General features: G+C 37.2%; 1 protein-coding gene across 1 annotated transcript; it reads right to left on the bottom strand.

Moving 5' to 3' along the window:
* Positions 1 to 16,950: 16,950 nt before the first annotated feature.
* On the bottom strand, positions 16,951 to 105,055 carry LOC129238287 (uncharacterized). The gene is made up of 13 exons (XM_054873325.1): positions 104,920 to 105,055; positions 66,903 to 67,036; positions 62,698 to 63,282; positions 62,418 to 62,490; positions 52,422 to 53,401; positions 49,835 to 50,025; positions 37,645 to 38,215; positions 31,988 to 32,109; positions 28,476 to 28,547; positions 28,134 to 28,312; positions 21,679 to 21,770; positions 19,840 to 20,032; positions 16,951 to 18,014 (listed from the first exon to the last, which is right to left on the bottom strand). Exons 2-13 carry the CDS (start codon positions 67,032 to 67,034, stop codon positions 17,122 to 17,124), a joined length of 4,083 nt encoding a protein of 1,360 aa, XP_054729300.1. The 5' UTR covers positions 67,035 to 67,036; positions 104,920 to 105,055; the 3' UTR covers positions 16,951 to 17,121.
* Positions 105,056 to 109,893: the final 4,838 nt, after the last annotated feature.

Raw genomic sequence — 109,893 nt, 5'->3', positions numbered from 1 at the left:
AAAAATTATATTTCAAATTATTTCTGGAATATTAAAAAGAAAATTTGATTGAAAATTTGTGCACTGCCTTCTGTGTTTTGACTAGGAATTCAGGAACTAGACTGAATAAATATGTTATTTTTTACTAATATATCCAAATTTTGTTCTTTGGTATAAATCGTGCTAAGTATCAGGTGTATCTGTTTATAAACTGTGAGTCTACGAATAAATTGTGTGACCACTGAATATCTTAATTGCTTTCACAGTGTGTTGAATGGTACCAACGAAATTATAGAAATAGTTCGGCCGACGAGTCAATTTCAGCGAGTTCAGCTGAAGATTCCGGTAGAGTGAACGGTAAGCATCCGCAATTCGCAAACTTTGTTGGAAGTATTGATTTAATGAACGACTAAGTTTTTAAATCCCATGAGGACAAATCGTAGCACTGTGTAAGTTTTAAAAGTACATATAGTATGTACATCTGCATTCGAAAAAGTGAATAAATTACTTTTAAATTATAGCGAGGCTCTCTCAAAGCATTTCGGGATTGAGCTGTTCAAAATGTTGTATATATTAATATATATATTTACGTATGGTACATCATCAATACCGTAACCTATCGTCAGATCGGAAATTCATTTTGGCGTAGCAAAGTTATCGGCATGGCAAATATTTCGACGTGTTAGTGCTTGGCTTATAACCGTAAGCCATAAATACATTCAATGGCCATGGGACCAAGGTGAAACTCTCGCAAATTTTACGGAAAATGACAAATTCCGAACTTTACTAAAGCAATACCTACATCGCACACATATAGTCGTCAAACCCCCAGCTTTTGGAAAATAACGTTTTTTTTTATTTATTATTATTAACTATAAAATAAAGGGTTTTTCAATCGGCGCGGGTCGATTTTGGCACCCTGTGGCAGCCATTTTGTTTTGGTGACATCTGTCAGATCTTTTGTTTATTATTCAGTTGTTTATGCCAAATCATCATGGTAAGTTACATGATTGAACAGCACGTTCAAATGATAAGACTTTATTATCAAAATGAGTGTTCATCAACACAAACGTTGCGCGCATTGCGCCCATTTTTCGGTAGACGTGGTGGTCCTTCAAAGTCGACTCTTCAACGGTTGGTGGCCAAATTTGAGACGACCGGGTCAGTAAACCTTGGGTGATTTTTTAAGAGCTATAGGAAAGTTTTTCAAAAAAACACACGTCAAATTCAGAAAAATTCATGAAATTTTTATTATATATCGATAGTAGAGTCCGCATAATTTAATGTTTGAAGATTATTTCATGCAAATGTTGACCGCGACTGCGCCTCAAATAGTCCATCCGCTTAGTCCAATTTTCGCATACTGTTTCCAATTTTTCGGCCGGTATCTCACATATAAATGCTCTAATGTTGTCTTCCAATGTGTTAATTGAAGCAGGCTTGTCTGAATAGTCATGAGCTTTTACATAGCCCCACAAAAAATAATCTAAAGGCGTTATATCGCACGATCTGGGTGGTCAATTGACAGGACCCGAACGTGAAATAAAATGTTCACCGAAATCGCCTCTCAACAAGTCCATTGTTACGCGTGCTGTGCGAATGTGGCACCGTCTTGCTGAAACCACATGTGATGGAAGTCAAGCTCTTGCATTTTGGGCAAAAAAAGTTGGATGCCATTTCACGGTAGCATTTTTGAAGAAGTACGGTCGAATGATACCTCCAGCCCATAAACCGCACCAAACTGTGACCTTTTCTGGATACATTGGTTGCTCCTGCAATTCTTCTGGCTGATCTTTACTCCAAAATCGACAATTCCATTGATCCAAAAATGAGCTTCGACGCTGAACACAATTTTTCGGCTTTAAACTTTCTTAACAGAATATGCATTTTTATAATAAAATTCAATGATTTGCCAGCGTTGTTCGTTTGTTAGACGACTCGTGTTTAAATTATAGACCAAACTGAAGATGTTTGACAGTGAAACAAAACACGAAACGTGCATTAGCTGTTTAAACCAACTGTTTAAAAAGATAATAGCTAAAAAATCACCCTTTATATATAACTACATATGAACAGCTGATTCTCCGACCTATTTTCTTTTTTGGTTTTGCTATGCAACTTTGTCAGGTTAAGGCCGAGGTGGAGAGGTGAATTTGAAGAAATTCTTAATGCAAAGTTAACTGCAAAAGATGTTAAAAATATGTGTTATATTTTCAACAATTTGGCATATTACAAAAATAAAATTTGCAATAAATTTATAAAAAGTTTTAATGTCAATATTATTTGTATGTATTTACGTTTTAGGTGTGATTTATCTGTACATTTTGAGTTATTTTTGTTGAACATTTTTTGAATACCTTTTACAACTTAATGTTTATTAGAATTTGAGTAAAAAACTTGAAGCCTACCATGTAGGGATTTCACATAATTAATTTATTTACAGTTTTTGCAGTATGAGTTAAAATTAAAAATTATTTTATCGCTACACATATTTATCTACAAAATTTAAAGATTTTTATTTATTCTTATTATCTTTCTTTTGTAATACAATTATTTACGAATCCTTATAGCTATTAAAATAAATATTATATTTTTAAATGACAATAATCATACTAAATATGTATTTCAAAAGAATAACATTTATAACATCGATAACACTATTTCCGACTCTTATCACATTTAAAATTTAATAAGTTCAAATTTAGTTCTTTTAAGCACCTGTAATCTGAGTTTATAGTTAAAATAATTCGAAAATAGTTTTACCCTACATTTTACTTCTTTCAATATGTGTACATATACATATGTATCTGTAATTATTTATTAAGTTGAATATGGTTATTAATTTTGATTGCATTTATCGGACTATATATCTAATATTATTGTAATCTACCGAAGCTATAGGAAATTTTTTCTTATATTTCCTGTCGATATTTTTATCGGTAATGTTTTTGCAACAATTATGCTCATTATTTGCTTAACATAAATTATTTAAATGTTGACTAAATTATACGCACATAGGAAATCTTAGCAAGGGGAACTTCATCTAAATCGTTTTAAATTTAAAAACTCTTCATACCATCATATCGTAAAGAAATTCAGAAATTGTAATTCACATGAGTACATGTCCGAATGTGCATGTATGTGTACATATAAGTATATTGTATAGATATGTACAATACGCAAACTTTGATTTTCTTTTTCAATTTTAATTTGCTATTGATTATAGCTGCTTATGGCATATCTAATGAATACGTTGTTGCAAAGCTGCAGGATGTGTGACGCCAAACTACATGGACACATTTTTAATGCCCGCAAACACACACATACGTGATCGTTTCCTAAAATCAGTGGTAGGTAGTGATATGCACGCGCTAAATGTCCAGCCCCTCAGCCAAGTTCAGTCCAGCCCCCAAGTTACCTAGCAAGTTACATGGAGTCAGAGAAATATTTTTGTGGAGAGTTCTATAAAGTTGCGGAAGAGTGTGAGAGATTGCAGTACGAATACGGATATATTATATTATTCTTATCACACTCAGGTGTAATAAATAAGATGAAATTTCTTAAATAAAGGTTGATTTCTAAAGCTAAGCAATATTGTTATTTTAAATTAAATTAATAAATTTAAATTTAATGTACGACAATTTGGGGAACAAGAGTTTCAGTTAATTCGTCATTTGCCCAAATATGACGAGATTCGATAATTTACCTTATGCACGCAACCAACCCGAAATGTTGATACCAATAGATCTTTGATCAAAAATTACTCGACAAGAAAAAAATCATTGGTCAAAATCTATATTTTAAAAAATACATATAGTATGTAATAGTCCCGGTCAAAACTTGAAACATGTACAGTTTATTAAAAAAAATTCAGGCATGTACCATTCTTAGACTCGTTTGATGGCAATTTAAAAGATAGACTTTTAAAACATACAGTAGAAGCCCGATAAGTACAATTGGAAAATTTCAGCAATGATTGCACTTAGCGTAAAACTGCACTTTTGCGAATTTCTCCTGTGGATCGAGGAATACCTAGGGAAAAATATTTTAACTCCATTCAATGCAATTAATGAGCTCAAAAGGTCGATATTCAAGAAAAATGAACACATATTTATTGAAATTAATACAAAGAGATCAATGCGGAAGGACATATGAGTGTGTGCTCCAAAATTCAATTATTTTTTTTTTGGAAAAACTTTGTTATTTTCGATTGCGTTTTCTCGTAACACTTTTCAAGTGCTTTTGATCGGATATCATGCAAACAAGCGATCTGATTGAATGGCAGTACATCGTTCTGTTCACCCCATTTCAAAATTGTATTGACACAGCCAAAAATCGATTCATGTTGGACTTTTTCGGTTGTTTCTTCTTGAGTAGTATCTCCGAGTTTATTGGCTTCACTATCACCTTCATCTATTCCTAATTCCAAAACCCAATTGCGGATTTCATCTGTGTCTGCTTCACCCACATAGTTTTCGACCATCTCATTTAACCGTTGTAATCCTCCAACAAAATGGGGGACGTCAATTTCGATATCCAATGGCATATCGTCTGCATTAGATTCAATAATCGCGTCAACTGTTGGGCTTGTACCCAATACGCTTTTCCAGCATTTAGCGATCGTTTCAGGGAGCAATTTCCCCCATGCTTGGCTCAACATGATCACGGCGGTTTTCAAAGCAATTTTCTCCAATAGTTCATGTAATGAAGAATCTTTTTCACTAATTATGGTTTCCATTAGCAATGTTTTGTATTGAATTTTTGTCAAGTTAATAACACCTTGATCCATTGGCTTTAAATCGCTGTGCAATTGGCCGGACAATACATCACTTCGATCTCACCACAAACTAATTCTTCTTCGGGCGGATGAGATGGGGCTTGATCCAGCAAGAGTAATGCTTTGGGTGGAACATCATTTTCTTTGGCGAATTTTTTCCCTTCTTCGACAAAATTATCAAAGAACCACTTTTTGAAAATATCCCGCGTCATCCAAGCAGTCTTGTTGCTAGCATAATTCACCGGTAGACGAAAATTTTTAAAACAACGCGGATTCATAGATTTGCCGATCGTTAATGGTTTTATTTTGTGGCTGCCATCACCATTTTCACACAAAAGAACACTGATTCGATCTTTTGAAACTTTGTTGCCTGGAGCACTCTTTTCATCTTTCGAAACGTAGGTTTTATTTGGCAAAAGTTTCCAAAAGAGCCCCGTTTCATCAGCATTATATATTTGTGATGTTACATTTCCTTTTTCAGCGATTTTCGCCGTCAATTTTTCCTTAAATGGCTCAATGGCTTCTGGATCACAAGATAATGATGCACCAGTCACAGTCAAATAGCGAAGTCCGAAGCGTTTCTTGAATCGCGAAAACCATCCATCACTTGCATTGAATTGTTCTCCATCCTTTTTTATTTCATCAAATATTTTTAATGCTTTGCTTTTCAATATCAAGCTAGAAACAGGAGCATTTCGTCGCCGCTGATTCATGAAAAACTGGTACAAACGCTTCTCGAGCTCTGGATGATTGCCAAACCGCAAAGTTTTCCGTTTATTTCCAAGTGAAAATGAATTGTATGCATTTTCTTTTAATGAATGGGATTGTTTTTTTATTCGGCAAATCGTTGCGCAATCAACTTTGTATTCGAATGCAAGATCTCGTTGTTTAACGCCTTTTTCAATTTTTTGGAGAATCTCATCTCTTTCTTTCAATGTAAGAAAATGTAGATTCTTTTTCACTTTTCCCATGATTTTATTTGATGAAAGCAAAAAAAATAATTCAAACTCCGAACGATTGTTTTACTCTCAAGAACCAGCTTGAAACTAACGCGTGTTGAATGTCACAAACGATTCGATGCCAAATTTTATGATATCAGCGCTACAATTTTACAGTTATTTGTAAAAATCAAAAATCACAAAGCGTTAGAACAGTGTTTTTGGTCGCAATAATTCCGAGAACCATAACTGTGCATAGCTATAAAGCTGTGTATTCGCGCGTGATGAACGCAAATACATTGCCGTATTAAGTAAAAAATTTCTTCGAACAAGAATTCTTTTGCGCCCGAAAATTGCAATTTTTTATTGCTCTTTTCGAGTTTTCTATGGACGAATTGTACTTTCCCCGAAATTGCAGTTATCGGTATTGCACTTATCGGGCTTCTACTGTAATGATATACTTTTTGGTTTTCAAACACTTTTTCTCGATAATTTTGAGGAAGTCCAGATAAATTAGATGTTTGGAAAGAATAATATTAATAGAATAATTTGCAATATGAAGTCTGAGGAAAAGCCAAACGTATCTCTGTAATTCCTCCGAGTTCGATCACTCGATTGTTGAGATTCTTTGACAAATAGCATTGTTAACTCTAATCACATGTCGATAGTCGTTCGTGTCCGGCCCGTTTATTATGAAACTACTGCACGGTACACGTTTCATACCATTTGTTTATGATAAAATATTATTAAAATAAAAAATTTTGAAAAAATCTGTTTGCATATGTTTAGTTAAAGCTTAGAAGATATCTTATGCATTCTTTCTAATGGTAATATGTACAATTTCTGGCATCATAACGTAACTAGCGCAAGTTATGGATTTGGAGTGATGATTATAAGAGCGATGAAGTTCCGATACTCGAAGAGTATTTTCGCGTGACTGTAAGATAATATAATATCAAGGGGACCAACGTTTTCGGCAACTAAATGAACGCCTACCTCCTTGGTGGTCGGGGTTATATAGTGGCCAAAATGCTCATTGGCAGGATGCTTTTCTGTATGAATTGCTACAACCCTATAATTGTTATTATTAGAAGGTATACGCTTTATATATGTATTCAAGCTTCGAACGTTAATAAAGTGGTATTTTCCTAAATTTTGTTTTAAATTAAGAAACGCTTTGATTGTTTGCGAAAGTTCACCAATAATCCTTAGATTATGGTTGGACATGACTATTGAACGCAAATTCTATTCATCGGATCAATGAAACGAAGACAGTGAGTGCTCCATATATAAGTAATTAAAAACCATCTGTACAGGGTTTGATTGAAAAGTAATAAGCCTTATTTTTTAAGCAGTTTTATTAAACCTTTTGGCTTATACAACTAATATTCTTCAAAATAGGACCCTTGAGAATCAATACACCGCTGGTAGCGGTCCTTCCACTGCAGGAAACATTTTTCAAACTCATCCCCCGGAATCGCGTTCAATTCGGCTATCACAGTTTTTTGGATCGCCTCGATGGAGTCGGAATGCCTCCGCTTCAGCTTTCTTTTCAGGCGCGGGAACAGGAAGAAGTCCGAAGGGGACAGGTCTGGGCTGTAGGGAGGATGGGAAAGCACCGTAACCCCCATCTTGGCCAATGCAGAGATGCAGAGGAAGGCGGTGTGCGCCGGTGCATTGTTGTGATGAAGGGCCGAACCCGGGCGACGCGGTTTTTCCGCCAAGGGAGCACTTCTTTCTAAAATGCCGCGCTTACAGTGCTTCCTGAAGGTACAAACTCCTTGTGGAAGATGAGTTGAAAAAGATTATCAGCATAGTTTTTACCTTGGATTTCGACAAGCCCCTCCCGGCCTTCTTGAAACGACTTGTGCCACCGTTTTACTTGGGCTCTGGACAGATATTGGTCCCCGTAAGCCTCCTTGAGTAGCCCAATAGTTTCGGTACTCGTTTTGTTTAGCTTTACGCAAAATTTGATCGAGTACGTTGCTGCAACGATCGCTGCATTTTCGCCACCGCAAAGTCCTAGCACACTTTTAAAACAGCTTTCACGCGCGGATCGATGTTGACTGCACCGCTGTTGCCAGCGAACTGGGACCGGTTTCTAGTGGAAGGGGAAGGTCCAACGAGGTCCACCAGCCGATTCGGTTGATCGCTTTTCAATCAAACCCTGTACATCCAACTATTTTTTATATGGAATTTTCGTTCTGGTACGAGTCCCAATAAAAAAAATGTTATGCTAAACAAAACATAATTAATAAAGGAATGCTTATGAAGTAAATATTTTTATTATAATTGTATATTATACAAGTATATTCCTTGAGATCATGTGATAAGTACAGTTTAGTTCAGAGTGGAACAAATTTGATTATTCATAGTCTTGACATGAGTCTGGGTTAAAATTTCAGCATAACATAAGGTCTTGTATAGCTGGATGTCAAGAAATTTGTAAGCAACTTGAGAAGCTAGAAACAGTCGCTAATAACAAACTTTATTAATGAAAACCAACAGAACTCGTTAATAAGGAACGAAACTACTTATTAGAATTAAACCCGACAGAAAGGCGGGACCCATGTATGTGATATTGCATCTGATGCATCTACTGATCATTTTTAATCCAGTATGCGTGCACGCTTGCCATGAAGTAGCGACGAATAGTTGCACAACTTATTCCTTTTATTCTTAATTTCAATTTAAACTGTAAAGTTAACACAAATAATTTTTTTAAATAAAAAGTAATTGATTTAATTTTATAAATTAGTAACATGAATGGGGTTATTACTTTTGCGCGAGTTATTGAGAAAATATTTCACTAGATGAAATGACATTACACGATTTTTAAAAGTTGCGTAACATATCTGTTAATTTACCATGCGTCGCATCTGTGTTTTCTTGGTTTTCCACCAAGGAAAAATCGTATGGAAAAGGGATTGGGTGTAGTTAAATGTTGATTTGAGTCCGATTCAGTCTCGACTGAATATTTTGCAACCTTACATTTTCCACGTAGTTTGCACTCTAATCAACTGTTTCATTTTCTTTTCGCCTGATTTGTGGCCTATTAGAAGAAGATCTAATAAATAGTGATTTTGCTTTCGGCTATTAGCACTTTTGGTTCACATAAATTACCGGTAATAAATGGTATTTATCCGGCAGAGTTACAAAAACCACGGGTTGTAATCTCTCCGTTCATTAATGTCATTGTTAGAAGCTGCTTGAATAGGGCTACATTTCGCTAAATTGGAGGGAGATGAAGGTCTCCTTCATACCTAAGGATTTTGGCAGGGAACTCTTTGTTACTGACTCTAAGGGAAAGGGGTTGCCACGTCACAGCTTACACTGACGATTTGGCAATCACGGTTACAGGCAAGCATCCGAACACGCTCATGGATATTCTGCGCTCTAGTATGGGCACGCTTAGTAACTGGACCGTGAGTAGGAAACTCGGAATACCCCGATAAAACTGAACTAATTCTGTTTACAAGGAAACATAGACTGCTCACAGTCTTCCCGCTAATTTTCAAGTGTGGAGACTCCTTTGAAATAGAATGTTAAATACTAAGGACTCATATTAGACGGGAAAATTACGTAGAAATCTAATATTGAGAACAGAGTTCAAAAGGCCAAGAAAGGCATTGCACACATGCAAACAAGCGCTAGTTCGGCCTATTTTACTATATGGAATATTGAGGTGTTAGTCAACTCGCCTACTCTAAATCTGGTAAGAAAACACGTGGTCACCATTTTCCTTAATCGAATGGAAGACCCGGCGGTTCGGCCACGCTTTTATACCACATACTATTAGTAGTTATAATGAAGAAATCGCCTACTCTTTCCCCAAGCCCACCTTTGACAGGCTTTTCAAGACTAACATACCATCAAAAAGAAAGTGGCAAACTCAAAGACCATGGACAAGAGGGGAAATACATTTTTACATGGATGGATCAAAGCTAGAAAATAAAGTAAGCTATGGAATTTTGTCAAAAGAATTAGAATTAGAATTAAATGTCCGACTTCAAGCCTACTGTAGCGTCTACCAGGCAGAAGTCTTAGTCATAAGGGAGGTAACTGAGAATTTGTTAATTTATTTTAGACTAGATTTATTATTTGGATTTATTTAGATGGACAAAAAATTAAATGAAAGATGAAGGGTTATTTTGATTATGTTATCATCGGGACAAAATACTGATGCAATCAAACTTCACACATTTTCAGTAGAGTCCACTAGACATCTTGCATATAAAAACAACAAAGATGCATAAAGATTAAAATCTCTTTTAAATTTACAGAACCTGCCTGGTTGATCATTCTGTGCGAATGTCAAGGAAATTAGTAATTGATGTTTGTGTATTTTCATTTTATGTTTCATTTTCATATCTTACATAAGTGTTATATAGTATGTACTAGTATTTAGTATTGATTTTATATTTATATTTGCGTATTTTCTTTTCATTATTTATTCTTGTTTCTAGTTTTAAATTTTAGCTTGATGAATTCCATAATCGCACCTTATTGTTTAAATTTTTGATAAAATTTCAGTCAGTGTTTTTAAATTGTTATGATAATTTATAATTCTCTTGTATAGTATTAAATTTTTTATCAAAGTTTTAGTTAAGATCGAAATGTACAAATTCTTTATACAAATAGTATTATATACATGTGTATGTGCTTATGGGTCGCTAAATGTACTGTATATGTATAAATGCATATTAAGTATTTGTTTGTATACGTTTAATTCGATTGTATGTCAATTTAGTATATTATTTTCAAATTCCTTCTGTTTATTTCTTCTCATCATTTCATTTCATATATGTACATCAAATATTTTGACAAAACTTTATTTATTCATACATATGTATTGATTAGGAGTTAAAATTTTCATTCATAAGTAATGTTAGTTTCATGTTTTTTTTTTTTGTTTCAAAACTCAATTCTATTGTGACTAGGTACCGTAAGTAAATACATTCCTGTATTTGTATTTGTATGAATAATTTTTTTTATATGTATGCTACGGTTCGTTAAAATAGTGGTATAACAGTAAAACCTGCCTAAGTTGGACACCTGCGATGTAGCATTTTCCATACTTTATTCATTTTATTTTAAAAAACTAACTAAAAAAATGTATACTGAATTTCATAGTTAAAAAAAAAAACATAAAAATTAACATCTCTAATTATGTTTTATTAAAGTAGTGTCTAGTTCAGTTTGTTTTAATTTGAATATGGTTATTTTTTGCTATAATTTTGTTTTAGCCTTAAAATTTCCAATAATAAAGTTGATTGATGTGCTGATATATAAACAATGACTTCATTGAAGCTTAACAAAGCTTCTCTTGCATTAGGAAGATTATAGTTTGCCTAGGTGGGCACACTGCATTATAAACTTACTGCATTACAAATAGCAGTAATCAGTAAAATTTTACTGATAATGAAGTTTAATTTGCATTACCAGTAAACTTTTACTGATTACTGAAAAAAATTGCAGTAAAAATATTTTTTTACTGATTACTGAAAAAAATTTGCAGTAAAAATATTTTTTTACTGATTACTGAAAAAAATTGCAGTAAAAATATTTTTTTACTGATTACTGAAGAAAAAGCAGTAAAAATATGTTTTTACTGATTACTGAAAAAAATTGCAGTAAAATTACTGATAATATAATTTGATTTGCATTATCAGTATAATATTTACTGTTTATGGGAAGTCAAAATGTAATACACTCTCATCACGAAATGCAATCATTTATGTACTCAATAATTCTTTCTTTTTTTTGGTTTCTCTTATTTTCTTTCTTTCCAAAGGTAAAAAATCCTTCAATTTAATTGAAATTTTATATATTTACATATTTTCTTACTGCACAGATGCACACAACTTTGGAATAAATGCAATAGACCGAAATCTGCAGAAGTAGTTAATGGAGTAATAAATGCGAGTTTAATAACTCCATGCATAACAAGGTGGAACTTGCTTTATGATTCCGTAAATAAGTTACTGGAGCACAAAACCAATTTAGCGGAATTGTGTTTCCGTTTAAAAATTCATACCATTCTCAGTGGTGAGCTTGAGTACTTAGAGGAATACGTAAAGCTTATGAGACCTATTGCAGAAGCAATCGACTTCCTTCAGGGTGAAAAGATGTATTTTGGTTATTTCATACCCACTATAGTGTCCTTAAGAATAAAAATGCGTCGTTTGGAGCCTAAAAGTTTTAAGTATTTAACCGAAAGTAGCAAAAAAATGCATGAAGCTTTGCTTAAAAGATTTGAAAAGTACTTCCTGATTCAGCCTGACGCTTGGCATGCTGTTATTGCCGCTATTTCTGTCCCTGATATTAAGTTGCGATTTGTGAAAACTCTTTTAGAAACAGCTAAAACGCAAACAGGAAGTTAAAAAAATGTTGAACACTTATGTGGTCAAGTATGGAAAAGTAGCCTGTGCCAAAACTCGTATTCTACCTCAACCCCCTCAAAAAATATTGTTTGACTTCGGGGATGAAGTAATGGTAAACTTTTTACACTTGGTTTTCAATTAAATATTTGTTTTACGCATATATTTACTTAAATAGATATTAGAATACAATGTGGTTCCACTGACTCGGAAAATTATCTTCAAGAAACGCTCTTATACCTGGCCGAACGAGAAGAAACAACAAGTTGCCTAAATAAATATCAGGCTATTAAAAACGTATTTTTAAAATATAATACCCCATTACCGTCATCTGCACCTGTAGAACGGTTGTTTTCATTCGCTGGAATTGTAAATCGGTCCAGAAGGCAAAAACTCAGCGATGCAAATTTTGAAATGCTTGTGTTAAGAAAGGCTAATAGCTAATAGCAAATCAAATTATATTAACAGTATTTTTACTGCAATTTTTTTCAGTAATCAGTAAAAAAATATTTTTACTGAAATTTTTTTTCAGTAATCAGTAAAAAAATATTTTTACTGCAATTTTTTTCAGTAATCAGTAAAAAAATATTTTTACTGCAAATTTTTTCAGTAATCATTAAAAAATATTTTTACTGAAATTTTTTTCAGTAATCAGTAAAAGTTTACTGGTAATGAAAATTAAATTGCAATATCAGTAAAATATTATATTTACTGCATTTTTACTGTTACTGCAAAGTGCCCACCTATGATAGTTTGCACATATTAGTTTTGATTCCTCTACCACGTTTTCAAATAAAGTTTCTTGATAGTGGGTAATTATTCTCACGCATATCTATCGCCTTTTCCATATTTTTCACATCTACATATGTTAATTTATTTCGAATTTCTTCAGATAGTTGTGATTTACCAAACTTTCATAATTCAAATCTTCTTGCGATTGAACTTCCGGTAAACTATAATCAGCATGCCGAAAGCAAATTCTTAACACAATTGGGTCTAGTTCAGAAGGACACCACCCATCGAAAAGCATCCAGAATACCATTTTTTCGATAATTCACTCGCTGTATAGCATTCATCGAGGTGTACTATCAGAGATTTTTTATCTACATTTTGTTCTACATTCTGAATAACTCCATGGTCGAGCAGTTACATTTCTGTAGTAAGGTTTGGCGGCAGGAATTTTACAAACACGTTTGAATATTCATTAATTAAATGGAGCTGAGCCACTTACGAAAAATAATACTCGTGTCGTGTTTACGATTTTATTTTCGCGAAATCCCCGTGGCTTCGCTGCTTCACCTATGACTTTAGCATTAACTTTTCTCAGTCTTTCTTTTGTCAGTTTACCTCCGTTAGAAGCTGCCAGTTTCGTAACGAGACTTCGATTTGGCAATTGAAAATAAATATTCCACTGATCCTGAAAGTGTTTGCATGATTTCTTTATAACATGAAACAGTTTCAGATCTACATTAGCTCCTTCACTACTCAAGGCCTCTAACCACCAATTGCTTGCTTTACAGAGTTCCACTTGTTACTCAGAAGCAAACAACTTAGCCTTTTCTTGAATTATTGGGCCAGTGGCAGGAGTATTCTTAGACCTGCATTTTTTCGAAAAAAAAATATTTTCACGATTTCATTTGTTCAAAATCAGTTTATTATTTTGAGTTCCACATCGGGATTGTTTTCCAATGCTTTACAAACATGTTCCTTTTTATTCTTAATATTTGCGATTGTTGATTTGGAAACTTCATCGTTGTTTTTCTGTCAATTTTGTATAGACAGGCTTTTATTAGATGGCTTGCAAATCCATGAAATTCAACGCATGCATATGTATGTACTATGTGTATGATACATTTGTGGTGTGCGCCTTGATGTTTTTCCACAAATGGAGGGATCTACTGCGCTATTAGAAAAAAAACTTTTTTCTATCATTTGATGTTTCGTGCACGGAAATTGTAACTTTAGTGCATCAACCCATTCGGTTACGACGGCCGCAATTTTTTTAATATTCATGTATTGTCCAACACAAAAAGGGATTTTAAATCTACTGTTGTATGATACAAACTAAGAAGAATCTCGTGGTAAATATATAGTGTACAAATTAAACGAGGTACATTATAATGGTATCCAACTTTATAGGTTTTACTGTATACAGTAGTTTTATTAATATTCGTTCGCAGTTTTGGAGTTTCTATTAATACAATTTTTTTGTTAGTATTATTAGATGATTTAAATTCGTGTCATTACAGTAAAATTTCTTTAAGTCGGCGTAATATTACCAAAACAGGTAAAATATATTAGTTACGTTTTGATTATTACTGGTATTGATATTAACTAAGATGATCCAACAATAAAGTTTGGAGAACAAAAACATCTGTAACTCTCTGTTTATTCTGCGGCAGGAGCGGATACAGTAATTTGAGAATTTTCATTTATTCTGTCAACCATAATATTTGATTGATTCGTGCAAGCAAAGTAAAACGTATACATCGAGTTTTATGGATCACATTGTTTTAGTTTGGCCTTCAAGCCACCTCGCCCAGAACTCGTTAGAAACTATCAAGATATTACAAAATGTTTCTAATTATTCTCAGATGCAAAGTATTCTGAAGGAAAAATTTTCAAAAATGATAACGTGAGTAAAAGTCTGTATGTGTTATAACATAAGCTCAGTGTCATTTCATATTGCATGTTTCGAACTTCAATTTGCTGTCGTTGAAAAGGAAAGTAATACTTCACAAATGGTTTCTCACCTTTGGACGTCGATTTCAAATAAGTAGTTTTAAATCTCCTGCCTTTAATGTACTCCGTTGATTCCATAGTTTTGAAGTTTATATTTCAACATACATACCTACCTATACGAAAGCCAAGGAATTATCTGATTATGCTTTAATCAATCTAGAATCAAATTTTATATGACGAGTTCTAATGATATAAGCGAGTTAAGTAGATAGTAGCACAGAATTATTAAGTACTAAAATCTTAAGAACTCTTTTAAATTGAACAAAGAGAAGCCTTCAATGACTTAGATGGGCATACTGTGGTGGGTTTGGCTTTAACCGGTGCAATTAAAAAAAGGGTCTTTCAAAAGTAACGCGTAGGTGTTAGCAGTGAATAATTCCTAGACGGTAGCTTTATTTATGCCAGTTTTAACACTTATGAAGTAGACTGATGCTTAATTTTAACTTGAATACTTACACTGGACGTTCTGTTGAGAATATTGCGCAAAGTGTTGCTGAACAACCTCCAACATCGATACCTCGACGTTCTCAACAATTATGTATTCTTTTTTGCATCCTTCCAAAGTTCAATTAACATATTTGTGGGGTTTTTTGAAAACTAAAGTCGTGAATAAGCCAACAACGAGCCAGAGCTGAAACACACCTTTCGGATTCAGATTGCTGAACTCAAAGCGATAATGTGTGAGCGAGTCCTTGAAAATTCTAATTATCGTGTGACAGCTTGTAGACGTCCCCATGGTGGATATTTAAACGATGTTATTTTTCACATATAGTTGTAAAAAACCGTATTTTGAATAAAAATAGTGAAAGAATTCGAATTTTTACATGTTTTATCTTAAAATAAAACCTACTTGCGTCTTTTAAAAAACTCTTTATATAAAATTATATTATGCATGAGTGCCTCTTAAGACGGCAGACAAGCTATGGGTTATGTGAACGTTGTACATAGAAACTTCTCTTTCTCAACTTTAGTCCATCTATTATATTAGCTTCGGATAGCATTTTCGCCTTTATGAAAAAAAAGTGATGTAAAGTTTTAAATGTAAAAGAGAATACAAAAAATAAAAAGAAATCTTGGGAAATAATTGGCTTATTTCCTTTCTTGAGAGAACTGATCTAAGAAAGTTAGTTACGAGCTAACTAGTATTGAAAACACGCTTAAGAAGTAGTTGAATTTGTTATTGCTTTCTCATCAGCGAATCGGAAGCAGCTTATAACTTCTACTCAAATATGAACGAGACGTTATCAATAAAACGGTCCGCGGATGACATATGGCAAAAATAAATTTTTTGTTTTTTGGTAGGACTGTTATAAGCTTACATGGCAAATTTCAGCGTGATATGTCACATAGTTTGTTTTCTGTGTTACTGTAAACAAGTCAAGCTCGAGTGTGTTCTTCGAATTCTCTTTTATGATTTCAATTGTCTCAAAATGTTTTCCACGGAGCGGCAACTTGAGCTTGGGAAACAGGAAAAAGTCACATGGAGCCATATCAGGCGAATACGGTGCTTGCGGAACGATATTAACATTATTTTTGTTCAAATAATCGCGAACAAGACGTGATGTGTGAGCTGGTGCATTATCGTGATGCAAGAACCATGACTTGTTGTCCCACAATTCCTTCCTTTTAAGACGAATGTTCTCGCGCAAACGCTTTAAAATGTCTAAATAATATTCAGCGTTAACCGATCGACCTTGCGGAAGGAACTCCGAGTGCACCACACCTTCGTAATCGAAAAAAACAGTCAGCATAACCTTAATTTTTGAGCGACTTTGGCGTGGTTTTTTGGGTTGATGTACGGCCCTCTTTGAACAACATTTTTAAGGCGTCTGAAGCCGCAATTTTGTTGGAATAACAAAATTTCAAACAAATTCTTTGTTCAACTTGAATTTCCATCGTTAAATTCGAAGAACACACTCGAGCTTGATTTGTTTACAGTAGCACAGAAAACAAACTATGTGACATATCACGCTGAAATTTGTATTATAACAGTCCTACTAAAAAACAAAAAAATTATTTTTGCCATATGTCATCCACGGACCGTTTTATTGATAACGGCTCGTTCATATTTGAGTAGAAGGTATTCGTCTAGTACAGTTTTAGGTGTAAAAATGTGGTGGAAAATCTCGGTGTAGTACAGATTCCAGAACTCCAGTGAGAGTTCTATCACTCAAGGACGAAACTCCGGAGTTGGTTTTTAGCTTAGAGATTCTACATGTCACTATTCTGACTTATACTCGTATTACAATTCAATTCAAATTAATTTCTCTACTATCTTTTCATTGATTGCTTCTTTCCTTTACTTTTATATAACAAAAAGGTCACTACAACTTGAGGAGTTCCGACGTCGCATATTTACCGCCTTTTTGAACTTCAACACCGATGACAGGAAAACTTTTGTTCGATTCGTTAATTTGGATACAGTTTTGCGATTTCCTTCATCTAGCAAGTGATCATTACTTTCCGCATAATTTGCATGGCTTGCATCATCGCTAACATAACGCCTTCCCCTCGTTAAAGCACTGATAGCACCACTTACAGCGCCACCACCATAAAAGCGGCGACTCTTCGGCGATGAATTTAAACTATTTTTGCCGCCCGATATAAGTAAATCAAATTTACTTAAAGGGTGTGCTTGCTGCTGTTGCTTGAATAATGTTGGATGCCGCTGTGACTCTTCTTCATCTTCTAACTCACTCTCACCCATCTTGAGAATACTTTCCAGATTGAGAGCACGTTTATTGGAGCGTTGATGTATATAATTTGTCGTGGAAGTTGGCTTTGTTACTATCCCTATTGAACAGACACTTTTGCTGACGGTATGCTCACTACTTGGGCCCTTACTCTCAGTGGTAGTTGGTTGATGATTTTCATTGATGATGTCGCCGCTTTTGCAATCATTCCCCGCCTTAATTTCACTGAAGCCTTTGTTTACATTCTCTGTTGCATCATCGTCAGGGTGATACATAGACACTTGACGCACCATGCGACGTGGTGCAATATGCATTTGTCGATGTTTTTGTATTGCGCTTTGTAGACTGAGACGTTGACGATCACGTTCGCTGAGGTTGCGTATGCGCTGTGGATTTAGTTTCGCCTGTGCAACAATTCCGACAAGTAGTTCGTTGACGTTGTGATCTAGGCCGGAAGAGGTTTCAATGAACTTGCAGCATATTTCTTTGGCCAGTTTCCGACCAACTAGAAATAAGAGAAATATGAAGAAGTAATATTAAAATAGATACATTTCTATATCCATCTAAGGACAGGTTACAGGACAAACGGATAGACCGATTCTCATGAAATTCTCGGCATAAATATTAGGTGCACAATTAAGTTTCCGCTGTTTGTTAATAGCTGCCGCCAGCAGTGTGTACTAGTCGATTACTAACATAACCTAAACGACATAAACCAAGCTTAGACACATGGTAAACAAACTGCTTCGACACATTTTGTTTTTTTTTGTGTCATATACTTTTGGTTTTGTGAAAATGTCTGATTTTGTGCCGAATAATCGTCCGTGGCCGAATGGGTTGGTGCGTGACTACCATTCGGAATTGAGAGAGAGAACGTCGGTTCGAATCTCGGTGAAAGATAAAAAAATTAAGAAAAAAGTTTTTTCTAATAGCGGTCGCCCCTCGGCAGGCAATGGTAAACCTCCGAGTGTATTTCTGCCATGAAAAAACTCCTCATAAAAAATATCTGCCGTTCGGAGTCGGCTTGAAACTGTAGGTCCCTCCATTTTGTGGAATAACATCAAGACGCACACGACAAATAGGAGGAGGAGCTCGGCCAAACACCCAAAAAGGGTATAAGCGTCAATTATATATATATATACATATATATATATAAATCAGTTAAGTGTACGGAGTCTCATCCCAAGTATTTTTCGCTTTAAAAATATATGCGATCGCCACGTGAGATGCCTGTATAGCAGAATACCTAAATATTTGGTATTCTTTAGAGATTCGGCAGGGCATGAACAATAGTGAAGCGTGAAAGTAATCTGCATAGATTTGGTTTCGCTAGCTTTTATACGCCAGGTTTACAACCAGGAACTAATATTACTGAGGTTTTCTTGTAACATAAGTCGTAAGAAGCATATGAGTCAAAGTCAACTAGGGAAGGGGAAAACTAGTCTTGAAAAAAGACTGCATTAAATCTGAAGAGTTTAGTATCAACTGTCAAGAATGGTTGCGGCAACTGGAGTTGGAAGAATAACATTTATTGAAGGTAGCATGAATCGTATACAAATCTTTACTGTAACATACAATAATTTGAAACTGTCGGTGCATAGTTTGGAGCTTGATGTAGGGCGGACCTTTCAGCAAGATAACATTCGAAAACACACATTACCATTATTATTATTACATTAATTAGTTGCAGGCTAAAAGTGGACCAACTAAACATGAAAAAGCAACAATATCTGGGATTCATTAAAGTTTTCACAATAAAGTAAGTTATAATTGTACTGTATGTAGACTATTGTCAACGTAGTTTTTGCGTTTTCCTCCCATAACTTTGTTATTTTGTGCTAAGTAATGGGTTTGTTAATAATGGACTGTAATTAGAAAAAGGTTTAAAATAAAACACATTTTTCAATAAACTCTTTGGACTTTGAAATAAATTGTAATAGAGGGTGTATGCAGACTTTGGTTCATCGCTGTATGTGTTATCCCCTCCAAAGTTTAGCGAAAGACAGTTAGGTGGTTCACAAGGTGTTGTAACTGTCCTATTGTCATTGTATGTAGTAAAATTTTCGCCGGTTATACGCAACATTGCGAATCCCCTTACTAGCATTGACTGTACTGCTGATTTGTGGCAATGCTGAGCGTGTTGCCACTTTTTATATATGTATTTGTTACATTTACTTAGAATGATAAATCGCACATTTAGCAACGCTTTAGCTTTAGGTAAGAACCCTTCACTATCAAACTGTTTTAGCTGTTGATTTCAAATACCCTTTTCCAAGTCTACACCGATTACAAAATCATTAAATTATTCTCCCCTTCTACTCAGTACTTACTTTGCCGATTCACTTCCCGATGTCGCTCCAGATCTGTTTTGTTTCCCACCAAAATAGCGCCACGTGTCAGCAACATTTCATGTTCTTTCAAATACTGTAAAACCTTCTCTGCCGCCTTGAAGGAATTTCGATCCACCACTGAATATACAACGACAAATAAGTCAATGTTGTAAGTCGAACAAAAGGCTTCCGTCTGCACAATATAAAAATCAAGTCGAAAGAGAAAATCGAATTTGATAACAAGAATGATCCGAAGGAAAAGGCAATGGTTAGTTGAAAAATCATATTGTTATTAAGTAATGCCAGAAAAATTGTACACCTTCTGCAACAACCACAAAATTCACCAATGTGCTAATGGCAGTTTATTTTAACTAGCTGAGAGCAGTAGCATATGCTCATGTCATGCGCTGTATGAGAAGGTACTAGTGCTTTCAGTATATGAATGTAATGTGCAGAGAACGTACATATGTATAAGTATACGAGGTGTGTTCAAAAAATAAGGCTGCTTAAAAGGGCCATATCTGGTGACGAATCATGAGTATTTGGTTATGACATCGAAACCAAATCCCAATCGTTTTAATGGCAGAGTCCAGGAGAGCCAACAATCGATAGCAGAAAATCGCCGAACTCCCTTAACACTTATCTTATTTATGGCTTTCACAAACAAACTAAATATGCTATGTTGCTAAAACCGTGAACATATCTTCGAGACGAGTGTACCAACATAAAAAAGAATAGAAATTTCTATAATCGAATAATAATCGAAAGTTGCATATACGTAGCCCGCGCAATTTTTAAATTCACCTTATTTTTTTAACACACCTCGTATTGTATAGTGAAAGTTCTCTGCATATGCCTGTACCTATGGCACAGAGCGGTAACTCGACAATGCGATGCTGACATTGAGGTAATAGTCTGGTCAAATACTCCTTTTTTATAGATATTTTGTGGGAATTTTTTTTTTAAGAAAATAAAGTACGATCGTTTTAATTTTATAGTATGTTTTTATTGATATCAAATAGTATACAAAACAATTTTTGTTTTTTACATATTTTTCTGTAGTAGTGTGGCACCAAAGTAAGCGTCTTAAAAAATAAGAGGTTGTCTGTAAAGTCGGTTTACTGACGATAGTTTAACGTGACAACGTCATAAGAAAATACTGATGTAATGGTTACAATTTTCAAAACAACATTTTAATTTTATTTGTTTAGATAATATATATAGAAAAGGAGGTAAATGGAATCGCAATGGAATTGATCAAGTTACATCTACACAAACGTGAAAAATTACGAAACATTTATCGAATTCATGAAAGATATGTTGAATTTCGATTGTGCATCAGACGTTAATAAGTCAACAACACTAAGAAGTACCATCATCGATTTGACTTTTTCAAGACACATTACACTCGAAACACTCCCTTTCATTTCCTACTTTTCCTATCATCCACACTACAGTCTGATTTCCACCCGAATAAACATACCTTTTTTTCCAAAAACTCTGCCATTTTATTATTTTTCAAAAATATTTTCCCATTGTAGCATTTGCCAGAGTGACAAGCCTACAGAATAATAATCAGCTTAACTTTTTCGTTTCAGATGTCCTGAAGAGCCAAAATCCTGTTGACAAGCAACCTATTTTTTTTAAGACGCTTACTTTGGTGCCACACTACTACAAAAAAATAAATAAAAACAAATTGTTTTTGTATACTATTTGATGTCAATAATAACATACTATAAAAAAAATTCCTAAGAAATATCTATAAAAAATGAGTATTTGACCAGACTACTACCTTAAATAACAGTAGACGGCAAACGGTTTGTTTGTTGAGTTACTTACCGACATTTCACATGCAGGATGATCGATGATTTCCAAGTCCGTCTCGATTCCGTCAACAAGTACTGATACCGTTTTTTGGCCGTAATCGTCGTCTGTAAGGAGGGAGACCGATATGAAAAAATAAGTAAAAGTGAGTTACAAAGTGAATAATCTTAGATGTCTAAAGTTTGGAAGTTGAAAAATGGTAAAAATTGAAAGGTGATGCACAAAGCCTAGTCGCAATATTTTTAGATAAAAATATATAGATCATTTCGTTTTTAGGTATTCCTAAAAAATTACAGCTGTATGGATATCAACAAACAGGCATCTTCGGAGAGAGTTTGCATGTTTGGAGTCTTTGCTTGCAATGGTTTCATTTTAAAAATATACATTCACAATTTAATTACTGTAATCGTATGAATGTTTCTGCAATGAGCTTAATACCGATAAATTTGTTTTTAACAATTACTAACATTTGTCGTTAAATTATCGATTACCTTAATTGGCCCACTCCTGCTTTGGTACCTGCTACGGCAGGCACATTGACTCGGTGCAGGAATTTACTCGGATCTTAAGACGGATCCAAACATCAGGAGGAATTGTCGTGCAAACGGTAACTCAACCTGATGTCTGGTACCGCTTGAAAACGATGACCAAGAGCGGCCACCTCCTAATCCAGGGTGATATATGTCACCTTGCCCATTGGATGAGTTGTTGGGCAGCCAGGAGGTAAATTCGGCTGTATTTTAACCGCGCTTCCTCAACACCGGGGCGAATTGAGGAGTAATTGTGGCCTTACCGCGGTAAGTGGTGCTGGCGCGGTGGACCTTTGAGGTCCCCAAAAAATTTGAAGACTGCCGAGCTTGCCTTGTCAAACAGGCGGTTGTACGAACAAAATTTACAAAACTGAAAAACCAAATATAAAAAACAGACAAAAACAATACGAACAACTATAACAAAAAGGGCAGGAAGAAGCTGGGCAAACATCTTCTCGCGGGGCTTTCAGAGGCGGAAGTGTCGCTTTTCAAACACGCCCGTGAGGATGATGAACTATCCACCAGCCGTGGGTTATACAGTCCTAGATGCTGAGATAGCGAGTAGGCCAGTCACCACAGACTTAGCATCTGAAACAGTAAAGCTGGGAGACTCTCGAAGAGAAGCATTAACCAACATCGTTGTCGTTGCTACCTAGCACAAGGCTGGACACTGGTCGAGTTAGTAATCAACCGGAGTTGTCCCAGCAGCGAGATGGGCAGACATCTCCAGCAAGCAGGAGCCACAAACCTCTTTGGCACTCAGAGTCCGGGTAGGGTTACCGTACACTTTTCCCAATCCATTTTTCCCAAAAGTCATTTTTCCCAAAACTTTTGTTCCCAATAAAATAACTCCCAAACCAATTTTCCCAAAACCATTTTTCCCAATTCAATTAAAATCCTATTTTTCCCAAACTTGTTTTTTTTTTGCGCAGAACTTCTTTTCGCGTGGGCGGCCTTCGGCCGCGCTTCAAAAAAATAACCCTCATCAGTCCGACTCCGGCTACGCAATCCACCGTATTTTTGCGTAGAACTCCTTTTCGCGTGGGCGGCCTTTGGCCGCGCTTCAAAAAAATAACCCTCATCAGTCCAACTCCGGCTACGCAATCCACCGTATTTTTGCGTAGAACTCCTTTTCGCGTGGGCGGCCTTCGGCCGCGCTTCAAAAAAATAACCCTCATCAATCCGACTCCGGCTACGCAATCCACCGTATTTTTGCGTAGAACTCCTCTAAAGAATTTATTTTATTGGGAACAAAAGTTTTGGGAAAAATGACTTTTGGGAAAAAAGTCTTGGGAAAAACAGTTTGGATGAAAAAATTTGGGAACATTTGCCTTTGGGAAAAGTAAGCATTGGGAAAAAAGTTTTGGGAAAAACGGATTGGGAAAACTGGTCGGCAACGTCCGGGTAGTCGTCTGACTCAAGTAGGGGAAAGGGAAGGAGCATACGCTTGACTCTTCCCCATCTGGACAGCCCGGCGCGTTGGATGACCCCTATAGGACAGGGTTGAGTGGCGCGGGGGCTAAGAGGCTAAGGGGCAGCGAGCACATGCACTGCCTCCTTCAGTACGGCCCAGGAAGCGGCAGGGTATTCCTCCCCCGGCAGCTCCGCTGGATAATATGGACAGCGAACTAGCTATTGGGCTGCTTTCAAATGCATTCGCTTGGCAGGGCAGGAATAATTAATTGTGCTTCAGGAGGCTATAATGGATGAGGACTCACCCGCTGGCCGTTTGTGGGGTTTACTTCAGGCCGGGTTTACTACTTGTGGACTGCTAGGAGGAGAAGACCACGGAGTGGTTTGCTCGCGGCAGGGAGAGGTCCGTAGCTTGACACGAAAAGGGAGGGCGATATATCCCCTATGCACAATATTAAAAGTCTGCGGAATATGCAGTAGGGCTTCTGAAAGCTCAAAACGGCGGCTTGAAAACCGAAGCGTGGCGCATTTTGAGCATTGAGGAGGACTCGCACGTAACCGTAAAAAGAATGGGCTACCGACTGAATTACCGGTTCAGCTCTGTTACCATGAAACCATGGAGGCAGAAGGCTGCCGGAAATAAGGAAGCCCAGCCGAAACAAATGGTTACAGAAGAGGGTAGCGATCCGTCAGCCAAAACGGTTCCTGCATCTATCATACCAGTTATGATAGAAGCTCCTCCTGATGGGGAACCCAGGCAAGTAACTGGGCAGACATAGTACAGGCAAGTTACTGGACGGCCTATATCCCCACCCAAAAAAGTATTTCTAATATAATTGAAAATATATTGAAAACTTTTAATTTTAATGAAAAATTAGGCCGGAACGAAAAATAACAAATTTAGTTATCTTAAATTATCTTAAAATGCCACTTGTTTTCATCGGTCACGGGATACTAGAATTTTTTTTGACCACCTTTTTTCTTTAACCCTAAGCGATCGATTTTATATAGGAACTAGAAGGCGTTGTTCTTCAGTAAAGAAATCGTTTAGTATTTGAAAAAAAACAATTGTTTTTAATTACATCACGCTACGTTCTATAAATTAGAACTCGAGAGTTTTTGAGGTTGATGATTAAAATTTTGATGACAGTTTTTAAAATCCAAAACTTTAAATTTAATTTACTAGCTATTTATTTTTAATTTCTGTTATAATATATAAGTGTATGTAGGTGCACCTTTAATTTACTTTTCCCCAAGCGCGTTTAGTGTAGTTGAACTGAAGTTAAACAAATAAATAAAAGCAATAATTCAATTTACTGCTTTATTTTTAATCCGACCTTTCGTGTTTTTTTTTTCTCAGAATATTCAAAGGATCACTTGGTCTGTTCTCAAAATGTTGCATACAAATGAGTGGCATTTTAATTTTTAATTTAGCTATGTACACAAGTTCGTCAAAACAAGCTAAGCTTAACCTTCAATTTTACTAAGTTCAATATATAAGTACATATATGTATGTATGTACGTGTTATACAATAAATAGGTATATTTTTTATTGAATTCATGTTGTTGTTCTTTTCTCACATGAAATATGCAGTCTTTTCGCAGGGCGTATTATGTTTTCATATACTGGTGCATTGAAGCAAGAGGTGCCTGCATCAAGATTGCTATCACGATACAGAGAATACATATTCGTATTCGTAAGAGTATTTTATCATTCCTGTCATTGATCGATTGTTCTCTATAATTGGCGCTTCCACCCTTTTTGAGTGTTTGGCCGTGCTCCTCTTCCTATTTGTGGCGTGCTATTAGAAAAAACTTTTTCTTCATTTTGGTGTTTCACGGAGATTCGAACCAACGTACTCCGAATTCCGAATAGTAGTCACGCAAAAACCCATTCGGATACGGCAGCCGCCTGCTCCCATTAATTGCTTCCCATTTGGCGTCATCTTGGGATAAACTCTGTTACGCATGCTTTGTCCAGCAAGATTTAGCACTGTAGATATTCGTATTCACTTACAAGCACCGTTTTTTCTTGTCACATTTGGTTTTAATTGTTATTTTTTTGAAGTGAAAACTTCTTTAGAATCGTTGGGAGTGATTTGAGAAAAAGTGAAACGAAAAAAGCGACACTCTTGGCTACGAATATTACATATAAACGTAGCGACGAACTAAATAACTTTTAGGCCAGCGCCGACAGCATGGCGCGATAGCCGAGCGGCTAGCAATGTGAGCTTCCGATCCAAAATTCTTGGTTCGAATCACAAGAAAAAAAATTTTTTTATACAGTTATTTTATTTTATTTTATGATATGTTTATGAGGAGCTTTTTTTCATGGCAGAAATACACTCGGTGTTTTGCCATTGCCTGCTGAGGGGTGAGCGCTATTAGAAAAATAGTTTTCCTTAATTTTGGTGTTTTCACCGAGATTCGAACTGACGTTCTCTCTGTGAATTCTGAATAGTAGTCACGCACCAACCCATTCGGCTACGGCGTTTGTTTAATTTTACTGATGCAAAAATGAGGAAAAGTATATGAATAAAGTTTGCTTACTGTTTACACATTTTCCAAAGGTGACGGAGAACCAAAAAAAAAGTCGATTTTCAAACAAATACGAGTGCATATGTGTAATTGTGTTAGAGTTTCGGTCACGCCCCAGCAAAACCTGCGTGCATATGTGTTTGTAACATTCAAAAAAATGTAATTGTGTTAGAGTTTCGGTCACGCAGGTTTTGCTGGGGACGCTCATAATAGCAACCGCGTGTGTATTTTTATATTCGTAAATATTTTCATTTTTAAATATTTACCGCAATTATGCCGAAAAATAATACAGAAAAGTGTCGTGAATATCGACAGAAAAAAAAATCAATAAATAGCATCACGGAATTCATTCACGAAAATTTAATAAAGTATACACCAGAAGTATCGCGGATACTTAGAAAAGATTACAATAAAGTTCCAATGATTTTAAGTGGCGATTTTAACGTAAATTTTGCATTGGACACAGCGGTTCCTTTAATTGACGTTCTCAATACAACATTCAATTTAAAAATGTGTAACAATCGCACTGAATCGACAACACGATCAAAAACAACCATTGACGCGGTATTTCAAAGATATGTTGACAACATCGAAACCAAAGCATTTGTATCATATTTTATCTATCATAAGCCACTCGTATCATTTGTTGAAATTGAAAACATTGAGGATGAATAATAATAAAATGAAGAAAATAAAATATGAACTTTATAGCAATATTATAATGAACCTATAATTATCCCGCTCCTAATGCTGCTTTCGTCTTATTCTCTCTCAGTTTGTTTTACGGAAGGTTTCACTTCTATCGCGTCTAACCGTTAGACCGGTATTTTTTTTTTTTGTTATTTACTATTTTTAACTCATACATACACATTTTTAGTTATACGTACTTGCGTATGCACATTGTTTTTTCTCTCTAATGCTCGTAATGAGCGATAGAAGTGACAATGTGAACTCGGAAAAATTTTTCTTCGAGCCTGACATTTTAAAGTCGAAAACGCACCATTATATGCGTATGCATATACACTTTCTTATAAATCCATTATCAATAAATTTTCTGCATTCACACTCACGCATATGCGCACACTCATCTAGACTTAATATCTTAACCCAGCCATTTTACATGTGATCTAAATCAACTACGAGTAGTTTGACCTTTTCTTTAAAAACCATTTTTTCGGCAAATTATTCAGGGTCCGCCATATAACTTTACGGAATTAAAAATGATATAAAAAAGAAACTACTCAATATTTTTCCAAACTGTTTTTTTTATTTTGAAGTACAATCCTTCCGGTTAATGATGGAACACAACTTCATTCATATGGACTTTGTACGGCGTCATACCAAGGTCTTTACGCAAAATTCGTCTCAATGATGTCTCCGAAATGTCCAATTGTTGAGAACGACGGTGAACGGATGTTCCTGGTGATTCACGAACACTCTCGGCCACAGCAGCAATATTTTCGGGTGTACGCACGGTTTTTGGTCGGTCACGCGTTGGTTTGTCAATAAGCAACCCAGTTTCTCTTACTTTTTTCGCAAAGTAACGCACATACGCTTCATTCGGTGCTTTTCTTCTTCTTAATGTCGCAATATTTCCCAGCGTTCTTAGAGCGTATACACAACCATTTTCGTTCAGCCGAAGAATAAAACTAATTTTCTGTCAAATCAGATGACAGCTAAGTGTTACCATTCTTCAAATAATACCTAGTTCAAATCCGTAACGATAGATGGCGGGCCCTATATTATGCGCTTGTGGTGCAGTTAAATAATTTTAATAATTTTTTTAACCTTATTTTATTTAGTGTGCACACAGTGAATTTATCATTTCGCACTCCATTTTACCGAAGCAAAGATTTGCTAGCCGATTGAAGTCATAAACAAAAAGCAAAACTTCGAGCATACTTACAGGTGAAAAAAATATAAGGGCAGCTCAGTTAAAACGTGATGTTTATAATGGGTGTAACTCGCTTTCTCAAACGCTTCACTTACCCAGACTCAAGTCGTAGGCGCAAATATAATCGGATGTTGTGAATTGATAGGTTAATGTTGTTTTACCAACACCAGAAGTTCCGAGCATAGCAATTTTATAGGCGGGTATCGGCACTTTATTTACATCCTGTTTCTCTGTTGACTCTAAAATGTTGTCACCGGATGTATGCGATGCATTGCTATGCAAAAGAAACCAGTGTGGTAAAATATTTAGATAAAATTGAATTTGCACACTTCACCATTAAATAAATAAATACATTGTAGGATATATAATATTCTGTACTACACGCTTTGGTATAAAACCTTATTGAGTTAACAGCAATATTACAGCGGTAAACGCACCTGTTGTTTCGGTCCTTGCCGCTATTTGAAGTGCCCGTCGATGTGACCGAGTTTATTGAACGTGATCGCCGGCTTTTGAGCGAATAGCAGGTGTAAGCAGATGAGGATGACAGCAGCAAGTGACGGTGATGGATGGACGGGGAAAATAAAAAGATAAATGAAAAGCAAGTCAACTTTAAACAAGATTGGATGAAAAAGTGAACATAATTTTGACATATACTTGTATACCTACAGCTGTGTTCAAAATAATAGGATTGCGACAAATTACCAAGTTATAGTTATGTTTTTTTTTGTATTTAACATTTTTAAATGTTTTCATAAATGTATACTTCATTCTCAAACGAAAACCATATAACTCCAAGCTTCAAACTTTGTACAAATTTTACAAAAAATCAATTAATTAAAAAATAATTAACCAAATTACACCATTTTTTTATTCAGAAGTGTTAAAAAAATTGTGGGTACATAGTTTTATAGCGCATTCAATATTAGCTTTTTCGCTGAGGTGTTGATAATTTCATATAAAAGGCTTTCGAATATATGCCCCATATGGAAGAAAATTTCAATATCGTTTTCGTCTCAAAACAAAACAAAACATAAATGCGATTTTGAACGACTTAAAACTTACACTATATTATACTAAAACTAAATACCTTGAAGTTTTCTAAAGATTCAGATTAAAAAGTTAAAAAATTGTGATTGTATTATATGTCTAAGATGTACACATATATTATACAGAGTGGCTGATGAAAGCCGCTACCAAAAAAAAAATTGAATAACTTTTTTTCTTTTTAAGTTATATGTTCCATTTTTGTTTTAATTTGCAGATTGATCTTTAAAATTTATTAAAATGGATAACTGGGACACGCAAACAAGAATTTGGATAGTCCGCCGCTATCACGCACTGGAGTCCGTAGTTTTGGTACAGAGAGGGTACAGGCGGATGTTTGGCGGCGATCCCCCGAGCAGATGGACCATAATGAGACTGGTGAATAATTTTGCTGAGCAAGGAACAGTCGCAAGAAGGCCTTATCATCGAAACCCACCAGTTCGGACGGAGGAAACGATCGCTGCTGTAGCTGCAGCTATACAAAGCAATCCAAGGGTTTCAACAAGAAGCTTATCTGCTCAACTTGGTGTCAGCCGACAGTCTTTGCAAACAATAAGGCACAAAGATTTAGACTTATTTCCCTACAAAATTCAAATGGTTAACAAACTGAATGCAGCAGACTTGCCGATTCGCTTGGAATTTTGCCAGAAGATCCTGCAAATGGTGGAAGAAGACCAAAACATGTTAAACTGCCTTTTCATGTCTGATGAGGCCCATTTCGATTTAAACGGCAATGTGAACAAACAAAATTGTCGAATATGGAGTACTTCTAACCCACAGATACTCCACGAGACGGAATTGCATCCTCTTCGCGTGACAGTGTGGTGTGCGGTTTCTTCACGCTGTATTGTCGGGCCTTATTTTTTTGAAGAAAATGGTCACACCGTTACGGTTACTGGAGACCGTTATTTGAAAATGCTGAAAGAATTTTTCTATCCAGAACTACGCCGAAAGAGAATTCCTTTCAACTCTGTGTGGTTTCAACAAGATGGAGCAACGTCTCACATAGCCCAGACTGTTATGACAGAGTTGCGACGAAAATTTCTCAATAAACTGATTTCAAGAAACTCCGAATTTCGTTGGCCCCCCAGGTCGCCTGACCTTACTGCACCTGACTTTTTCTTGTGGGGTTTATGTAAACAAGAAGTTTATAAAACAAAGCCAACAAATTTGGATGAACTAAAACAATCCATTCGGGCAACAATTGCGGCTATTCCTGTCGCAACTCTCAAAGCAGCAATGAACAACTTTTTACTAAGATGCCGCACTTGTGTCAACGAGCATGGGGGGCATTTAAATTCAATTATTTTTAAAACTAGTTAAGCTACATTTAATAAAATTTAATGACCTTCAACTTGAAAAAAAATAAATGAATTCCATACACTAAAAAAAAGTTATTTGAGTTTCTTAATGTAGCAAAATTAATCAGCCACCCTGTATATAGAGATGCAGTACTACTGTGGGCAAAAAGTAAGGTGAATTCGGTTGTAAAATGAAAAATCTTTATTTATTCTTGTAAATCAATTTCATCGCCTTCAAAATAATCCCCTCTCGTTGAAATACACTTATGCCAACGATTTTTCCAATATCCGAAACATGCCAAATAGTCCATTTCCGGTATAGCCATCAGCACCTTCTTCGATTCAGCTTTTATCTCCTCAATCGACTCGAAACGCGTTCCCCGGGTGGTCTCTTGAGTTTTGGGAATAGCCAGAAGTCACACGGAGCCAAATCAGGCGAATACGGTGGTTGCGGAACGATATGCGTGGAATTTTTGGCGAAATGGTCACGAAGAACGAGTGCAGTGTGTGCACGAAACGAGATTTGACTTTTCGTAGGCCCAAATGGTCTTTCAAAATGGTTTTCACAGATCCTTCTAATATTCCGATCATATCAGTAAGGTCTTTAACAGTCAACCGACGATTTTTCGGCACTAACTAATTCACTTTATTGATGTGTTGGTCATCTGTTGACGTCGATGGTCGTCCGGAGCGCTCCAAGTCATCAACACGTTCTCGACCCTCTTTGAAGTCTTTGTATCACTTATAAACATTTTTCTGTGACATGGTCGAATCACCAAATGCCTTCTGCAACATGCTATACGTTTCCGCAGTCGAAATTTCATTCCGCAAACAAAATTTGATGCCACTTCTCTGCTCAATCAAATCAGACATTGTAAAAATCGAAAAATGCACTCTTGGTCGTTTGGTAAACACAAGCGTAGATATATTACTGATAATGCCATTCACATGAAAGTTTGCCCAGATGTTATTAACAGTGCTGCCAACTCATGAAAAAAATAACTAGAGCGAAATTTTAATCCCGCGAAGTTTGACAAATAACTTCACCTTACTTCACCCACAGTATTATATCTCAAATTAGCGAATCACACTACGATTGAGCTCAAAATTTCAGAAGATTTTCTGTGAGTCAGGAGTATAATATTGCATCACTGGATAATGGGAACGTAAAATGCGTTAATATAGATTGTAATATATAATTAAATACAGACATGTATAATTAGGTATACTGTCTAATTCAACACAAAATGTTTTTTTAAACGAATATTTTTTAATTAAATTACCGGACAACTAATCCGATAATTATGAAATTCAATTTAATTTAAGATATATATTAAGCATTTATTGTTCAAATTATATAGTATATTTAATTTTAACTGGCACTTGTAGCCTAAGTGCCAACTGCATGTAGTTTAGTCTGGTCGCGTCTACTTCAAAAGCACTCGTACCATATTTTTGCTGTATGTATGAGTTTTTGTGAATTGATGTGTTGTTAAGTTGCAAGTCTCGTCTGCCTTATATTCTTCTTCCTCAGTCTCTTCACTGTCCTCATCATTTTCTACTTCTAACGTGTCTATTGATGTAGCTGATTGTTTACTTACCGCAGGGAATCACCTAAATTGCACACACCATGCGACGTGATGCTAAAACTCCGCAGGCGATAATATTCCAAATCGAGGTCGGCACAGTGTATTGCTGCACGTCGCGTGTCGGCGAGACGTGGCTACAAATAAATAAACATACATTGAAAATAAGCGCACACAATTGATAGTAATATCACAATAAGTTATGTTGCATATTTAGTTTGGACGAACAAAAATTGAGTAGGTAAAATGCATTTTTAAAACATTAACTGTTTTCGATAAAAGTTGAATTCAATTTATTAGGTAAGGTAATTATTATTATTTTTATATTAGTTAAACAATCGTATTTAGTATTAAAATATGTTAAACGAACACCGCTAGCGGTTAAAAATATTTTGGTATTTATTTATTTGCAATTTGGTATTTATTTACTTCTCCCAACGCTCCGGCCATTTTTTAACACCTCCAAAAAATAGGATTTATCGAACTCTCCAAAATAAGCCTATGTCTCGGTGATAACTTCTCCGTTTGAACTACATTTGGTTCCGCGAGCCATTTCTTCATGTTAGGGAACAAGAAAAAGTCGCAGGGAGTCAGATCGGGTGAATACGGGGATAAGGCAGCAATTTAAAACGCAATTCATGCAGTTAGGCGATGACAACTCTGGATGAATGTGCTGGCGCGTTATCGTGGTGAAACAGAGCCTTCTTTTCGCCAAATGCGGCTGTGTTAAATTTATTGAACCAATATCTAACTGTGGTCATTAGGCCGGGTCGATTTGTGGGGAACCGATCATATTCTAGGGATCAAAATAAGAAACTTTGCCGAAGGAACCATACCTCTAAAACGAATTCTGATGTCCCCCAATTTGGGTCGAACTTTTTAGATTCTTTTCTCATGTAAAGGCCAAAAATGGTGATATTTTAAAATGATTGTATGGGGAACCCCCCAGGGGAGTTCCAGGTGGTGTGCCACTGGCATGGGTTGATCGGCCGTCCAAAGTTAGTGGGGGTCGGTCATACATTTGGACTCGATTGGAGCACTCTAAGTGGATCAAAGTGGGATTTTTCGTTCGACCCACATTGGGGGACATCCGAATTCGTTTTAGAGGTATGGTTCCTTCGGCAAAGTTTCTTATTTTGATCCCTAGAATACGATTTTCACAGAGCAATGAGCGATTTTTAAATCGACCCGCCCTAGTGGTCATAGATAGCAAAGCGTCCCCAAGCGTCTAACTTTGCTTTTATCTACTCGCATTTTTTCCCATCCAAAAACAAAAGGCGAATAACCGAACGATACTGCTCTTTATCAATCTTAGCGAAAATCACGAAACACGTTTTACTCGAATAGCTGCCAATCCAAACTGACCTATCAATCAGTCTGAAATTTGTTTTGCCGTCGCTTGATAGATGGCAGCACAGGATGCTAATACGAACTTCTCTCAGGAACGCCCTCTGTCATCAAACACGGGTACTTATTGAACGACCCTCGTGAAAATAACCCTGATCGGCAAAAATGAACTTGTAATTTGCCATAGCACTTTTTCATATGCAAAAGTCTCATCACACATCCTGCAATCAGATTGAGGTGTTCGGGTAACAAGCTAGACTTCAGCTATGGACACTCCAGTATCCTTAGATACTTTGAATTCACCTCATAGTGCCTGATCGCTGAATACTCTTGCTGGGCCCGAGCGGGACTTTTTTCTTGAATATTCCCTGAAAGGAATTGTGGGCGGGATGTAGTATTTGGAGACAGTACATGCTAAACATCTTCACGGATGGCTCGAAGTTGGATGAAAAGATTGGTGGAAGAGCACTTTGGCGGGTGTCCCGCATCAAATTTAAATTCAGACTACCGTACCACTGTAGTGTCTTCCAAGTTTGATATGTTGTTATATGTGTAACTACCGTCAGGGAGTAAACATTTACTCAGACAGTCAAACGCCAGTTAGGGCCTTGGGCTCGTTTTTGGTGCACTCTAATTTAATCCGGGACCGCCTAATTTTTTTCTCGATGTTATCCGGGTGGATGAGCTAGCTAGACAGGGGACCAATGGAGTAGTTTGCCCGCGAAATGAAAGTATTGCACAATCCTCAAATATTATACCTCTCGTTTCTTTCCTACCCTGCTCTTAACGGTAAACACTTATATGGGTCTATAGGTTCTTCTTTTTCTTCCTCTTTCTTCTTAAACTTGCGAACTTGGACTAAAGTAAATATGTAAAATACTGTACTTGCTCAAAATTCATATTTTCGAAATTTTTTATCTACATATATACTCTAACCAGTGATGTGTTGAGAATATTCTTATCGGTATTATAAAACCACCTGAGAATCACTCTAGGGTATTTTTACAAAATAATTTTCGAAAATTTCTAAACTCATTCGGATGTCAAAAACTGTAAGAAGAAAATATTCCTCACTTAATTGTAAATAAAAATACTAAAATTTATAACGGGTGATCAATTAAGAGGAGTTTTTTTCATTTGCGTTTTTTTTACAGATCGCGCGCGAGTTGTGGCAAACTGTCATCGTGGATTTGTTGAACAGCGTTTGGCATTTCATCATGGAAAGACTCACACCGCAACAACGTATACAAATTGTTCAACTGTATTATGAAAATCAGCGTTCTGTGACAAATATTTTTCGTGCGCTTAGACCGCATTATGGTCAACATAATCGGCCTGCCTTAAACACTATTCGACATACCATCAACAAATTTGAATCCGAATATTCATTGGTGGATAATTCTCGACCGAATAGACCATGTCCAGCAAGAAGCATTGAGAATATAGCGGCAGTAGCAGAGAGTGTACGTGAAAACTGCGATGAATCGATTCGGCACCGTTCTCAGCAACTTGGACTGTCGTATGGAACAACTTGGTCAATTTTAAGGAAGGATCTTCATTTAAAAGCATACAAAATACAGCTCGTACAAGAACTAAAGCCAAATGACCTTCCTGCACGTCACCGTTTTGCTGATTGGGCTCTTGAAAAGATTGAAGAAGATCCGCTGTTTTCGAGCAAAATTTTGATCAGCGATGAGGCGCATTTCTGGCTCAATGGTTACGTCAATAAGCAAAATTGCCGTATTTGGGATGAAGAGCAACTAGAACAGGTTCAAGAGCTACCTTTACACCCAGAGAAAACAACGGTCTGGTGTGGTTTATGGGCTGGTGGAATCATCGGTACATATTTTTTCAAAAATGATGATGGCCGCAACGTAACTGTGAATGGTGCTCGCTACCGTACCATGATATCGGACTTTTTGCTACCTGAAATTGAATCTAATGATCTCTACGACATTTGGTTTCAACAAGACGGAGCCACTTGCCATACAGCTCGTGAAACAATGACTTTATTGAGAAGTCATTTCGGCAGCTGATTTCACGTTTAGGACCTGTGAGTTGGCCACCAAGATCTTGTGATATCACACCTTTGGACTTTTTTCTTTGGGGATTCGTGAAGTCCAAGGTCTATGCTGATAAGCCAGCTACGATTGAAGCTCTGGAAGCCAACATTACGCGTGTTATTCACGACATACCAGTCGAGTGATTGAAAATTGGACCTTCAGAATGGACCACCTTAAGCGTAGTTGCGGCCAACATTTGAATGAAGTCATATTCAAAAAGTAAATGTCAAAGAATGTGCTTTCAAATGATAAATAAAGGTTTTGAACATAATTTACATTTTTGCTTTTTTTTTAACTATTGAAAAAAGCACCTCATGATTGATCACCCTTTATATAGTTTTAGGTCTGGGTCTCTTTCAGACCGTTTTTTGGGCTTTTAAATAATCCAGCGTGATTATTTTTCTGTAGAGAAAAGGATGTTTTTTATGCAGGACTTATTTAAAAAGAAATGCTTTTGCACATCCTATATATTTGATGGGCACTCCAATAATTTCTTCGAGTATTCTTCTCCTTTCTATGAGAATTAGATCACTGTTTTTCCTTTTTAATGGAAGAACACGAACAGTTTTTCTATCACTAAATTCTTTATTTCTTTGTTCACTGTATTTTCACTTCTTTTCCTTACAGCCTTTATTTTTTTTACATAAGATTTTGTCCTTTATTATGAAGGATTATGAATGAATGAATTTTGAATGACTCGCAGAAGGACTTCGGTCGGTATCTCGTGAATAACTTTAGTAATCTTGGTTTCCAAAACCTCATTCGAAGCTGGTTTATCCACAAAGTATTTAGACTTAACATACCCCACAAATAAAAGTGAAAAAGTGTGATTTCACGCGATCTTGGTTGACCAATCCACTGATGGACGAGGGATAAATTGCTCACCGAAACGATGACGTAGTAAATCCATTGTTTCATGGACTCTATGGCAAGTAGTGATGTCTTGTTGGATCCAAATTTTGTGGAGATCACGGGCTTCAATTTTCGGCATCAAAATGTAATTTATCATGGTGGATAGCGTTCGCCATTCACTGTTACATTGGCGCCAGTCTCGTCTCTGAAGAAATATGGGCAGATGATTTCTCCTGCCCAAACGGCCGCACCAAACTCTTGTTTTCAATGGTTGTAATGGCTGTTTTTTAATGGCTTCGGGTTGCTCTTCAGGCTAAATATGGCAATTTCGCTTATTGACGTAGCCATTAAGTCAAAAATGGGCGTCATCGCTAAACTATTATAAATTCGGGCCCTGAGCGCGCGATGAACGCTTTTCACAGAGCATCGATTTTAGTAATACAATTGTACGATTTGTAAACTTTGTTTACGCGTAAGACTTTCCATGATGAAATATCAATGAATATTGAAAAAAATTATGTATTTATTTTGACAGAAGTCACGCGTGATCTGTCAAAAGTACAATCCTGTTGGAAAAAGTACCTCCAATCTAATAACCCTTTATATATATTTTTTTAATGTGGAAAAATTGTTAAAATAAATAGTGTTTTTATTTAGAAGGGAAAATCGATGTACTTCTTTTAAAATAAGTCAAACTGAAGTAACTTTGCAATTTTACGCTTTGTGGTGAGAGTTTTGAGAATAAACACCGAAAATGAAGTTCTCGTACAAACAAATAAATAAAAATTTTTTTAAAACTAATTAATAACTAAAATTAAAAATAAGGAGGCCCGAAATTCATTATAGTGCTATGCTTCCCAGGATTGTTTTGTTCAGAGTTGTCAGTAAAATACTTCAGCCTCCAAAACAGTATCGGTTATAGTTTTTAAAAGCAAATTTGTTTTCATATGCGCCCAAGCATATGCATCTTGTGCTTGTAGATAGTTTGCCCAGAGAAGTGTAAAATTTTTATTTAAAAGATACTGGAGGTTCGCTGACCCATATTCACATATGTATGTATATAACATAAAACTTAAAATCAGACAGATATACTTTTACATATGCATGTACTTATCGCTGTTGACATTCTTGCAAGTAACATAAGAGAAGTTCAAGTGGAAAGTAATTGAAAGGTAGTGCATTTAAAACGAAAGGTTAGCTGAATTCCCTATGAGGTTGCGTGTTATTCCATCTTCCTACTTAAGCATGCATACATACATATACTTACATATATACATATATATATATATATATATATATATACGCACATATAACTATATGCACTTTCATATATACATCTATATTTCTTTACGCAGTTTACTCCTTTGAGCAATACCTAAATGATCAAGTTTATTGAGAGTTTATGCTTACCTTTCTACTTTCTGCCGGCATACTGGAGGTGCGCATCCGTTGTCGGTGTCGACTGCTCTGCAAATGTGCAATGGTTGAAGAGCTGCTGTGCAATATATTGGATGTAGTAGTATGCACACATTCAGTGTCCACACTTACGCCCGCGACACCGCCCTCGCTTTGAATTATATCCAACTCATAGTGATTATCATTCAAGCCGTTATTGTCGCTGTTGTTGATAGGCGGATGGCTCATGGTGGGCGAGTCACCTGCTTGCAGTGTATCACTGACCGTTTCCTTAACACTTGTTGCTGTGTCCTCCAGTACGAAGGCGAGCCCCGACGATGAGACACCCAACAAATCTATATTTGATGCTATACTGCCACCAACACCTCCACCACCCTCACTACCAAAGAGTGGCGCTGGGATGGAGGAATACTGTGGCGAGACAGCTCCAGATATAACCTGTTGAAAAGTGAGCACACCGCCACCGCCGCTGAAACTTCCGGTATTTTCAATGACCATAGATTGCAGAGAGGGTAGACGTGACGGTTTGCCGCTCACTGGCGATTTGGCTAAAGTAATGCGGTCACTGCAAATGTACAAAATTAATTGTTGGATTGATGGTAAAAACTTTAGTTTAGGGTTGGTAAAATTCCATTAAATATCTTTATGACTATTGGCATTGGCAATATTATGTTTGTGGTTTGGTTTTTATATTTCGGAAGATTACGAAAATAGGAAATGTATGTACATACGAGTATGTGGCTGTTTAGAGACGAAATACATATATCCAAATTATAAAATTAATGAATGCTTTTAAACTACTATTTTGCTGTTCTTCTGCGGTTAGACGTGTGCCTCTTAAAATACTCCGGCGAAGGTCGGACATACATACTTGCTTTAGCCACTATTAATTCGTACCCCTACGATTTCTTTTCATATTTACCCCGGTCCAAAATCACAAACCTGGCATTAATTTTTTAGAAACATATACATAGTTCATACCACAACAAAAACCATATAACGCAAAGTTTAAAAATTTGTACACATTTTCCAAAATTTCAACAAAACTTTCAACTTGTTATTCAGAATTTTTCTGGGTATGCAGTTTTATAGTATGTTGAATTTCAGGAAACAAAGTATTACAAAGTTGATGTGTGAAAATACCGTTGATTTTTGAAATTTTTTTGACGCCGAGGTGTTATATAGGGTGGGCCATGTAAAATTTGCTTTTTGAATCGGCTATAAAAAAAACTAATCAATATTTTTTCAAACTTTTTTTTTATTTTGAAGATTGAACACTGTCATTTATGAATGAAAAATAATATCGTTCAAATGACTGTCACGACTGGCTTTACAGTAGGCCATTTGATCAACCAAATTTTTAAACACCTTTTCGATTGTTTGGGATCCAATTTCATGAATGGCAACTTCGATTTTGTGTTTTAAAGCATCAATCGTCTCTGGATGGTTCGCATAGCATTTGTCCTTAACGGCTCCCCACAAAAAATAGTCCAACGGGCTTAAATCACAGCTCCGAGGCGGCCAATTGATATCGGAATTTCGGCTGATTATTCGGTTTTCAAAAACGTTAGCCAAAAGTTCGAGTGTAACTTTGGCAGTGTGACAAGTTGCACCGTCCTGTTGAAACCAAATGTCGTCCATGTCATCCTCTTAAATTTTTGGAAACAAAAACTCGTTGAGCATGTCACGGTAACGCTCGCCATATACTCTAACCGCGGAAGAAGACTCACCATTTTGGAAATAGGTTTTCAATATTTCCCAATTTTGTTCAAGCGTATAGCGTCCCATTTCGTAAATGTCAAACCTTTAAGTAAATTATGAACACATCATTTGTGTTACCATTTTCAAAAAATAGGTGGTTCAAAATGCAAACGCTATATGGCCCACCTTGTAGCTGTATAAAATATGTGCTAGTTAAGGACTTCGTCACTATATTTTGTACAGTGGGATCATATCGTCGTTTAAAGTGCGAAGCCGCGCATGGTGGTTTCGCAAAACATCATATATGAAATTTGTGATAAAAATGAGTTTGCTTAACGGCATAAAGTCTTTTCCATTCGTTCATAACAAGTATTTGTAAAACTAGCCTGAAATGGGCGTGTTTTAGAAAGGATATAACGGTTTGAAATAAGATAGTTTTTACTCTCTAAATTTAACACATACGCGGTTTTGCGGCTTTGTACTTTAAATGGCGATATAAATTACTAGAATGTGGCCACCACAGGCTCTCATAGGTTCCCTTAGTAATAATAGGAAAATTTATTTAATCAAATATCTCGTAAGAATAGAAAAGCTGTTACAAAGCCTTTCTTAACGGCCAACACATATTAAAATATAATAAATATTTTATTTTCTAACTTTTTTTACAAATAACTGCCAAAAAATTTGATTAGCTTAGATATACCATAGTAGCTAAAAATAAAATCTCATGCAAGAATTAATTCATCGTTTCTTCCATATGTTAGATTCAAAATGAATATTATTTTAATAACATGTACAATTGTTTTTTTGTTATTCAGATTACATGCGAAGTGTGTACAAAAAATTCTCACACATACTTATGCACTCTTCCTTTATTGCATTCGAGTTATATTTCTTTTCAGAATACTACTTTTCTACACATTTCCGCCGTCTAACGTTTTCTTTATTCCTGGTGTGGTAGTTCTTTTTACTGCCCTTTCATTTTATCTCTCGCTGGCGTTCGCAGTTGGGCTCTAGATTTACTAATGTGTAGACATTCTCGTAAACGAGTATATAAGGGTACCCTGCAGGGAAAAGCCAAACTAGAATGTAAACATTCTGGTGAGCGTCTTGATGTTACTCTCGGAGGTTTGCCATTGTCTGCTGAAACAGTTTGGAAATTTTATAAAATAGTTGTTTGCTTGGACATAATAAATTTCTCGTTTAGATTTAAATTGTTTTCCTAGAGACAACAGCTGATGAGCAGTTCCAATCCGCACTGTTGTACAGATGCATGTATAAGAAGATGGAGCGGGTGTTCTTACATCGTATTTTTTTTTTTTTTGGGACTTGCCTTTCGACTCACCCACTAAAAACCCCAGCTCCGTTTCCCTTCCACCGCGGGACAACCGTTAGGCATGACTTCGCGGGAGGGGGAGCGGCCTATTGCCAATTCTTTTTAATCAAAAATTTAATTATAATAAATTTAGTTTAAATAACAAAATAAAATTAAATTTATAATTAAGAATTTATTAAATAATTAAGAATTTATTAAATAAATAGATTAAACTAAAACTAAATTTAAAATTTAGAGCTTTATAGTCAATAATGACATTAGACTGCAATTCTAAAGGAGTATAAATATAGTATTACTAAGGCTTAAAAGATTTAACTTATATTTATAGCTTTGAAGGTTATTAGTTTACTTAACTTAAAGCCTTTCTTTATTTTATAATAAACTAAAATTTTTATAAAGTATTAAATTTTTGATTTAGCTTATAAGGTATAAGGATATTATAAAGTTAGGTAGATAATAGATACTAAAATTAATCTAAATGTGGAAATAAAAGATAAAATTATTATGCATTTAAATGAAATTTTGTTGACTTGTATATAATTTGTTCAATTATTTTCATTATAGTTTAATATGAAAGCAGCCAAACATAAGCGGAAATAAAAAATAATGTGATTAAAGTTATTACTGTTATAATTGTTATAAAAGTATATTGATTATTTAAAACTAATAATTGAATTCCAGGATAGCTGGTTGTGCGTTGGGTTTGGGACCCGCCACTTAAAAATCCCCCCCAATGAAAACTTTAAAAAAGCCTCGGATGAGACCTCCCTATACTGATGACGACCCCTGCAAACGAACTAAGGACTATGATTTGAGGGCATGCACCTGGAATGTCCGGTCCCTTAATGGGGAAGGTGCCTCTGCCCGGCTGGTTGATGTCCTCGTGAGAGTAAAGGCTGACATCACTGCCATCCAAGAGATGCGATGGACGGGGCAAGGAAAGAAAACCATAGGGCCTTGCGACGTCTACTACAGCTGCCATGTAAAGGAGCGCAAATTCGGTGTCGGATTTGTTGTGGGAGAGAGACTTCGTCGCCAAGTACTGTCGTTCACTCCGGTGGACGAGCGTCTCGCAACAATCCGCATCAAAGCACGTTTTTTTAACATATCGCTAATTTGCGCCCACGCCCCGACGGAAGAGAAGGACGATGCGACCAAAGATTCTTTCTACGAGCGCCTGGAACGTTCCTATGAGCGCTGCCCCCGCCACGACATAAAAATCGTGCTTGGCGACTTCAACGCCAGGGTGGGCAAGGAGGGAATTTTTGGTCCCACAGTCGGAAAATTCAGCCTGCACAACGAAACATCCGATAACGGACAGAGGCTGATCGACTTCGCCGGGGCCCGAAACATGGTAGTCTGCAGCACCAGATTCCAGCATAAGAAGATTCACCAAGCCACCTGGCTGTCTCCTGATCGAAAAACACGAAACCAGATCGATCATGTTGTGATAGATGGAAGACACGCTTCTAGTGTATTAGATGTACGTACGATCCGAGGACCCAACATTGACTCGGATCACTACCTTGTTGCAGCCAAACTGCGCACCCGCCTCTGTGCAGCAAAAAACGTACATCTACCTACGCAAAGAATGTTCGACATCGAAAAGCTGCAATCACAACAGACAGCCAGAAGATTCGCCACTCGACTCTCACTCCTGCTCTCGGAGCGCACTGCCCAACAAACCGGCATCCACGAACAATGGAGCAACATTTCTCGTTCTCTACGTACCGCCGCCGAAGAAGAAATCGGATTCCGGCGAGCCCGAAAAAACAATTGGTACGACGAGGAATGTCATGCTGCCGCAGAAAGAAAGGATGCCGCCTATAGAGCCACGCTGCGATCGGGCGCAACGCGAGCCATGTGGGATCGCTACAGAGAGCTGAAAAAGGAAGAGAGACGTATTATCCGAAAGAAGAAACGAGAGGCCGAAATACGTGAGTGCGAAGAGCTTGAGATGCTGGCCAACAGGAACAACGCCCGAAAATTCTACCAGAAAGTTCGGCGGCTTACAGAAGGTTTTAAGACCGGGGCGTTTTCCTGTAAGAACAAAGACGGCGAACTGGTGACTGACGTACAGAGCAATCTTAAATTATGGAGGGAACACTTCTCGAACCTATTGAACAGTGACAGCTGCGCATGTCACCGAGAAAGTGAAGATCCCGATACCCCAATCGTTGACGACGGAATTGTCGTTCCGCTACCCGATCATGACGAGGTGAGAATAGCGATAATGCGGCTAAAAAACAACAAAGCCGCGGGCGCCGACGGACTACCGGGTGAGCTATTCAAACATGGCGGCGAGGAGCTGGTAAGGTGCATGCATCAGCTTCTATGCAAAATATGGTCGGATGAAAGCATGCCTGCCGATTGGAATTTAAGTGTGCTCTGCCCAATCCATAAGAAGGGCGATCCTGCAATTTGTGCCAATTACCGCGGGATTAGTCTTCTAAATATCGCCTATAAGGTTCTAGCGAGCGTATTGTGTGAAAGGCTGAAGCCCCCCGTCAACCAACTGATTGGACCTTATCAGTGTGGCTTCAGACCTGGAAAGTCTACCATCGACCAAATATTCTCAATACGCCAAATCTTGGAAAAGACCCATGAAAGGAGAATCGACACACACCACCTTTTCGTCGATTTCAAAGCTGCATTCGACAGTACGGAAAGGAGTTACCTGTATGCCGCGATGTCTGAATTTGGTATCCCCGCAAAACTAATACGGCTATGTAAGATGACGTTGCTCAACACCAGTAGCGCCGTCAGAATTGGGAAGGACCTCTCCGAGCCGTTTGATACCAAACGAGGTTTCAGACAGGGTGACTCGCTGTCGTGTGACTTCTTTAACCTGATGTTGGAGAGCATCGTACGAGCCGCAGAACTTAATCGCTCAGGCACAATTTTTTATAAGAGCGTACAATTGTTGGCGTATGCCGATGATATTGACATCATCGGCCTTAACAACCGCGCTGTTAGTTCTGCCTTCTCCAAACTGGATAAAGAGGCAAAGCGAATGGGTTTGGTGGTGAACGAGGACAAAACGAAGTACCTCCTGTCTTCAAACAAACAGTCGGCGCACTCGCGTATCGGCACCCACGTCACTGTAGACAGTTATAATTTCGAGGTTGTAAAAGACTTCGTCTATTTAGGAACCAGCATTAACACCGATAACAATGTCAGCCTTGAAATCCAACGTAGAATCTCTCTTGCCAACAAGTGCTACTTTGGACTAAGTAGGCAACTGAGTAGTAAAGTCCTCTCTCGACGAACAAAACTAACACTCTACAAAACTCTCATCATGCCCGTCCTAACGTATGGCGCAGAAGCTTGGACGATGACAACATCCGATGAAGCGACGCTTGGAGTGTTCGAGAGAAAGATTCTGCGTAAGATTTTTGGACCTTTGCACGTTGGCAACGGCGAATATCGCAGACGATGGAACGATGAGCTGTATGAGCTTTACAACGACATAGACATAGCGCAGCGAATAAAGATCCAGCGGCTACGTTGGCTGGGTCATGTCGTCCGAATGGATACAAACGCTCCGGCTTTGAAAGTATTCGATGCGGTACCAGCTGGTGGTAGCAGAGGAAGAGGGCGGCCTCCACTGCGTTGGAAAGATCAGGTGGAGAAGGACTTGGCTTCACTTGGTGTGTCCAACTGGCGCCGGTTAGCACGAGAAAGAAACGACTGGCGCGCTTTGTTAAACTCGGCCAAAATCGCGTAAGCGGTTATAGCGCCAATTAAGAAGAAGAAGAAGAATAATTGAATAACTAATCATTTTGGTAGAAACCCAATAAATGGTGGAAGACCACCTAAAGATAGTAAATTTAGAAATAACATAAATTTTAAAATTTTTGAGTTAAAAAATGAATTAAATAATTGATTAATATGATATATTTTAAAATTATTGAAGATAAATGTTAAACTAAAGGATAAAAATGTATAAAAACAAAAATAAATTATTCATATTGATTCACTAATTTGTATTGCAGCTAATATTCATCCTAGATGATTAATTGATGAAAATGCTATTAATTTTCGTAAAGATGTTTGATTTAATCCTCCTATTGATCCAATAATTGTTGATAGAACAATAATTGAAAAAATAAAATTATTTTGTTGAATTGTGATATATGAAATTAATATAATTGGGGCAATTTTTTGTCATGTTATTAATACTAAAGCGTTTATTCATGATAATCCCTCTATAACGTTAGGGAATCAAAAATGGAAAGGGGCTGCCCCACTTTTTAATAAAAGAGAAGAATAGATAATTATATCATTATATATTGAATTTGAATGTAGTATAGGGAAATTATTAAGGTATATTATGATAATAGCAAATAATAAAACAGAAGATGCTATTGCTTGAGTTAAAAAATACTTAAGAGAGGCTTCTGTTGATATTAAGTTGTTATCTCTTATTAGGGGGATAAAAGATAACAAATTAATTTTTAAACCTATTCAAGCTCTTAATCAAGAATTAGATGATACTGTAATTAATGTTCCTACTATTAAAATAAAAAAAAATATGATTTTGGCAGAATTATTGAAAATTAAAAAGAAAAGGATTAAAACCTTTATAAATGGGGTATGAACCCAGTAGCTTAATTAGCTTATCTTTTTATTAAATAAATAGATTAAACTATTTGTGATTTATTTTATTATTATTTTTATTAATAATTGTTTTATATTTTGGTGTATGATGCACAAAAGTTTTTGATACTTTTAGAAATAGTTTAATTCTATTAAATATAATGAATGTAAAAGTTATTACATAATTTACCCTATCAAGGTAACCCTTTTTGTCAGGCAATTCATTAAAGGAAAATAACTTATTTGAAATGAAATAAGCTGTTTTCATTGAATTTTTTTTTTTTTTTTTTTTTAATAGTTGATTTATTAAAAACGGGATAAATTTAATTAAATTTACTTATTTTATTATAATAATTAAATATAGTAAATTAATTATTATAATATTTTATTTATCTAGATAATTAAAAATTCCAATATATTCCCACTTCCTCCCTTTCCAACACAAATCGTGGACAGATACACAAAACATGTTCTGCGTCTTCTACAGCTGGTGCAAAATGAGAGCAGTACGGGTCGTCTTCGTGCTTAAACCTATATAGATAGGATTTAAAACACCCATATCCCGTCAGTATTTGGGTCAGATAATAGTCTAACTGTCCATGTTTACGGTTAACCCATTTGGTTATTAAGGGAATCAGACGGTACGTCCAGCGTCCATTCAGGGACGAACTCCAATTTCCCTGTCATGAACGCAAGCTACGCTCTCTTGCTTCCTTGCGTATTGTATGCCGTTCTGAAGTAGCTTTGTTTTGGTAAACTTCAGCGTACTCTTTTGCCATTAAATTTATTGGGGGTAGTCCTGCAATAACCATAATGACTTCTTCGGATACCGATTGCACTCAGTCGATACACTGATTTCATACAACTCACATATGAGCTGCAATTAGTTGCTTCCGCCCATGCTGGAGCTGCATACAGCAAAATCGATGAGACCACGGTATTAAGTAGTCTCCTGCGGTTTTGCCTAGGGCCTCTAATGTTCATCATAATGCGCGTCAGTGCTGTTACTGCCTTACCCTATAATTTTTGACCCTGGGGTTAAACTGAGACGTAAGACTCCGTCATACATAATATTCCACAGCAAAGGGCCTAGGACTGAGCCTTGTGGCAGTCCACCAGTTATTTTGTATTCCCTAACACCCGCATCGGTATTACATCGAAGGGTTCAGTCAGTGAAATAACTGACGATAATCTTGAGTATATACGTTGGAACCTGGTAGCAATCAAGCGCCATCAGGATCTGGTTCCAGTTCGCGGTATTGAAGGAATTATTTACGTCTAGCGTTGCTATTAGGCAGTACTCCTTGCTACCGTATAGCCACCGAGTTCCTTCGATTGCCTTCTGCGCAATGGTTTTAACCGCAGCTACAGCATCTGTAGTTGAGCGAGCCTTGCGGAACCCGAACTGTGAGGATAATAGATGCGTCATCAATGGCAGCCTTAAGACGCGATCAACCGTTCCAGAATTTTGTCTGCGGTGTCGAGTATGTCTGAATATTACACCTGTGCATTTTATTTAATTTTTTCCAGTTCGGTAAAGACTATTTATCAAAATAAGTCTTTAATGCGGTAAAAAAAAAATCAGCTGGCAAGGAAGTTATAATTCAAAAATAAAACCCGGCTCATAACTCTTTATCTCCTCCCATCAAATTTATATTATAAAAAAATCTTAGAGCTTACTTGAACTACAACTTGAAAATACATAAAATACATATATACACATGTTTCGTAAAACTAGAAATTAGGATTTTCCGGAGTATTTTATAAGAGGCTGGCCTCTTGCAAGCGTTCAACATCAAGTTCTTATCAGGAAATCTTCTTCCATTGCATAGTTTTGGTGGGTTCGATCGAACATGTTTTTTGAAATTCGCATCAAAATGAGGCTAGTGAAAATGGCATGCCCGTTTCAGTATCACTTTCCACTATGCCTCATAATTTTTTGAAAACCACGTATGTCTATTGGTCATTTTGTAACGCGCAGAGAACGTTAATGTATAGAGAAGTCTCACGAGCTACGAATAGTGTGAATTGTCAAAAATGAAGTGAAAGCGCGAAGACTTTTTCACCTCGCTCAACTCGACAGCGGCGAACTTCTTAACAGAGCTGATTACAGTGAATTATGTACAAGTACATTGGCTCTGCTCAGTTTTTGGTTTCTGTATGAAATCAAATTGACGAATGCCGACGGCATTTTGCAAGGCATTTGCTTGTGCATTTCTATGTTCCCTTGATAAACGAAAATTTATTCAATTTATATTTTCAAACAAATACAATGCAAATAAAGTTTTAAAATCCAACATATAAAATCAAAGTAACTTTAATGTTTGTTGCTTTAATTTTAAAAGAAGAATTAAAAAAAAAATACTTTATAAAACGACCTCACATTTTGTAGTGTGCGTTTTAATAAATTTGATGAAAATTTTTACTAATTTTTCGAGTCGAAATTAATTTTAGACAAGAATTCAAAGAGCATATTGGTATATTGATGAATATATACCTATGTATATCAATACATATATTATGTTAGTTATATTTGTGCAAAAGTTCAATTGCATCTTCAATTCTTATGGTGTTACAAATGTATGTGCACACGCACTGCAGCAACAATGACCTATCTCACCACGCATTGCGTTATCATATTTATGTACCTACATTTGAATATGCATTTTTTGTTCCTTTGCCAAACGAAATTTTTTTTTAATTTACATATATTACAGGGAATAATACATATACATATGTATGCATTTTATAGATAGTATAAAACTTTGAAATTTAAAATAAATAAAAGAAAACTTCAAAGAAACGTATTTGCATACATATATGGGACAACTATATGTGCGTATGCACACTTGATGCCCTAACTTGTCGTTCAATTGCAATATGCATGTACATACAACCGCACACGCAGGGCATTCACTTTATTCCTTTAATTCCGAATGTCGTTCAAAGCTAAAATTCTAAGCCTAGCGACAACAAGAACAAAATGCATTCATAGGCGCAGGCGTAGCGGCCATCATTCTAGTTGCCATGGTGCTGAACAGCCTAAAATAGTCATGGCGGCGCTGAACAGTTTCAACAAAACATACAGTTCAACAAACAGTTTCAACAAAAACTCATCAGCGTCGCCATGACTATTTTAAGCTGTTCAGCACCATGGCAACTAGAATGATGGCCGCTACGCCTGCGCCTATGAATGCAGTTTCAACAAAAACTCATCAGCGCCGCCATGACTATTTTAGGCTGTTCAGCACCATGGCAACTAGAATGATGGTAAATGATAAATTCGAGCTTATATTTGTACGAGCAAAGTACTTTCATTCATAAAACGAGCCGCCATATGCCAATTTTCTCAACCATTCGAAAATAGTCAATATTGGAATATTTCGCGTAGAATTATTTGCCAATATTTGGTAAATCTTGAATTTTTATCAAGTCGAGTGGCCGCAGCTCTGTACATGCATATGTATGCATCAATATATGTATGTACAGGGTGGGCCATATAGCGTTTGCTTTTTGAACCACCTATTTCTTTGAGAATGGTAACACAAATGACATGTCAAATGTGTTCATAATTTACTTAAAGGTCGACATTTATGAAATGGCACGCTATACGCTTGAACAAAATTGGGAAATATTGAAAACCTATTTCCAAAATGGTGAGTCTTCTTCTTCTTTTCTGATGAAGCTCATTTTCACATCGGTGGCTACGTCAATAAGCAAAATTGTCGGATTTGGGGCTCAGAAAATCCACACGTTACGGTAGAGAAGCAAATGCATCCACAACGAGTCACTGTTTGGTGCGATATTTGGTCTGGCGGCATCATCGGGCCATTTTTTTTCGAAAATGAGCGAGGAGCCGTAGTTACAGTAAATGGCGAGCGTTACCGTGACATGCTCAACGAGTTGTTTCCAAAAATTGAAGAGGATGACATGGACGACATTTGGTTTCAACAGGACGGTGCAACTTGCCACACTGCCAAAGTTACACTCGAACTTTTGGCTACCGTTTTTGAAAACCGAATAATCAGCCGAAATTCCGATATCGATTGGCCGCCTTGGAGCTGTGATTTAAGCCCGTTGGACTATTTTTTGTGGGGAGCCGTTAAGGACAAATGCTATGCGAACCATCCAGAGACGATTGATGCTTTAAAACACGAAATCGAAGTTGCCATTCATGAAATTGGAGCCCAAACAATCGAAAATGTGCTTAAAAATTGGGTTGATCGAATGGCCTACTGTAAAGCCAGTCGTGGCAGTCATTTGAACGATATTATTTTTTATTCATAAATGACAATGTTCAATCTTCAAAATAAAAAAAGTTTGAAAAATATTGATTAGTTTTTTTTTTATAGCCAATTCAAAAAGCAAATTTTACATGGCCCACCCTGTAAATATGTCTTTCTCTGGTATGTATTTAGATGAAAATGAAATAAAGTAATAATCTTATTTGGCGGATGGTGAAAGGGGAGGAAAGGGACATTCAATGTGCCCTACACTTTTTTATTTTTGCATATATGAAAACATTTTTTTCCTTTTAATTTCGCTTACCGTGTACCACTGCGAGTTAAAGTTGTTGTATTCCCGCTTGTTGTTGTAGTATGATTATTTCGCAAATTCGTAATATCCGCTAGAGTAGTTCCCTCACCATGTTTATAACTAATATCAGAAGCCAACAAGTTCGTCACTATAGATGAAGAGCGTCGCCGAGTGAGCAATGGAGACTTTTCGACACGCTTGGTCTGAAAAAAAAAATGTAATGGGAAGTTGATTTAATCTGTAGAAATTTACGACGTAAATTGAGTTTAGGTATGTAAATATATATAGCTCCCTTTACTAAGCGTTTGTTAGAGGCTTTCCTGAAATTTGTGGTATATATCTTCATTGTTGTCCTACGAATGAGGGACCCACATTTTTCTGCCATGAATGCCACATGGTTATACCCGCAAGTTCTTGGGGTCAAGGCTTTATAAATTTGTTCACATAACGTTTGTATACAGCATAAAATAACCGAGGTAAATATTATATATAAATATACATGCATATGTATGTTGTAAAAAAACGGATTACGACGCAAGTGAAATTTTGAAAATTAGTTCGTACGTCTGATGTTGCACGCATTAAAACTTAAACCCCCGTGAAAAAAATCCGACCCTCTGGACTAGTTGGTTGGTTTAAGGGTGACCCCGCATCGGAGTACCACATAGACCGCAAGTTGGGTCCGTTGTGTTGCCCTAGAGCTCATTATTTTAAATTATTTCCCCACCTAACCGAGATTTTTATTGCAGATTTTGGTCAAAGATATTAATTCGTTTCGAAAATTTGATGAGAGATTCGATTTTCAGGTCCGAGAGTACTGAAAGATTGTCAATTGTTGGAGAGCCTAGAAGAGCGAGTCGACTTCTGGCTAGACCCGGACAACTGCACAGCAAATGTCTGCTCGATACTTCCTCATCTTCGTCCTCGCAGTATCTGCACAGGTCGTTTTGAGGAACCCCCAGCCGACGTGCGTGAGTGCCCAAAAGGCAGTGGCCGGTGATAAGAGATGTTATATGCCTTCGTGTTTCGAAAGACTTATAAGGGTTTTTGTCTGTTTCAGATTGTAGGATGGCCAGATTTGTCTGGTCGTAACGCAAGTAGTTTCCACTCGCCACCTCCGATCAGCATTTTACATGTTGAGAGCGGAATGTGGAGTGTGGGTAAGTTACTAACATATGATTGCGCAGCTCCAGCTCTTGCGAGCTCATCAGCTTTGCAGTTACCTTCGAATCCACTGTGACCCGGTATCCAGATAACTTGGACAGAATTCTGAACACTTATCTCGTTAAGAGATAAGAGACAGGATCGAACCACATCTGAGTGGGTATAAGAGGAGCTGAGTGCTCGAACGGCCGCTTGACTGTCGGTGAAAAAGCGGATATCCTCTAGTGATATTCTATTTTCTAAGAGAGTTTTCGCAGCATACCAGATAGCGCATACTTCCGCTTGGAATACGCTACAGTAGTCGGGTAATCTAAATGATAGATTGATGTGACGGGAATTGGAAAAGATTCCAAATCCCACTTTGCCGTCTTGTTTTGAACCATCTGTATATATAGTCAGAGGGCCATCGATTTCGGTAAGGTTTGTCTTCCATTCTTCCCTAGTTGGGAGTGAACAGGAGAATAGCAAGAGTGGTGATGGAAGACTTACATGATAGTCTATGCCGGAAGAGATAACAGTGTTCCTGTTCAGTATGGCCGAATGGCCGAGATACTTATTCCATTTCGATATAGCATTCATGCGTGTCGCTGCTTTCGCTGCAATCGCTTTGCCAGCCAGATCGATAGGGAACAAGTGAAGCAACGTGTTTAGAGCCTTAGTAGGTGTTGTACTTGGACTAGTACTGTACTGGACTAGTACTGTGTTATGACTAGTTAAGTTATGATGTACTGTTTGTAGACTTATAACTTTGTTATTTTATGTTAAAGAATTATTTTTTTTAGTTTTTGTGATTAGAAATGGGTTTCAAATAAAACTGTATCAACACATTTTTCAATACATTTCTTTGAAACAAACAGAAACAAGGGATGAATGCATACTGCTGTTCATCATTGTATATTTCTTTTAATTAAGTGAAATTCGAATTTGTTTTTGGACTGAATGGAATTTTTTAATTTAATAGAAGTAGTCGTTCGTTGTGTTAAATTATAAACGAGGACTTGAATATATGTTATGGACTGTCAGCACTTGTAAGAGGGATTTTCATAAAGCACTTCCCGCTTATAAGCATCGAAGCTCGTGCATTTCAGATGGTGCTTATATCTGGGATATACTGCACTATAATCTACTACAACTCGATTAGTAAAAATTTAACGCACATATGACCAAATTCATTTGTAAATAAAAAATGGATATATGTATGTATACGATAAGTACAACCAGTTCTAGGTTTATAGGTAAAATTCTTTTTAACGCTGACCTCCTTCGCTTGCAATTAATTTAAAGAAGCCATGCAAATATATTTCGATTTAAATACCCTTTTGGTTTAACTCAACGAATGAATACAAATACATTGGACATATGGTATACTCGTACATATTTATGATGCTCTAAAAATCCTATAAAATTCACAGTTAACTTGGCCTATGATACTTACGCAGGCATTACTACGACCGGTTGCGCACAATGTAATAGCAGTAGCTGCAGTGCCATTATGATTGTTATTATTAATGCTTGCGCTAATATCCGGAGCAACTGCAGAGTTGGCAAAATTCGCGCTTGCAGATTTTAATAGATCACTGAATTTATTTACTGATGCTGATGCTTTTGGCTGAGGCAGGGGCGCGGTAGGAGAATTTAAGTCTATGTACGACATGTTGTTGGTAACGTGAATAGTAGAGTTACCAGTTGTGGTTGCAGCAGCACAGCAAGCAGGAGTCACTGCAAGCGTCGTGCTCTGCTCCGGGACCATGTTCCCTGTTTCAACAATTACGGATTGTTCTGCTGTTGTTGTGGCAGTTTTTGCTGGTGCATCAAAGTTGTAATTACTACTGCTGTAGTGCAGTTCACCACTTATGTTGCCAACGGAATCACTTGCACTTCCGCCCAACATTTCAACACACGCACTAACAGCTGAGTTATTGCTAACACTCTTGGTAGCGCTTGCACATAGACCGCCTCCGATTCCGGCGAGATTTATCGCTGATCCTAACATGCTACTTAGAGTGTTTAGATTTGTGCGACTGCCAAAAGCTAGGCCACTTTGTTGTTGTACCCGCTGTAGCACCGCCTCTTTGGTGTGGTATGCCCCAAAGCCCATTCCTTTGGGAGGCTGTGGCAGAGTACGATGCAGCGCCATTTGATCCTTGCTGCATGGCACTGGTTGAGACTTAGCTGTCGTTGGTCCTGTAGATTTTAGTGTCTTCATTTGCACTTGCTGCTGATACTGTTGTTGGTGTAGTGGTAGAAGTGGTTGTTGTGTGTATTGTGGAACAGCTGCTGTTGGTTTCTTTAGAATAGGCTTCAGTACAGTAGTGGTGTTTCTTAACGGTTGCTGAGGTGGTGGCAAAGCTAATTCAGCAGGTGTTGATGTGGAGGAAGTGGAGCTTATTGTATCACTTTCCTCACAACTGGCATCTGAAAGGCGAAGAAGAAAATAATATGGATTAAACGACTAATTGAAAATGTGGCTCAAATATGCCGCATGGTATATGGTTTTATATTTTAATGTTGATTTGGTTTTACCAGAATTACTCATTTTTACAAATCATGTATAGAACTAAATAAGGGAAAATGAATTAATTTACCAATTTGAAACAAAAATGTTGTAAATACAATAACCTTTCTGTACACTTATAATCCCTCCCTTTGTCATGTCGGTCTCCTTGCCGCGGGGATAAGGCTTAAGTGGTGATTTAACTCCATGTTATGGAGATTAACTTACCACGAACTAAGAGGGCAGCTCCACATAGGAATTGGGTATCCAGCCATCCGCGGAACGCCGGAATTGGTGGCCACCCAAGTATTATGTGGAGATTGCCGTACCGATAACCTGGCAGGAGGTATAAAATGCATTTCTTTCTTGCAATGTGGAGGCTAAACAAGGATCTCTCTGCACGAGGTAACCCACTTTCGGGAAATCCTCCCGTCGAGCAGTCGACGGCTCGGGCATCGGATGTGCAGGCCCGAACCCCACACCCCCCTATGACCGGAACTGACACCCAGGGCTCAGGAGAAAGCACACTACTAGTGGTGAAACAGGGCACATTGGCTATGCCAATGGAGAGCCGAGTGAGTGTGAGCGATACACCGTCGCCGAAACGATCCGAAGCAACTGAACAAGTTGTGGAGGATGTGGAGATGGCGGACAATCTCTCAGTAGACTCAGATGGACCTCTGGTACCGAGTAAGTCTTTGACAACGGTTAAAACTGGTGCGAATCAGGTAAGTACCCGTAAAAAGACTGAAGTTATTGAAGATATGAAAGCAGGTGTTGGTCTATCCGCAAGGCAGATCAAATGAAGAAGACTGAAGGCGAAGAAAGCCGAAGCATCAGCTAAGATAAGTACTCAAGCTTCGTCAACTTCGACAAATGTAATGGAAACGGGAAAACGTGGCAGAACAGAGGATTCCTCTGTAACGTTGCACTCTTCCGGAAACGAAACGGGGTATGTGCCAACGACCGGAAACAAGAGAAAGACAAAGAAGAGGGAAGTCGAGAGACGGAAGTCGGAAATGACTGCATCCTCGACCCAATCCATGGTAGATAAACCTTTACCTGACAAGGCAAAGGCTAACGGACTTCAAATGTCGAATCACACTCTTCCGTCAAAGTCTCGCGAATCATTCGCGAGAATGACAGCAAAGACAATGACGGTGGAGATACATACCGGCAAACAAGACGGTCTACTGTCCAAAGGGCAACAAGACTCTCTAGACAGCTTTATTTGGAAAGCTATCGGTAAGTCGAAAGACGCGCCGACTTTCGAGGGTAAGAGCGTGGTGGACGGCATCGTAAAGGTGCACTGTTCCAATGCTTTTTCCCCGAGAATGGCTGGAAAAAGTGATAGGGAAAATTCCAGCCTGCGAAAACCGCAAGTTTATTCTTGTTGAGAGTAGCAAAGAAAGGCTGGTACGAGCGAGTGTCTGGATTCCGGGTCCTTCCTGTAGTTCAGCAGAACTCCTCACACGCATCCGTGCTCAGAACAAAGATCTTGGCACGACTCTCTGGAAAGTATACTTGTGCACCAGGCAGAAATCCGCTACCACTTCGGAGGCGGGCTCCCATCTGGTACTGGGTATCGATCTTGGGTCCCTCAAGGTTCTTAAGCCAAAGTACGGGTGCCGTCCTCACCTACATCTGGGGCGAATCTGGATTGCTCTGGATGTCAGTCACCAGTTCGGCGTCTTTGTTCTTACAGGAAAACGAACCGGTCTTAAAACTTTCCGTAAGCCGCCGAACTTTCTGGTAGAATTTTCGGGCGTTGATCCTGTTGGCCAGCATCTCAAGCTTCTCGCACTCACGTATTTCGACCTCTTGTTTCTTCTGTCGAATAATACGTCTCTCTTCCTTTTTTAGCTCTCGGTAGCGATCCCATATGGCTCGCGTTGCGCCCGATCGTAGCGTGGCTCTATAGGCGGCATCCTTTCTTTCTGCGGCAGCATGACATTCCTCGTCGTACAATTGTTTTTTCGGGCTCGCCGGAATCCGATTTCTTCTTCGGCGGCGGTACGTAGGGAACGAGAAATGTTGCTCCATTGCTCGCGCATGCCGGTTTGTTGGGCAGTGCTCTCTGAGAACAGGAGTGAGAGTCGAGTGGCGAATCTTCTGGCTGTCTGTTGTGATTGCAGCTTTTCGAAGTTGAACATCTTTGCGTAGGTAGATGTACGTTTTTTGCTACACAGAGGCGTGTGCGCAGTTTGGCTGCAACAAGGTAGTGATCCGAGTTCGAGTTGGGTCCTCGGATCGTACGTACATCTAATACACTAGAAGCGTGTATTCCATCTATCACATGATCGATCTGGATTCGCGTTTTTCGATCAGGAGACAGCCAGGTAGCTAGGTGGATCTTTTTATGCTGGGATCTGGTGCTGCAGACTACCATGTTTCGGGCCCCGCCGAAGTCGATCAGCCTCCGTTACTGGATGTTTCGTTGTGAAGGCTGAATTTTCCGACTGTGGGACCATAAATTCCCTCCTTGCCCACCCTGGCGTTGAAGTCGCCAAATACGACTTTTATGTCGTGGCGGGGGCAGCGCTCATAGGAACGTTCCAGGCGCTCATAGAAGGAATGTTTGGTCGCATTGCCCTTCTCTTCCGTAGGGGCGTGGGCGCAAATTAGCGAGATGTTAAAAAAAAATCAAAATTATTCAATTAATGTTAATTTTATTGTGATTTAATCTAATTTTAATCATGTTTCGAAATTAAAGCTAAATCAGATTAGGGAACCTTATATTATATAAAAACTTATGTGTAGATATATACTAGTAATATTTCCTTAAATTTGCGATAATTTCAGTGCGATTTTCAATTAAATATCATAAAAACCATTTATTGGCATTTCTAATACTTTCATCGTAAGGTTTGATGATAAAATGTACCGTAAACAACAAAGCCGATGGTTTACAAACTGTCGAGAACACCACGTGTATCAGGGCATCTTTAGCATTACTCCACACACTTTTAACGATTACTCCACATACGTTGCGATTTATTAATCGTGGTTATTGCGAATGCTGGGCGAGCCGGGAACTTGCCACGTTTAAACTGAAACCCCAAATTGGTTGGAACCATCGGTATTCTCGGAAACAACAAATACGCACTTTCTCACTTTTCGTTAGCGATATCGACTTGCCGTCGTTTTCGCTCCCTTCTAAGTTTCGGAATTTTATAATTATCCTTGATGCAAACACTTTTACTGCTTCCCATTTCTCTTTTGAGTTCAGTATTTGCGTTACAAGTTTTTCTGGTGTGGGGACGACGCTGAGGACGTTTGCGAGCCCAAAGCGCCCTTCATAAAATCTGGCACAGTGAAAAGTCACGTGTTCTGCACTCTCATCTTCGCTGTGGCACTCCGGGCAATTTAATCTGCTAGATTAAAACGGTGGAGGTACGCAAGAAAGCCACCATGTGCGCTGAGAATTTGGGTTAGATAGTAATCTGCTTCGTAGTACTTTCTGTTTATCCATTCATCTAGTTTGGGGATCTACTTAAATGTCCATGGACCTTTGGAGGTGTGATCCCATCTATTTTGCTACTTTGCTATCGTACGTTCACGCTCGGTTATCTAGTCTTCAGGTATCGGTTTGTGTCCACGTGAGTGATACTGTTCCTCAGCTCGCATATCAAAGGGAACTTTACAGTTACAGATACTGTTCTGTAAGCACATGCTACTTTGAGTGCGCTAAGTCTGTTAGCTTGCAGTACCTCTTTTGAACGTATCGTTCGTCCTTCTGACTATACTGGAACGACGTATAGGAGAATAGAGTCAATAACAGTTGAAAGAATCTTTCTTCTACCTTCTTGAAGTTCTCCAACGTTTAGTAGCATATACATTATTTATTCTCATTGCCTTATAACTGGTTATTTTTAGATTGAATGTCTCATCGGTGTGATTCCAAGATACTTTAACTATGCTTGGGATGCGATGCCATGCCTTCCAATCAAAATAGGCACGGTTTCACTCCGCCTACTTTTACTGATAAGGACCAGCTCAGTTTTTGCGCCGCCAGCTCTAGATTAGCTTTGTTTTCACAACGGCATTGTTACCGCCGAAAATTACAGTCGAACAGTAAATATCATTCAGTCTCTTATTTCTGTATGCTCCCATTATTCTCAGATTCGCATTCTTTCTCACTTCCACTTTATTTCTATTATGTTATGAGCATCTCTCATTATTTTCATATATACATATACATATATATGTATATATAATTGGCGCTTACACCATTTTTTGGTGTTTGGCCGAGCTCCTCCTACTATTTGTGGTGTGCGTCTTGATGTTGTTCCACAAATGGAGGGACCTACAGTTTCAAGCCGACTCCGAACGGCAGATATTTTTATGAAGAGCTTTTTCATGGCAGAAATACACTCGGAGGTTTGCCATTGCCTGCCGAGAGGCGCCCGCTATTAGAAAAATGTTTTTCTTAAATTTGGTGTTTCACCGAGATTCGAACCAACGTTCTCTCTGTGAATTCCGAATGGTAGTCGCGCACCAACCCATTCGGCTACGGCGGCCGCATATATACATACAGTAAGAATAATTACAGTAACATATATTCTATTGCTATTTATTATATATTTACTAAATCTAACTGTAATATCAGGCCACTCTGACTAGCTATAAATATGTGTCACTTGGTGTAAGTCGGAGTAGTCGTAAAAAATAAGAACAGAAATACAAAAAGTTTTAAAGCGGACGGACGCTGTTAGAAATTTTTCTTTTAATTTAAAATAATACGACTGCCGCGCTTGAAAAATAGGCGCAACAGTTCTTCAAAACTTTTTGGTCGTAATTCTTTAATACTTTTTGCCGCGAAATTCGTGATTTAACTTAATTTTAATATTTGCTATAATGGTCAATAACGAGAGTATGGACCAGTGTGACACCTGCGACGCCTGGTACCACTTTAACTGCGTTGGAGTACATAGCAATGTGGCTGACGAAAGCTGGAGCTGTGAAAGCAGTCAGAATCATGCATCAACCACGAACGCACATCCAACCACATCGTCATCGCCAACGACCAAGCAAGGTAACCGGCACGTGAATTTTCTCCCAACGTTTCCAACAATTGCGAAGATATCTAACCCAAGAGTCAATCCGCTTCTAAACCCTGCGACTAATATAGCAAATTCTACAGTTACTACCGTTACTCCAGTATCCACGAACTTTTCGACCTGGGTTTCTGCGAACTGGTATTTCGAGCCCAGTGCATCAGTTTAGGGATCGCAACTGCCAAATAAATCAAGTGAGTATAACCCAGGGCTACAACAACTCACAACGGGCAGCATCGCCACCTCTGCAAATGACATTCCGTACAGTCCACCAAAAGTATTCTCGTCGGTGCAGCAAGTAGGCATACGAAATGGCCAAGGTATGCAGATGCCATTCAATTCCAAAATATAGCGAAACCTTCAGCTTGAAAAGTTGGAGGAGCAGATGAAATTGCAACAACAATATTTGGACAACAACTGATGTTTGGGAATTAAATTTATTTTTGTTATAATGGGCTCTTTGCGATTAAAGAGTAGCTTGTCAAATATTTTTGATATTGTCGGCAGCAGACTTTTTGGTCGGTACGACGATGCAAACATGGCGTCTTTATTGGGCTTTGGGATCGCAATGATTTCGGCAATTTTCCATGTCTTTGGGAAGTATTTGAGTTTTATAGCAGCGTTGAAAACGTTGCTAAGATAAATTATTGCACTGTCGGGCATATGCCTTACGATTTTCCCCGTGATGAGGTCATATCCAGGGGATTTGTTGTTTTTTAAAGTCGAAATTAATTGTTTTATATCTCTTAGTGAAGTTTTTGATGATTTGCTCGTTGTATGAGTCAAATCGAAGTCGGTATTATTTTCATTTTGAAGTATATTTTTAAATGTCCATTTTTGGTTCTTATTGGTGGGAGGTGTATTATAGCTCCGACTTTGTCGCCTTCCACAATGAATAGTTTGTAGATTTTGTTGCGTCAATATTTTTAAGGTAATTGTTTAGTTTTTGTCTTTTTCATGTTTCAATAGTTCTTTAATTTCTTTAGTTAATTTGTTAAGTTGTTTTTTGTCATCCGGAAATCTTGTAGTCTGCCATTTGTTTCTTAGTTTTCTTCTGTTTTGTTTTAGTTTCTTTTTTATTGCGTCAGGAGTGTTATATTTCATAGTTTGAGGTTGAAGAGTTGGTGTGGATCGGCTTAGGGGCATAATAGTCGTGTCATTAAAAAAAGTTATTGCAGTTTCAATATCGTGGGTAGTTTTTAGTGGGATTTTCCTGTCCAAGCTTTGTTGCATTACTTCCATAAAAGCTTCCCAGTCTGTCCGATGGTTATAGGGTATCCATCTAAGTGTTAGTTGTAGGCGTTTTTGAATTGTCAGAGTTATTGGTGAATGGTCAGACGAAAGTTCAAGGCTGGATGTAATTGTCAGCATTTTTAAATTTACAGATTATGTTATGAAGAAGTCCAGCAAGTTGGGTACCTTCCTAACACAAGTTGGTGCATTAAGTGGCTTCCCCTGTGCTTATAAAGTCACAGATTAATTCTCTGATGGCGCCAAGTAGAGCTTTTCCTTTAGTATTAGTCAGTCTTGCGCCCCATGTCATGTTCTTTGCGTTGAAATCACCTCCGGCTATGAATTTGTTTCTAAGTGTCTTTAGGTAGTCAACATAATGCTTTATTTTGTTATAAAATTTTGGTGGACAGTTTGCAGCCGAAATAGTCAATAAGCCATGAGTGTCATTAAGGGGTAATATACCTTGTGAGCCCGAAAAAATGGACGATTGTCTTAATTTTTTTTAAATATGTTTTAGAACTTTTATTCAAATGAGGCCTATATCAAACTGAAGGGTAACTCTCGAAGAATACATGTTGTTGCTTTTATTTTAAAGAATGCTATTATTTATTGTTGATATCGCCCCTCCGCCGAAACGCCGTTTTTTAGAAGAGGCTTGCGGTGATCACGGTAGGGCATGAGCAGCTCAACTGAAATCAAAAAAAAAAAATAAATGATTATTGTAGAAAAATGTTTTTTAGTGAATCTGAACAGTTTGTTTACCCATGATACGATATGAAAACCGCTTTGCACCAAAAAAAAAGAATATTTTTGAGGGGTTGAAAAATTAAAAAAATAATAATTCCAGCGAACTATGCAAATATTATATTTATAAAAAGTGATCCGTTCAGATTCACGAGGCTGTAACTTCGAATAATTAAAAAGAGAGGTTGTCTGTATAGTCGGTTTACTGACGATAGTTTAACTTGACAACGTCATAAGAAAATAATGATTTAATGGTTGCAATTTTCAAAACAAAATTTTAATTTTATTTGTTTGATAGATATTTTGTAGGGATATAGAGAAGGAGGTAAATGGAATCGCAATGGAATTGATCAAGTTAACATTTACACAAACGTGAAAAATTAGGAAACATTTATTAAATTCATGAAAGATATGTTGAATTTCGATTGCGCATCAGACGTTAATAAGTCAACAACACTAAGAGGCACCATCATCGATTTGACTTTTTCAAGACACATTACACTCGAAACACTCCCTTTCATTTCCTACTTTTTCTATCATCGCCCTATTCTCAACAGAGAAATGGTTCATTACCATGCACACAGGAAGAAGGCATATGCAAATATAAATATGTGAGTTTATATCCATATGCGCATATACATACTTATATATGCTCACTCAAGTAGGAGAGAGCCAGATGTCGAACGTTGCCGAACGCGTGGGCCGTGTGCCTCTTTGTCGTACGTTCCGCGCTCTCGCTTGCAGTTCAAGCAAGGTAACGACGCATGAGCAAGATAACGACGCATTTTTTGGTGCGTGCAGCCGGCTCCATCGAATGATAAGACGTTATCACATCAAAAAAAGTTTATGCAAATCGGTCAAATAGTTTTTGATAATCGCGTCTAAAGTTTTGCGTGCACTTCATAATAAGGACATGCGCTTCCACGGTCTGTAACTTTCGTTCTAGTGCTCCGATCTTTATGATTTTTTAAATTTATATTGTTAAGAAGATGTATTTTTAGAATATGCCTTAAAAAAAATTTTCGATTTTTTAATCCATCACAAGGTATATAACCCCTTAACATTACAATATGAGGCCTATCTGGCACTCTTCGCAACTACGTGTGTGGCAACACCCAAAACCAACGACTGACTCGACGACAATCGGACAAACCATGCGTGTTCAGAAAAAATAATGTATTCACAGTTATCGCTTCTTTCCAAGGGAACATTCTTTTTTATCCTACTTTCCATTGTCTTCATTTCGTTGGTTAGGTGTTGTCAACTGGCTGATTGTTGAAAAACATAAAGAATACTTAATTAAAATACCGTTCAGCTGCATTACAATAGCAACTCCTAGTGGAAAGGTGCAACTTTTACCCCAGATACACTCATAAGGCATAACGGTTAAGGCTTAACGACATCACGGAATTATTGGGCATCTACAGGGGTGCGCAAAATTTAGGCGACACCCCATCAGAGGATTTATCACCGTCGTTATCCGAGTCTTCTACAAAGTGGATACAGATGCATGCAAGGAGCTAATATTGAAACGTCCGCTAGCGCACAGGAGACGTGCCCTCCTCAATTTTAAAAATATAAAATTCTATGGTACCATACTCGTGCTAAATACCTCTAAATACTACTTGCAGAAAAAATATTGTTTCTCCATCTGTACTCCTGAGGAAACTAATAAAAATTTACGTATACTTGAAATTTAATATCTTGCGAAATATTGAACAGTTTTCTTTTTGCTTTCATCATCATATATTTGCGTGTTCAGTACAACTGGTGTGTTTAGCAACTACAAGAATATAAATTGAAAAATAGCAAATGTGAAATTTGTTTAATAAACACAAATTTTAATTTTTTTTGTAACATTTACTTAAATTATATGAAATCAAAGTAATAAAACCCCACTCACCAAAATCGAACGCACGTTCCAATATTACCGAGTGCCTTTTTGGTAGGACTGCCGTATGTTGTTGTTGTTGTTGCTGATGGTGGGGGTGTTGCTGTTGTAGTTGTTGTCCTGAATGCAAAAACTGTTGCCGATCCTTGCTGCCATCACCGCCACTGTTGTCTTCACCGTCGGGTCCTAAGCGTATACTACCATTAATATCATTTTTGTAATCCGTTGCATGTGGTCCGCCCGTCGATTGATAGTGATGTGCATGTTGCAAGTAATGGCCCATTGCTCCTACCGCCGGCGGCACTGTTACTGAGCTCAACAATTGCATTTGAGTTGATTGTTTTGGCGAGCGGTGCTTATGAGGTGATTTCGGTTGTGTTGGCTGTTGTTGCTTTGGTTGCGATTGCTGGTGTGGTGGGGATGCTGTTTCCGGTACTGTTGGTGGATATTGTTGATGCAGACAACAATACTTGATGTGTTTGCAAAACAAATTGCCATTGCCACTACCACTGCCCCCACTTTCACTATTACTGCCATTACCAGTATGGTCTCCATTGCTATAAACTCCACTAGAACCGGCATTCTGTCCTACCCTGTTTAATGTGATAATGCTACTGCAAATGCTGTTTCCAACACTAGCTTCGCTACCGTTACTCGTAACTTTGCTACCAACACCACTTCCGTATGTGGCGGCTGGATTGCGCGGTCGGTTCACGCGAAACGAACTGGACCGACCGACAGAGAGGTTTGCTCCTTCTCCACCAACACTATTCGGGTGTGTAGGGCAACGGAGGCTACCACCATGACGGCGTTGTATAATACTGTTTGTGTTGCTTGACGTATTGTGTCCGATTGTCCGATTGTGATGCGGTATTACCTATGTGCATAGTATTGAAAAATAAAGACCAAAAGTCGCAGATAGAGAGATGGCATGCGGTGATTTTAGGATTTGATACTGACTGCTAAATGGTAAGAATATGTGTTTTTATGTGAAATAAAATATGGTAATATTAATAATAAACGCGTTTGGTTTTAAAATTCTAGCGAAATCTGCTAAATAATTTTCATTTCTTTTAATTTGAAGTGTAAATAGTTTTATTAAGCTATGTGGGTAATTTGCAAAAACAAAAAGTCGAGTTATGTCATTTTCCTTCTGTTTTGAAGAATTGAACTGAGAAACCTGAATATTAGTATACAACTTCAAAATTCAAAACACGTCGCTATCTGAAGGGAAGGCAATTGCACGATGATCGGAATGTAAGTGTTGTCTTCCCAATTAACAACAAGCACGAAACTGTAGTGAAACCATCACGTTTATGGTTAAAGTATGAAGCTGCCAGTACGTGCGGGGTATATGTATTGATGTTGGTGAAAAGTGTAGATTCTTCTAGCTTAAAAATGTTCGCCTTTGGTTGTAGATCACACTGTACTATTGAATAATCATAGGTTTCCCCTTGAGTAGTCAAAATTTCGTCATATCGGCAATAAGTTTTAGTGTTTAAGAAAACTGTTCGAATCCAAATTTTAATACCCTCTCCAAGAATTCAGTTGCCCACATTTTTTTTTATAAAATGCTTTACTAACAGATACAGTCGACTCTCGTTAATTCGAAATTCGAGGGGACTCTTAAACTATTACGAATTATTGAGTGTTTGAAATATTAAATGGTTCGAAATTTTTGAAAGAAAATAAATAAAACTTCGATTTATCAAGTGTTTTTATTTAACTCCTAATGTTTTATAGATTCATAATGTGAATTTATTAATCTTTGAAAAGAACTCATACCCGTATAAGGGTTTGATTCGAAGCACATTGCAGCTGCTCAGAGTTTTCAATAATTTTTTTAATGAGAAGAAGTGCCTGATATGCTGTTTCATCAGTTTTGTTTTGTAGATAAAAGCTTTGTAAGTCTCTTGCTACCTTAACTAACACCTCTGTCAAAGGTTTTGATGTATCGTCTTCATCTTCATCGTTGCTTTTTTCATTCGTATCTGACGCAGATAAAATTTCCCGATCGGTTAGTCCTGAGACATCTTCATCCACTTGAACATAGTCAGAAAAACTCACACCGCTGATGTCAACTACTGGTACCATTGATGGTTCTTTATCATCCATAATTATTTGCGAATTGTATGTGCTTATGTTTTATGCGTAACACGCAACCACGCACAGTAAAGGTATTTTCAGGAAAGTCCCAAATTCAAAGTTCTTACTAACACACCAAGAAACTTTGCAAATTTGAATTGTCGAGTGCTTGACCATATGACTTCGAATTATCGCGTCGTAGCAATGATTTTTTCGTTCGAATTACCGAGCGCATAAAAATGTATGGACATAATTAAAGAGATTTTGTAGGGGACTCGTGATAACTTTGAATTAACGATAGTCGACTGTACATACAATTTTGGATGTAATAAAAAACAGTTGTCATATGATTGCATGTTGAAAGTTTTCTGCGAATGAATATTCACTTAACTTGAGCTCAATGTTGTTTGAAATTATTTTCTAAATAGCAGAATATAATAACAGGAAATCATTAATAAAAGTCTGCCGTCAAGATTATCAAAAACAACGCTTTATAAGCCTATTATCATGAACCTCTCGATGACAACATTCGATGTCTCTTGTGCCTCTTGTTCGAGAAAAAAAAACTCATTGCAAAACCAATGAACTTTTTCGTGTTAATGGCGGCGAATAATACATACATACGTTGCATGAGCAGAGAATTCATGTGAATATTTATTTGCGAGTATGAGTACCCATTAGAAAGTATTCAATGTTGTATCAGCTGATGACTTCATTACATTTGTATACCTATTTCTACAAAAAATATAGGTTAAACGCACTCATCTCGCACGACCTATTGTAAAGTTTCTCGAACAACTGATTTATTTGCTTCTAATCGTTTTATTTATGTACAGTAGCGAGCCAGCCAAATTTTTGTTATCATCGGCTTTACAAAGAATACGAGGCAAAAACCACGAGCACAATGGAGTTGCCTGTGTCTTAGTTAGTAGCAGTGTTGCATTTCAAAAGTGAATGTATGTTCTCTTTGAATTGTACTGCATTTAATCCAATAACCATAAAACCACAAATGTACAAGAGCATGCCCAACAAATCTTGAATGCCTCTATTGTTGGTTTACTTTGGTTTCTTGAGCAATGGCAATATAAAATCAAACCTAAACTTTTAAATCTAGTTGCTTCTGAATAATGAAAGCCTAATAAAGTTATAACAAGAATTAAAGTCCAGATTGGTAATTTCTTTTAGCCATAGGTTTTCTTTACCACTGTAATTATAATTGTACAGGGCCGTCGAGGTAAATCCGGAAAACATTTCGAAAGCTTTGGAGCAGTAGCGTTAAGTCTAAAACCGCTGATAAAGGGACATATTTTTAGTGTATTGTTTCCTGATTGACATTGGAGTGCCGGAGTAAGTGCTAGTGAAACGATGAGTCGAGAGCAGGACAGAAGAGCTGCGATACTAGAGTCACTTCGCGCCGGAAGAAGCCCTAAAGAGATAATTGAGTGGTTTGGCTACAAAAAAACGCAACCCTGGATGGATCGTGTGGCTGCTGAAAGAGAATATGTGTTTCAGCAGGACTCCGCACCTGCTCACAAGGCAAAGAAGACTCAGGCTTGGCTCCAGAACAACCTACCCTACCACCGGTTACCAGATTTTTGGCCACCTTCAAGCCCAAACTGCAATCCTCTTGATTATTACGTGTGGGGCACAGTTGAAGCCAAAGTTAACGCGAAGCCTCATAACACTAAGGACGCTCTGAAGACAACCATCGAGGAAGTGATGACCATAATTGACAAAGAGGAGGTAGCTCGCGCATGTGGGAGCTTCAGGTCCCGGCTGGAGCAGGTAATTGCACGAGATGGAGGTTACATTGAATAATTTTCAACTACGATATGTGTACTCATATTATACAAAGTTAAGTGCAAATAAAATTATTTTTGAGTAAATATCCACTAGTTTTGTTTTTAAGTTCAACATTCCGAATTTACCTCGACAGCCCTGTATATATATATATAATATAATTGGCGTGTGCACCCTTTTTGGGTGTTTGGCCGAGCTCCTCCTCGTATTTGTGGTGTGCGTCTTGGTGTTGTTCCACAAATGGAGGGACCTACAGTTAAGCCGACTCCGAACGGCAGATATTTTTTTATGAGGAGCTTTTTCATGGCAGAAATAAACTCGGAGGTTTGCCATTGCCTGCCGAGGGGCGACCGCGATTAGAAAAATGTTTTTCTTAATTTTGGTGTTTTCACCGAGATTCGAATCGACGTTCTCTCTGTGAATTCCGAATGGTAGTCGCGCACCAACCCATTCGCCTACGGCGGCCGCCTATAATTATAATTACCCCTTCTAATAATTGCTTTAAAATGGGAAGTAAATGTGAATAACAGTTTTTATAACTAATTAAATGCGACTTGTTCAGCGTAATTATATTTTTGAAAAAATTGCCTCAAAAAATTGTTTTGAAATTACTTTATCTTCCAATAAAGTCGATAATAAATCAGGATGGTCTTCGTCTTCACTCATCATTGCAAAGAAATCCTTAAAAGTGTCCGGAAAAGAAGCTGGAAACTGTCCTTGACGTGAGTCCAATTTAGCGTCCATTGCTGAAAGAAAAGAAGGTAAATTACAATGACTAAAAAATAAATACTCGAAAAGACATTTAAAAGCCTCTTAAATATTTTGAGTGAGCGTCAAACATTGTGTATGAGTTATAATTAGCGATATAATCACTTTTCTGCTGTTAATATTCTTAAAGTTTTGCTTTATTTAGCAGTTATCCAACCGTAAAGATTTTCTCAACTGAAAACTTCGCTGTCAGTGAGGCTACGTCCGATTAACGATACGCTCACCAACGAAAGTTCATAGTAACTAGTGGCAGGGGATGAAATGCTTTGCGAAATATGAAACTTACAAAACTGTTATTTAGCTGAGTGGTGCCTTTTGGGCATTTGATGTTTAAAAAAGTGTGCTTGCCAATTGGGGGCATGTAATTTACCTTGGTAAAATGTAATTGAGCAATTAATTTTTTTATTTTATTGAGTTTTCTAGGAGAAGGGACATAAGACAAACATACATATATTATACTTACGGTAATACGAGTATAAATGTGTAAGCATATTTTAATTTTGTTGATAGACAAAATAGGGCATGAGTTTATTTATCAGAAAGTAAACCTCGTCCTCGGTGGCCGCCGTAGCCGAATGGGTTGGTGCGTGACTATCATTCGGAATTCAGAGAGAACGTAGGTTCGAATCTCGGTAAAACACCAAAATGAAGAAAAAGTTTTTACTAATAGCAGGCAATGGCAAACCTCCGTGTGTATTTCTACGATGAAAAAGCTCCTCATAAAAATATCTGCCGTTCGGAGTTGGATTGAAACTGTAGAACGCCATCCATTCCTCCATTTGTGGAACAGCATCAAGACACACACGACAAATAGGAGGAGAAGCTCGGCCAAACACCCAAAAAGGGTGTACGCGCCAATTATAAATATAGTTATATACATATATATAAACCTCGTCTATCTACAAGACTATCGGTTACTGCCGAACTGTGTTCATTAACAAGTTTGTTGTGGGAAAAAGTTGGTGCAACTGTATGTTATATGTATGAGTTTTACACATAATATTGAATTTACTTAAAGTTACAGCCTTAGATGTTTTATATGCCGGATAAAGTTCAATGGAGATATTTATTTATTTAGGTATATGAAATCTATACTATAAAGGTGAATGTCTGTACGTTGTCCGCGCATCACTACGAAGCGACAACACCAAATGAAGGTTATAGGCATGTTTTTATGATCGAACTCCTTTCCCACAGCCCCCAGGCCGCGCCACCACTTTCATTCGTTACTAAATAATCGAATATTTGCTTAAATTTAATCTAAAAAATCTTAGTTTTTCCTATTTCCCACTATTTATAGCACACTCTAGACTTCATAATCCGCATAAGCTGTTCAACTATGATCCAAATGCAAAGTTCAAACACGGTTTGAGATAGAAAATTAATAAAAATAATTTTGCTTGATATTTTTCTGATTGGTTGTTTTGATTTCATTCAACGAGGCATAGCAACGGATGCCGGGTATTGTAATATTATGATTATTAATAAAAAATTATTTTCTATGATATTTAAAGCTAGTATATTATAATTATAAATAATAGGATAGTTAAAGGCAGATAATATATTGCAAACTCAAGTGAAAATGTACGGTTCGATTCGTTTGCTGTTCATTATTTATAATCATTTTTATTAATAACGTAATACATACCTATCTCAAATAAAGTCTATTTTGGCTCACTGTAGTCCTTCCATTGTGAATATATATATATAATTGGCGCGTACACCCTTTTTGGGTGTTTGGCCGAGCTCTTCCTGCTATTTGTGGTGTGCGTCTTTATGTTGTTCCCCAAATGGAGTGAAGTACAGTTTTAAGCCGACTCCGAACGGCAAATATTTTTTATGAGGAGGTTTTTCATGGCAGAAATACACTCGGAGGTTTGCCATTGCCTGCCGAGGGGCGACTGCTATTAGAAAAAATTTTTTCTTAATTTTGGTGTTTTCATTCAGCCCAAACCCAAATTGTTCGCATGCACCCTTAGAGTAGGGGGTGTACTTATGTCTACGGGGGTAGGGAAAAAAATGAACATAGGAACTTATCTACACCCAAGATAAGATATAATGAAAAGTGCAGTGTTCCTAAGGTATTTAGTGCCGCTGATTACAAACCTGTAGTCAGATTCCCAAAATTCAAAATGGCGGACGAAAATGTTAAAAATTTATCCAATTTGCTTGAAACTTGTTACTAGGGAGTTTTTGATGCCGCCATTTTGAATTTTGGAAATCTTACTTTAGATTTGTAATCAGCGACACTAAATACCTTAGGAACACTGCACATTTCATTATATCTTATCTTGGGTGTAGATAAGTTCCTATGTTCATTTTTTCCCTACCCCCGTAGACATAAGTACACCCCCTACTCTAAGGGTGCATGCGAACAATTTGGGTTTGGGCTTACTGACGTGATGGAAAATTTTTGAATTCGGATTCGTGCTCAGCGCGAAAATTCCCTTCGGGAACACTAGGTCACATCTTATTCGCATCAGAAAAATTGAAATTTGCAGGGCAGTGTAATACAAGAAAACTTCAAGAAGCAACAGCAACAACAGCAAAGAACAACAGCATCTATGACTGGAGTACCTTTAAAGTGAGTGGTACATTAGACACCACATTCACTGCAATTGCCAATACATACATATGTACATACTCATATCATATACTTGCGTACGTGCTCATATCGCTCGTTTAATTTTCCGCACCCTGCCTTCAGTGAATGACTATTCATTTATCATGTTTGTGAAAATCCTTGTTATCCATTAAGTGAACAAGGGGTTTGGGCGTGATTACTATTCAGTTTGCCGGGGTTCGAAGCTCACAGTAGAAATTAAGCAGTAGATGAAAAAAAGTTTTTTGAAATAGCGGGCACTGTTCGGCAATGACAAACCTCCCAGTGTACTATGTGAGTGTATTTCTGCGGATGCCGAAATCTGGAGACTCAAAATGCACACAATTTGTGTGGAAATGTGAGAATGGACTTATATGCATATGCCTTAACTGATTTAATATAAGATATCAAAAAAATGACTATGAATATTTTTGCAGTCTGGAAGTTGAACTTATTTTGAGGTAAAATTATAATCTTACTAAATTTATTTTCAGCACTAATTTGGCAAAGGATGTAGTTTTCGTGTCGCAAAGTTAAAATTATAGTTTGATCTCAACCGCTAATTTTTTTATGGTTCAGCAATTTTCCATTCTTGCCCGACTCACCAATCACATCCTCAAATAGTGACAAAAAAAGGAAGGTACTAAGCGGCCGTCGTAGCCGAATGGTTGGTGCTCTTCAAATAATAGAAAACGTTTTTCGGTCGCCCCTCGGAAGGCATTGCTCCTCATGAAAAAGCTCCTCATAAAAACCCTTTTCCGTTCGGAGTTGGCTTAAAACTGTTGGTCCCTCCATTTGTGGAGCAACTTCAAAACGCACACTTAAAACAAGTGTACGCGCCAATTATTTATTTATTTTTACATGGCACAAAAAAATGCTTAGCCTACCACGTACTGTAATAGACCGCTGCGCAAGTAATGGGATTTCAGTGTTCATTCCTGTATACCCAGTGTTGTGCAGCGTTGTGGAGCTATACCCAAAAATACTTTGGATGGCATTGCCACAGCTGGTCCGATGTCATTAAGCTCTTATGGAACGGCCAACAGAGTTAGTGAAAATTGGAAAAGTACTTATACACAAAAATACCTTGGATGGCTTATAAGCTTTCTCTTTTTCTATCAACGCTTTTTAGTACCGTCTGAAAATAGCGACTTTTACATTTGTCTATATTTGTTATTAACATTTCTCTTTTAATAAATACGTTTATGTTTGGAGGTCATTTCGAACAATTTGCTTTGAACAAATTTGGTGAATTTATGAAAATTTAAAATTACTTAAAAACTATAAACGCCCGGAAAATGGAGTTTTCAGATTTAAAAAATGCAGAATCACTTCTATCCCTTCTTAGTTTTCTTTTTTCAAAGCGCAGTTCTATGATGGAAAATTGAAGGAGTGGCGAAGGAAAGTGATGTGCCAAGGAGGAAGACACAACTCTCAGTTATCTTATGAATGTGAGCTAATTTATTAGAAGTATATGGGAGCTCTTCTCATGTTTCACTTTGCATTTATCATGCAGTGACATTTTTTCCTACATATCTTGCTTTTGTTCCCACCCTCTATTCACTTTTTTCAAAAATTAAGTACGCTCAAAAAAGCTATCGTAGTTTTGTTCTATTTTAGTTGTTTGTTTGTACGCTTTTTCGCTTACATTAAAGTGAAATCTTAACTCAAATTGTCAAGCATTTTGTTTCTAGAAGAAAGTAGGGGTGTCATAGTACTTGCTCCAAATATGGAAAGAATAAAAAAAACTGTAAGAAATCTGCAAGCACATACAAAGAACGAGAAGTGACAACAATAGCAACTATAATAATAATACCAACAAGAATGAGAATTACCACCGTAACAATAGTCAGCCGAATACAGCTTACGAAGAACAAATATGAGAAGAAGTGTTAGGAAGTGAGTGCGACTAAGGAATGAAACTCGAGAAAGAAACGGAAGAAATACAGAAAACGAAAAGTAGAAGTAAAAAACTAAAGAATCTCAGTTAGTAAATGTTTTCAACTAAATTGTCGCAAAAAAGTTGACACAGGTGCTACTAACATTTCAAAGCAACCTCATTTTCTATCGTAAATATAACACAAGCCCGGCAGAGTTTGCAAATGAACTCATGAATGAGCTGACGTTGAAAAAGTAGTTCAAGTGCAGATCAAGTGGAAAATCTTAAAACATTAGCCATTTTCTTTGTAACATGTTTTTCCTTCTTATTAACGTGCGGTTGCGTGTGTTATTCAACGGCTGGCTGAAATTCAGTTCACTTTTTTGCTGTTTTCCAACCTTTTTCCATTTTATGATGAATGTTTCTAGGACGTTCGTTGGAGTAGTGGTAGCAGTAGCGTGACTCTGACATATACAAGCACATACAGGGCGCGCCATTTTTTATGCTATACTCGTACATCGAAAATAGTCGTTCTATTGTTCTAACTCAACGCGTAAAAAGTATCGCGGCAAACAGGTACCGTCTGACAATACTATTCGTCGTTTGGTGTCGAATTTTTTTGAGTACGGGACAGTAGTAGTTCGTCAACATGCCGTTCATCAACGACCAAGACGTTCCAATGAACTTGTTGAAGCAGTGAGGGAGTGCGTTGCCCAGGAGCCAACAGTGACGTATCGTCGTCGCGCTCAGCATTTTGGCGTCAGTGAAACCACAGTGCAGCGCATTTTAAGGGATGATTTAAATTTGTTTCGGTATAAAGTGCAATTGACACAAAGAATATTGCCGACAGACCATTCACGTCGCTTGGAATACGGCCCAACAGTCGCTCGAATGGTTGACACTGAACCCAATTTTGGAAATTTCAATGACTGACGAGGCACATTTTAACCTCTCTGGCAGTGTGAATAAACAAAATTGCCGTATTTCGAGAACTGAGAATCCACATGAGATCCATGAAACGCTATTGCATGACCGGAAAGTAACTGTTTGGGTCGGCATTTGCGCCAATAAACGAGAAAACGAAACGGAAGATGGAAACCGATATTGATGGATGTTGGCTCATTATGTCTGCCCGAAAATGCGTGAGAAAGGTTTAGACGGTTACTGGCTTCAACAAGTCGGTGCGCCATGCCGCACTGCGAATGCAACAATTGAATTTCTGCAACGAAAATTCCCGGGACTTCTAGTGTGAAAAAGAGGCGTCATTGACTGGCCTCCCAGATCACCTGACTTATGCCCCCGAGGTTTACGCCAACAAGCGAAAAACTATTGACCAGCTTAAGGCAAACATTCGTGCCGAAATCGACGCTATAAAACCCGAAATGCTTGACAAGGTGATGGATGACAAACGCAGAAAAAAGATCGCAGTTTGTGATTGCTAATAAGGAGGCCACTTGATTGATATTGTATTAAAAAAATAGTTTTAATAAATTGTAAATAACTAAACGAAATGAAAATATTTAACTCATACAAATGAGTTGATTTTTTTTCAAGGTAGGTAGGTAGGTAAAATGGCAAGAGTACCATACGCACACTTCAAGTAGCACTTACGTGCCGTTTTGGTACCATAATGTGGACCACTACCTGTGCAAAGAAACATTTTTGGGAGGAGAAAAGCTTCTACAGCCATCTAGTGCTGTTGATGTAGTGGAGGAGAGAAAAGGGATATAGGCCGGAGAATTTCTTCAAGTCATCCTCAAAGGGCACGCTAAGGAATCTCTAGCACCTAGCCGCCAGAGCCGTACATTTGCAGGATCCCACAGCTTCTGCAATAGGGGTTGTACGGAATTCCAAGCTTCTCCGCATGAGTACCGATCACCCAGTGACCAGTGAACACCGCAATGAGTTTGGAAATTGAATGGCGGGGTATTGCCATCGCCTTAAGCGTTCTGTTTCTATCGTATGGGGCCACAGCACACGATGAGACAGGCCTCCATCTGTCTTGCGTTTTTTTGAGAAAGAAATTGTGTAGTTTCCCTTTAACAACGGACAAAGGGACACCGATATCTGAGAGGGGCACAGCTGAAACCGGTTCTGTCGACCCCTGCCGACGAGCTTGGCAATTTCATTTCCTTCTATATTCCTGTACCCAGAAACCCAGATAAAAGAGATGTTTCCTGCGCGATCGAGCTATTTGAGTTCCTCCTTACAGGAGTTCACCAGAAGAGAGCTGAAATACGGTGACGACAGGGCCTTGATCGTAGCTTGGCTATCGGAAAAAATATTAATGTCTCCCTCCCAACAGCGATCCCGAAGCATTTTGCATCCCTGCAGGTTCGCGAAGACCTCTGCTTGAAAAACGCTGCTCGTTTCGGGCAGATTAGAGGAGACCGAGATACTGGCTGATTTAGAGGAAACCCCCGCTCCCACTCCAAATTCCATCTTGGATCCGTACCGACTCTCTCCTCCTTCCAGTCTTGCCTGCTCGGAAAGATAGCCCTAGCACAACCCTCAAATCCCAGTTTGCGGATGGAGAGATCAGTGCGAAGAACAGAGAAGGAAGGGGAGATCTGCTTCAGGATGCTACCATGTCCTACAGGAAATTGTCTCTAGGGGCCAATCTCCTTCAACCTAATAGCGCTCTAAGCAGCAATGGATTTAACTTGCAGAACCACAGAAAGTAAGTGCATAACAACGTTAAGCGCAGCAGCGGGACATGTTCTACAAGCACCAGTGATGCCCACACATGCAGTTCTTTGCACTCTCTCTAGTTTAGTGGTGTTGTAGCGCTTCTGAAGAGTTACCCACCAAACCCACTAAGTTGTACATCCAAAGTAAGACACGTGGCTTGAGACTCCATTTTTTGCCGAACATAGATTTACTGGCGTAGAAGGCTATACTGGCCTTCTTAACTCGATTTTCTAGGTACAGCTTCTAATGGAGCTTGGGGTCAAGTATTACACCAAGATATCTGACTTCCAATCCAAGTGTAAGACACTGGTCGTTTAGTTTTGGAAGCTTAAAGGGCAGAGGCTTGTATTTCCTGGTGAATAGCATCAACTCGGTTTTGTCAGAGTTGACTCTTTTTTTAAAGCTATTCAATATTTTCATACCGACATAAAAGATGGCGCACCCTGTATTTGCTGCAAGTGACATAATGGAAAAAAATGTTAGAGAAGCATGCAGAAAAGACTACAATTTTTTTTTTTAATTCTGAGCAAAAAATTCATGGCGATGTCAATTAACAGAGTATCTCATTACGTGAAAATGTTCCTTACTTTTACTAGGGAGGTATAGTAAATTGAAAACTTTGAAGCCGTTTTTCGTGACATTTTGGTATTTTGGAATAACTGACATGCGGAATTATTTGATTACGATTTTTTAATATACCTTGTACGTAAGAGACACGTTTTAATGTTGAGGAGTATAAACAGATTAAATAAATGAAAAACGATTATTGAGATATTTTTTCCGAAAAGTAATAAAACACGTTTTTAAAAAAGGCGAATACCTAATCTCCGATTTCATTTTATTCACAGCTTGTGTATGTTTGCGAGGAATATACTTGAAGTCTTTAGAAAAAAACATTTTTTTATTTAATTGCTTTAATCTAAAACATTCTATTTTGCTCTGAATCTTTTCCGTAAATCATTTTAAATACCCTACGATCAAAAAGTACCGATTTGACTGTTTTCTTCGATTGCCAAGGCGAGATTATTCATCCGTTTTGAAGCGTTTGAGAGATGCTGTACGTCGCAAACGGCCGAAAATGTGGGCAAACAATTCTTGGATTTTGCATGATGATAACGCGCCATCGCACCGAGCCCAAATTGTGCTCGATTATTTGACCCAACACCAAATAAATACCATCGTTGGCGCGAATTTAGCCGACTTAAGCGGTTTTGGCCGAGTTTAACAAAGCTTAACAAAGCGTGCCGGTCGTTTCTTTCCCATGCTAACCGGCGCCAGTTGGATACACCAAGTGAAGTCAACTCCTATTCCACCTGATCTTTCCAACCCAGAGGAGATCATCCTCTCCTTTTGCTACCACCGCATCGAATACTTTTAGAGCCGGATCGTTTGCATCCATTCGGGCGACATAAACTACATTGGATTTCCAGGCTAACATTAAGAACTGTCAACTGTTATGCCGGGGGGTGCCGATACTCGTGTGCGCCGACTGTTTGTTTCACGACAGGAAGTACTTCGTTTTGTTCTCGTTCACCACCAGGCCCATTCGCTTTGCCTCTTTATCCCGTTTGGAGAAGGCAGAACTAACAGCGTGGTTCTTAAGGCCGATGATATCAATATCATCGGCATGCGCCAACAATTGTACGCTCTTATAAAATATTGTGCCTGATCGATTAGTTCTGCGGCTTGTACGAACCTTTCCAACATTAAGTTAAAGAAGTCACGCGAAACCTTGTTTGGTATCAAACGCCACGGAGACGTCCTACCCAATTCTGATGGCGCTGCTGGTGTTGAGCAACGTCATCTTGCAAAACCGTATTAGTTTTGTGGGGATACCAAATTCAGACATCGCGGCATACAGGAAACTCCTTTTCGTGCTGCCGAATGCAACTTTGAAGTCGACGAAAAGATAGTGCATGTCGATTCTCCTTTCATCGGTCTTTTCCAAGACGTGGCGTATTGTGAATATCTTGTCGATGGTGTACTTTCCAGGTCTAAAGCCACACTGATAAGGTCCACTCAGTTGGTTGATGGTGGACTTCAGCCTTGCACACAGTACGCTCGCTAGAACCTTATAGGCGAAATTTAAAAGACTAATCCCGCGATAATTGGCAAAGATGGCAGGATCTCCCGTCGTAAGGAGAGGCATGCTGTTCATCCGGCAGGCATGCTTTCATCCGACCATATTTTGCATAGAAGCTGATGCATGCACCTTACCAGCTCCTCGCCGCCAGTCCAGCGTTATGGCTATTCTCACCTCGTCATAGTCGGGTAGCGGAACGACAATTCCGTCGTCAACGATTGGGGTATCGGGATCTTCAGCATGACATTCCCCATCGTACCAATTGTTTTTGCGGGCTCGCCGGAATCCGATTTCTTCTTCGGCGGCGGTACGTAGGGAACGAGAAATGTTGCTCCATTGTTCGTGCATGCCGGTTTGTTGGGCAGTACTCTCTGAGAACAGGAGTGAGAGTCGAGTGGCGAATCTTCTGGCTGTCTGTTGTGATTGCAGCTTTTCGATGTCGAACATTCTTTGCGTAGGTAGATGCACGTTTTTTGCTGCACAGAGGCGTGTGCGCAGTTTGGCTGCAACAAGATAGTGATGCCAGTCGATGTTGGGTCCTGGGATCGTACGTACATCTAATACACTAGAAGCGTGTCTTCCATCTATCACAACACGATCGATCTGGTTTCGCGATTTTCGATCAGGAGACAGCCAGGTAGCTTGGTGTATCTTCTTATCCTGGAATCTGGTGCTGTACACTAACATGTTTCGGGCCCCGGCGAGGTCGATCAGCCTCTGTCCCTTACCGGATGTTTCGTTGTGCAGGCTGAATTTTCCGACTGTGGGACCAAAAACAACACTCTTTGTTCACCCTGGCGTTGAAATCGCTATACACGATTTTTGTGTCGTGGCGGGGGCAGGGCTTATAGGAACGTTCTAGGCGCTCATAGAAGGAATATTTGGTCGCATCGTCCTTCTCTTCCGTCGGGGGTGGGCGTAAATGAGCGAGATGTTAAAAAAATCGGACTTTGATCCGGTTTATTGTGCGACGCTCGTCCATAGGAGTGAACCACAGTACTTGATGACGAAGTCTCTCTCCCACAACAAACCCAATACCGAATTTGCGCTCCTTTCCAGCAGTGGTAAACGTCGCAAGGTCCTAAGTTTTCCTACCTTTTCCCGTCCATATCATCTCTTGAATGGCAGTGATGTCAGTCTGTACTCTCTCGAAGACATCAACCAGTCATACAGAGGCACCTTTCCCATTAAGGGACCGGACATTCCAGGTACATGCCCTAAAATCATATTAGTTCGTTTGCAGGGGTCGTCATCAGTAAGGTAGTTTTCATCCGATGCTTTGTATATCTTACGCGCTTATTTATTGCCTTAAAAGGCGCTTATAAAGTTAGGTCAGCTTATTCTCCTTCCTGATTGGAGCGGTAACTTTTTAGGCGATTTTGGCCGAGCAATTAAAGGGGAATTTTACAGTATGTACAAACTTAGAGGTATCGGATTTTAAATTGAAATAAAACAACCAAAATTCAAATAGATTGAGCAATCTTCATTATTTTTGTGTAGAACCATTCATGATATTTATTTTTTAAAGATAATTCCATTCAAATGTTGGCCACAAATGTGCTGTATTTCGGCCATCCGTAAGCACCAATTTTGAATGACTCACATGAGAGCTTTGGTAGGTTTCTCGTGAAAACTTTAGTAATGTTGGCTTCGCATACCTCAATCGAAGCTGGTATGTCCACAAAGTATTTAGATTTTTGATATACGCATACACCCTTTTTGGGTGTTTGGCCGGGTTCCTCCTCCTATTTGTGGAGAGCGTCTGATGTTGGAGGGACGTACAGTTTTGAGGCAACTCCGAACGGCAAAGGGGGTTTTTATGAAGAACTTTCTTATGGTAGAAATACACTCGGAGGTTTATCATTACCTGCATTACACTGCTATATGAAAAATCGTTTTCTTGATTTTGGTGTTTTACGGAGATTCGAATCTCAACCCATTCGGCTATGGCGGCCGCCCCACAAATAGAACTCCAAAGGTGTGGTATCATACGATCTTGGTGGCCAATTCACTGGTCCGAGACGAGTGATAAATTTCTCACCCGAACGAAGACGCAGTAAATCCATTGTTTCACGGGCTGTATGGAAAGTATCGACGTCTTGTTGAAACCAAATTTTGTGGAGGTTACGGGCTTCAATTTAGGGTATCAAAAAGTCGTTTACCATGGCGCGATAGCGTAAGTCATTCAATGTTACTTTGGCACCAGCTCCGTCTTTGAAGAAATATGGGCATATGATTTCTCCAGCCCATAGGCCGCTTCGGGTTGCTCTTCTTATGGCCATTCAGTCGAAAATGGGCCCCATCGCTGAACATAATTCGGGTTCTGAGCACGCGATGAACACTTTGCGCAGAATGTCGATTTTCGTAATACAATTGCACGATTTTTAAACATACGGAAATGTCAATGAATACTGAAAAAAATTATGTATGTGGTTTGACAGCGTGATCTATCAAGACATATTAATAGTTCATATTTTCGAAGAAATTAAACCTTGATAGGGTGGCGAGATATTTCTACAAATCGTATTTATTGTCTGATTTTTTCATATTTGGATCGTACATTATTTTGGAAAAAATAAACATACGCTTCAAAATTGTACTCGATATATAGCGCTGGAGTTAAGATACTCTTAAGAATCGTATTTACTGCCCGATTTACTTCATTTTCGGGATATATAAGTAAATATATGTGTTGCTTAGGCAAAAAGAAATCCGATAATTCACGTTTGAAAATTGAGTCGATAAGAGGCGGCAAATCATGAGGGTTGGATATTTAAAAAAATTGACCAAGCAATTTAGTGTAATGTGTAGAAAGTATTAGAAGCTTCAGGTAAAAATATGTATATCATTATCCGTATATCACCAAAGAGTGTATGAGATGTTTTACGGCCTATTTTTTCGGGGTTATATTTACATCTAACAGAAAACAATAAAAGGTAGTATGTTGTTTTAGTTGCGTGGGGTTCTGCTATGGAAGAAGCATTTTTACAATACAATAAATAAAGGGGCTTAGAATTGATATTTTGCATAATCGGAGACCAACAAGCAATGCGTTGTATTCTTGTTTGTTCGCAAATGCAAATTGCATTTCCAATCGCAAAATCGCTGTCTCTACCATCGGTAGACCTTTGACTTTGTTGGCAGGAGATTTTCGGCAAACTTTGCCGGTAATTCCACGATCTACACCCGCAGATGAATTGCATCCATGCTGGGCGAAATTCGTTCTTATAAAGGGTGATTTTTTAAGAGCTATAGGAAAGTTTTCAAAAAAACGCACGTAAAATTCATACAATTTATATTTAAATCGATAGTACAGTCCATATAATTTAATGTTTGAAGATTATTTCATGCAAACGTTGACCGCGACTGCGCTTCAAATGGTCCATCCGCTTAGTCCAATTTTGGCATTCTCTTTCCAATGTTTCGGCCGGTATCTCACATATAAATGCTTTATTGTTGTCTTCCAATGCGTTAATTGAAGCAGGCTTGTCTGAATAGACATGAGCTTTAGCATAGCCTCACAAAAAATAATCTAAAGGCGTTATATCACACGATCTGGGTGGCCAATTGACAGGTCCCGAACGTGAAATAAAATGTTCACCGAACTCGCCTCTCAACAAGTCCATTGTTACGCGTGCTGTGTGGCATGTGACACCGTCTGGCTGAATCTACATGTCATGCAAGTCAAGCTCTTGCATTTTGGGCAAAAAAAAAGTTGGATATCATTTCACGGTAGCGCTCACCATTCACAGTTACGTTACGATTTGCAGCATCTTTGAAAAAGTACGGTCTCCAGCCCATAAACCGCACCAGACTGTGAGCTTTTCTGGATACATTGGTAGCTCTTGCAATTCTTCTGGCTGATCTTCACTATAAAATCGACTATTCTGCTTATTTACGTACACAACAATATTACGAACACAATTTTTCGATAAAAAAGTGGATCTTCGGGAAACTTTCCATGAGCCCATTCACCAGAAATTCTGCGTTGCGGTAGGTCGTTCGGCTTCAATTCTTGCACCAACTGTATTTTAAATCCTTTCGCAAAATTTTCCACGTGATTGAGTAACAGAGGCCCAATTGCTGCGAACGACGACGAATCCATAATTGATAGTCATCATTAACACGCTGAGTGCTATGTGAGTCCAGGTTGGTCTCACAGTGCGAAGGGACTTTCAGGCCTCGTGGTGACACTTGGTCTCACGGTATAATGTGTGAGATTTCGGTTTGTGCTGATGCAGCTGCTTCATAGAGGCTATAAGTATTAGTGTATTCACGCCATACTAGAGCCATTGCATTGTTTATGCTGCTTGGCCTATGGGTATGAGACCAATGTGGCATCATATGGCCTATTCAAAAATTCAAATATTCTATTGTATTATGTAAAAAAAAATCGTGGCCGGACGAACCCCATTTTTTTTGTTGTATGGTGGCACTCAACGTGTTAACACTGACCGATACAGCTGCGATATTTTCTTCAGTTCGCACTCTACGTAAGCGTGTTGGTGGTTTGATGTCCAATAATGTCAATTTGGTTCTAAATTTAGTCACAATAGCTCGAATAGCCGCTTTAGTGGGTCGATTAAACTGGCCATAAAATGGAGGAAGCGCGCGATAAACTTTCTTAACAGAACACGCTTTATTTGATCATTGCCCATTTTAAACTCTGCTTCTTTTCTTATCAAAGATGTCATCGGCCGAGCAATGACAGCATAATTATGAATAAACTTACGGAAGTAACCCGTTAACCCCAGAAATGCCTGAACACGTTTAATATTTTTTGGCAAGGGAAATTTTTTGACAGCTTTTATTTCCACTTAACTGGGCCAGACACACCCGTTTTTTACTTCAACACCCAAAAAAGTTACTCTTTCTTTTAAAAATTGACATTTTGTCCAGTTAATTTCTGAACCGAATTACTTCGCTCGTAGAAGCACGCTCAGCTTGCTATCTTCAACAACTAAAAACGTGTGAGTAGTGTCCAACACATCGATCTCTACTTGCGTTACGATCTCACCTATTGCAGCTGTAGTAACGTTACCCAAAACAGAAAGTTTCACAAGGCACCTCCGTATCGGCTGATCTTTTTCGTACGGGAACATAATAAACTATCATTGCTTTTGACGTGTCTGCTTTACAACTATATTGACATTGGACTTGGAGTTTGTGCATTGCCTGGCCATATGCCCTACTTCTTTGCATTTGAAACATTTAGTTTCTTATTTACATTCTACCCTCTTATGTTGAGTAAACCCACAATTATAGCAGTGTAATTGTTTACATTCTACTTTTGTTCCTTTTCGAGATTGTTCCCGCATGTGAATTGGGGTATTTTGCCGGCGTTTATTAGTTGAACCCTCTTTTGTCATCATTTCCACCAATTCATACCTCTTCCGCACTTCTTTAAATGTTGCTGTATTATATACTATAAATTAAATTTCAAATCATCTCGTACCTCAATGCCGTCAACTATGTATCTTATGACAGCCTCATCTTCTATTTCTGCAAGCGCAGCAATTTTCCGCATTTTCAACAAATAATCATGATCAACTTTTGCTCGAATTCTTCTCGTAATACTGCACATAACGATTCGTAGTCATAAACAGTGGTAGTGTCAAGAAATAACTTTGCTGTGCCTACCATTTTATTACGAGCATTTACGTATTTTTACTTATTGTTTAATTCATAAGCTACTGCATTCTCATCAAAATTACGTATCCCCTGCTGCACTGGTATCGAAATACCATGAAAATCTGGTATTATCAGGTCAGTCCATAAGTTCGTGCGTTTTTTAAAAGTGGTTTTAAAATTAATAAAAAATATGTTTAAAGTACTTATTAATCATTAATATATTTTCCTTCATTATTTACAATGTCTTTCCAACGTTTAGGCAAATTTTTAATTCTCTGCTCAAAAAATTGTTTGTCGTTGGAGCCAAAATACGCTTCGATGTCCCTTTTATAACATCTTTTGGGGAGTAGTTCTTTTTACTCGTATGGGATTAAAGTCCACGGAAAAGGAGATAATCACAAGGTGCAATATTCGGAGTATGGTGGATGCGGCATTAGCTCCAATCCGAGCTCGTTCAGCTTACCTAATGTTTGCCTTGCGGTATGAGGTCTTGCGTTGTCGTGGTGAAACAAAACTTTGCGTCTATTCACTAAAGACGGTCGATTTTTGTTAAGTACCTCACTCAGGTTTGATAGCTGACGTAAATAACCATCAGTAGTTATCGTCTGGTTTGGTTACAGAAGTTCATAATAAACAATACCGGCCATATCACACCAAATAGACAGGAGAATCTTATTAGGCCATCTCTAGGGGTCGGTTCTGGTGTTTCATCTTTATCTAATCATTGGGGTTTTGCAAACAGGATTATTGTAAAGGACCCATTTTTCATCACCAGTAACGATACGGTTCAAAAAGCTTTCATTTTCAAGCCGTTGCAGCAGCTGAGAACACACATTAACTCTCTGCTGAAGGTTGGCGACGGAAAGTCTATGCGGTACCCATTTTCCCAGCTTTGAAACCTTTCCCAACTGAACCAGGTGGCTGTGAACTGTGCCATGCGATGAATTAATCTCTGAGCAATCATATCGACTGTCAAATTTGGCTCAACTTCCACGAGTTCGAGAAAGGCGTCGGAGTGAAAGACTTCAGGACGACCAGCGCGAGGGACATCCTCCACGTCGCAGTTACCACTTCGGAATTTTGAAAACCACTTTTGCGCAGTCCTTACACTCACGGTATCCTCTCCGCGAACAGTGTTTATTTCTGCAGCAGCAGTTGTTGCAGATTTGCTACTTTTATTGTATAAAAAAAATACAAAATATCCTCTTATACACGTTCGAATATTCCATTTTATTTTTTAACAACACGTGCTTCTGTCCGCGATTAAAATCACTTGTTGAATGCACAATATATCAAGGAAAATATAAATAGTTCCGTTATATTCCGCGAATAAATTTTTGTATGCAAAAATCGTACAAAAGTGAAATTATGGGTAAAATGCGCACAAACTTATGGACTGACCTGATAGTCTAAGATTTTAATTGCTAAAATAGTTAATGAATTATAGCATTTGGAGAAATACCTTTAAAAACAGTTTTTGGTCTTTCTTCGTTTTGCAAATTATTTCATACCTAAGATTATATAGGATCTGAACTTCTCCAAAATGCCTTTCTATGCCATTACGGTATTACTGGGAAAAGGATACAGTGATACTAGTATCCGATAACGAGCTTCAACGCTTAGAGTTTCAGAAATCGAAACCCTGGTTGTTTTTTAAATAAAGCCGTTCAATTCAGCTTACTTCCCAGCATTATAGTATATGTACAATATTTTCTTAAATTCAACTTTGTTTTTATTTCTTAAATGTAAGAAAGTATTACTTCGTACTTACACATCGTTATTGTTAGTGTAAAAACATGAAGATAATCTTTATAATATAAAGTACATACTTTGTTGGAAGCTGTGATATTTTATAATTTTTTTTTGAGCATATTTCTCGACCCTCCTTGGTTGCGCGCATGCTTTCATGTTTGTGTAAATGTGAGGGCAGCTTTAAATCAGTGTATGCTTTACCTTTTTGTGTAGGAAAATGTCCTTCAGACACTTATTCGAGCGCAAAGCATTCAACCGACATTCATCAGCTATTTACTTGAGTGGGCTTCCAGATGCTGCCGCTCTCATGAATGGTATACAAGCGCATGTATGTATATATATGCATGTATTTGCTTACTTACATATTTGAAAGATTTGTTTTTTGTGTTTGTTTGACTATATGGCGCAGGTATCATGTACGATATAGTTCGCACTCTAATATCAGATTTTGCTATGCTGGGAAACACCAAACTAGTCAGAAAGAATACAAGTTTACAACTAGAATTTCGTGACTGAAATCGGACTAGTACGAAAAATACCAGAGTTGTACTGATTACAAAAATACCAGAGTTGTACTGAATTACATTTTTTAACTTTTATTTGGGTAAGTTAAAAACCGTTAAATTAGTACATATTCAATTATATAGGTATATTAAGTATGAAATTGAATACCTGTGCGCATCGCCGCTGCGCCAACAAACATCATATTTAATATGATTTTGAAAAGGATAAAGAAGATATTATTTATTGTACCATATTTCAAATGTTTTACTTTTAATAGTATATGTATGATGAAATATGCGACTTTTTAAAGATTGCATTTATTATTCCTGTAAGTTGAACCCTTTGTTTGATCTAAGTATTTGTACTTACAAGTGCCTTTTCGCTATGTTTTCTGGTGTGTTTGACCTTTACTTCTGATAGCAACTGTATGCAAAAGCTGTGCCACTGCGTACTATTGATGCATTTGTCGAAAGTTTTATTTTATATTAGAAAATGTTTTTTCGTATCACATACTTCGACAATTTATGCGGAGTCTGCTTTCTTTATATTGATATAAAGTTTTAAAAATATAATTCAAGTGAAGACCCAATGTATAAAAATGGCTTTCTTCAGCTGTGGTTTCTTGAAAAATTGTATAGTTTGGCGTGAAGTCTGGTATCTATAGGATCCGTTTTATGAAATATCTTTGCAGTTTGTCAACCTGAATCTACAGACAGCTTGAAAAAGTTTCCATTTATTTTTAACGATATTGACGATTTAGCAAGAAAGTCCTTCCAGGTGCAATTTATGCTTGCCCTGACCTCCAAATAGCGATATTCTGTCATAACCCTTACATCCTCGCCATTGCACCGCCACTTTTCTAACTGCGATATTCGGCCGCCTTTTCAAAAAATCATAATTTCCGATTTACTTGGATTAACTTCTATATTCCATTCGGTGCAATATTTTTCTAATTTATATATCATAGCTTGCATGGTCCTTGGATTATCTGCTAACAACACAATATCGTCCGCTTACAGCAATAGCCTTATATTAATGTTTTTAACCATTACACCATTTCCAAATAGTTATGTAGGTCGTTCAGGTGCAACGTAAATAAGAGTGGTGATAGAAACATACCTGCTTCACTCCTGTGCCAGACTTAATGTACTCGTATTAAAGTATTTCGTTAATTGCGATTGATTTAACATAGCCTGGAAATATATTTGAAACTCTGCGGCTGAAATTTCCGCTCCCACTTGAAAAAAAGTTCCTGTTATTTCCCTTGCTAAACTCTACCATTCTTTCGAGCTTGATGTTCTGTCAATTTTGGCAAATAATTTTTCATTGTACTCTCTCCTTGCATCTCCGCATACGTTTTTATATTTCTGCCTCGCGCGTAAGTATTTTATTTGTCTGCCATATTATTTGGTTTTCTAAACTCGTTCAAATACTCAAAGGACACCTTCCTAGCATTATACCATTTGCAAATATTCCACACTTTTTTAATTTGTGAGTTATATGCTTTTTCGTTTTTTTGTGGTACTGCTTCCTTCATTGCTCTACTAGCTTTTCAAGACCAGTAACCTCTCCAGGTTTCGATTTAGGTTCTGCTTCTAAATATCTATTTGCTTTATGTTTGACTCTAAACTAAAGTCATAGGTTCAAAATTCTTAGCTGCATGAGATCTCTTATCTACGTTTAAAGAAAACTTAATTACTACTTAATAACTAAATATTTAGAAATGTCTTAGGCTGGTATACTCGTATTTTTGGTCGAAATCTGGCATTTACTATTTTTTTGGAAATCCCCATGTTAAAAATATAAGTTGCTTATATGGAAAAAAGGCAGTTGTCGGACAAGTTTTACCTGCGACCCATACTAGTTGTGGAGTAGTTTACAACTACTATGTTTGACTCACTACTACATATGCATTAGTGGCACCATTAAGAGAAGTACCCCATTGGGAAGTAAGCTTATTCTTGATAGGCACATCATCCTAGTTGCTGGAAATCTTAGATACTCGAAGAGGTTAAAAGTAGTTATTGATGTATCTTGGTGATTTTTCAGTTTTTGTAATTTTTATTTTATGCATTTTTACGTTGGAGTTGGAATATTTCTGTTGAAGTCAAGACTTTTTCTAATAGATTCGCGCAGTTTTTAATTCGAAATTATTTACTTTTAAACTATCATACATTCACTGCCTTATTCTTGTTATAAATTAAGTATGAAACATTTGTGTAACGTTTCTTAAAAATCGTTTTGTTTTTCAAACTACTTAGTAATGGTTCACATGTAACTAAATTATCTACTTCTTTGAGTTTAACTCCCAATCCGTAATTAAATAATGAAATTACCCATACAAAATTTTTCTCCTGAAATCCTACAACCCTCTGTATTCTGTGTAAGGAAAAACTTCGAAGCAACCACACAAACAGCGTTACTAACTGAGAAGATGAATTATTCCTCACTTTAAATTTTATTCATTTATGAAAAAAAAATCCTATATTATTGTACATCCATGGTACTTGGAGACCCCGTACTTATGCACTCAAATTGCAAATTACACGATTTATATTGTTTTTTTTTTCAGTGTTTCCCCTAGCATAAAGGTTTGGTGGACTTGTGATGGACGCTCTTTGTTCCCACTTCATTGACAGAGGTAAAGAAGCTACAACTCATCAAGTTTACTAAGGAGATAGATTTGGTTGGAAGACATTAAAGGACAGGCTGAAAAAATACTTGCGATAATTTTTGTACAAGTATTTCGCTGACATGCTTCCCAAAGGCTTCATAATAAGAATAAAGCTTTTATTCTACCACTCGAGGAAATTTTATTCATCACAATTTGGTTCTTCAAGTGATAAAATTATGATGTGCTCCTATAAGATTAAGAAAAAAAGCGATACTATGCTATAAGCCCTTTACACCCAGACACAACTCAAAGCAAAGGCCTGACGTAATTCAGTATTACAATAACTAAGAAGTGAAGAACACCATGATGACCTGCAATTTTTATAACATAATTAATATATCAGCAATAGCCTGTATGAGGTAATGTAGTTTCTTGTATGACCGAGCTCTTGATTTTGTTCGGACGTTTTTGTACAGCTCGAGCAAATGAGAAATTAGTACCCGATGCTTAATACTCGAAAAGTTTCGAGCATGACCTCGAATATGTCGGGCAATACTTTTGATTATATTGACTTTTTTCCTAATACTTTTTTTAAGTTATACAAATTGTTTATAAACGGCTGAGCAACAAGTTACTCACACTGCTCGTTACCCAACTCAAAAACCGACCGAACAAGCAGAATTTGTTATTCCCTTGGAAAACGCATAATAAGCAAAATACCTAAAAGTTACCGTGACAACGCCAGTAGCCTTAGGTCCAAAGTTAGGATAATTTGTGAGTTCATTTAATATTATAGATTCAAATAATACGGATCGGCGTAGCTCGAATCTTTTTTAAAAAACATCTTATTTGCTTCAAAGAATTCAGTGCGGTGTTTTCTAAAAGACCTCGAAGAACAATTGATAATGACACAAATAGAGAAAATAAGCCATAAACACTGAAAGTATCTCGGATCTTCCTACAAAAATTAAAATAGATCGCACTTACAGTCTGTGTCAGAAAAAAGCAACCGCGATTATTCGTGAAGTATTAAAGATAAACATTTAAAATTTTTTTAGATGAAAGTATGTACCGAACTGTGAATCGCAATTACTCAATAAGCCGTGTAGTCTTCATCGTTGTCGAGTATAACCTGGCATCTTCTCGGCATGCTTGGAACCAGCTTTTCTGCGTAGCTCGTCGACAAAGAGGAACAGATTTTGCGAACTTGACGCACGAGTTGCTTTAAATCGTGGACTGGCTTTCCAGCGACATGCGTTTTCATAATTCCCCACATATTTTCAATGGAGTTGGTGCCTAGGGACTGGGAAGGCCAGTCCATTACTGTGACGCCATTTTCTTGTTTTGTTTTTTCTCCATATGTTTTTCTGAGAGCAGTAGTTTTGATGATGTGGGACGGTAGGTAATTTTCGCCTCCTTCAGTCGACGTTCGATGGTGTTGATAGTCACATCTATTCCCTTTTTAGCAAGAGTTCTGTATGCTTGACGTAGTCGCAAAGAAGGGTCCCGCTTAAAAAGTTGGACGATCACTTTATCCTGCTTTTTTATCGTCACTCGCTTCAAGCCGCGCTCGGAAAAGTCATCAACATTTTTGTACACTTTATACCGCAGATGCTACATCACAACAATTTTTTTTGATTTTTTAATCACTTTTGCAGTCGAAGCCTAAGATAATTTCGGCCCTTTCGATTGCGTGCATGAAAGTACCGCCTCGAAACGCTTCGCGTGCTTCCCACCGGTTCTTTTTGTTTTGGCACAGACTGTATATATTTGGTCGCCCAAACAGTGATCAAGTTGTGCTACTGTTGAGCTTATAAGGAATACAAACGGCCATTTACTAGTTGCTAGAAATTGTGATACTTGCCTCATTTTACTCAATAAAAAGTGGCGTAAGGCGCTGAAGCTATGCGCTGGATGCTAGACCAGTAGTATTTTCAATGTAATTAAAGCTCTTTTCAAAAATAAGTTGCCGAATATATCTCTATGGATACTGTTCTAAATCCACTCTTAATAAACTCAACACTCCTCTCAATTCAGCAGTTAGGACCACACTAGAGGTCAAAGTTAAGCATTTACCTACTCAATATAAACAGGATCGAAGATCTAAGGTATGTCGCCAACATCTGAACAATATTAAAAAAATTAAAAAACTCCCAAATTCTACTTAACTATACCAACAGATTTAGAGCATTGCTATTATTACAAAAACGTATTCAACACAACTCATAACTCTATTTAGAACAGGCTCAAGGCCAAAGCTAGAGTTCAGAGCTTAAGGGGGAAGTCTACTGTGAATTTTTCAAAAAATCGATTTTTTTTTTATTAGCTTAAAAAATACTTTGAACCCTCTTAAATAAGGTACAATATGTGTTACAGCTGGCTAAATTTTTCTTCGTTGAAATTTCGACCTTTTCCCGAAGCGCTCCAAAGCGCGTACCTGCGGCACATGAAACTTTAAACGCATTTTTCTCGAAACTAAGTTTTTGTATACGGTGTACACGATATCTCGAGTTCTGATAAATGAATCAGCTTAAAAATTTAATTATATATTCTCTGTAATAGTGTCTCTCGTCTGACATAGGATTTTTTTGATATCGTTATTTGTTAAATTGTTATAAACAATAGTAACATCAATTTTAGGCAAAAAAAAAGAAAAAAATTTCAAGAATTTTTTTTTCAACGCCAAAATTTTTTATCGACATAATCCTACGTCAGACGAGAGTCAATACTATGTATATGATAACAATATTTTGTTTTTTTGTTTTAGATCACCGAAACGTAAGATTTCATGTACACCGTTTAGGCACCTAAGAAAAGCGGACCTGCGCTTGCAGAAGGGCCACAGCGGCCATTTTGAATATTTTGACTTACATTTTTTTTTTCAAAAACTTAAATATATAATAAAGATAAGAGTTTAAATAGATTTTATGTACGAGCAATATTTGGTTAGAAATAAAATCCGGAAAATAAGCCTGTTTTTCCCTTGTCTCAGTAGACTTCCCCCTTAAATTGTTCTATAAATAAATAAAAATTATGGTAGATTTCTCAGTCACACAAAAACGATAAAAAAATGTTAAGAAAATTTTTGTAGTTGTTAATACAGATTAAAAACGAATTCCAATATTAAATTTTTGTATTTGTTTGTACATTTTTATTTGATTTATTTGTAGATTTGTTTACCTTACATATACAATTTATTGTAAATATATGAGCTCTAATAAATCGGCAATATGCTAAATTTCGGAAATCCCTTTCTTATCAATGTTTGCGGCTTGAGACGATTCGAGTATTCAGTATAAAATCATGTTGGATAAATTTATTTCATAAGTGTTTTATGTGAATCTATTTATTATTGCAAATATGGTCATCTACTTACTATACTCCTGGGGCACAACTCCAGCTGAAGATGCTGGGGCAATTATGGCCGAGCTCCTATTGCTCTAGTAATACCAAATTTGTCATGGAAACTGAAATTGTTTTTGTTTATATATATTTATATATACCTATTGTTTAGTTTTCATATTTAACCTACCCCTCTTAATGCTGTTGTAATGATCAGCTACATTTGGGAGGCGAATTTTGCTCTATTTATGCTTGGCTATTAACTTGCAAATATCCTATGTTAAAGCTAATATTTTTCGAAACGCTAGGAAATTACCATTTCCTATGCAGATTTGGTATGAACGATTTGAAGGGAAGCGTAGGGAGAGAAGTATAAACTAAAATAGCAGACACATTTAGTGGCGTGTATCTTTCTGTATATGAGTATTTAACTAGCAGCCCAATGAATTCGGAAATCTAAAAAGTTCCGGAAAGTATTTCCTTTCAGCAAAAATGGATCTTCCTTACTTCCTAAAGTGGCCAGAATTTTTCTGCGGGAATTTCTAAGAGATAAACAAATTTATTTTTATTTGTATTCATTGAATAGTATGTTCTAGAAAACATTATCTAGTTTTATTTTCCGGTTTTTCTTCAATCACATAAAATGCAATAATCTCTCCTGCAAAAATGTTCGCTAACAAAATATACACAGATTGTTGGTTGACTAGCAACTAGTCACAAAAAAAATTATATTTCACCGTTGAAAGTCTCTATTTGTCACTGGAGACACTAATTCGACATACCATTTATTTGAATCGGCTAACAGAGTATCCACATATTAGAAATTTTAATAACATACCGTCTGTTCTACATCGCTAGGTACATGTCTATGCGCGTCTTCTCAGCTCAATATTGAAATTTAAAGAAGAAGAAACCCCATAATGTATATTTAAGAAAACTAGCAAACTATTCACTAGCAAATTTTGGTAAAGGACTTAAATCACGGGTGGCAACCTTTTTTATCAACGAGCCAATTTAAATTTTAAATTTTTTTGAAAGGCCAACATAAAATAACACTTATTAATAATTTAGAAAACTTTTCTTATAATAAACATTAGAGTAAACAAATATAAAATTAAAAAAAGTAAAGATTTCATATGCAAAGTTTAATGCAAAATAAAAACAAATTAGATAAAAAGAACAAACAAAACGAATTTACTCACGCAGCTTTCTAATCGTGCATCATTCATTCTTGATCAGCGGTCATTTTTAATTAATTTCATAGTTGAAAATATTTGTTCGCAAACATGCAAACAAACAGACACATCATTTGCTTTGCATTTTTCGTCAAAAGCGGAAATTTCTCAGGGTACACATAAGATTTATAAAAATGTTCGATGTTTACTGAAAAACTGGAAACTGTTGTCTTCTCAGCTTTGAACTTGTGAACTCAATTGATTCGTTGATTAAAATTTCTACATATTGTGCGTATCTTTGAGATAACCTTTTCTTTTTCTAAAAGTGCAAACGATGATGGTTCCATAGTTTTAATTAGCGCTCAAAGCCCTGAATTGTATCATACAAAGTATGAATAAACTGCCCTTTGCATATATTTAGTTCCATATTAAGATCATACGAGTATGCTGAGTCATATCGATAAGCTCGTTTCATTGCTCGTTCTCCATCAGTCGATATACTAATAATCTTTTCTAATAAAATTGAAAAATTTTCGAATACAGACTTCATCGAACAGGTATTTGTCTGTTGTAGTCCCTTGTATTTGAATCAGTGATCTGTGAACACAATTCTTCAGTAATATGAAATTTGTTGTCAATACCACGTAAAAATATAGCGAGTTGCGCTGTATCGCTAATATCGCAGCCAAAAGTGGCAGCAAACTAGACACCCGTCAGATAAAACAAACTTAAATACACTTACAAGGCAATTTAAAGAAGATCTTGTTAATGAACAAAGCACACAATTTAATCGCTATCTCCGTAGTCTAAAGGCGTCAGCAGATTCTGAGTATTCGCTCTGGAAGGCTGCTAGAAATATAAAAAGACATATACTCCAGATACCTGCCCTTAGAATGGAAAATAATGAATGGGCTAAAAGCGACTCCGAAAGAGCAGCGACATTTGCCCGGCACTTAAAAAGAGTACTTACCCCACACTCAATGTCCTCTTCACCCGGTACCCTAGAAAACATAAATTCTATACTAACACAAACCTATCAAATGGACCCACCCATACGTAAATTTTCTAAATTTTAAGTGAAATCTGCCATTAAAAATCTGAACACTAATAAATCTCCCGGCTACGACCTTATTACAGCCAAAGTACTAAAAAAGCTCCCAGAAATAGGAGTTACTCTGTTAACGTATTTATTTAATGCAATTATACTAACTGGAAATTTTCCTGCCCAATGGAAAGTGGTTCAAATTAAAATGGTCCTCAAACCTGGCGAAAAACCAGATTCAGTTGAATCGTATCGTCCAATAAGCCTTCTACCAATCACTTCCAAACTTATGGAATGTCTTATTCTTAAAAGACTGTTTCCGATAATCGAAGAACGAAAAATAACACCCAATCATCAGTTCGGTTTTCGAAAAGAACACAGCACTATACAACAAGTTCATCGAATTGTTGAATACATTCACAATGCAATCGAACAAAAACATACTACACTGCAGCGTTCCTCGACATTGCCTAAGTTTTGACAGGGTATGTCACGACGGTTTGCTCTACAAATTTAAAACCACCTTCCCTATAAACTTCTATATACTTATAAAGTCTTATCTTAATAACCGAAATTTCTTCGTCAAGGAAGGATCTCATCTCTCCGATCTCTGCGAAAGTTCAGCGGGCGTTCCCCAACGAAGCGTAGTGGGGCCAATATTCTACCTACTCTACACATATGACTTACCCGAAACTGAAGGAGTAACTATAAGCACATTTCCTGATGACACTGCTTTACTAGCAAGTGACACTTTTCCGCAAGCAGCTTCTTCTAAACTACAAAAGAGACAAAATCAACCAATGGCTCAAAAAATGGAGAATAAAGTCCAATGAAACAAAATCAGTACAAGTCACATTCACTCTTAAGCGAGACACTTGCACACCCGTCAAACTAAACGATATGGAAATTCCACAAAGCAATGAAACGAAATATCTAGGAATGAATCTAAATAGAAAATTAACGTGGAAAACACATATATTCTCAAAAAGAAAAGTACTTGGTATTAAAATCAGGGACCTTCACTTGCATTTAAATTGTCATTCCCAAGTTTCTGTCGAAAGCAAATTGCTCTTATACTCAGCAGTTCTCAGTTGGGGCACTGCGGCAAACTCCAATATCGAAATTTTACAACGATTTCAGTCAAAAACATTAAGAATGATCACCAACTCACCCTATTATATTACAAACTCGCAAATACACCGTGACCTTCAAATATCCACTGTTATGCAAGAAATAGAGAAATAGCCACACTCTCAGGCTCTTAGCTCACTCTAACTCCTTAATAACGGAAATGCTAGCAAATCCCATCGCTTTCACCCGACTCAAAAGAAAATCCACCACAGATCTCCTCTTTTAGTGGGAAAAACTGAAATGGGTTGTACCACTGGGTGCATCCCATAAACGACTGAAATTCTCTAGCTGCTAGTTTAAGTTATTCTACAAATATTGCTTAATGTATGTATACAGCTTGCAATAAAAGTGTTTAAAAAAAAAAAACAAAAAAAAAGAATTTTGCGTTACATCAAGGGTACCTTGCAACAAGGTTTACTGTACAAAAAGACTGGTGCAGATTTATACGGTGTAGTCGATGCCGATTGGGGCGCAAATTCAGCAGACAGGCGATCTTACTCAGGTTTTCCGTTTATATTCGCCGGATCGTCTATAAGCTGGGAAGCGCTTTCGCAACTATAAGCAAGAGAGATAATAATTACATTTTGTTATTAAGATTTCTTTTCTGTTGGAACATTTGACCCCTGGTAAGCAAAGATTGATTTGAACGGTATCCGGTCATTTTCCCGAATCGAATTTCCCGAATGCCGCTGGCGCGAATGTCTAAAATTCCGAATAACCAAAATCCCGAATGCCATTTTCCCGAATGCCAGTTTCCCGGATCCATTTTCCCGAAAACCAATTTCCCGAATAACTAATTTACCGAATATTTTTTGAGGTGGCTATTCTCAATTCATGTGCTGAGGTATTCCCGGATGTACAAATCTCTTGCTGCTTTTTCCACCTTGGTCAATCCATCTATCGCCGTGTTCAAGCCGAAGGACTCCAAGCAACTTACAATGACCCGCTAAATCGAGATTTGAAGAGAAGTGTGCACATGATGTTGTCTTTGGCTTATGTTCCCCCAGATGACGTTAAGCCTAATTTTCAGTTGCTTTTAATTAATTCACCAGATGAACTTCGTCCTGTCCTCGATTATTTTGCTGAAAATTACGTTCTAGGACGACCAGCAAGAGGCCGTAGAAGACAGATTTTGCCTCAATATCCAATCGAATTGTGGAATCAACATGAAGCTGCTCTCCAAGGAGCTTGCAGAACGAACAACGTCAGCGAGGGGTGGCATAACCGATTCGCGATAGTAGTGGGAAAACACCACCCAGATTTGTACTCCCTTCTGACAGAAATACAAAAAGAGCAAGCCGATACAGAGTGTGCTATTGCGGAGTTAAGTTTAGGGAGATCGGTAAGAGCTGCACCAAAGAAGAAATGGTATCAGCTTCAAAGCAGAGTCCAAGCGATCACAGCTTCCTACGATAATTATAGAAGAGAAAACAGAGTATTGGACTATTTAAAAGCAATTTCTTATAATATTGTGCTCTAATTGGTTTACAAATATGTATATGTTCACTTTTACAAAAATTTATTGCAGTAAATCCTTTATTACTAAAAAAAAAAATTTTATTTTTCGGGGACATAGCCATTCGTGAAACTGGCATTCGGGAAAATGGCATTCGGGATTTTGGTTATTCGGAATTTTAGACATTCGGGCCAGCGGCATTCGGGAAATTCGATTCGGGAAAATGACCGGGAATCGATTTGAACAACTTTAGCTACTTTTACAAAAGCAGTCGAAAACATAGCCTGGGAAACTATCAACGGGGGAAGCACTTTGGAACGTCATGCACGACTGGTCATAAAACTGATATTTCTCGACAAGGCAGAGACCGTAAGATATACTGATCACATTGCGCTGGTACTTATTGACCAACGGTTAGATCACCTGGAAGCAATTTTAACGATGCAGCAGCGAGAGTACAGCGATGGCTCTGCCCAGAGAACCGAGGAGGTGCTCATAGATGTACGGAAGCAAAAACGGGTTATGAGGATTACAGTTAGTTGGCACGAAATGTTTTCACAGAAGGCGATTAAATATCTCGGAGTCATGCTTGACACGAGCCCAAGCTTCAAGCATCATCTGGCAGCACTTAATTGTAAGGCGGTGGCTGTCAATGGCACGCCGTTGTCAGCTGGCTGACAGCATTTCACGTTTCAGTGAAGAACGAGCAGTGCGAAACCAACCGTCAGTTGGTCCAGTAGCGGTGGGTACGTGCGTGGGATGCTGCGAAACGTGTAAAAAAATTTTTTTAACAAATCCTTTAATACCGGCTGAAATTTTTTTTTGTGTATTGTTGACATTTAGTAGAATAAAAAAAATAGTCAGCTGCGCCGTGAAGGGGGGGAAATACATCAGCTGAACAGACGAACTTGTAAAATAAATTAAAAAGTAAAACTACTTTACGCCGATTGAAATTTTTTTACATAATTTTGGACACATATGAAAATATAATAATGATGGTCAGCTGCGTTTATAGCGATGGGAAGACCGTCAGCCGAAGCAAGAATGTATCATTGCGTTCATACATCTCGGTGGCGCGTGGAATTTTCAATGCGGTTGGTGCGAAGGCACCTTTGATAATGTGTTTGACATTTTGATTTGAAAAGGCAATTTTTACAAAGTTATGGTGTTAACTTAATGTTCAGTTAGTTTCTGACTCTCTAACCACTACTTATCCCGTTGACATACTTCTAACTATTTCATCACACACAACGTAACGTTAAATATTTCGTTCCTTCCCCTGTCGCAATACACACATTAAAATGGCTAAATTTATCCCAAGAAGGTATTGCGCGAAGGAGCATTCATTGCAGCACTACAACTTTTTTGAAAGTTTTGCCCTATTGCCTTTAATAACACTGGCACACAAAAAAAAAGTTGTCTATACACCGGGCGCCACCTATCTACGGGCATGTTTTTCGACCCTCTGAATATGAATTTCAAGTCAGTTTGGGCCGTCCAGCCTTCAATTTCGAGTAAATTGCAAAAAACCCCAAAAAATTTCGAAAATTCGAATAAAATAGCAAAAAATGGATAAAATAGCAGAAAATTGCTGCTGAAAAAATGGAAAAAAATCGTTTAAACACAATTAAAAAAATTTATTGTATTGTTTATGATGAAAATGACGTATAAAAAGAATTAGAAGAATGATTTTCCTAACTTTCAAACTGTTGTCCGGTGGTATCGAACTCTATCATTTTTAAATGATCTACGGAGAGGATTTCTCTTTCATTTGTTATCATTTTTTGGTATATCTCTTTTGAGTGTCCAGAAATAGTCTGCCATCATGTTGATATGCCAATTTCCTTGATACCTAGTCTCTATTTCACTTATGTCTTGATGAACACGTTCTCCCTGTTCTTCACTGTACTCCCCAAGATTCTCAGGAAAGTCGTCGATGTGAGAAGCTAGGAAGTGTAATTTTAGATACATTAAGTCCTGTAATTTTAACTTTTATTATTTCCTAAAAAGTTATGACACACATTTTTTAAACTTACCCAAGCTGCTCTCTCCGTATCATTCATTCCATAAAATTAGCATCCTGAAATAGAGTTCTAATTTGGGGTCCATTAAAAATTCCCTCTTTTAATTTGACATCACTTATCGCCGGAAACTTTTCTCTCAAGTACTGAAAACAATCACCATCCTTGTCCAGAGCTTTGACATACTGTTTCATGAGACCTAATTTGATGTGAAGTGGCGGTAGCAGATAGCTTGAAGGCTGAATTAATGGTCTTCGTATTACATTTTGAGTACCGACATTTAATTGCACTCTCGTAGGCTGTTCTTTTTTCACATAGTGATTCTTTCTGTCTGTGCTATCCCACAAACATAGATAGCAAAGATATTTTGTGCATCCTGATTGTTGGTTTAAAGGAAGTGTTGCGATTTTGAGATCCCCGCAAATTTTCCATTGGTGTTCTGAATACTTTATCTTATCCAATACAATTTCCAAATTTTCAATTCATTTTCAAATACTTTACGACGTAAGCTACAGCCGGCAACGGTGACTAAACTTTTCGGTGATTTAACTTTTGCCTCATCAATTTTTCCAAGGCTTTTGACTTGTGGTGGTTTCGTTTCTAAAAAAAAATGTTGCCCTTCCACATTGCTTAATTCGTTTACTTCTGTACTCAACCCTGTCAAAATGCATTGTCAGGAAAGAACACAAAACACGGCCCTGCTTTATCAATCAGCTGACTTATAACTGATTTATACGAGACAATAATAAATTAATTCGCGTTAGAAGTTTTGAGATGAAGCAACCAAAAATGGAACTAGAAAGCCCAAGCTGCAGGAAAATAGTTACAGATAATTAAATAAACAAGTGCAAATTGAACTTGCATTTAATGATTAATTTTATTTTCATAGTATAGACAGAAGACGAAACCAGGCTGCTGAATCCAGTTGAACCTCTTGGATCGATACGCCTCCTAGGTCTCTTAAAGCATTTAAACTGCATGAAGGATATGTGGATGAAGATTCTCTCAAGAATATGTATATTGGCATAGTTTGGAAACAATGCAAAGAAATGCCGAATCTTTGTCGTTGATGGAAAGGAAAAAGGCAGCAGTTGATACCAATACCAGTTAAGGAGCTAAGCGACACAAACTATAATTTGAAGAGGAGTTGAAAACCCTAAGGTTATATGTGAAGCTCCCTCCGTTAAATCCTGTATCGTTGCCTCCGGTGTGCCGCAAGAATCTGTGCTTGGTACCATTTTGTTTAGTTTTTGTCAATGATGTATTCTCTGTATCCCAGTATGGCAATTAACCTACTTATGCTAACGACATTCAATTGTACTTGTATTTGTCTAGTCATGTTCGTCTTGTTGGATGTTTTAAAATAAGAAATGTCTTGTCTGCAATTTCGCAATGGGCAAATGATTATTTGATTTCCTTCAATAGTGCAAAGTCATATGTATTGCCTACTAAGAATCGTGTAGTACATGTAGTACCACACCTATTACATCAAGCACAGAGAAAAAAAATTCAGAAAATTAATGTTTCTTTCAATAATGTTACACGCAATGTTTATGACCTCGAAAAATATGAGCACATCTCCTTCCGGAGAAACGAAATTCTCGATTATAATAAAATTCAAAACATCAAATGAATTAAATCTGGTAGACAACAAAGCCTTATTAACACAAAATATTCCTATTAGTCCTCTTTGAGGATGTTTTTCGGCAATGTTTTGTGGCTCCGGAATTTTACTCCTGGTTCTGTTAAGGCCGCGATGTACTGGTATAAGTACAGGGGTAAATATTTACAAGGTTTTTAGAGGTTAGGTTTTCAAGTTGGCACTACTTTTTTCGTAGATGGTCTTTTTGACAGCTGTCACTTTATTTATGCTCAGTTTGGTTTGCCATTTCATAATGAATAGACTTACACCTGATCAAGCGCGAAAATTTTGTTCAGCGATGAAGCTCACTTTTGGTTGAATGGGTATGTCAATAAGCAAAATTGTCGCATTTGGAGTGAACATAATCCACAAGCCATTGCTGAGACGCCGTTACATCCTCAAAACATCCTCCTGTGCTCTATGGGCAGAGGGAATCATTGGTCCATATTTCTTTAAAAATGAAGCCGGCCATAATGTTACAGTCAATGGAGAGCGCTATAGAGCCATGATTAATGACTTTTTCGTGCCTGAATTGGACGATGTTGATGTGGACGACCTTTGGTTCCAACAAGACGGCGCTACATGCCATACAGCCAACGCAACAATCGATTTGTTGAAGGAAACTTTTGGTGAGCGCATTATCTCGCGCCGTGGACCTGTGGCGTGGCCTCCAAGATCGTGCGATATAACACCGCTGGACTATTTCTTGTGGGGCTATGTGAAGTCGCTTGTCTACGCAGATAAGCCCGAGACGATTGACGTCTTTGAAGAGAATATTCGGCGCGTTATTGTTGACATACGGCCCCAATTGCTGCAAAAAGTGGTCGAAAATTGGGCCTCTCGGCTGGAATTTATTCGAGCCAGCCGCGGCGGCCACTTGCCCGAAATCATTTTTAAAACATAATGGCAAACCCTTATCTTTATAATAAAGCTAAATTCTTGGCCATAACATTAAATTATATACGTTTTATTTCATCTTGGAAACCTTGCCTCTAAAAAAAACACCCTTTATATGCATGAATGCGATTGCAACTCTGCTTTTTTCTTCTCCCTATTTCCTTCTTTTTTCGACCTGCTCAGTTTCTATAATACAAGGAATATTTTGATTTAATGCGAGCTGATGTATTACAAAAGTCTGAAAAGCCTTACGAATACAACCTATAAAAATAAACCAAAGATAAAAACAATTTGGGCAGGGAAAAAACTATATATTTATGGGATTACAATATTGCAAAATTAGATTTATTCATGGCCTAAGAGTGAGCCGTGTAGTCCTCTTGAATCCCAATAGTTTTTTGTACTCATTCTTTGTCTACCTTATCACAAGTTTTCTTGAGTTTCTCATTGCGAACTGTATAAATAAAGCAGTATATTTTTACTATATTCACCTCTACATCTATTAGGAGACACTCGATTGACGTTTGAGTTCCATTTTCCGAGCGAGAACGACGTTGCCATTTTTTTGTATTTCCCACTCATGATAAATGAATGAAGGTAATACTGAAACGATCTTCCTCATGAAAAATCTCAAAAATTATACAAAAAGAATAAACATAAATTCGAAACCCTGTAAATAAAACTTTATAAAAGTATTTATGTTTTGAACTATTATTATTATTTTGAACCAACGTAACAGTTTCGGAAGTTACTGTATGCAATGCAAAAATATTGACGAAGAGTTATCATAGCGGTTGTTGGGACAACTTAAAATATTCCCAGAAATATTTTGTTTTCCCTATATATACTTCCGAAATGCAACATTCAGTTAAGGTCGTGTCAAAACAAGTCTGTCAAAATGTACAACTATTTGCGTTCATATATAACTGCATCGTGGTATTTGTCCAGTTTTTTTTTCAATTCTCAATTTAAATTTTTTATAGTCTAGGAGTATTTGCTTTTCAATATGAATTTTTTTTATTTTTAGTCTTTTATTTAAATTTGTTTATACTCGTTTTGGAATTTTCATTAAATTTGTTTTATCATTCTCCCTCTTGAAGTGGTCGTCTCTTGAATTTTTATTATCGTTTGCATTGTTCTTACTCACCTTTGTTTATTGTATTCCGCTTTTCATATTAGGTTTGTCGAGTGATTTTAAGCTCTTTTGATTTACATTACTTTTATATTTACCCACACCCACAAATAGTAAATAATTTCGCTGCGTGCAAATATTTTATATATTCCATGATTTTTGAGGCTTTTATATATTATAATTTGTTATGTTGTAGGCTGTTATTTTAATTGCTGTTGGTTTATAACATTTGAACTGAAATTGTTTAATTTGTATTCATGCATAAAATTAAAAAATAATCTTTTGATGATGAACAGAACCAATAATTTAGTTATGCACACGATACGTAACGGCCGCCGCAACCGAATGTGTTGGGGCGTGACTATCATTCAAAGGTGGGCAGGTTTGTGCAAGAAACACCAAATAATAGAAAACGTTTTTTCCAATAGCGGTCATCCCTCGGTAGGCAATGGCAAACCTACGAGGGTATTTCTGCCATGAAAAGCCTCCTCATGAAAAACCATTTGCCGTTTGGAGTCGGCTTCAAATTGTAGGTTCCTCCATGTGTGGAGGAGCATATATGTACATATATTTCGGTTAAAAATGGAACGGAATGGTGAGTCCAAAGTTAAGTTATGCACCAGTCGTCCTTTTGAAATGAGTATAGTGCGATAGCATATGGAATCTACGGCAAGTTGATTTTTTCCGCAGGGCGGGTTGCTCTTTTCTAGACAAGGTACCAGAGTACACTAATTATAGACATTTTAATTTGTAGGAATGGCTTATTAGAATTTTGTTAATTTGCATACATGTTGTAATAAGTATTCCCGATGTATTTTTGTACCTTGAATACAAATAATAAACGTGTCGATTTGTGAAATATATTTTAGAATATTGCTTTTACTCTATATCTCAGCTTTTGCCTTTTTGGCCCTCGTCTCCTTTTACTCGTAAACTTAGGAGTCAAACTTAAACTTGTCGGCTAGCGTAGTGCTAATGCACAAAATATTAGTGTGTGTTTTTGTGTTTATATTTTAATGCCACAAAACAATATTTTAAAATATTAATCGTTGTCTCGAAACTACTGACGATACTTAAGGCGTTTCTCAATATCTGGTTAATATGGATTTATCCGGCGGTAACTTAGTTATGACTTCAAACGACAATTTCGTTTTCATTAAGTTCTGGTTAGCTGACATCGATTTAGTATTGAATACTTTATTGCAGTGACCGCAGAGACTATTTACAATATACTCGTGTGCCATATTAAATTTGTGCTGACTGTTGATTTTTGGTATCAAACAAACTCGTAGACAATGAGAGTTAAAGATTGTAACATCAGAACGATGATTGAAAATTTAGTCGTAACGTATAAAAAGTGGGCGTAGTTTTTAACCGATCTCAATAATATTTATGTCGGATCTAGAAAACGTGTTTGGGTAAGTTTGATTAACTCATTATCGTTATATACGCATTTACCCGAAAGTACATACATAGGTATGGCGCAGCCCAATTTTCAAAAATTTTCTACTTCGTTATTTATTTTGGGGGCTCATTATTTGTGGTGTTCATTTTAGTTTAAACACCACAAGTAACAGGTCTTGCTTTAAAGATACACATTATTTTATATGCTTCTAAGTTTTCGCTTAAATAGGCTTTATTTTAATGTATTTGGTGTCATCAAATTTATTTATTTATTTATTTTAAAGGCTTAAATAACAATAGAATTGCTAAATAAACAAAAAGATAACGCAGCGCTAGCAACGGAGGCTTTCAGCTGGCTGGTGAAGAATTCCTGGTTTATATACGTCGTAGAAGATCAGAGTCCTTCAGAAATTTATAGATTTTCGAAATGTTCTAATCGGAAGGGTTAATTAATAGCGATAGTGCATCATGACCGTCAAAATTCTGCTGCCTTTGTCTATCTAGTCCAGGGCAAAAGGCTAACAAGTGCAGGATACTGACTGGAGTATTACAAAATGGACACAGGCTTGGTTGCTTCCCTTGCAGTAGATATGCATTGGTGATTACACTGTGACCAATGCGTAGGCGAGTATATGGCGTAGTATAGTTAGATGGGAGGGATGATAGATAAGTTGGTTTAGTACGATTAGGATTAATCCTGGAGTAATGGTGGCTATAGTGAAACCAGTCAGCTACTAGTTTGGTTTGCCTATGCTGCTTTATAAGTCGATAAACATCATTTTTACATAAAAGATTTGATGTGATCGTAGGAGTAATGCTCATATCCTTGGCAGTATTATCAGCGATTGTATTGCCGTTGATGCATGAATGCCCTGGTACCCACAAATCAAATTACTTTTAGTTATTATTTAAACTATTATTATTATTAACCCTCCGTTGGGCATTTTGGTCTGGTCACATTTCTATTATAGCTAACGACTTGAGCTAACAGGTAGCTTCTTACAATTTTATTTTCTATCGATTTGTGGGCATAACCTTTTAAAAAGGATCCTCAAACAGGACGAAAAAAGTGTTTAAAAAGTTACACCTTCGGTTGGGCACATCGGGTTTGGCTGAACCCCGATACAAATGTATGGAAATATAACGCTTTTTGAATATTCTACTTACTTTTTTCTTATTTTTCATAGTAAATCCATATTTATACTATCTTCTACGGCCATTTAGCTCCCCTGCACATATGCAAACCGGTTGCAAACCTTTGTCCTTTTTTGTGCACTGGCTGTATACACATATTCTGCGTCGTTTCTATTTCTCAGTCAGTCAGCAAGTTAGTGCTAAAAAAAAAGTAATTTAAGCGCAAAATAAAGCATCATAATGCGCAATGAAGTGGAGTGCATTTACGACACAAGTTCAAGTGGACACAAGTGAGTCTTACCATATAACCGACTTTTTTCGTCCTGGAAGTACAGGTGAGCATAACGAACCGATAAAGCTGCTCCCATTCCTAATACATGGTATCTTGAATGAAAACTTCAAGGATAATTATGATCCGTATGAAAATATTACTATTGACGAACAGCTATTTCCCTATCGAGGCCGAACTAAATTCACACTATATATGTATTCCATATATGGTCCCCTTAGTATTAAAATAGCCTATAAATTTTTTGATGTTTTGAGAAAATGAATTTCAAACTTTTTGTCGAAAGTAACTCTCACTCAAATCTCGTTATGTCTGTAAATAGTTATTATTTTTTGACTGACGTTTTGACCCACTTTGTGGAACTAGAATTTGACAAAATTTTTACCACATATAAAATCGACGATGGAGAATCCAAAAATTCAATAAAAAAATAATAGCCTATGAGCACATAGGCTATTGTTATACTAAGGGGACGATATAATTCGCGCTTACACTCGTTTTGGGTGCTTGGCCGAACTCCTCCTCCTATTTGTGGTGTGCATCTTGATGTTGTCCCACAAATGGAGGGACCTACAGTTTTAAGCCAACTCTGAACGGCAGATATTTTTTTATGAGAAGCATTTTCATGGCAGAAATACACTCGGAGGTTTGCCATTGCCTTCTGTCATTTGGTGTTTCATGCACATAGTGGCTTTTAAATGCAGACCCTATCGAGTAGTACTCACGCACAAACCAATTTGGCATGGAAAACCTCTGCGTCAGAATATACCTACATATGTATTATTCAGTTTGATCTCAATATTTCTCTCCCAATAAGATATCGCTAATTTTACAGTGTTTTTACAATGTTTTTGTAAAAGTAGTAGTAATAGTAGTGAGTAGTAAAAAATAAGGTCGACCTGTTTTTGAGTATTTGCGAACTCGAAAATCTGCTGTTGCCGCCATAATGTTTCAAATACTAAAAAAATAAAAAAATTCTTCTGCCGAAGAAGTCCGAAGATTTCTTGCTCTTTTTATGTTCGGTATATACATATATTTTTTGTTGAGGAAATATTTAACAAATGCAAGCAAACGAACAATACAATCTAAATACTGAAATGAAACATCATTGAGGACTGATATTAAAAAATATAATAATACAGTAACACGGTAGAGAAAAACATCTGTCTAAAACCAAATCGGACTTAATCAAAAAATCTTTTGAGAATTAAAATAAGACCATAAACTAAGGTACCCTTAAAATGGTTACTGTATAAAAGGTTCTAACCATTGATAATTAATTTTAGGCAAAGATTTTACATTTTTTTTATGATTTTAAGCATATGTTTTTATTTTTATTTTATTTATTTTAACTACAAATATTTATGTATTACGAGTGAAACGTAGTATGTTTCTTCAATGGCTGCGTACACATGCACATGCACATATATGTAAACTCACTTTATCAATCAAATCATTCAGGCATTCGATTAACATTTAAACCACACTCTACATTCAGCATGATTTTTATATTTGCACTCAACCAGCTGGCTATTTAATTTTGTTTTATACACATTTTTCGTTATTTGAATTTACATTTTTATGTAAATTATTCTTTGTATGCAATTTTGTTTCACTTCTCTCCCGGTAAAATAACTTTCCACCCAAATTTAAGATTTTGATTCATTTTACATATTTTTTTTTGTTTTACACAAATATATGTATCTTCGAGGATTATGTCTAACCAGCCCGACAAAACGACGGAATCATTGCGCGTGCAGCCATCGACTGCCTGCTGCCAGCACTTCGTTGTTTGCATGTTATTCGGTATTGGAGAACAACAGTAATAGGAAACGGCATTTCGAGAGCACTAGCAGCAGCTAAAGAAATTTATGTGGCGTTAAACTGAAACTGTTAATATTACGTTATAGCTGCTATGCTATAAGCTGTATAAACGAAGAGTAGAAGCAGAAAGCTTAACAGCAAATATATTGGGGTGGGCTGTGTTTGGCGAATTCATTCATCATTCCGAAATATGTATGTATATCGAGTTCAAGCTTTTTGTAAAAACAGCTCTATAGTTGTCTCTTGTTACTTGCTGTTGCTCTCTTCTGAGCAGAAATTTGCTGAATATGAGGATTTTGTATTTTCGTTATCTCTTGATTTTGCTTGGAACCTTTTCTCATTTACTATGTACGTATTTGCTTTCATCCGCGTGTAAGCGCCTGTGCGTATACCTCTCGCATTATACCAGCAGAACTAACCATGTACATACTATGTACATATATATAAGGATATGAGTGTTTACGTGAACATTTTTTTGAAGAGTTTCCAAACGAATGTTTTTCAGCATTTTCTAGATTTATTCTTTCAAATCACACTAAAAAAACTATAAATTCTCAAAAATTAAAACGCGCCTTCGTTATTAGGCATGCTTATTGGATTTTCTTAAACTTCTAGTTTCCTTAGAGTTATTTTACTTCTTATAAAAGGCGCTAGGTAAGCTAAATTCTTGGGCCATAGGCTGTGGCTTAAGTTTGAACCTACGTAATACAGAACTCATGATTTTTACCACTATATACAGGGTACCCAATCTTACCCTACCACTAATTATTGGACAAACTCTCTCAATTTCACCTAGCACAAAATACTTAGGGACCATTTTGGATGTCAAACTTAGCTGGAAACTGAACACTGAAGAACGGGTAAGGAAAGCGGAAATAGCTCCATATGCCTGTAAACGTATGCTTAGAAAGAGGTAGGGCCTTCAATCCAAGTATACTTTATGGTTGTATAAGACGGTTGGTTGTACGACCAATTTTATCATAAAAATCGGTAGTTCGGCAGTCTATATAGTTCGTTCAAAAATGGACTGTGATAGACTTAGAATTGAAAAATCTGTGCGTCTTCCAGGCGAAAATATTGGCAATACGGAAAGTTTGTAGGCTTTTAATATCGTTATTTTTTCGGATCTAACCAACCTCCAAGCTAAAGGAGTAAAGTAGGAACAACCTTACCATCTTAAGCGAAACGATAACCATACCTTAATCTGGGTATCGGGACATCAGAACATTGAAATAAACGAAAAAGCACACGAACTGCTAGAGAGTGATCTACAATCACTCTAACAGCATTCTCCACACTTTTATAGGGAATTTTTATGTTGATACAACCACAACAAAGCAAATTAATGCATATCGGAGGGAGCTTCCTAAGTTGTTAACGCTCACGTTGTAGAGAATACAAAAGTGGTGACATCCAGTTATATAAGAACCATTTAAAAGAAATAGTTCAGTACAATGCCCTAATTACCAATAATTGAGCCACACTAGACTTTACTGCACTCTACGCCATATACGCGTAGCTTGCGGTGAACTACGCTCCCCAATGCAATAAGGAAAAGGAAGATTTATCCTCAAAGAAGTTATATAAAGACTTATGGTCATTTTTCTCGTAATAATGTCGCATTTATTTTGCCTTGCGCTGAGGTGTCAAATTTTCGTTTTCATTTCTCACACAGTTCCACTTTACGAAAGGTGAGGACAAGCATTTTTCAGCTGATTTTGGTTTATCTGTGCTCACAAGTTTATAAAAATAGTTAGTAATACGAAAAGTTTAATTGTTTCAGAAAATGGTTCTATCTCATTATGATCATTAAAATATACGTTATATGAAATATATAATTTGTGTAAGTGTTGAATTTTTCTATTCTCTTTTGAAATACGCAATATTTTTGCAGGGGGTATGGCAAAATTTTCGTAATATAATGTTTTCTGCACGCATTCGACGGCTTTGTCGAATTCTCTAGCAGCTTCTGACGCCGTTACAACACGTTTTTTATTCAAGTCTTAATCATTGTTCATTGTATACAGGATATTACGTGCTCACGTTACAAAGCAGTCATTGGAAGAAATTTGGTGTTCACAAGATCAAGGAGTTCAGCTAAGCCCAGGTTCATTCAACCCCGATTGTATGGTATAATCAAACACGGCAAGCTTTAATGCTACACCAAACATTTCCAATTGACCAAAGGAACACAGATGTGTTGGAACAAATTTTAAGTAAGAACTAAAGTCGTTATTTCTTTAGGAAGTTTTTAATATGTTATAACGAACAGAGAGAGCTATGTTAACTCTATAAGTAGTTATTACTGTTAGTTATTTGCTGGACACCTTTTTATCATCTGATTTGTTTTTTTTTTTTTTTTAGTTTTTTTCATATTTATTAAGTTTTAATATTTCTTGATAAATAGTCCTCTTATTTTTTAATTTTTTTTTACATTTTTTCTTCTTAAATAATATATTTTATTGTATAATAATAAGATATATACTAAGTTAGATTAATAAATATCTATGTATATGTGTATAAATATTTAATTAATTAAGGTGCCTATTAATTTTGTTAAGAACCCCCTTTAAATTTGAAAATGCAGAATTGTAAATTACATTTACTAGCACATATGATAATTCGATCGGTCGTTGGCGTTAATTTAACTTTAACATATATATTTGAATCCCGATGTAGATCCACCACTCCGAATTATTTGAGCCATTGGCGAAGGCGAACTCTCGTTTTCTTTAAGCATAAAATCCAGTATATAATTTAAAAAAAAAAAAACGTAGGATTTGCCTCCGGGCATATAAAGTATGTTTAACAATTTGCCTTTCTAAAAACTTGCCACTGTAAATAAAATAACATTTGATGGTGGCCAAAGGGTGATTTGAATTCAATTCTGATATTCAGAGCTAAAAGATATTGCAAAATCAAATTGAAGGAAACATACATTTTCATTCACCATATCAAGTTGAAATTTAGCCACTTGTATTCGTTTCAAATTTACTTGACGCATCACTTTTGAGATATTACTTTTTTACCATCTCATTACTACAGAGCTCTTGATTTAAATGTATTGTACATCCACACTGATATTTAGAAGTGTCGTTCCAAAATTAAATGTTTTTTGGTCCAGGATTATAAAATTTAGAAACCACTATATTGGAATAGCCTTTATGAAACAGAAGGCCAGGTGGAAGAACATGGTCAAATAACGCTTCTGGTGTTTCTTTTTAATACCACGTTCCCATATTGTAGACAATTGTAGACAATATCTACATAGGTGATAGTAGCTTAGGTTAGGTTGCAGTGGCTGTGGCATTGTGATATCGCATGGAGAACTTTCAAAAAATTGAAATTAATTTATTTAAATTAAAAAAGAAAATCTTACGGTCAGATTGATCATCTTGTCACTGAACGAAGATAAGAAAATGTGAAGGAGAGGCGCAACATCTGATTTTTTAAAGATCTTTAAAGTTTTAAATTGGAATCGTAGACAGAGGTCCATATTCATCGTGTATACTTTATCGAGTCTTGCCATAAATTCTTTGACAAATTTTACAATGCAAACGGCAAGAACAAAATCACAGAAAAAAGTTCCGTTATTTTGCTTGTCTATGATTGTCTAGTCATATTTTATACTCAGTTTTGTGGAAAATTTCGCTTGTTAGCAAAAGAGGCGCGAGGTTATGGAAATCGCATTGCAGTGATTGCATTGCATAAGGGTAGTTAAAGTGATATTTGGACGTTAATATTTTCGAGAAGATCAAACGTTTTTCCCAAAGTTGGAAGTGACAGCCATAAAAACAGTGGTGGCCTCGCGTGGTTCGAACCAGTGCAGCCGTTCGAGAAAGAATTCGCAGAAATCCTCTTAGAAAGCAGAAAATTATGCCCAGAGAATGAATATAACGACCAAATCCATGTCAAGACTAATTAGAGATGATCTCCACATTAAAGCTTTCCGTCGCTCAACTGGTCATCTTTTGACAATGCACTTGAAGAAAATTAGATTCGGCAGATGCAGCAGCTTCTTCAGTGGCACTCAGTCAACGGCTACAGATGAAAAAATTTTCACTGTTGAAAAAGTTTTTAAAAAGCAAAACGACAAAATCTATGCTAAAACTTCCAAAGATGCAAAAAATGTTTTTTAAGTAATAGTTTGGCGGGGAGTGTCCTGTTAAGGCGTTATAACTCTTCATTTCTGCGAAAAAGGGGTTAATACCGGAACAAAAGTATACTAGGAGGATATCTTAGAAGGCGTGGCAAATCAGTTGATTACTCTCTTGGAGAGCGTTGGGTCCCCAGCAAGGTTCCGCTCCAGCTCATAAGGCAAAAACCACCCAGCAGTGGCTAAAAACCAATATTCCTGGGTTCATAGCTGCATCAGAATGGCCGTCTGGAAGTCCAAATCTGAATCCATTGGAGTAGAGTTTGTAGTAAGAATTGGAGAACATGACCTGTTGAAGACCTCACAGAAATTTGGGACTCGTTTGAAGGCTTGTTGAAAAGCAAATGGTCACCATTTCGAATGAAAATTAAAATTTTTTTGCGTGACACGCACAGTTTTTGTATTTACATGATTAAATAAAACTAACTTCATTA

This window comes from Anastrepha obliqua, chromosome 2 (genome assembly GCF_027943255.1).
Source record: "Anastrepha obliqua isolate idAnaObli1 chromosome 2, idAnaObli1_1.0, whole genome shotgun sequence".
Classification (NCBI taxonomy): domain Eukaryota; kingdom Metazoa; phylum Arthropoda; class Insecta; order Diptera; family Tephritidae; genus Anastrepha; species Anastrepha obliqua.
The sequence above is the reverse complement of the archived record's forward strand: the minus strand, read 5'-3'. Positions and strand labels throughout refer to the sequence as shown.

What these genes read in the sequence shown, in the direction of transcription:
- LOC129238287 (XM_054873325.1), bottom strand. Translation starts at nt 67,034, where the DNA reads ATGGACGCTAAATTGGACTCACGTCAAGGACAGTTTCCAGCTTCTTTT. An exon ending in AATTTAGGTGATTCCCTGCG is followed by an intron (nt 28,548 to 31,987) that starts GTAAGTAAACAA and finishes TTCGCTCAAAAG; the next exon opens with CCGGCGATCACGTTCAATAA. An exon ending in ATCCTGCATGTGAAATGTCG is followed by an intron (nt 20,033 to 21,678) that starts GTAAGTAACTCA and finishes TATATTGTGCAG; the next exon opens with ACGGAAGCCTTTTGTTCGAC.